The following is a 144179-nucleotide window of genomic DNA, read 5'->3' on the forward strand; positions in this document are numbered from 1 at the left end:
TGCCTCTGATTGGCTGAGTGCTGGGACCAATCAGAGACTGCATTCAGCAGTCATTAAGTGACAGCTGAGCGCTGCCTGTGATTTGTCACAGCATTCAGCCAAACAGAGGCAGCGCTTTTTGGAGGCGGGGATTTTTCAATCTCCAGCCACCAGAAGACAGATGAAGACTGCTGGGGATGGAGAGAAGAGCCAGACAGCTGTTCTAGGGGAGTTCACTTTTGTTTTCATAGTTAGGGATGATTTTCTTGGTAGGGTTTATATTTCAAACCCACCCCACCCCTCCGAAAATCATCGCTGCAGGGGATGCCCTTATCTTATTCCTCTCAATGAGGCGGCAGCATTGAAGGCAATGGAATATCATTGCAGACCTCTGCCACTTTGCCACAGCTGTACTCCTTATGTTTTCAATGGGCCTGGCGCTGCCCCATTAAAGACAACGGGCAATAGCGTTGATTTTTTTTTAGTACTGCGAGCCTTGAATGAAGGCATTACAAATGAGAATGAAACCATTGAAAATCATTGGTTTCATAATCATGCATTTTCACTCACTCTCGCATCGCTACAAAATAGAGATGAGCGAGCACGCTCAGATAATGCAGTTACTCGAGCAAGCATCGCTCTTCTTGATTAACTGCATTCTTGTCCGAGCAGGGGGGGGGGCGGCGGCGAGGGGTAGCAGATCTCTCTCACTCTCCCCCGCTCCCCTCCGTCAGCCCCACCCCCCGAGCCTGCTCGGACAAGAATGCAGTTACTCAAGGAGAGCGATGCTCATCTCTACTACAAAACCTATCGCAAGTGGGTGAAAACCCTCAAAGAGAGGGCAAAACTGACCCTTCTATTGTGTTTCTGTGTAAATTCTAAGCAAGACTGATTTATGACATGAGCCCCTTCCCATTTGAAAAACCTGAGCTGAATTCAATATGGCAAATTTCAAAATAGCTGGAAATGTCTGCTCAATTAAAAAATGCAGCTTGCCCCCCAATTAAGACTTTCACACTTTGGAAGTCAATTTTACTCTAATTACACCAATTAAAAAGGTTTCTGAACTTTTGCCTCACTGTGTATACATAACAAAGCAGAAAAAAAAATGATAAAATGAAGGACAAAAGTAGAAATGACAATAAACAAAGTCATGCTATGTTGACCCTACCACCACAGTATAAACAGTGCAGAATAGTCTACCATTGTGTCTACCATGATTACCAGAAGTAAAAATCAATTCCCAGCAGCACTGCAACAATCCTCCAATAGAGTTCGGCAATAAAGCTGCAAACGCCAGTAAAGGAGTCCTAACCAGACGGGCTCCACAAATGCAGTCCAGACAAAAGTAGTAGTAACCGGCAGCAGACCAGAATGTTGAAAGATGCAAAAACATTTATTTACCCCATTACAGCAAAATGTATCGACGTTTCGGTCAAAGAGACCTTCCTCAAGCTAATACAAATACATTGAAGTGCATACTATATATAGGCAATGTGAAACAAACAGACCAATAACATCATGCAATTCACAGATGTACCTCATAGATCGCTGATTACCCCGTTCACCACGTTCAGGCTGGTGTCCGGCGCATGGGAGATGACATCATATCTCAGTCGACTCAGTCTGTGTAAATACATACATCCGAGCCGTTCCGCGCCGTCCCTCTGTCTGCGCATGTGCGGGATCTCAATCATCGCGTGAACAAGCGCTCGGTCCTGTTGGAACGCGGAAGAGCTTTGTGTTCTCCCAGCGCATGCGCCATGTGGCAGAATAGACTGTTTAACTCTGCATCAGTGGTTACCATGGTTTCCCGCTGTATGAATATAGCGGAGCAAAGATTACATCTCCAATACTTTTCCCCTATCACAACGGGGATAATTACCTAAAATTTGGAGAATCAATGATTTCCATTATTTACGAGATATAATATATCACACATGCACTGTATCAATTGTACCATAGACAACAAATAAGGACAGAGAATATGTCTACCATGCTAACTAATCTCTATATTGATAGTACATATAGACTTTTTCTGGACACTTTTTGGAGGCAAAACACAATATCAGCCAATTCAAATATAGGGTCATTGACCATATTCCCCTGCGCCCTAGGGGAGGGGACAGAGAGTCATTACTCAAAAAATGTGAGTTAAAGTGGATATACGAGCTTGACACTATGCACCCTAAGGGACTTAATCAAGAGTATGCTTTTCAGCCATTTCTTTGAATATCTTGGGTAACACATCAGTATATGCATTGTGCATACACTTTTTTTAAATATGTATATTTATAGTGTTTGTTTTTATTCTGGGGTATATGTGTAATTTTATTTTTTGTTTGTCTTCACAGGATTACTCTATCGCTGGTTCCCTCGTCCCACGTCGGCTGTGGTCATATTTTCTATTCTGTTTTGAAAAAGTCTATATGTACTATCAATAAAGACATTAGTTAGCATGGTAGACATATTCTCTGTCCTTATTTGTTGTCTATGGTACAATTGATACAGTGCATGTGTGATATATTATATCTCATAAATAATGGAAATCATTGATTCTCCAAATTTTAGGTAATTATAGGGTTAGGAGGTAGACATGACCGCTTGGTTGTCCCCCTTTCCCCCCTTTGGAGATGGTGATCGTTATTATTATCTGTCCTGTGTTAGGTTATATGTAATTGAATACCAGGATGGATTTCAAAATTATGCGTGTGTGGGTTGCACTGTGCCAGTTGCGATTGCAACTTACCTGCTTCAATACATTGCATATTAGGATATGTTGTACATCTCCCTTATAAAGTTAGGTGAGTTGCAAGTGTATCGTTGGAAGCATATAATAATATGACATAATTAGAGGACAGGAGTTTCTTCATCCCCGTTGTGATAGGGGAAAAGTATTGTAGATGTAACCTTTGCTCCACTGTATTCATACAGCGGGGGACCATGGTAACCACTGATGCAGAGTTAAACAGTCTATTCTGCCACATGGCGCATGCGCTGGGAGAACACAGAGCTCTTCCGCGTTCCAACAGGACCGAGCGCTTGTTCACGCGATGATTGAGATCCCGCACATGCGCAGACAGAGGGACGGCGCGGAACAGCTCGGATGTATGTATTTACACAGACTGAGTCGACTGAGATATGATGTCATCTCCCATGCGCCGGACACCAGCCTGAACGTGGTGAACGGGGTAATCAGCGATCTATGAGGTACATCTGTGAATTGCATGATGTTATTGGTCTGTTTGTTTCACATTGCCTATATATAGTATGCACTTCAATGTATTTGTATTAGCTTGAGGAAGGTCTCTTTGACCGAAACGTCGCTACATTTTGCTGTAATGGGGTAAATAAACGTTTTTGCATCTTTCAACATTCTGGTCTGCTGCCGGTTACTACTACTTTTGTCTACCATGATTACCAGGTCATGAGCACCCATCTCCCCAACAAACTTTAGTTGGTACATTTTACTCTTAGTTATTGGATGTGAACTCACAGTTTAGTTTAACCAGTAGCAGCAGGTTTAGATTAGACATACAAATGACACCACTCTACTATAAAACACTGTGAAAGATATACCAAGGCGTTTTTTTTTTCTTTTTTAAAGAATATTTATTAGAAGCAGATAGCCACAGAGACAAAGCAAAGCTGAAGAGAGTTGCTGGCAATGTCTTATAGGGTATACAGTGAATGAACAATCAACGCCGTGAGTGGCTCATCTTTACAATCACAGAAATGGTCAAATATAGTAATACAATACTTCTGTTGCTTTGGCAAGATCAATGGTTGATACATTAGTGCAGTTCATTGCATAACCGTTCTCTAGGGAGATATATCAGAGCTTTAATCTGAGATTTTATTTATTGATATAAGTGCAATGATGGCTTTATTCCACAATGATCATTAATTAAAATAATTATAATGCCTGAGCCAGCAGCAGTAATGGATGTCACTATAGTACTGTATATGCATCTAAGGTGATAATCGCCATCTTCATTGGAGGCTGGACATTGGTCTTCATTGTGGTTAAATTGGAGGTTACACATTCAGAAGGTAACAGGAAAAGTTGTGATCTTACAAGAAAATGTTTTGCTACTGATCAAACTAAACATTCGAGAGAAAAGACGCTGCAGGATAGTCCAAAACTCTTGATTCTACGGTAGCATCTCCATATACCCACTTAGGTAAATAGCAATGGATGGACAATGGCTTGGCTTGATGATTCTCATTAAAGGGAACCTTTCATTATGCTTCAGTCCCATAAACCACATTATGGGGATCAAAGCTGAGGGAATTTGAAGTTTGGGGAGGTATTCCTGCCACATGTCCCCGCAGAGTTGCTGCATACATACAGTGTGACTCTTTTCAGCTGGCTATTTGCACAAGTTCTCCCATTCATCTCTATGGAAGAGTGCATGCACACAGACGGTGAAGAGAGTCACGCTATGTGCGCACAGCAACTTCACGGGGACACGTGGCAGGAACGGGATACTCAGTGAGTATGAAACACAGCTCCCCGGACTCACCGTTCCATCACTTTTGAGACCTATATCATACTTTATGGGGCTGAAACATAATGACAGGTTCCTTTTACATCTGATTGCTAATTCATTCTTAGAATGTCTTCTATTGGCCTAGTTACTAGAGTTGTGGCAGTCTGAAATATTGATATCACATCCTGGGCCGGAGATTTGAATATAAGCCGATTCAAGACTTGTAGTTATGTGGCCTGATGCTAAATCTGTAACAGGACCTCCAACTATCACACATATCTTATATTATCAGTCGCATCATATATGGGTCAAAGGGACCTTTTAGCTTCTTTCAGGATCCAGAAATTACTTTCTATACAGTCAAAAGACAAATCCAATGTTGAACTGTACAGCAAATATGGTTTATCTTTGTTAAAATGGCGTCTACCTTCCTTGTCGAAGGCAAATTATTATTTATTTTTTTTAAACGTCCATCATTTATGCCACATAAATGATGGACGATGAGCTGATCGCTGATTGTTCAGTGTAAATAGTAGCCGTTCAGTACTGAACGACTGCTGTCTTCTGTCAATGGAGAGGGGCAGGGGAGCGAAAGGAAAGAAATTTCCTCCAGCCGCCCCGCTGTGAGCCAGCGATACTAGCTGCTGTGCAGAAGCACGAGAGCTAGTATGTGTGGGGACAAATGTCGGGCATCGTTTGCCCGGCCCTCGTCCCGTGTAAAGGGCCCTTTACTGTCTTACTGATCTGTCAACATATTAATATAATTGGAAAAACAGCAACTAATTAGATCCCTTATTTCATTTCATTACCATCCTACATAAATGACAGCAAAATTCTGATTGGTTACTTTGAGGCCCAATGTCTCTAGCATTTTACTAAGCTACAGCAGCACAGGAATGTGAAGTGTTGTCTTGGGGGCAGAAATAAGAACATCTCTTCTCACAGGAATCCTTAATCTAAACTATTGACATCGGACCTTTTTTGTTAATAAACATACTGACGAGGCTTCAATTTCTTTGTAGTTCTCTTATAAGAACAGTATCTCGGCCTTTAAGATGTTCTAAGTGGGTAATTTAGGAATTGCCAGACCACTGAAGGTAGTTGTAAATTGATATTAAATAATACATTGCCTGGGTGATGGGTAAGGTATTTCTATGGAGACTTGTCAGAGTGATGGGTGATGGATGATGGCTTAGGGAGTCATGCTATTGGAGATAATCTCAACGCTGGTGGTTTTTAAATTGCACAACACCTGATAAATGTTTAGTGCCATTGCTGGGTTATAAACCATGGCTTCGTCACTTGTGATTGTTCCACAGAATGATTGTCCGAAGAAATTCAATCCCCAAGCCACTGGATTTGAGTATCCCATAGTACATGCGTCTCCTGGTAACAAAAAAAAGAAGCACACAATGAGTCATGATCTTCCTTCCAAAAAGTGGCAGTTCTAGGTTAGCAAGGAAGCATAGTATAGTCTTTAGGACCTATGAGACCTATGCAACTTTCTAGTATACTTTGTTTATAAATTACACCAAAGTAAAACAAAAGTTAGCAGCGCTTCAGTGCTAGACTAGTGAGGATAAGATGATATAGGAGTATTGCAGGAGGAAAAAGGTGACCACTTACTTTACAGGGGTGCCTTGTAACCGGCACCCCTGGATCCCAGAAGGCAGGCAAAATCGTTAGATGCAGCAAGGGAATAATCTTTTATTAGAATACGACGTGTTTCGGCCTGGTCACGGGCCTTCCTCAAGCATAAAAAATATATAAAAAGACATAGTATTTATGTATAACACTTCCACACCACATCATTATTGACGCTCCACGGACCACACTGAGAAGATGTCATCAAAAAAGGCTGAATAGCGTCCCCTGGGTGGACGGGCAATTGAGTGAATGCTCCAATAGGAGGTTGGTGTTATACATAAATACTATGTCTTTTTATATATTTTTTATGCTTGAGAAAGGCCCGTGACCAGGCCGAAACGGGTCGCATTCTAATAAAAGATTTAATTCCTTGCTGCACCTAACGATTTTGCCTGCCTTCTGGGATCCAGGGGTGCCGATTACAAGGCACCCCTGTAAAGTAAGTGGTCATCTTTTTCCTCCTGCAATACTCCTATATTATCTTATCCTCACTATTCTAGCACTGGAGCGCTGCTAACTTTTGTTTTACTTTGGTGTTGTTTATTTCTATTCCGTGGCTATATTTTTACCCCTGGAATTTGCCATGACGCTCTCTTGAGGATGTCTCAACTGACCAGTGCTTAGTCCTATATTTGGATCTTGGTGAAAGAATCCAGACCATTGGCGTTATACGCCACCTTGGATTGTGACGTACCGGAGCCTGTTATCTACTACACATGTCGTATTTCAAATCTCTACAGGATAGCCATCTATAAGTGGCATTATAGAAACTGCTGTATTCCTTCTGGAAAAAAAGATTTATTGTATATTTTACACTAGTAGGATTCTGAGTTATTACCATATTTTTCTCTTTATAAGACGCACTGGATGATAAGACACACCCCATTTTAGAGGGGGGGAAAGGGGCAGCAGCAGTTCCCGCTGGTGCTCACCACCAATCAGCAGTACGTATGGGCAGCAGTGGGGAGGAGAGAAAACTCGTAACTGATTGCACATTTGTTAGCACGATCATGAGTTTATTAGTGCGACCGCAATTAAGTACACGCGATCGCGCGTTTAAACACGTGATCATACTAACTAATGCCAATGCGACACATGCAATAAAAATGCATCTTATAAAGCGAATAATACAGTAATTACCCTTAGCTTTGTTAAAGAGGTTGTCCGGAATTGAAAACCATGGCTGCTTTATTCCAAAAACAGTGCCATACCTGTACACAGGTTATTTGTGGTATTGCAGCTCAGCCCCATTCACATCAATGGAGTCGAGCTGCAACAGCAAACACAGTCTATAGACAGGAGTGGTGCTGTTTCTAGAAGAGACCAGCCATGTGCTTCTAGTCATGGAAAATCTCCTTAAAGGGGTTTTGTCACTTGATACTATTAATGATCTATTGTCGGGATAGCAGATTTGCAAGGACTTGCTGCTCCAGTTCTCCGCCAGTCAGCTGATTGTCTGGCCCTCTATCCTTGCAGTGGGGCCGGATGTCCCCACTGCACTGATAGAGGGTATGATAGGCGGTTTCACTCCCATTGAAATCAATGGGTGTGAAGCCATCTATTACACTTTCAACCCTGACCAACAGGGCCGGACATTCACATTGGTGGTCAGGGTCAGAAATGTAATAGACGGCTTCACTCCCAAGGATTTCAATGGGAGTGAAGAAGACTATTACATTTCTGGCCCTGACCACCAATGTGAACGTCAGGCCCCTCTGTACTGACAGAGAGTCAGACAATCAGCTGATCGTCAGGGATGCTGAGTGGCCAATCCTCACCGATCTCCTATTGATAACCTATCCTAACGATAGGTCATAAACAGTGACAAAACACCTTTAAAGGGAACCTGTCACCTCCCTCCTGCACCACAAACTAAGTTATGGTGCTGTTAGGGGGCATGAAAAGGAGTTGGGTGATTTATTTTTTAATCCTCTGTCCTCCTCTTAAGTCACCGTGCATCAGGAAAATCTGTTTTCAGAGTCCTGTGCACACGCTCTCTTATACAGGTCCATGGGAGAGCATGTGCATGGCAAGGCAATCTGAAAAGTGTCGGATTGCAGTACGGCACGCCATCTTCGGTGGCTGACAGAGAAGCAACGCAGAGGTCAGTAAGTATAAGGAAGTACAGCACCCGGCTCCCTGTCACATCTGTTAACAGCACCATAACTTAGTTTATGGTCCTGGAGAGAGGTGACAGGTTCCCTTTAAGTTCCCTCCCACACACAGCAAACACCTTGGACAAGATGGAAACTGGGAAGTGGCTCTTATACTGCAAAATATTTTGCATCAAGTGCCTTTTTTTGTTCTGCTGATTATTTTCCTGACCACACTATAGAATAGAGCTCGTTTTCACACAAGCTTTACTTACCAGTATTGTTAAGCTGGTACTTCAAATAGCGTTTCTGGAAATCTCCAATATCTGTTCTCTGTACAGGGTTGAGTTCAGCGAATGAATCGCCAAACCACTGATTACTGCAAGACAAATATGGTGTCATAAGATATATCAGTCGCTACACTGTAAAAAATTGAGTAGTTGCTTGATAATAAATGATCACCATATGGGACCCATTTACGTAAATTGTTTACAGAAGTACAGGGGGTGAACAAAAATATGGAAACACTTTATGAAATGCATGGGATTTAATCATTAGCACTGAGCTGCCCTTTTGACCCCTGCTTGACTGAGAGCTTTCCTGCCAAATTTGTGTTTACTTCACCTCTTGCCCTGCTCTGGATGGTTTTGGGAGCTAGCTGGAAACAGCAACAGAGTGGCTCAAACCCCTGACCAATGGAACCTTGTTGCTCGGGCAGATGTTCATTTCTGCCCAGCAGAATCTGTGTCATATTACCGCCACTTAAAATTGGTCACTACATGTCTTATTGAATTATGAACTCATGTAATTTGGGGCATGCATTTCGTACAGTGTTTTCATATTTTTGCCCACCCTCTGTTGTATATATTTTTGTATATCTTCACTAAGGGTGGCTTCACACGAGCATGTTTTTGTGCGTACACAGGTGCGCACCCCTGTACGTGCAAAAACACGCGTGTACGAAGGTCCGTAAATTGCCTTCAATGGAGCCGCAGCTGCTGCCGGCGGCTCCATTGAAGGCAATGGTCTTCCGGCATCACTGAATTGTTTTTCAGGGAAGGGCTTTAAATATAAGCTCTTCCCTGAAAAACAAGAATTTTAGTGTAAAAAATGAAAAATCTACCAGTCTGCAGCTGCCATGTTCCCGCGGGGATAACATATCTGCCGCATACAGCAAATGTTTCCTTCCCCCTGCAAGGAAAAAGAATTCCCTGCTGCACCTGCCACATCTGTGATAGATGCAGCAAAAGAATTCTTCATCCCTGAGGGGAATAAAGAATTCCCTACCACAACTGTGGCAGAGGATCGCAATGTTCTCTTATTGTTTTCAATGGGACCGCCACCTCTGCAGTCCCATTGAAAGCAATGGGCTGCTGCAAGCCCTGCAGGGATTTTCGGGGAAGGGCTTTAAATATAAGCCCTTCCCTGAAAATCATCCCTAGAATGTGTTTTTAAAAAATATATATATATATACTCACCTCTCCTCAGCTGCTGGGGCTCAGGCGCGTCCAGTCTGTCTTCTCCCTGCACTGCTCTGAAACTCTTTCAGCAGGTGGGGGTTTAAAATCCCCACCTGCTTAAAGAGCTGTATCTGATTGGCTCAGCACTCAGAAGTGCCGGTCCCATTGAAAGCAATAGGAGAACATTGCTATCCTCTGCCACAGCTGTCACAGCTGTGGTAGGAAATTCTTTATTCCTCGCAGGGATGAAGAATTCTGTTGCTGCATCTGTCATAGTTGTGGCAGGTGCAGCAGGAAATTCTTTTTCCTCGTGGGGAGGAAGAAAACATCTGGCACATGCGGCAGATGTGTTCTTCATCCCTGCGGGGACACGGCAGCGGCGGACAGGTAGTGTAAAAAAAAAACCAAAACCTAAAATTCTTGTTTTACAGGGAAGAGCTCATAGTTAAAGCTCTTCCCTGAAAAACAATTATGGGGTGCCGGTAGACCATTGTCTTCAATGGAGCCGCCGGCAGCAGCCGCAGCTCCATTGAAGACAATGCGTGTATCCCCTATGGTGCAGGCATGTCCTATCTTTGTAGGCACACGCCTGTAAAGCACGGACATGTACACACACCAAAGGGAAGGCATTGGTTTTAATAGAAGCACGCTTTTGTGCACAAGTATGCACGCACAAAACCACGCTCGTGTGAAGCCACCCTAATGCTGTATTGTATACATTTGAATTCCTTTAAAATTGTCTTTAATTGTTCAAGAGTTACAGCATAAAAAATAAAGCCTGGGTGGTGTTAACATCATGGAAACTATTCCAGATAGTCTACGACCATGGGTACTGTTATGAATGTTCTTTTTTTTTAAATTCGTTTTATTGAGAATATAAAACATATCAACTTATATTAATCTGAGTGTAACACAGTTCAAACCTACAAAACTGTTACAATTACTTAACATCGTATACACTGTATAACATAACAAATTAGAAAAGATACCTCATAAAATAAGTACTAAATGGCACGCGGATGATTCAAAGATCTCGTTTGGTCCACCAATTGCTGAAATGCATTTTGTGTGTGGGTTGTGGTTGATGAGCCACACCAAATCCCCCAGATTTTGTAGAATTTATCTGGACATTTTCTATTTTTATATACTATTTTTTCATACGGAAGAACTGAATTGACAAGATTGCACAATTGGGGGAGCGTCGGGGGTCTCTTATCCATCCAGCACAATGCTACAGCCATGCAGGCCAGAAACAGCACCTCACCAAAAATAATACAGATATGGAATTGCCACTGCTCTTCATCCAGTATACCTAGCAGACATACAGCAGGGTTTGGTGGAAGTGGCACCCCCAATAGTTGTTCCAAAAAGTCTGTAACTTCTGTCCAGAAGGAGTGTACCACCGGGCAACTCCACATCAGATGGTTAAAATTAGCATTGGGTGCCTGACAGCGATGACATTGCGTGTTAGGGGTTCTATTCATCCTAAAGAGTCTGCTTGGTGTCAAGTAACATTGATGAATAATGTGCAGTTGAATCATCTTGTTATTAGCTGCTGGCGAGACTGAGGTGTAGGAGGACATTGTGGTACTACACTCCTCTTCAGAGAGTGAGAGGCACTGGCGTACGGTGAGGGGAAGCAGGGGTCGCAATGGCTACCCGGCCCCTGAGCTGTCGGCCACATGATGGCTGAGAAGGGAGAGGGGGGGAGGGAGAGGGGAGAGATGGGAGGCAGCGCCGCAGGTCAGCCCTCACAGAGGGGAGGGCTGTTACATGTGGAGTTGGCAGCCAATTACAGGCTGCAGACTCCCACGGCGCGCGGCCCTCCCACTGATAGGCTGCAGCTGTGATTGGTCACAGCTGCAGTCTATCAGTCTCTGCCAGCCAGTGATTACCAGGGGGAGGGGCTAGGGTGGCTCTACTCACCTCCGGAGCGCTGGATGCACAGGACCTGCAGGAGGACCTGTGGCTGCAGATCACATGACCAGGCGCTGGTCATGTGATCAAAGGACGGGACTTTCCATTACAGGCTGCCCAGAAACTGCTGCAGAGGTGAGTAGAGGAGAAATTGTAATTATATATGTATAGCTGGTATATATATATACAGGATATACACAGGTTACACCAGCATGGGACATACCACTATATACAGGGATAGAGGGGTATATACATCCTGTATATAGTGATATGTACCATGCTGGTGTAATCTGTGTATCTCCTGTATATAATAATATATGTGCAGCTGGTATAAGTTATACCAGCTGTATATATATATAATTATATACAGGAGAGGTATAACTTATACCAGCTGTACATGTATAATTATATACAGGAGATACCCAGGTTATACCAGCTGTACATAAATAATTATATACAGGAGAGGTATAACCTATACCAGCTGTACATATATAATTATATACAGTATATATCCAGGCTATACCAGCTGTACATATAATTATATAAGGAGAGGTATAACTTATACCAGCTGTACATATATAATTATATACAAGAGATCTCTAGGTTACACCAGCATGGGACATACCACTATATACAGGGATATAGGGGGATATACATCCTGTATATAGTGATATGTACCATGCTGGTGTAACCTGGAGATCTCTTGTATATAATTATATATGTACAGCTGGTATAAGTTATACCTCTCCTGTATATAATTATATGTACAGCTGGTATAGCCTGGATATATACTGTATATAATTATATATGTACAGCTGGTATAGGTTATACCTCTCCTGTATATAATTATTTATGTACAGCTGGTATAACCTGGGTATCTCCTGTATATAATTATACATGTACAGCTGGTATAAGTTATACCTCTCCTGTATATAGTTATATATGTACAGCTGGTATAACCTGGGTATATAGTGTATATAATTATATATGTACAGCAAGTATAAGTTATACCTCTCCTGTATATAGTTATATATGTACAGCTGGTATAACCTGGGTATATACTGTATATAATTATATATGTACAGCTAGTATAAGTTATACCTCTCCTGTATATAGTTATATATGTACAGCTAGTATAAGTTATACCTCTCCTGTATATAATTGTATATGTACAGCTGGTATAACCTGGGTATATACTGTATATTTGAACACTTTACACACAACTGAAAAACGTATCAGAAACTTGCATGCAGTTTAAAACCCGCATGTACTGGTTGAATCCACATGCGGTTTTTAATACTGCATGCGGTTTTTGGATGTGATTTTAATTGTGGTTCAAAAATGCAACAAAATCCATGAACACAGTCTTAGGCCGGCTGCACACAACTGGGTCGGATTCTGCATGCGTGAGCCCAGCGGCAGAATCCAACCCTGTGCCCCGCTGGCATCCGTGCATAGCTGTAATTTCTTCTTTTCTGTACTGCGAATGGTCCGCAAGGCGAGCTGTCGGACCCGCGCTGTACAGTTTTTTTTCTTTTAATCACTGACTTTCCAGTGCCGTCGCTAGGAGATGAAGCGGGTGCCTGCCACGTTTCGGCAATGTCAGGGCAGCGGGTCGCACGGCTTGCATTATGTTCAATGGAGGTCGTCCGTACAGAATCTGCACTAAAATAGAGGAAAAAACGCTTTTCCATAGCATGTTATGGGCGGTACATTCTGCGAAATCTGTGGGCGGATGCCCGCTCCATATTCCGCAATGCGAATCGAGCCGTGTGCAGCCGGCCTTAGGCTAATTTCACACGATTAAGTCTGATATTGGAGCGTGAAACTATGCCCCATATCACACTCGCTAACGTGTGCTGTGCACATCGATGTGAGGGGTTTTGTGTTAAAACCAGCTCGCATCACATCATCATATTCTCATGTGATGCAGAGAAAAAACAAAAAAAATTGCTCCTGTGTATGATCGCATTCAGAAGAATATTCATGTGCGATCTGTGCATCTTACAATGCACAAATCTTGTACAATTTTTGCGGCCGTGTGAAAGCAGCCTAAGACATTACTAACAGGTTTTTATGTAGTCAAGGAAAGGAGTCCTGATGAGAAGGCTTACACCAAGGGGCTAGATCATGTTTGTAAATTAGCACAGTTTAGGTATAGGTACGGGTACAGATGGGGGGGGGGGGGCAGCTGAACTTTTGCACCCGGGCCCCTTAGCCTTTAGGTACGCCCCTGGTGAGGGGATTATTTCTCGCCATTTGTCCAAGACCCTCAGCTCCACGTGTGAAATTTCAGCTTGGTTGAGGTGCGTATATATCTGTGAGATTAACCCCCTAGGTCCCCTAGGGAATTGGGCGCTGAGCACATGTCTTAATTGAAGGTATCTGTAGAAACTGGTTCTAGGGATCTGGTAAAGCTGCTGCAGCTGCTCAAAAGAGGCTAAAACACTGTTTATGTACAAGTGTTCCAAGGAGATGATTCCAAGATCTATCCAGAATTGCGTATCTGGAAGATTCACCAAGTGTGGGAGTGCTCTGTTACTCCATAGGGGGGTTTCCAGGGGAGTGCCCTCATACCTAGTGATCTGTTTACACATCTGCCAGACTCTAGCGGCCAATCTATGTGTTGGGAGCAGCAGTCTAGTATGTGGGTCAGTTTTTTCCAGTACAATCCAGAGGGAGGTCTCAGACAAGAAGTGCATCAAATGATGTTCCGAGTTTGGGAGGTCTGAATCAGAAAGCCAGTGGCGAATGTATCTAATTTGGCCCGCCAAATAATATAGTTTAGTCGGACAGTGTCGTGCCTGCCATATCTTTAGGGTGCTGTAGGGTTTCCAAACGGAGTTTCACTCTGGCCTTACCCCAGATGAAGGAGGTTAATAGAGAGTTAGTTTTATTAAAAACCTTTAGTGTTACTATCGTATCTGCGTGTTCCAAGCAGTACAGAAATTTGGGGAGAATTATCATTTTAATAAGATTGATACGACCCGCTACCAATAGGGGCAGGGAACTCCAAATCTTAAATTTATTCTGAAGAAAAGGGAAAAGAGGAGCCACATTCAAATTGAAGCTATAAGCAAAATCTCTAGATATATGGATTCCAAGGTATTTAAAATTTGGTTTGACATAAACAGAATCAAGTCATCTGCATATAATCCAACCCTGTTTTCCCTTGAGCCTATTACTATGACTTAGTAGAGTGGATCTTGACGAAGGAGTAATGCCAATGGCTCTATGGCCAGTGCAAACAAGAGAGGGGAGAGAGGGCAGCCCTAGCAAGTCCCCCTGGTTAGTTGAAAAGGGATAGAAGTCATATTTACCAAGACCGTAGGGACCGGAAAACTATACATCATGGAGACCCATTTAATAAATATTACCCCGGTTATAAATGTTCTTATGGTTGATTCATTTGGGTCTAGATAGAATGATACAACTACTACAGAGTAGGCTTGCTACTGTCTATTAAGCCCATAGTGTGAAGGGTCTGAACTGCTTGTTTCGCTTTCTGTGGCCTGTCATAGCAACCACGTTTAGGGGATTTTACAGCATAGAGAGTTATACAGCTCCCTCTAAAGGCTTTGGACACCTTTTGGGGGGCAATTTTAATCAAATTGATATATTTTAGTCTGAAAATCAGGTTTATAATGATTTTATTACACATTTTCAACAGTTTTGTCTTGCATGTATTCTAAAACACTGCAGGCTGCTCAGTCTCACTCAGTGTGAACTCCATAATGTGAGCTCAGTCTGCAGCCCCTCTCTCTGCTCTCCATCATCAGAGAGCCCGTCTGACAGATTTCACACTGAGCTGGACTGAGCACAGGACTGAGTACTCATCTACTGGAAATACTCCACTGATACTGGGAAATTAACATTGGGATGGAGAACAATTATGTACTGCCTAATGGGAGTTGTTTTTCCTTCTTCTAAATCAACACTGTAAGAAAATACGTTGCACTAGATGGGCATGGCTACAGAAGGCAAGATTATGTCTCACAGGAGTTAGCATATCTGTATGGTTGAGAACTGCAACCCCCATTGTCCAAATGAAAAGTCTTCATTACAGTGATCACCCTTCTTCCAAAACCAGTGCCAGATGCGCCGATAAGTTGTGCCTGGTACTGTATCTCTTTCATGTTCATTTCAATAGAGCTGAGCTGCAGTACCAAACACAACCACAAAGACAATTGTGGCACTGTTTCTCGAAGAAAGTAGCCAGGTCTTTTCAGTCGTTGACAAGCCCTGACTTGGAAATACAAATATAATGTTGGACATGTATAGAGCACAAGAAGCTATACATTATATGGATCTACTTACACGATTTCACACTGTCCACATGTGAGGCTAAGTGGAATCCTGTTCAGCATGTTTCCATTTATGGCACGAATCAAAGTACGGAGTAAACCGCACCACTTCTGAATCTCGTCTGTGCCCATATTAATAAATTGTGGGAATACACGTCTTGTAACTGGTTCCATGAAGTTTACTTGCATGGCGCGTGACGTTGACATTTGATTCTGAAAAGATGTATGAAAACAAAAAAAGAGTATTGAAGGTAAACTAATGCTCATATTAAAACAAAATATGGTGTGGGGAAGGGGCAGAAGGCTCTTCCTCTATCCTCATCTTCATTTCTGTTGAATCTCATTAACCCCTTAAGGACATGGCCTATTTTGGCGTTGAGGACCAAGCGATTTTTGGTATTTTTCCATCTCCATTTTTCAAAAGCCATAACTTTTTTATTTTTCCGTCAACGCGGCCGTATAAGGACTTATTTTTGGCGTCGCAAACTCTAGTTTTTATCGGTGCCACTTTTGGGTACATAGACTATATCGTAAAACTTTTATTATTTTTTTATGATAACAGGGAGAGAAAACGCATCAATTCTGCCATAGATTTTTTTTTTTACAGCGTTAATCATGCAGCATAAATGACACACTACATTTTTTCTGCGGGTCGGTACGGTTACAATGATACCAAAATTCTTATTTTTTTTAGGTTTTTACACTTTTTTGCAATAAAACCCCTTTTTTTGGAAATCTTTTTTTTTTCTCTGCATTCAAAGTCCTGTAACTTTTTAATTTTTCTATGTACGGAGTTCTATGATGGCTTATTTTTTGCGAGACGAGCTGTAGTTTTTATTGATACCATTTTGAGGAATGTACGGCCTTTTTGATCACTTTTATTGCATTTTTGGGGAGGCAAAATGCTAAAAATTAGCATTTTGCTTCTGTTTTCTAGCGGGTTTTTTTACACTTTTTGCCGTTCAAAATAAAAAGCATGTTCAACTTTTTGTACATGTTGTTACGGATGCGTCAATACCAAATATGTGGGGTTTTAATTTTTTTTAACCTTTTTTTTATGCTAATATTAAAAAAAGCACAAAAAAGTTTATTTTTTTAACATTTTTTTAATTTTTTTTTTTTTTACACAGTTTGAGTCCCTCTGAGGGACTTGCAGCACTGTACCTATTATCGCTGTGATAGGGCATGGCTGAGCTACTGCCCTGCCATGCCTTATCGCTTATACAGTGATCATAGGCATTGGCACTACAGGACGCCAGTGTCTGGTGTTCTGTTGCCATGGTGACAGGCCGGGCTCTCGCGATAACATCGCTAGAGCCGGCTGAAAACACAGAGGGAGCGCGCTCCCTCTGTGAACTCTTTCCCTGCCGCGACCTACTTAGTTCGTGGCAGGGAAGGGGTTAACAGCGGGGGGCGCATCTCCCATGCTCCCCTGCTGTTGCAGCGGGATGCCGGCTGTGACTGACAGCCGGCTCCCGCTGTGGGATAGCGTGAGGTCAGTCATGTTCTTGCGCTATCCCGATGATGTACCGATACGTCATGTTGCGGGAAGTACCAGGCTTCCATGACGTTAAAAGGGGTTAAAAGGGGGCCTAAAAGTACCAATCCCTCCTTAAGCAACAGTAGATGTGTATTAGATGTAGTTCAGACTGAAATATGTGTAATCTGTAGATCTTTTTTTCTGTTGGTTTCTATAAATGTACGTTTTCGTCCTTCACACTTGCTAAGTGGATGGTCTCTTCCCGCAGTGATAGAAGTTATAAAAGTTTAAATCACCCCCCTTTTGCCATATCTATTATTAAAAAGATCTAAATCATAAAATAAAAATATGTATTTGGTATCGCTGCGTCCGTAAAAGTCCGATCGATCAAAGTAATGCATTATTTTTCCAGCACAGTGAACGTTGTCCAAAAAAAAAATAAAGAACGCCAGAAATGCCCTTTTTTAGTTACCCTGTCTCCCAGAAAAAAAGCAATAAAAACCGATCAAAAAGTCGTATGTATTCCAAATTGGTACTATCAGAAACTACAGGACATCCCGCAAAAAATGAGCCCTTGCTCAACTACGTCGGTCGACTGAAAAATAAAAAAAGCTATTGCGCGCGCAAAATGACCGCAGAAAATAATTGAAAAAAGAGTAGTATAGTAAGAAAAAAACTATACAAGTTTGGTATCCTAGTAATCGTACGACCCATAAAATAAAGTTATCATGTCCCTTTTGTTGCAGTTGTTTGCGCCCTAGAAACAAGACGCACTGAAAGATGGCGAAATGTCGCTTTTTATATCATTTTACTGCACTTTGAATTTTTTAAGAGTTTTTCAGTACATTATACGGTACTTTAAATAGCACCATTGAAAAATACAACTCGTCCTGCAAAAAACAAGCCCTCATACAGCGATGTCGATAAATAAAGGCATTACGATTTTTTTGAAGGGGGGAGGAAAAACGAAAATGGAAAAAGAAAAAGGGGCCGCGTCATTAAGGGGTAATGGCATATGTCATAAATTTTAATATAGTCACACGTACTGCACATTTTTTAAAGCACAACTTATAATGTTTCGGGCATCTCTATGTTACAATCTTATTATGTTAATGGTGTCAGTAAAAGGACAGAACTCTGACAGCTTCCCGTTAGGTAGTTGTCACCACTGGTAGTTGGGGTATTTCTTAATGCACTGCAAGGGCTGTGGCTCTCATGATTCCCTTTTTAAAACTTGAAATTGTTACTTAGGTGAATCAAGTATCAAGTCACAATTTTGTTAATTATATTATTGTTCCTTTTTAATCTTACCGTCATAAAGTATGCTGTAACTGTTTCAGTAAAGGTGAATAAGGGGTCCAAGTTGTCTCCTTCGAATGATGACACTATAGTGTCGGTTTGTGTAGCATTGCTAAGGACGGTGTTACTGGCAGTGGCGCTGGCCTTTTGTTCGTCACTCATCAAGTCTAAGCACTGCCCCTAGAAAAAGGACATGAAAAGAAAAATGATTTAAAGGAATTGGTTTATTTAGGGAACATCTTCCCAAAGCTTTGTGGTTGATTTGAATATTTCTATTATACTTGAGAACACAACAAGAAGCTAATTAGAGAGCAATCATCTCCGACCCGTGACTCTGATTGTTATAACATTTTTGTACAATTTTTGTTTTGCAAAGTCAAATCATGTGTAACTTATAGGAAAGATCAGGGAGCTGAAAAGGTAAGGAGTAAGTACTAGAGATGGAGAGATTGAAGATGAGTGAAAGACTTATCAGAGACGGTTGGAGGGACCGTGAGCTTGAAGTGCAGAAAGACACTGGCAGGAGGCCAACATTAAGATTCAGAAACTCAAGCCAAAAGTATCAATTCACTGTAGAAATCATACAGGTTCAGTCCCGTTCTCTGATCTAGAAATTTCTGATATAGAATTTTTGTTAGATTTTCTGGAATTTCACAAAGTATGGCTGGCTGGCTTATGCAAATAGATAAGAATGTGTGGAGCAAGTACTGGGGAGGGAGAGATTGAAAGAGAAGACCAACTAGTAAAACCATGAGAGTGGACAGAAAAAAAACACATGCAGGGGCGCTGTTGCAAAGTATTGTAACGTATTCAAGACAATGAAGCCATTACTCACCACGTCAAAGTCTGAAACCAGAGCAACTATATCACTGTATTTTGTTGACCTAAAACCTCTTTTCCCAAGGAATGTTAGAGACCATGTTCTCAAGTCCATCCCAGCGCTGCAGTCATAACCTAGTCACAATAATTAATCATTTCTTATCAGTTATGCTTAAGATCAAGAACAGGTCTAAAGAAATGGGAAATAATAATAACAATGATAATAATATCAGAAATTGGTTGAAGAGAATTTCAAAACTGAAGCTTCATTGACTTTTTATAGCGAACAGTCATTTCCAGCCTGTGGCTCTTTAACCCCTTCCAGCTCCAGGATGTACATTTACGTCCTAGAGTGTAGGGGTATGTATAAAGAAAAAGGTCGGGGGTGACCTCTCTTCATACAGCACGGACGTCAGCTGTTTATTAGAGCTGACACCCTCTGGCAATAACTGCAATCGGCTTTGCGGCCGATTGCGACTATTAGCCCTTTAAATGCTGCTGTCAATCCTGACAGGGGCATTTAAATCTCCCAAACGATGTTCGGGGGTCCCATACAGCCCCCCCGTGCTGAGATCAGAGGAGCCGTGCAGGTGTCATGGCAGCCGGGGGCCTTCTGAAAGGCCCCAGGGCTGCCTTAGGAGACTGCCTATCAAGCAATCCCTGTGGGGTGGCTTGATAGACTGCCTGTCAAATCGCAGTATGACATAATGCTATACCATTACGTCATACTGCAGGAGTGATCAAAGCATTGCATGTTGTAGTCCCCTAGGGGGGCTTAAAAGGAAAGTGAAAGTGAGATCAATAAAGTTTTATTAATTTAAAAAAAAAAGAAGAATAAAAGTTTAAATCACCCTCCTTTTCCCATATCGATAATTTAAAAATGTAAATCATAAAAGAAAAATACATATTTGGTATCGCCACGTTCATAAAAGTCCAATCTATCAAAGTAGTGCATTGTTTACCCCGCATGGTGAACGCTGTCCAAATAAAAAAGATAACGAACGTCATAAATGCACTTTTTCACTCACCCTCTCTCTCGGAAAAAACACAATAAAAAGCGATCAAAAAGTCGTATGTATTCCGAATTGAAACTAACGTGAACTACAGGACATCCTGCAAAAAATGAGCCCTCGCAGAACTACGTTGACGGAAAAATTAAAAGTTATTGCACGCAGAAGATGACCGCAGAAAATAACTTAAAAAAAATTAAATGTCTATGAAAAAAAAAGAAAAGTACAATAAAAAAATATATATACAAGTTTGGTATCGTGGTAATCGTACTGGCCCATACAATAACATTATCATGTCGTATTTGTTGCAGTTTGTGCGCCGTAGAAACAAGACGCACTGAAAGATGGTGGAATGTCAGTTTTTTTCATTTTACTCCACTTAGAATTTTTAAAACGTTTTTCAGTACATTATATGGTACACTAGCTGATATACCCGGCTTCGCCCGAGTTAATTTGGTACTGGTGTTTATCTGGTGTTCACACGGAAAATCTTATGAAGTCGTCGTTACTTTAGAGATACCGGGAAAAAAATATGTTCACCATTTTGCATGGTTCTTTGCGTTACCCAGGGAACACCACGTGGAGGCAACCATGCTACATATCCTTTATATAAAATGACATCAGGAAGTGAGAGAATTAGATTACGTACATAAAATTTGGACGCTAATTCTTTTGCGCTTAGAATTGAATAATCGAGTTGGGACCCATTAGCTTTTCATATTTATGACATAATCAATGCTCGTGCAAAATTTCCCGTTTCTGTGACATCAGGAAGTGAGAGAATTAGATTCCGTACGTAAAATTTGGACACTAATTCTTTTGCGCTTAGAATTGAATAATCGAGTTGGGACCCATTAGCTTTTCCTATTTATGACACAACCAATGCCCGTGCCAAATCTCAAGTTTCTATTACACCAAGAAGTGAGAGAATTAGATTCCGTACGTAAATTTGGACGCTAATTGCTTTGTGCTTAGAACTGAATAATCGAGTTGGGACCCATTAACTTTTCCTATTTATGACATAATCAATGCCCATGCAAAATTTCACGTTTCTATGACACGGGAAAGTGAGAGAATTAGATTCCGTACGTAAAATTTGGACGCTAATTATTTTGCGCTTAGAATTGAACAATCGAGTTGGGAGCCATTAACTTTTTCAATTTATGACATAATCAATGGCTGTGCAAAATTTCACGTTTCTAAGACACGGGTAAGTGAGAGAATTAGGTTCGGTACGTAAAATTTGGACGCTAATTCTTTTGCGCATAGAATTGAATAATCGAGTTGGGACCCATTAACTTTATCTATTTCTGACATAATCAAATCAATGCTCGTGCAAAATTTCAAATTTCTATGACATTGGGAAGTTGGAGAATAAGATTCCGTACGTATAATTTGGACGCTAATTCTTTTGCGCTAGAATTGAATAATCGAGTTGGGACCCATTAACGTTTCCTATTTATGACATAATCAATGCTCGTGCCAAATTTTAAGTTTCTATGAAATTGGGAAGTGAGAGACTTGGATTATGTACGTAAAAATTTGACGTTAATTCTTTTGCGCTAGAATTAAATAATCGAGTTGGGACCTCTTTACTTTTCCTATTTTGGACATAATCTATGCTCTTACCAAATTTCATGTTTCTACGACATCGGGAAGTTGGAGAATTAGTGGCGGGTCTGTGAGTGAGTCAGTGGGGGCTTTCGTCTTTATATATATATAGATTAAATAGCATCATTGAAAAATACAACTTGTCCCACAAAAAACAAGCCTTCATACAGTGAGTTATGATTTTTTCAAAGGAGGGAGGAAAAGACGAAAATGAAAAAAAAGAGGGGGCCGCATCATTAGGGGTTAATGACAACCCACGGAGGCTGTCAAGGCTCATTGGCAGTTGTAGTCTTGCAATGGCTGGAGAGCTATAGGTTGGAGACCATTAGTGGAGGCATACTGTCCTATGCCGGTTATGGGACTTTTTGACTCACCTAAAGATTTTAGATTCATTAGATTGTTTATGGCAAAATTGCTCATATCACTGGGGTACTGAGGGTTCTCGACTGCAATCAAAGCCTTCATCCTGTTGGGTACAGAAGACGAGTCAGCTTGCTGCATGCTATGCAAAAGTACATAGTTAGAATAAAAGGGAATTTTCTACTTACACGACCGCAAGAGATTCACAGCTTTCAATCTTTCCAAGGGATGCAAGGCATTTTGTATCAAATAGGGGGAGAAATAGTCCGAATCTTGGCATCCAGATGGAATAATCAATAGACATGAATGTGCTGACGGACTCAAATTTACAGAGGGCTTGTTGAAGGAAAAATTTGTTGGTTATAGTTTTGATGCCCGCCTGTAAAGTAAACCAAAGGACACAATACTATCAACCTTCAGGCATTACTCCATAGCGTTATACTTAATAGAATAACAAACAAGCACTAGAAGACTACAGTAAGAAGATACAGTATACCATCCAAAAATACATCAAAATCATCTCTCATTTACCTGTTCACATTGAGTATTGAATTCGTCCAGGAAATCTCCAAGATTAACATAATCTATTCTCTGCATAATTGTTTCCACCTTGTTGTTGTCTGACATGATAGCAGGATCGGCTATATGAGCAGCACACTGTTCAACAGTAAAGTAAGGGACGAGAGCCATCTAAATAGAAAAGGAAGTCAATAGTTACATTACTGTAAAAGCAACCCTGCACAGTGATCCCCCTAGACACAACGGCTTCAGGATACAGTATTTTCATCATAAAACGGTCTTTCACCGGTCACCGTAATGTGAAACGACATTCAACATACAATATCACTGACAGTCCAGATATACAGCATGTGTGATTGTCTGGAAAAGCCAGCCAGTCATCAGGGACATTTCACTGGTATGACCCCTGTATTACTGAAGTTCCTGCACTGACTGGTTGTAGTAGCGCCTCTTTACAGTACAGTGCGGTACTACATGTCCTGGACTGCTCTCTACTTGTGCCAGGATAAGCGGCTCCTTTGGGTACCAGGTGAGACGGGTCCATGTTATATCTCTGGTACACTGTGTATATGATGTACAGGAGCCTGAAGAGGCTTCTGTCCTCTATATAGAATATCATTTCCAGCCTCCAGAATCTCTCTTTGATATGTAAAGACTTGCTTTATCGGTCTTTTTATCTGCGTCATTTTTTTTTCATCTTCATTTTGTATTACTTTCGGTAGATAGATAGATAGATAGATATGAGATAGATAGATAGATAGATATGAGATAGATAGATAGATAGATAGATAGATAGATAGATAGATAGATAGATAGATATGAGATAGATAGAGAGATAGATAGATAGATATGAGATAGATAGGAGATGGATAGATAGATAGATATGAGATGGATAGATAGATAGATAGATAGATAGATAGATAGATAGATAGATAGATAGATAGATATGAGATGGATAGATAGATATGAGATGGATAGATAGATAGATATGAGATGGATAGATACTTAGATATGAGATGGATAGATAGATAGATATGAGATGGATAGATAGATAGATATGAGATAGATAGATAGATAGATAGATAGATAGATATGAGATAGATAGATATGAGATAGATAGATAGATATGAGATAAATAGATATGAGATAGATAGGAGATGGATAGATAGATAAATATGAGATGGATAGATCGAAAGATAGATATGAGATGGATAGATAGATAGATAGATAGATAGATATGAGATGGATAGATAGATAGATATGAGATGGATAGATAGATAGATAGATAGATATGAGATAGATGGATAGATAGATATGAGATAGATAGATAGATAGATAGATAGATATGAGATAGATAGGAGATGGATAGATAGATAAATATGAGATGGATAGATGGATAGATAGATATTGAGATGGATAGATAGATAGATAGATAGATATGAGATGGATAGACAGATATGAGATAGATAGATATGAGATAGATAGATAGATATGAGATGGATAGATAGATAGATATGAGATAGATAGATAGATAGATAGATAGATAGATAGATAGATAGATAGATAGATAGATATGAGATAGATAGATATGAGATAGATAGATAGATAGATAGATATGAGATGGATAGATAGATATGAGATAGATAGATATCTTCTATATATTTAAATCTATAAATGTATCTATCTCATATACCTTAAAAGATACTTACAAGATCACTGCCTTTGTAAAACTCCTTCACTTGTGTATAGCTGAGCAGTTCACCAAATGTCCCCCACAATGAATAATATGATTCACCCACGTTTCCTGAACTTGCAGGACATGGCAGTCCTAAAAAAATAATACAGACATATAATAAAATAAGTTTTAATAAATCCCCAAAGTGAACAGACATTGTGTAAACAGACAGGAGAATATTTTGCTTCGTACCACTGGCTGCACTTTTATCTCTGACGTTGGACTCTATTTTCTGTGTGATCGCCATTTGCGCAGAGTCTGATAGGATCCCGTAATACTTGCTACAGGCGTTTGAACTGCATAAGAGGAAAACAGGAAGGAAAAGTCATATCAATTGCCAGGCAATCCCCAAATACCATTCTATATATACAACAATGCATTTGACCTATGGTTTTCCATAGGGTCTACATTTTTTTTGCCAGAAACAGCTCCAACCTTGTCCATAGGCTATATCTAGTATTGCAGCTCAGTCCCAATCACTTGACTAGGTCGCAATACCAGCCACAGCCCTTGAACAAGAGTGGCGCTATTTCTAAATGCATCTTTCAGGTCAAACCGGGCTTTGTCACAATGATAAGCACAATTATTTTCAAATCAAGTTACTCAAATAAAGCTGGTGACCATAATAGACTCAAGGACGCGTCGACACAAGCGGACCACGCTCGGAGGGCCATAGCAAAAAAGAACTGATTTTGATTTTGCGGGTTGAACTCTGTTCCTTTAATCTTGGCTCACCAACCCCTGTGCCTTAGTCCTGAGCGATGTGACATAAAAAATTGCCTTATTGCCCTATTGTCTTTAATCGTTCTATGTTCTATATGTGTGTTTATATGAAAAACCTCAATAAAAACATATTAAACATAAATGCATCTTTCAGGTACTTTTAAGGTCAACAAATACATATTGAGGTATATGCTAAAACAAATCACCTGGATATGAGACCAGCTGGCCTACAGGGAAGCTATAAGCCATAGAGATATTGTATATTCCAATTCATTGGTTACTGTTCTATCTAACAGGATGTTAAATTGTTTATATGGAAGAACCTTTAGGCCGCCTGTCCATGGGTGTTCTTGCATTGCATTACTCCCGTTGATAATCCAGCCGCGGGTAACGCAGTGCGAGCTTTCCATAGCGTTGCTATAGAAAGCGCAGCCCCCTGTCCACGAGCGAAGAATCATAGCGATTCTCCGCTTGCGGTATTCAAATCGCATGCCGTGATTTGCCGAGGTGAGCCTATCTGTCAGACAGGTGTCCCTCCTCATCCCCCGCTGCAAAATATCGCTAGCTCCCTGCCCCAATCCTACCCTCCACTATATCCTCTTCCTCATTTTTGCTTCCCCCCTTTCATCACCTGCAGCAAACAGCAAGGTTCAATATGGAAAATTATTTCGGGAACTGACTTGTGGAACTTTATTATTTCCATCTTCATTGGCAAAACTGAGGAGACCATACCGATACCCACAAGCCATACCCTCCTTCCTTTCCTACTGATGGACACTCCATATTGGACAAATGTATTTGGACATTGCAGAAAATCAGCAAATCTGCAAATATTGGGTAAAATTATATGGGTAAAATAAAAAGCTGCTCGTTTGGTAATAACTATTCATTCATCTGATCGAGCGCTTGTGGGACGGACTGGAGCGACGGCCGACACCCTCGCCCACGTCCATCCTCCCAACAATCTCTTCTCACAGGCTTGCACGTGGAATGGCGAGATATTCCTGCCCAGACGTACAGAGAACTTGTGGAAAGCATGCCTGGGCGTGCTGCCGCTGTAATATAAGCAAAAGGAGGCCCCACACCTTACTAAAGACCTCCCTCACACAGGCCGTTTGCAAATCGCTGCCTTTTCAGCACAGCTGAAACCGCTGCCCATTCATTTCAATGGGAGACTCATCTGAAAATGCCCAAAGATAGAACATGCAGCGCTTTTCACAGCAGCGTTTTCAGCCCCGTGTGAGCAGCCCCATTGAAATGAATGGGAGCCTTGTACTGCGTTTAGCACAGGGCTGAAAGCGCTGCTGAAAACACCCTGTGTGAGGGAGGTAGAAGAATAAAGCACTTTTTCATAAAATCCTGCAGTGTCCAAATACTTTTGTCCATATAATGAATATTAAAAAAATGTTTATTTGTGAAACTTCTCTGAGACGCCTCCAACCCGCAGGGTTCTAGATGGTCTTTTAGTGGGGCATGCTTCTCAAACAAGAGGTCACTATACAGGTAGCATAAGGGAATTATTGGTCCCAGAAACATTTAGTTTTGATCAGGTGGTATTTTGTTGAGGTTGAACTGTGGAGGATGTTTTAGAGAATTTTTTTTTTTACTTACAGGACTTGGAGGAAACTACAGGAAAGGTTATCAGGTATCTGCTGAATTAGTTCTGCAGTGAAGCCGGGTATGAAGGGACCGAAACTCATCCAGAAAGTGCCCCATTTCTCATCATTATATCGAGAGAACTGTGGTGAGAGTTTCGTAAAAAAAGATTCACACAAAAGTTTCCGGACTTCAGAGTCTGGTAAGGAGGTCATGCCTTTCTGTAAAAAAAAGAGCAAAAAAACCTATTGAGAATTCTATGTGTAGAACATTTAGGGTATAAGATAGATAGTTAGAAGAGAGATAAATAGATGAATATAGATGAGATAGCTAGATAGACTGGCATAGCGCTAGGGGTCACAATTGCGACCAGGCCCCTTAGTGAACAGAGACCCCCGCCACATGCCTTTTCACCGCCGCGGCCTCGGCACTCAGGAAGGGGAGATGCTGATAGCCGGCAGCCAATTGCAGGCTGCAGACTCCCCCGGGCGTGCGCTCCTCCCTTGCACTGATAGACTGCAGTTGTGATTAGTCACTGCACTGCCGGCAGCATGATTGGTCCGGCCGACCGTGCAGTGACAGTGTCGGGACTCGAGGTGGAGAGCGAAAGAGCAGTACATGCGGTACAACAAGGTATGTACTGCATGTAATCTTGTATGTATAGGTGGTATAAGTTATACCAGCTATACATATAATTATATACAGGTTATAGTTATATCCAGGTTACAACAGCATCACTATATACAGGGGATGTATAACTGCTATATACAGTGATATGGAGCATGCCGGTATAACCTGATATCTCCTGTATATAATTATATATGTACTGCTGGTATAACGTAGACATCTCCTGTATATAGTGATATGGAGCATGCAAATTACTGTGTATCACATGCATAATAACGTGGTAATCATACACTTGTGTGAGCCTGGCCTATGGGGCTACAAAGAAATCTTCACATGGTCCAGGAAATAAGTCTTCTTTGGAAAACTTATGCCAAGCGGAAGATCATGTATGTAAATTTGTTTTGCAGCTGTATGTTGCGTGGTGTATGCATGGGTACAGGTACTAGATATGAGATAGATAAATGGATAGATAGAGATGAGATAGATAAATGGATAGATAGAGATGAGATAGATAAATGGATAGATAGAGATGAGATTGATAGATAGATAGATATGAGATAGATAGATAGGAGATAGATATGAGATAGATAAATGGATAGATAGATATGAGATAGATAGATAGATACGAGATAGATAGATAGATACGAGATAGATAGATAGATAGATATGAGATAGATAGATAGATAGATAGATATGAGAGATAGATAGAGAGGAGATAGATAGATAGATATGAGATGGATAGATATGAGAGATAGATAGAGAGGAGATAGATAGATATGAGATAGATATGGGATAGATAGATATGAGATAGATATGAGATAGATAGATATGAGATGGATAGATAGATATGAGATGGATAGATAGATAGATAGATAGATAGATAGATAGATAGATAGATAGATATGAGATGGATAGATAGATAGATATGAGAGATAGATAGAGAGGAGATAGATAGATAGATATGAGATGGATAGATATGAGAGATAGATAGAGAGGAGATAGATAGATATGAGATAGATATGGGATAGATAGATATGAGATAGATATGAGATAGATAGATATGAGATGGATAGATAGATATGAGATGGATAGATAGATAGATAGATATGAGATGGATAGATAGATAGATAGATAGATAGATATGAGAGATAGATAGAGAGGAGATAGATAGATAGATATGAGATGGATAGATATGAGAGATAGATAGAGAGGAGATAGATAGATATGAGATAGATATGGGATAGATAGATATGAGATAGATAGATATGAGATGGATAGATAGATATGAGATGGCTAGATAGATAGATAGATAGATAGATAGATATGAGATGGATAGATAGATAGATATGAGATAGATAGATAGATATGAGATAGATAGATAGATATGAGATAGATAGATAGATAGATAGATAGATAGATAGATGGATAGATAGAAATGAGATGGATAGATAGATATGAGATGGATAGATAGATAGATAGATATGAGAGATAGATAGAGAGGAGATAGATAGATAGATATGAGATGGATAGATATGAGAGATAGATAGAGAGGAGATAGATAGATATGAGATAGATATGGGATAGATAGATAGATAGATAGATAGATAGATATGAGATAGATAGATATGAGATGGATAGATAGATATGAGATGGCTAGATAGATAGATAGATAGATAGATAGATAGATATGAGATAGATAGATAGATATGAGATAGATAGATAGATATGAGATAGATAGATAGATAGATGGATAGATAGAAATGAGATGGATAGATAGATATGAGATAGATAGATAGATAGATAGATAGGAGATAGATAGATATGAGATAGATAAATGGATAGATAGATATGAGATAGATAGATAGATAGATACGAGATAGATAGATAGATACGCGATATATAGATAGATACGAGATAGATAGATAGATAGATAGATAGATATGAGATAGATAGATAGATAGATAGATATGAGAGATAGATAGAGAGGAGATAGATAGATAGATATGAGATGGATAGATATGAGAGATAGATAGAGAGGAGATAGATAGATATGAGATAGATATGGGATAGATAGATATGAGATAGATATGAGATAGATAGATATGAGATGGATAGATAGATATGAGATGGATAGATAGATAGATAGATAGATATGAGATGGATAGATAGATAGATATGAGATAGATAGATAGATAGATATGAGATAGATAGATAGATATGAGATAGATAGATAGATGGATAGATAGATATGAGATGGATAGATAGATAGATAGATATGAGATAGATATGAGATAGATATTAGATAGATAGATAGATAGATATGAGATAGATAGAGATAGATAAACGATATTGATTAGGCTTTACCTCTTGCATCTTTTTGTTCAAATTATTCAGTATCATGAATGTCTGCTCAGAATCCTTTGTCCCCATACTACTGATGAGCATCTCTGTTTTGCTTTTATCGTTGAGCACACCTTCCGCAAGAATCAAGTCAGCTGTCTGCTCAGGCGACGTTACGCCTAATAATGGCATCTGTGAACAGATGAAAATTCACAGCATTGAAGACTTTTTTATGCTTTAGAACATTTTACAATATCTAATGGAAACTTAAGTTAAGAAAGAATATCTTGAATCCAGAAATGAAGACGGCAAAGTAAAGAAAAGGTCTTGAAATATCTCAGTTAAAGAGGTGTAGCTGATCGGTAAAACCCCTTCTGCAAGCAGTGGCATAAGGCTCCCTCTCCACGGCCGGGATGGAATATCGCTAGCTGTATTGTGAATCCCGCGAGCGAGAATCGCTATGATTCTCTGCTCATGGACCTCGGGCTGCACGTTCCATAGCAACACTATGGAAAGCGTTCACTGCATAACCCGCAGCCGGATAACGCAATGAACTATCACCCGTGGACAGGAGCCCTAATAAATAGGCTTATACTCACCTCTCCCCACTGTGTCCTGCAGTGCTGCAACAGGGTTTCCCCTCCGGCATCACATCTGCCGCAGTCTGTTTACTGGACGTCACAGGCGCTGTAGCCAATAACAGCTCAGCGATCGAGCACCAGGCTCTGTTATTGGCTGCGGTGCCTGTGACATCTGGTAATAAGACTGTGGCTGGCTGACAATGAGGGGAGCACCGTGGGACACAATGGGAGCAGGGAGAGGTGAATATAAGAATCGTTCTGCTTGCAGAAGGGGTTTTACCAATAAGCTTGAACAACCCCTTTTACAAAAAGGTTGAGTTATCCAAAAACGATAAAGTTCCAAGTATTTCATGTCACCAATGGAAAATCTGGCATTGTCTACCCCTCCCCCCATCTGTCCCCATCCTTTAGGCTACGTGTCCACGGGCGTAGCAGTATCCCACGGCGGAGATGCAGGAGCCGGCACACGGATCTGAAAGATAGGCTGACCACGGGGAATCACATGCTGCGAATTGCTTGCCACAAGCAGAGAATCGCAATGATTCTCCGCTCGTGGACGGGGTGGCTGCACTCTCCATAGCGTTGCTATGGAGAGCTTTTAACGCGTTCCCCGCGGCTGGATTATCGCCGCGGGGAACGCAATGCAAACTCGCCCGTGGACAGGCAGCCTTATAGGAGAGAAGACCCCTGTCCTTTTAAGCCTTCCCTCTACCTATGCAGAAAGGATTATTAATCAATCATAGATGAGACCTCCGTCTACTAGTAGTTACTACCTGCCTTAAAGAGACATAAATAGACACGCTGCAGAATCGCTCTGCGCAATTCAGCCCTTGAAATACGAGCGTGGAACGCCATAGCTTTTCTACAAGTAAAAACAGAACCAACTGCGCACCATTTACATGTGGATTTTCCCACCGCAGAATTCTTGTGGAATTGCTGTGGGTATTCCGTTGCAGAATGCCCACAACAACTCTGCCATGTGTGAAGGGGGCCTTAGGGCGCCTTCACACTGGTGATAAAATCACCCGCGGGGGCGAGTGAAAACGCAGAATTATGAAACCAAGGATTTTCAATGGTTTCCTTCACATTTGCGATGTTTTCACTCATGCGATGTTGGAATAAAAAAAAATCGTGGCATGTCCTATTTTTCTACATTTTGCGTTTTTTAATCTCCCATGTTTCCCTAAGGGGCCTCTTTTTTATCGCATCGCAAAGCACAAACTTGCATTTTTTGCGCGATGTGATGTGTTTTTAACATTAGAAAGTCCTGTTAACGTTTGCATTAAAAATCGCGGGAAAATCGTGTGAAAAAACACACGAGAAAATCACAAGAGGCAGTAATATTTTTGCGAGAAAAAGCAGCGCTGATGCTCAAAAATCATGGGAAAAAAGCAGCATTTTTGTTGCAGTTCTGTCGCGGTGATATCGCGATCGCCATTGTGAAGGAGCCATTAGGCCAGTTTCACACAGGCGACATCGCTATAAAGTGCATGTTTTCCAAATGTTTTTTTCACATGAGCGATATTTTGTAAGCTGCTACATTGCGAGAAAACAAAATCACGGTATGCTTTATGCATACTTGCTATGTTTTGTAGCCTGTGTTTCCCTATGGAGCGTTCTCGTTTATCGCACCGCACAGCACGAACTTGCGATTTTCGTGCGCTGCGATTTTAACATTAAAAAGTTCTATTAACTTTCTTGCTATAAAATTACGCGACTTTATAGCGTGAGAAAATCCCCGGCATCAGCGACGCAATGACACATGTTCCCAAGAAAAAGCAATAGACCTATAGGGACAAAAAGGTAGAGAGCAGACGGCCTATTCCTGATAAGAAAGCAGCGCAAACTGACAGGGGAACTAAATGTTTCATGACGGATGCGGGCGTTTGGTAAAATGTCAGCATTTAGCCGATCTCCACACGGGGCAGAATTTGCTGCAACTAATTGACATGCCGCAGACTTAGGCCTCTTTCACACGACCATATCTGTTTTTACGCTCGACCGATAGCTGAAAAAAAAAAAAAAAAAAAAAAAATTGCATGAAAGGAAGAAAGACGCAATCAAGTCCCAAACTAAATTAGTGTTTTCTCATCCATTCACACGGGCCGCAGCAGCCTGTCGGTAAAAAGGTATTCTGCAGCGCAGAAATCCCTCGGTCGGCAGAAATTCTCGGAATGACTGCGGATGCTTAAATAGAGGCAGCTGACTTCTTGTCCCAACGCTGGACGCAGCTAAACTCCCTCCCCCTCCCTTTTTTTCCAGCTCCCATAGAAGCCTACGGGAGTCTCCAGCGTATCTTGTCGAAAGATAGGGGAAGACCTATATTTTCACCGTATAAAATCGGTCGCCGATGTCCTATACTCACGATTTTTTTTTACGTGCATAAAAATCACTCATCTGAATGAATACATTGGAATCCAATGCTTGAATTAGTTAAATACGTGCTATGTTCATGCGCAAGACGTACGAAATCAGAATAGGCTGCGTGGGATTTTGCGTGAACAAAAAGTGCGCACAAAATACTCTCATGTGAACTAACCCATTGAAACCAATGGCTTCTATTCACTGCGTTATTGCGTGCACAATACGCTGCGCAAATTCGCCCATGTGACATCGGCCTCAAAAGTGTTCCCAAAACTCTAGTTCTTACGCCCACCTCCCCCCCAATAGGTGATGGAATTATTTGTCGGTGCCTCAGACATTGCCACAGGTGTTTATGCTCTAGGATATCCTGAAAACAGCCCTGAGGACTGAGTTTTCTGTATGGCAGTTGAATCTGAGGAAGCTCCGGGTTGGGGGCGAAAGGCGTCAATTTGGTCAATGTAAATAAAGTCAGTGTGTGTTTTAGCATAGCGCATCGGAGTAACGCTACCCAATCCCTATCTTTTTGCTTCTTTTTTAGCAAGTCTACTTGAGGATCCCATCGTGTAAGTTGGAAGGGCTTTAGCAAGGCATCAGGTTTCCTGCATTCACTCTACAGCCTCTCATTGGAAGCACAACTAGCAAAGGTGAGCAATTGGCAATTTGCTACCACCTAGTGCTAGAAACTGGTAATGCACATGTAGTACTACCTCTGCTCTCTTTTTTTCTTCCTTCTATACGGATCATTTTTCAATTAAACTATGAGGGGAAAAAAAGGGTACATTCGCACGGGGCAGAACTAGTGCGGAATTACTGCAGTGGCAAATTCTGCATCCACAGCAGAGTCAGAATCGGCAGACACAGCGCTCCTCTTAACTTGCATTTTTTCATATTATCAGCGCAGCCTTTCTCCTTGTACCCATCAGCATGCAGTGAGTGCAGTGCCAAGGTCAGGTGATCGGAAGTGGCGCAGCATTTTTGCCCCCTGTGAACATACCCTTATGGCCCTTTTAGACAGAACAAGAATCTCAAGATTCTCGTTAACCCGAGCGTGCGAGCTGGTGACATCATCACCAGCTCTTTTGTGCCCGGGCAGCCTGTTCAGACTGCATGATGCTTATTGAGAACCGCGCAGTTCTCATTCACTTTCACACAGGCGATCGCAATTTTGCCGCGAGAGAATTGCTGCAAAATCACGTCTTTGTTCCCACGATTTTTGAGCATCAGCGGTGCTTTTCTTTAGAATAATCTCGCATCGCTGCCGCCCCCGATAACATTTCAAATATTTGTTATGGCAAAAGTCAGTGTGACTTTTTAGTGTTAAAATTGCATCGCAACGCGCGTTCGCTGCGTTATAATGCGATAAAAAAAGACGCCTCTATAGGAAAACATGGGAGACAAAAAAAAAAAAAAATCGCACGCCTCAGAAAGAAAGAGCATGCTGCGATTTTCCCTCAACATCGCATCAGTGAAAACACCAATAATGGGAAGGAAATCGTTGTAAATCATTGGTTTCCTAATCTGTTTTTTACTGGCTATCGCATCAGGCAAAAATTGCGCAATTTTCTCACCAGTGTGAAACACCCTAAGGGTGCATTCACAGGAGCGTAGGCGTATTTACGTTCGCACGTCCGCAGCGTATAATCGCCGTAAAGAACGTTTTTCGGCGATCATGACCAGAGCCAGAAAGCGTATTATTGTTTGTTCCTACTTTGCAAACTATCTTTTCGGCCATCGAATATGCGTTGGCGCTTATTTCGGTCGCGTATGTTCCGTTTTTTTTTTGGGTTGCCATTTTTACGCGCCGGAAAATCGCCCGTGCGAACGAATACATTCGAAACCAACGCCTCAGATGGTCACGTATATACGATTGGGCGCAAAAACGCGCTGTTTATGCGCTCGTGTGAACGCACCCTAATCGTTCCTTATCTCACATTTTTGTGCCGGCTGAAGTGGACAATAAGAGAGACCCTCACAATTGGCGTTCGGCCGGTGGCTCACGTGTAAACTGAACGATTATCATCCACTTTCATTTTTTGAATGATTTTTTGAGCGCTAATGAATCCGTCAAAAAACAGCTTTAGAAATTCTTCAGAAGTTCAGCCCTGTTCCCCTCCTTCTGTTCTCAACTGGCTGCAGCAGGAGCCTCCCCCTACTGCTCTATCTCAATAGGAGACTAGATTAAACCCCATCGCTGCATTGTTTGTGCGCCAAAACTGTGCTCTTTTAAAGTGGTGGTCCAAGATTACTAAAACATCGCTCCTTCCTCCAAAAACAGCACCACATACAGTTGTATGCGCTACTTCAGCTCAACACTATTCACTTACATAAAGCGGAGCTGCAATACCAGACACAACCCATGGACAGGTGTGGCGCTGCAGACATCTAAACCTGAATATTTCCTCTCTAAATGGATACTAGAAACAATTTCTATACTTACTACAAAATAAAAATTACTAAAAAGTACACTTACCGCTTCGCCATCACGTAAATCTAATGCTGAAATTATATTTTGAACAACTAGTTGGCCCGCGAATTTTCCAAAAAGCCTTCCAGAGGATTGCAGGCTGTTTTCTCCACTCACGGGGCAGGGAGCTGTAAATGTGGGATAGTTTGTTATTTTATGTTCTTACACATTGGTATCAGTAGATGGATATATTCTATACGTGAAGTTTAATGCATCGCTGAAGGGTGTGGAGGCCGGGGGGCATGTGTGTGGGGTACAGGGGCAACAACTAGCCTCCTCACCTTGGATACAAGGTTTTGGTACAGGGCTAAGGCAGCATATTAAATCCGATGAACGAAAGCCTAGCTGCTATATTACAGTCTACACAGACCTTACCTGCATCTGATGGCTGTCTGTTGAGGAAGTCTAGTAACTCTGTGGCAAGGCCTGCTCTGGTTTCATCAGTAAATGTATTATATTCGTCACTGAGGGCTTTTACACTAAGGATGAAAAATAAAAATAGGAATTATAAAGCAAAGAAGAAATTGCAGACACAGTAATTAGTAAAACGATCCATACCCACCACGAGTACTACAGCAGTATGTTCATAGGTAGCGGAAGTGCACAGATATCATAGTACGAGTTATGTGGATGAGCTTCCATAAAGTCTCATCCACACGCAGTGCGGATTTAGGGTGTGGATGCTCCCTACGGATTTTGCCCTTTTCAGTGCAAACGATCAAATCTGCAGAAAATCGGCAGCCTTTCCATACCAAAATCCCCGACAAAATCCTCACCATGATGTGCACATTCGGCACACTCTGTGACTTGTGCCTGTACCGTTAAGCCAGTCTCACACACAAGGCTAGCAAAACGCAGCGATTTGAATCGCGTCATTTTGCCACGATTTTACTGTCGTTCTCGGACGCAGGTTACTGCATCCGACAGCGGTTTTTAATGCATTTCATCATTGCGATGGGTGATGAGGTGCGTTAATCGCGGTAAAATAGAGCAGACAGCACTCAAAAATCGAGGCACCCCACATTCGAGCGCAAGACTGCGAGGCCCTATTGAAATCAATGGGAGCGTTATACCGCGATTACCACGGCATTCAAAACACCATGGTAGTCGCGTTAAAAAACGGATGTGTGAGAGTGGCCTAACACTGATGCACTAAATGATGGCAGTAACAAAAGTCACAGGTGACCTGAATGCTCTCAGCAATATCGCAATCGCCCATGTGAAACTGGCAAGGGGAAGGGGGGGGGGGGCGTTCACAAGTAGCAGAAAAGGGGCATGTTTTCTGCGTGAAATTAATGAACATTTTGGTGGGGATCCCCTGCAGTCGTCTACTGAAAGGGTTAAATCAGCTGCGGATCTGCACCAAAATCCGGGTTAAATTGCGTCTAAACGGTACGGCGTTTGACATGAAAATGACACAGATTTTGGCGTGGATTTTTTAATGCAGAAAAACAGGAATGCGCCCTGAGGCCACTCCCACACACCGCGGCGGTAAAACACACGTTTCAAATACAGATGATGAGCTGCGTTTAAAAGCACTACAACCCGTGTAAATAGAGCCAACAGCGCTTGAAAAGCGTGGCGTTAAAAAAGCGTTGCATTAAAAAACTAGTCTGTGAGGCCCCCTCGCAATCAATGGGAGAGTTTTATGGCGTTTAGCGTGGCATTTGAAACGTTGCGGTAAACGCTGTTAAAAGCGCTGTGCGTGAGAGCGGCCTTATAGTACTTCCCCTCCCCCATCACACAGAACGCCCCTTACAATTCCCTCCTCTATCACACAGGTTGCTCCCCCCTGGTTCTCCAGTCGCCCTGCCACCTCTCATGCCACACTGTCTGTTACATTGTATGTGAGCTCCGCCGGGGGTCCTGCAGTGCGGCGCTCACAGGTCAGACCATGGTGACTGCTGGGCACAATAGAAACAATTATATTTTACTGACCGCACAGTTCATACAATCATCCGGTCCTCCGCACGGGGCGGGCGGCATCTCCTGCCTCATAACACAGCGCTTACTCCCCATCAGAGGGGAGGAGTCTCAGCCGGGACGAGGAGGAAGCGCTATGTATAACCAAGCAGGATATACTACCCACGCCATGTGGAGGACCGGATCACAGCTGTGTGGTCAGTGAGCACAGCTTGGTCAGAGGGGTCTGTGGCCCCGTTGGCTTGGGGGCCCACTCACACTTGCGACCCCTATAGTTAACGCCAGTATCTATCATTGGAAAGCTTGTTCAAGCAGCCCAGTAGTCCACCATTTTATACCACTCTAGAATGAGAAATCCTAATTAATATTGATTTATGCAGATTGGGGGAAATATAGCCATGCTTATGTAAGTTGCCCCTATGGCTTCCCCTATTCTCCTTGGGCTAGGTCTACACTACAAATTCTTTACTCTTTAGCTGCCCAATAGTGTCATTGGGTTAATCGGTTAATAGAATGTCAATTCACGCTCCAACCACCAAGATATATCATTCCTTGTCCCCCATGAGCAGGTATTACAGTACTTACGCCGCAACGTAGCAATTGCAATCAGCAGAAGCCAAAATCATCTTAAGCATCTCAGGTTTGAAGCAGTACATGAAATACTGCAGCTGCTGGAAATACATATCCCATTCACTTGAGGTGCTGTATTTGGCGGTGTCAGGCATTGTCTTATCGATGATCGTGCCCAGCATAGTGGCAGCAGTTACTTTCTCCATAGACATTTTATTGGTCTACAAGACAACAGGATAGTGTGAGAAGATACATCGCCTTGTAAAACACTGCAAGGAAATAGGTTGGGTCAACTGAAAAACATTGACCAAGAATGGTTCCTCAAAGTTTTCAGGTATAATAAAGATCTACCTTACCTGGTTGGCTGTATTGAAAGAGTTAATGAATTTCGCCATGTCTTGAGAGTTGAAATCCTTCATTCTGGCCGCCACTTGACACATAGCTTCTTTGTTCATAGTGTTCTGTGCAGTGAATATTCCTAGTTGGATGGGGCTGAGACTTTCAGCGAGTCGAAGCTAAAATAATACAAAAGACACTTGGAACATCTAGAGAATGGACCTGTGAGAAGGAGAGGTAGGTGGACTGGGAGCTGACAGAATGTACTTACAGGTACAAATCTTATGTTCCATAATGCCCTTTGAGTTGCTTCTGCAATGTCTGCAAACGCATTAAGGTTTTCTTGTAACCACTCTGCAGTGCCGTCTGTTGGCAGCCCGCAACGTACACCTGAAAAATATCACTTCAATCAGTTATGCATGTCATGTAGGACCCTCTCCCTGTCTCTCTCCCGTCTGCCCACCGCAGACTTACCATTTTGCGCAGGAGTATTATCTAACTGACGTGCCATAAATGCAAATGAATCCATTCTGGTTTCTTCTGTCATTTTATTATATGCAGCGCCTAAAGACTTTACTCTGCAAAAAAAAACACCATTACCCGATGGGCGTCAATACTTGTTACAAAGCAGCTAGTCAAGTTTGGCGTCTAAAGTTGGCTTTTTTTCCAAAGGCTTAATTTCAAAATTGTTCCATTTGACTCTATATCGGACGTTTTTAATGGCGATTTCCAGACATATGAAGTCAAATGAAGCTACAGCTGCCATGTTATCCTTAAAGGGGCTGTGTGAAATAAGACATAAAAGCTATTTTTTCTTTTTAGAAACAGCGCCACCTTTCTCAACAGGATGTGTCCAGTATTTCAGCTCAACTCCATTGCCTTAAATGAGGTTCATTTTCGATACCTGATACGGACTTTGGGGAAGAGTGGCGCTGTTTCTAGGTGGAAAGTAGTAGAGAACCAGCACAATGACACTCGTTTGATATCAAGTCTGTGTCAGTTGTCCTCATACAATCAACATGTAATTACGTTATATTAACTCACATGATCTGATAAATGTCACAGGACAGTGGGAAAGGAATACCAAATAGATTCTCTTTAGTGATAAACTGTAAGCAGAACTCCACGTTGCCCATAAAAAGACTCCATTGCTCTAGTGATAAAGTATTGAAGAATGCAGAGTACACCTCAAATGCATAACGTAACACCATTTTCAAAGATCCCTCCGAAATGATAACCCCTTGGGCCTGCAATACAATAAAAGTGCATATAGTGAATAAACTAATAAAAAAATATGACAGTGTTGTCCTCTCACCTGCTCTCACATGTGGGTCACTATGGAGCTTCATAACCTTCCTCTACTATAGTCAGTAGCCCACGGAAATTACACATTACACTGATTTCAATGGGTATCATGCAGTCCTTTAGATGCCCTGTGGTGGCGCTGCAGGGAAGTTGAACATTTGCTGCTAGGTTCTCCCTTCAGACACATTGTGATCACTTTATTGTCAAGTGGCCCCATTAACAAAAAAGGATAGTGCAATGTGAACAACCCCTTTAATTCTAAATTCCCATTGAAACCTATCACGTAATCAGAACACTTTAATCAACTTTCTATGGTTAGTTCTGCAGTATTTATCAGTCACTTCTTTAACGGATTTCTTATGTTTCAGGAAAACCTACCGTAATGAATCCTTTTAGTTGGCCCAAAAAGTCTCCCATTTTGTCTGTTGTAGTAATGCGCATACAGATGTCCTCCATTTTCGCGCTGTCCGCCAGCGCTCCCGTTTGAGCAACAAGTTGTGCACATTGGGCACCAGTGAGGGAATCGATAGCCTGAGTCTAGAGAACAAATCATGCAAAATACAGGATTGTAATCTGACATTGAGCTTCATTGAAATTCTTTATAGCCGCATGCAAAGCGGTCTAGTATCCAGAGTACAGCTCTCTGTACAGTAGAGGGGAGCTCTGTGATGGACCACAGTCATCTTTATATTTTATACATTACATAAATGGAAGGGTATTTACCGCATTGAATTCAGGATTTACTTCCATATATTCGGCAAGTGATGCAAACGGTCTAAATGCTCCATACCAATAGTTCACGAATTCACTGCTGTTTCCAGATTCCATGCCACAAGCAGATCCTGGAAAATGTCATTTCAAAAAAACTCTAAGTGGCAGGAAATTTATAAATCATAACATACCGTGTTTTCCCAAAAATAAGACAGTGTCTTATATTAATTTTTGTTCAAAAAGGTTTAACTTTTTTACATGTATAGCTGTCTGGACACTATTTAAATTGACCTTTTTAACTGTTAGCAGGGCTTAATTATGGAGTAGGGCTTATATTTCAAGCCTCCTCAAAAAGCCTGAAAAATCATTTTGCGTCCTCAAAAATTCTGGAAAATCTTACTTTCAGGGTATGTCTTATTATCAGGGAAACAGGGTAGATGGCATGCCATCGATCCCAATCCAATGCCCTGCCCCCTGGAGTATTGGAAAATAGCTGATTTTAGGTCAAATATAGATGGAGTTGACAATTCTTTGACTTCTTATTACATTTGTGGGTACATTGGCCTAAACCAGTGGTCTCCAATCAGTGGCTGTTGCAAAACTACAACTCCCAGCATACCCGGACATCCGTAGCGTCTCAGGGCCGGCCGGGAGTTGTAGTTTTGTAACACCTGGTCAAAAACCAATGGGATTCAGGGGAAACAGCCAGTTCCAATGGCATAATACTTAAGATTGGTGTGATGTTAATATATTACCTTTAGTGTTTTTCTGATCCAAGTTAAACTTTCTGATTTCTTGACTTATGGCCGTCTTTAGCTCCTCACTCAGTATGTTGAAGTTGTTAGAGCAACCTGCAACCCTACACAAAGAAAAGTGCGTATCCTTAGTCTCTATGCACACAAACGGTTTTTCAGTCCGCTTTTGAACCGATATTTCGGCCTGACAATTGGATGGAAATAGCACCCATTCATTTGAATTGATGTTTGCACATGTTTTTTTTTACTCGGATGAATAGCTTGAGTAAAAAAACGAATAAATCACAACATGTCGAATTCTCGTCTGATTTTCGGTCAAGAATAGTACATGGCAATGTGCGGCGTTCAGCACATCGGACAGCACACAGGCGGGATGTCCGTGTGCAGACTGATGCAAGTCACACCTGAGAATCTTGGGCACAACGTATTATTCAGCCGTGTGCATGTAGCCTTAGCATGGATGAGCCCTGCTTTGGGCTATTCTTTACAACAGAACGGACTTAGTAAATAGGGACAAAAACTTACAGGTATTTTTGAGACTCGCAGTCACCGACTGACAGGCCGTTAAAAAATTCCGGAGAAATACCGGATATATATACTGGAGCGTTATCGTTAAACCAGAACTTGTAGTCGTCAGCAGTTCTCAGATCACCAGGTAGCCTACTTGTGAGAACGTCAGCTAATAGAAGTGTGCTTGTGGGATTTAGTTTCACGTTTTGCTAGGGATGAAAACAGAAAGATAATATGATACATTCTATACAAAAGATGTTCAGTCCAGCTTATCCAATTAGTGTGTGCAAGTGCTAGACAGTACAATATACACCGGAGTGATAAGAGCCCAACTGTATGCAATAACTAAGGCTGCTCTAAAACGTGTGTCTGGATCATAGGATGGATTTTATGGAAACCTTTAAGAAAAAACACAAGTTTTAAAGTTTAGACCACTGAATGCTGGATTTCTCCTTTTTCTTATGCCGTATGCTACGCTATATCTTCCAAAGGAAGGGAGGAACAGGTATTTCCCAGTCTGGGGAGTAATGGCAATACGATGCATTAAACCTCCTCAACAGACCACCTCTTTGTGAAGACCAACCCCGCTAAGGTCAGAGTTTGCTGTGACAAGTTTGTAGTTCCATTACTTTCTATGTATATCAGCTACTCCTTTGAGAAGTCCGCTCTTCCAGAAGACTCTATGTCCCTGCCGTTTCTCTTATGACCATTGTATACATGTATTCATTCATACCTGTTTTGTCAGTGTTGTACACTCAGCAATGAAACCACGGAGGTTTTTCATGTCAAGTTTATTAAGTTGTACCATAACCTGGGATGTTTCAATTAGATTATCTGCAGTGAATCCGATTAATATTTCAGCCAATTGTTTTCCATTGCACATTCCGAGGATGTCAAACTATTGGACAGGAGAATCAGAAAATAACATCTTACAACTCATATTAAGACACTTAATTAGATTCTCAAAGCATTGAGTTATTCGCAGGCTACAGTTCAAGGCTGACAGCAATTTTAGGGCCAATGTTAGAATCTAATGGCCACGACCTCAGGCATGTTCTGTATATGTAAAGCTAGACAGTAAACCTACCGGATTCAATTCACCGTAAATCATTCGCAAATCATAGAATGACATATAGTTGTCAAATCCATAGAATCCTCCCATAAAGGACATGCTGTCGGTGTACAAGCTTCCACAGGTATCTACAGGACCATGAAGCAAATAGTTAATATCACATGTTTTCTTCTATTTTAGCTTATAGTATAAGTAGTTATATCAGGTCACCTGAGGAGCCACTTTTTTTGTCTAAGCGAATAGTATACATTTTTTGTGCGATAGAACTGCAAATTTCATCAGATAAGTCTGCAATGACACTGCCGAATGCCGGAAACCTGAGGAACAAGATAAACAATGAGCGGTACAATTTTATTTACTATTTTACATCTTTCATGCGTTTTGGTTTCGTTCACTTATTTGGACTAGCACGTCAAGCCTGAATTATACAGGTCAGGTATTGGGACACTAGGCCAACAACATTCAGCTGCCTCTACCCCAATCTTGGCTCTTTTCCTCCAAGACTACCTGTATTGGTTGCATAGAGTTCATCAACCACTCTTGTGGGGAGCACCTCCGGAAGTTATGACATCTGTGACGTAGGTGCTATTAATCATAATTATATGTTGTTTTCTTATGACATCGTATAGCATAGTTATTACATTACTGTATGAATGGAGCCGCTATTTAGTCACTGTATGGCCTCATGTCCACGGGTGGATCAGATTTCACATGCGGATTTCCGCAGAGGGAGACCTACAGAAACCATTTGCGGGAGTAATGGTTTTTCCGCGCAGATGCACTGCAGATCATCCACATGGGAAACAATCCACAACTCCACCTCCCAGCCTTTTCCCCATCTCCCTAATTGATTTTAACCTTTAAATCCGCAGTGCACTGTGGATGGTCCGCACCCATTGACTTTTATTGAGCCCGTCTGCACGGAATCCGCACTGAAATGGAGCGTGCTACGATCTGTTTTCTGCACCACACGGTCCGCAAATTAAATCCGCATGCTTAAGTTCAGTTACAGGCGTCACTGCTTCCCTATGGGCGCATTGAATTGCGGATCCACAAGTCAAATCCACCCGTGGACATTGGGCCTAAGTCAGTATTGTTTAAGCACTCTATGATGCCACTCATGCACTATGCAGTACATTATCTTTGCAATGGATGGTGGTGGCAGTACCGAATGCGTTATTATTTAGACAACAGCGTGTAATTGTTATTTCGGCACCATATGATATATGTACAGTTTTATATGGTTATTTGCACAATGTCTGATAGCGCATCATAGAGAGTGGCACCAAGAGAAGGAATCACAAATAGCATCATCCACCTTATGGTGTACCCTGGTGGTACTCATATTGCAAGAGTGTATCTGAAACTAAAGAACCATAGTATGTGTATATATATATATATATATACATGAACTAATACTCACATTGTAGCATATAGATCGCAGGACATGTCATTGGGGATTAAATCCACGCAATCCTCATTAGTACCGGGAAGGAACATTTTAAATATAGACCCGAACTGTGCAATCTGTTCTTGGGTCATTAAGTTTAAATTTGTCACAAACATTGTAAAGAAGGTGATCATGCATTTCTCCCTCACTTCGGGTGTCATTCTTGAGCTCCCCTACAATGGAAAGATCTTAGCATTATTCCGGATGCCGTTTATTATGAAGTTTCTAAGGATACATTATTACATGAGAGTAGAACTGTTACCTCTGTATAACGTGCATTAGCCTGCATCATAAATTCGAACATCTCTCTGATAGATACCATGTTGTTCGGTCCTCGCAGAGAATCCAACACAATATTTGTTTTAGTAAGATTTTGCATGACGTCTGAGCTGACAAAATAATCCGCCTTCTGCATGGTGCTCAGTGCATTGATGACTGAAAGCTGGTAGGTGAAGATACATCATATTTGCAGTTAATTGTTTTTTTTTGTTTGTTTTTTTTTTTTTATTTCAACATATTTTTATTGGTTTTATGTTGCATATATAACATTACGTTAACATATTATGAAAGTGGTGTGATGTTCACATCACCGGCTTAATGTTGCAACTAATAAAGAAAAGACAAGAAAAACATTATGATAATGTGTGCGTTATCTTCTGATAGTTGACAGACAAGGGGAGGTATGATATACGGGGAGGGCGGGGAAGGGGGGGGGGTCCAGGTTAGTGCCTTTTGGTTGTCCCACTACTCGAGGTATGAGTTGGCTACTCACAGTTACCGTCTTGTAGCCACCTGGTGATTAGAGGAGAGTTACGTGCGTCTATCCAGACTGCCCAGGTGCGGTAGAAATTCTCGGCTCCGGTTGTATCCTCCTGTGATCTTATTCTCTCTAATCTTTCGATCTTGTCTAAAGCCCCAACCCATGCGCATCTAGGGATTTCTGTGTCCTTTTTCCAGAATCTGGGTATTACTTGCCTCGTGGCCATTATGAAAAATTTCAGCAGGCCTTTTTTGAGTGAGTGGGCGCCTAGTGGAGGGAAGGATAGAAGTGCCACTTCAGGTGTCAGGGTCAGTGATTCCCTGCACACCCTCTCGTATAATTTTCCCATGTCTCGCCAGATGGGTCTGATCATGGGGCACTCCCACCATATATGTAGTATCGAGCCCACTTCCCCGTGGCATCGCCAGCACATATTTGAAGCCAATGGGAATAGAGCGTGGAGCCTCTCTGGTGTCATGTACCATCTTGACAAAATCTTAAAGTTCAGCTCCTGCAGCCTACTTGCCACCGACATCTTATGGGTGTGCTGGAAGGCTCTGCTCCAGAGCTCTCCGGGAAAGGATCTACCCAGGACCTCCTCCCACCTGGGAGTGTGACCACCCAGCTTCTCCTCCAGTAGCTGGCTATATAACATTGACACGGTATGCTTGGGCGCCTCCCCTCTGCTGCATAGTTCCTCAAACGGGGTAAGGTTTAGGTTCCACCCCCGTTCCGGCCTCACTTTTCCTAGGTAGCTACGAACCTGCAAATATTGCATCCATGAGCCCGGGGGAATTCCTCCTGTCCCCTGTATAGTCGCCAGGTCTCGTATGCCCCGGGTGTCCACCACCTCCCCTATCCTAGCTTCCGTTCCATTGGGTAGGGCAGTTAATTGTTTTTTAACCTTTCTGCGGATATCCATCAGATCTAAATGTATGTATATCCACCCCACTGACCCACTTATAAGTATAATAATGCACTCAACGGTCATATTCTCAATTAACTCATTCAATTTAAATGCATTTTTATTCCACATTAAAGGCTCCTTCACACAGCTGAATTTGGGCGCGTAAAAATTTACGTGTGCAATACGCAGAGAATAGAACCCATTGATTTCAATGGATTCATGCACATTTCCATTTTTTGCTTGCACCTTTATCGCGTGCACAAACGAGTAGAACGCGGTCTATTTTTGTTTGTTGTCAAGGTTCCCCACAGAAGTCTATGTGAGGTGCGTAATACGCTGCGCAATTCCATGAGATAAAGAACACATCTGGAACTTATTAGGCCATTTAAATGGGGGCGTGTGCACAGATGAACATGTCCTGCGAGCGCAAAAAGGACTGTAAAATACGCCAGGCCTGGTTCACAGCGCAAATAAGTTGCGCTGAGTCACACGGAAAAACGCATATGACCGTGTGAAACCACCCTAAGGCTGGATTCACACGGCCATATTGTAAGTTGCGAGAATCTCAGGCAAAACTTGCATCAGACAGCAAACAGACACTCATCCGTGTACTGTCTGATCTACATGGACAGTGCCCATTGCATGTTCCAATCGCATCCATAAAAGCAGACGAGAATAGGACATGCAACGATTTTTTTTTTACACGGGCCATCACTCTGCTTATGCACGAAGCCCTATAGGCTATAATGGGGCCATCTGCTGTCCATGGAATACATAGACAGCATAGGGCCTGAAATCACAGCCCTAATAGAGAGTGATTCCATATTCAGGACCCTATGGATATGCCATAAAAGTCAGAAAGGTATGTTTTCTATTCTAGCCCTCACCACCCCTGGCCCAGCTGTACGAGATGGTCGGGGTTGGCTGGATCACAGAAACAGCCAAGTGCGGCTGGAGATTGCAGTTTCCACAGCTCCCATAGAAGTCAATGAGAGTTATGCAGGCAGCATAGCGCAGCAAGCTATGCTGTTCCTCTAACTCCCAAGTTATAGAAACAAAGTAGCTTGCTGTGTTATACTGTATGTGTAACTCGCATTGACTTCTTTGGGAGTTATGCAGACAGTATAGCCCAGCCCCCACTTGGTTGTTTCTGTAAACTCAACCATCCAGCCCCCTCACATGAAGCAGTGTTGCCATCACAGCCATGTTTGACTAAGATGGGAACAACCTTTTCAAAGATTACAGCTGATCACTGAGGGCTCAGTCAAACAAGCGGAGATTCGCACCGCGTGTGGGAAAAAATCCACATGACCACGTCCATTGCCACCTATGGCCGCCTGCAGACGGCCGGGTCGAATCCGTCTGCGAGATTTCTCACAGCGGGACCAAACCAGAGCCCCTGCAGAGACCAGTGCGGCACTCACCTGCTCCCACGGCTCCGGATCTTTCATGGGCTGGCATCCGGGGAGTGACATTTCTGTGCGGGTGATTTGTTTTCTGCATGGGATTTTGTGCAGACAAATTCCGTCCGTCTGCCTACGATTGCGTTTTCTAACGCAATCCTATGGCAGCTTCCACGGGTGGAAATTCTCCGGAAAATCCCACTGCAGAATTTCCGCCCGTGTGCAGGGGGCCTAAATGTTCTATCTTTGGTAGGTGCTGATTTTTGCCCGCATACGTGGTGCATTTTTTTTTCCATGTGGAAAAACACGCGGATCTCCGCTCGTCTGACCGAGCCATGAGGGATTTGTGATCAGCTTATCAATTGAAGACCCGCTAACGAAATAGGTGGTATCCAAAGCAGACTGCCCCTTTAATATTCATCTTAGGGTGGGTTCACACGAGCGTGTTTTTGTGCGGACTTAGGTCCGTACTTAGGTGCGCACCTAGGTATGAGCAAAAACACGTGTGAACACAGCTGGGTGCTTGTTGTCAATGGAGCCGCGGCTGCTGCCGGCGGCTCCCTTGAAAACAATGGTCTGCCGGCACCCCTGCATTCTTTTTCAGGGAAGGGCTTTACATATAAGCTCTTCCCCGAATAAGAAACATTTTAGTGTAAAAAAAAACAAACAAAAAAAACCTTACCTCTCCGCCGCTGCCGTGACCCCCGCGGGCATGAAGAACACATCTTCCGCATGCGGCAGATGTTTCCTTCACCTCCGCTAGTTAAAAGAATTCCCTGCTGCTACATCTGCCACATCTGTGGCTGAGCCCCGGCAGGTGAGTATTGTTTTCCTTTTTGTTTTTTACACTATTTTAAATGGCTTTTCAGGGAAGGGCTTACGAAGCCCTACCCTGAAAAGCCATTGACGGCCACTGGGCTCAGCGGCGACTTCTGGCGCTGTCCCCGGCTCTATAGTTCTCAGCTATCAGCAGCCGGAGATTTAAAATCCCCGCCTGCTGGTAGCTCTGATTCTGCTTGGCTGAAGCGCTCAGCCAATCACAATTAGAGCTACTAGCAGGCGGGGATTTTAAATCCCCGGCTGCTGATAGCTGAGAACTACAGAGCCAGGGACAACACTTTATTTTTTTAACACTACTTTTCTTGGATTTTCAGGGAAGGGCTTATGTTTAAAGCCTTTCCCTGAAATCCATTGACGGGGTGCCACAGCAGGATCTGTTCGTCATGCCCGAGGGGGTCACGGCAGCGGTGGAGAGGTAAGTTTTTTTTTGTTTGTTTTTTTTTAACACTAAAATGTTTCTTTTTCAGGGAAGCGCTTAGATGTAAAGCACTTCCCTGAAAAAGAATGCAGGGTGCCGGCAGACGATTGTTTTCAATGGAGCCGCTGCGGCTCCATTGAAAACAATGCGTGCATTCCCAATGGTGGACGCATGTCCTATCTTTACAGGCACGCACCTGAAAAGTACGGACATGTGCACACACCATAGGGAATGCAATGTTGTAAATACACGCTCGTGTGAACCCACCCTTAACAGATAGATTACTCTTTAGCTTGACCCATAGTGCGATGTGATATCACAGTGTTCCGTGCTATCAGGGAGGTTTATTTACACTTTGAATCGCTTTTGGCTTTCATTGGGTTACGATAAGAGAACGTTCTGAGCCATGCTATCACAATCAAGGTAAAATTTGCCCCGTCTGTAATCCATTATTATTACAGCAGAATGACTTACTGCGTTAAAAGTTGGATAAACCTGAAACACAGTCTCCATTTCCATATCATTAAAGAATTGCATGCACACACGGTTCTTCCATTCTTCTGCTGTATCTGAACTTCTGACACATCCTGAAAGATATCAAACCCAACAGTGAGCAACTTATATAAACAGTTAGAATTTTTTTGCATTTAGCTCTTCCAAATGATCGCAACCACAAAGATATGCCAACAAAAATGTTCAGCCCAAGAGTCTGGAAGGTGCGCTATAGCTGATATGTGAATGTTCCACTAACACAACATGCCGTTTGGAGATAGTAATTCACCACAACATTTACCTTGGAGGTTTTTATCTTGGAGACGTTGAAGAATCCAGTTTGCCACCATGCTTTTGGTTTCATCACTCATGCTAGAGAATTGTTCGTTTAATGGTATTACCCTGAAAAGAACAAAAGAAAAGACATGAGGGTCAAAGAACAGTGTTCCATGAAAGCAAGGCAGCCACCTAAATTAAAAGGGTTGTACAGAAATAGAAAACCATAGCTGTTTTCTTTCAGAAATAGCGCCACTCCTGTTCATTGGTTGTGTTAGGTATTGCACCTCAGCTCCATTGAAGTCAATGAGCTACAATAGCAAAAAGCAACAAGATAAATCCATAATTTACCATTCACTCTAAGACATAACTCCCTATTATTTCAGAATTAAAGGGCTGTCCAAGACCAAAGTCGAATTTCCAAATAACCATAAATCATCACACTGTACTATAGTAAGTCCATCCATGATCTTTCCTCCTGACTTTCTGCTCTTCATTCTAAGGAATCCCCTGTGCACAGTTTACATCCTATTTGCAACCTTCCTGTATACTGCTTCAGCTACATTTCCCATAATCCCCTGCAGATGCATCTCAGACAGCGTAGTATTCTCCTCTCACATCTTCTGACTGCTAAACCTCGCCGACTACACACGATTATCTTGTTTCCCACGCTGATTCCACTGTAGTTGATGATAGTGATTACAGCCGCAGTCCAGTTAGCAGTACTATTCTGTACTAAGATGACAAACTCCCAGTGTGAATCAATCAGATGAAGCCATCTCTGCCGCCCTGATGAGATTTAAAACCACTAGGTGGCAGCAAAGTGCATTAGATAAATATTAAAGACTCATCAGTAGTTTCTGAGATGCAAGCTATTAGGCTGGGTTCACATGGGGCGGATTTGCTGCAGAAATTCCGTCCAGAATTTCGCTGCAGCAGATCCACCTGCGGACGCTAATTTTGGAATTAGCCAGCCATGTGGACTAGATTTCTCAGAAATCTCGTCCACAGAGGACGATGAATCCGCTGCGGCAAAGCTTGCAGAAACCGGCGCTGCCGCGCGGATTCGCTGTCCGCAGCATGATTATCTTTCTTCTTCTTCAGCTGCGGTCGAGGTCTCCTCTATGGGAGCGCTGGCCGCAGCAGAAGAGCGAGCGGCCAGACCGCTTCAAAACTCGTGGCTAAGTGCCACGGGTTTTGAATCAGCGCTTCTACTGGTGGAAATCTCGCGGTTTTTCGCTGCGGCCAAACCGCTAGATTTCCATCGGGAATCCGGCATGTGGGAACCCAGCCTTACTGTATAATGTAACTTCATAAGCCCAGGAAATCGCTGCCTAGTAAGCATGATTCTAATAGCATAGCTGAGCTCTGCCCTATCTAGCTAATTAAAGGGGTTGTACCAAGATTACAAGTTATTCCACTGAGACCCCTTCCGATCTGGACAACGGAGATCCTGTGCAAACCCCCCACCCCCCCACCCCCCTCCATCCTTTTTACTACAGGGTTTCTGCATCCCCTGTAGTGAGGAGGAAACTGAAGGGAGTGTTGGTTGCACAAGCACACTAAAACTCCCTTCACTTTTAATGGAACCACAAGCAAGCTTAAATGAATGGAGCGCCGCCCGCACATGCTTGGCCAGTGCCGTCACTGTTGGTGGAGAAGCGACCCCACAGTAACAAGTAGAGGGGGGCACTAGACCCTCGTTCTTGAGAACGACTAGGATCTCAGCTGTGAGACCCCAGCTGATCAGCAAGTTATCAAATTAGAGAATTTGTAATCTTGGTACAACCCCTTTAAAAGCCAAATATTAAACCACCCCAACCCCAACATGTTTCACTGCATCTTCAGGGGGCGGGGGCAGACAGGGGCAGATTCCCTTGGTTTATGAAGTTACATTATACTAGCTTGTAACTGAGACACTACTGATGAGGGAGGAGTCTCCAATATGTATCTAATGCACTTTGCTGCCACCTAGTGGTTTTTATTCACTGGAATGATCCCTTAAAATGTAACTTTTATTTAATTAATTAAAATATGGTGCCCCATACACATAACGAGAAAGACAAGACAACATAAAGAAGGATATGGATTGCTGGTTATGTGCCTCTATGGATGTGCAGGCAACTTGATTTATCAATCAACCAGATCCAAATATCACTAAGAAAATACTGGCAGTTTAGAGAAGCCAGCTTCCAAACTTCTAAGGGTTAGGAAAAGTCCATTTACAAGTTTCGTATTTATAGAGATACAGGTTTACTAGCGAAATACTGGCAGTTTAGAATTGCCAGCTTATAGACTACTAAGGGTAAAACGAGTCTATTAGTAAGTTTCGTATTCTAGAGATTCTGGTTCAAATTCAGGTTCAACGCGTTTCTGTCAGTTGTATGACTCATCAGGAACCAATTATTTATGTGGTAAGTACTGGATATTACTATGATCAAAGTAGTGCAATAAGAATATACGTGTTGTTTTTCTCAAAATTATTCGTCGCACTAACCCCAAAGAAAATATAATGAACTAGCAATAGGATGCTGATGTATCCTTCCCTTTAAGCTACAATAGGAGATGAGGCCTGGAGTTAGACACACTTTAGATAAAGGTAGTGGTCTAATCCTATAAGGTAAGAGCCCCAAAGAGTACACTAATTCCTTCAGTACTCTACAGAGTACTAAGGCCCCGCACTAGGACCTAATAAAAGTCCAAAAAATCTCCTACCATCAGGGCTAGAGATACTGCTACACCTTATATCTCTACCTCTCTAAGGGGCTTTTGCTCCTAGCATTTTAATAGGGTCACTATCTTTCTCTATTAGTGCTATTATCTCTAGAACAGACCTCTTATCCTTTGCCTTATACTCACATTGGAGTATCTAGGCTCTTTCAATCATTTTTTAGGCTATTTCTATAGAGTTAGGCAGGGATTTATAGGAGATTTTTTGGACTTTTATTAGGTCCTAGTGCGGGGCCTTAGTACTCTGTAGAGTACTGAAGGAATTAGTGTACTCTTTGGGGCTCTTACCTCATAGGATTAGACCACTACCTTTATCTAAAGTGTGTCTAACTCCAGGCCTCATCTCCTATTGTAGCTTAAAGGGAAGGATACATCAGCATCCTATTGCTAGTTCATTATATTTTCTTTGGGGTTAGTGCGACGAATAATTTTGAGAAAAACAACACGTATATTCTTATTGCACTACTTTGATCATAGTAATATCCAGTACTTACCGCATAAAGAATTGGTTCCTGATGAGTCATACAACTGACAGAAACGCGTTGAACCTGAATTTGAACCAGAATCTCTAGAATACGAAACTTACTAATAGACTCGTTTTACCCTTAGTAGTCTATAAGCTGGCAATTCTAAACTGCCAGTATTTCGCTAGTAAACCTGTATCTCTATAAATACGAAACTTGTAAATGGACTTTTCCTAACCCTTAGAAGTTTGGAAGCTGGCTTCTTTAAACTGCCAGTATTTTCTTAGTGATATTTGGATCTGGTTGATTGATAAATCAGGTTGCCTGCACATCCATAGAGGCACATAACCAGCAATCCATATCCTTCTTTATGTTGTCTTGTCTTTCTCGTTATGTGTATGGGGCACCATATTTTAATTAATTAAATAAAAGTTACATTTTAAGGGATCATTCCACTGAATATATTCCATTTTCTTTATTTATCCTCCTGCCTCAGTGATTCGTCACCTAGTGGTTTTAAATCACATCATTTTGTAAACAACAGCATTGTATCTAATTAAGGGCCAATAAGAAGTCAATTTTATGGCGAATTGAGCATTTTGGACTAATATTGCTGCTATTTGTGTTTAGAAATTTGTTTATCACCCTGGATCAGTTCTTTCTGTATCTGAGCTGCAATACCAAACACAACCAGTCGACGGGTATGACAGCATTTTTGGAAGAAAGCAGCCATGTTTTTTTTCAGATTATAGCCCTGCATTGTATCCACTTTATTGGTTCTAATCTCCCTCCGATTTATATTAGCCCTATAGCAGATGCAGTTTTGAGGATTTCTGCCTCAATAGGGTTCTTGAGTAAAGTTGAACTAAAAAAAATGACTGAAAGTAATGAGACATGGCCCTTCAATGATATATATGTCTGTTAATAGGGCCACATATATAGTATGGTCACATGACTTTATGTACCATGTATGAGTAAATTCTATGCTTGCATTACACTATAACCTTAGTTTCTCGTTTCTGTGTAACAGTTCTAAACATACAGCCTTCACATCACTTACATCTCCTCCAGTGCGTCACAGTCAGAGATATCAAGCATCTCCAAAGTCTCCATAGTGAAGTAAGGTATGAGGTAGAAAATGTTGGATTCTATGAATTCTCTTTTTTGAGTTGCATTGTATGTTTTTATTTTGTTGCTTGCCATGGTGAAGAAACCGCCAAGTAGTATCTCTCCTGCAGGTTTGTTCATACTGATTCCACCTTGCTGAAGAAAACCGAACAAAAACATCTGTTAAATTCATTCTTGATATTCAAGACCCCATTAGGACAATATAGCGATACCATAGTAATGCAAGACTAGAAGACACTATTGTACCTACTATAAGTGGCATGGAACTATAAAATATCTGTCCACTTGCCCTTTTGCACTTTGATGCCATTTAGCAGCGTCAAAAGAGATCCTGTGACACATTTCCTTGGACCCTGACTGTAGAATGCTATTTCTGGCGGGGTTTTCGTCTGAATCATTAATTGCTACATTGGGGAGCAATTTAATGGCCATAATGGCTAGCTAAGCTTTCGTATAACATCTTTAATTGCTGACATCAGGAGCTTTGAGAGGTCTCAAAGAAGCAGACTGGGCATGGATACAGCCGCGACGCAATGACTTAGAGAGCCAGCAGCACCGCCCAAGTGCTCAAAACAGGCGCATACAGGGCGCAATGTGTTAACAGTAAGTTTTCAGGCTAAATCTAACTCCGTTGTTTTTTTTCAAAAACATTCCAGTCAAGCATTGAACAAGTGGAAAAGCAAAATGTCAGTGGCTTTATGGCCAAAAAACTGATGACAGGTTCCCTTTAATGATGCCCAGTTCTGCTGCCCTTTAAAGTCATAAAGAGTATTGCTGTGTAACCTACCGACTCGGCTGTTTTTGTGAAGGTTCCAAAACACATTAGCACACTCTCAAATGAACGGGTCTTCAAGTCTTCTATAACATTTTTAGCGTACTCTACATTCTGATACACTTTGTAAACAACCATCATGTATCCCAACTGAACATCGGTAAATATAGGGAGAATCACCATCTACAAGAAAAACAGAAATTTGGAAACAATACTCCATAAGTCCATTAAAAGGAAGAACTATAATGACTTGCATACAATGTGTTCACTCCTTCAGTCAGACAGTTTAATCACAAATTAAAATAAGCAAAGCTCTAGGTCCAAAAAAGTCTAAATCTTATTTAACCCCTTCACGACCTCCCATATGTCTTTTGACGGTGGCTGCATTAGAAGCTTGGGGCGGGACTCCCGTGTTAGGGGGAGCGGGTGCTCGGTTGTTGGATGACAGCTGGGCACTTGTTCTAACACTGGGGACCGAAGAAATTTTGGATCGCTGGCGTTTAACCCTTTACAACACATTTTACCAATTTTATAAACATTGGGTCTCCCGGCACCGCGTACAGACAAATGCAATGTGACTTTTTTTGTATTGCGTATGTACAGCCTTTCATATGCTGCTTATACCAAGGTATATGGCGTGGTCCACAGAGAAATAGAGCATGCTGCGATCTATTTCTCATGTATATCGATACGCAGTGTCTTCACGCAGATGTGCATGCATCAATGAAAGTCCATTAGCTTTCATTGACTCCATTCATCGCGTATCATGAGGCAGTGCAACGTACACGTAATACTCGGTAAAAACACGGTCATAAGCATGAGCCCTTACTATGTAAAAAGAAATAAAGATCACATGTTGTATCGCTGTGTTCATAATCATCCCAAGATAAAGGTTAGTACATTATTTAACCCGTACAGCGCATGTCATGAAAAAAAAATACAAAAAACATGGTGAAAATAACTAATTTACAAAAAACGGAATAGGAAGTGATCAAAACGGTGCATGGATCAATAAATGGTGCCCTTAAAAAGTACAACTTATCCAAAAAAAAACCCTTTCACAGCAAAGAGAAAGAAAAATGTTAGAGGACTTTGAAAGCAGTGATAAACAAAAATCCTTCTTTTTTTTAAATGTGAAAAAGTTGCAAAAAACTCCTACATAAATTTGTTATTGACATTATTGTATGAGTCTGCAGAATTAATTTAACATATTATTTCTACTGCACAGGGAGCTCCGTTAAAAGTAGAAAACCATGCCAGAATTGCATATTTTGTTAATCTTGCCTCTAAAAAAAAATAAAAAGCAATCAAAATGTTATATGTTACCAAAAATTGGATAAAAGGAAACTATAGTTCATCCTGCAAAACCAAGCCCTCACAGAGCTCCGTTAATGGAAAAATTAAAATGCGATGGCTGCTTGAATGCAGCAACGCTAAAGCAAATTTTTTTTTAAAAAGTGTTATTTTGTGTACAAAAATAGCAAAACAAAAAAACTGTATAAACTTGGTATCGCCAGAACCGTGCTGACCCGGAGAATAAGGTCATCGCATTATTTATTTTGTGCAGTGAACGCCGTAAAAATGAAATACAAAAAGCAAATGGTAGAATTTCTTTTTTCCCCCTAAAAAAAAAATAAATAAAAGTTATACAATACATTATATGTACCCAAAAGTGATGCCATTAAAAATACAACTTGTCCCACTGAAAACAAGCCCTCACATGGCCGCGTGGACGGAAAACTTAAACAGTTATAGCGCCGTAATGCGACGATGAAAAAAAACTGAAAAATTAGTTGGTCATTAAGGTGCAAACAGCCTTCGTCCCCAAGGGGTTAATTTGGAGAATATTTGTGGAATTCTCATGAACTTTTTGCATCTCACCATGCTGGCCATATACATCAACACTTACGGGATTAAATCTAGAAAAGCCATAGCCTAGCTGTGCATAAGCTGCCATACCGCTGTAACCTCCCCAGGCATTCTGCATATAGCTCTCAGTGCTGTTCTCTGACTCGTAGCATTCTGCATGAAGAATACAACAAAAACAAATATTAATCCTAGAGCATCACGGCACGGGGGATGATTGAAAATGGGGTCAATACTTGTATTTTTATACCATCAGCTGGTACGGTTGACTTACTGTTTTCCACAGACGTGGATATGAACATAAAGACAGCTTGCTTGCTTTCTAGAGTAGCTTCGGGAAACTTATCTCTCAGAGCGTTTACACTGTAAAAGGACAAGAAGCATTTTACTTCAAGGTTTATGTACCAACTCACACTAAACAGGTCAGTCACATCTGTGCTAAAGCAAGGTCTGTAACGGGGCCCCTACCTACCATGTGGTGGATGGGCCCTTGGGCCATCTCAGGCTCTAAAGCCCAGGTGTAACTACTACTTCTTGACCCCCAATGCTACATCCTTGTATTGCAGCACTTTCTTTTCCTTAAATCCTGAGAAGATACCCTATAAAGCTCCATAGAGTGTATATATAAACCATATAAATAGTCAATTATGAGCAAGAGCCCAGTTTGTGAGGCCTGAAACATGGAAAAGCTTTCCCCTTTTTACTTTTCTGCTTCCATGGAGATGCTTTTAAAGGTTCTATAATAAAACGTTTGTTTTTAATTACATATGAGTGCTGGAAGAAACCTTCTGCTTTTCGAACAATATAAATATCCCTCCTGTTGCTATGGGGTCCAACTCATGGTGGAGAAATCCCTCTTCTTCATAGATGGGAGTCGTCTTCTGCAAGTCACTACAATACTAGCAAGAAGCTGAGGCTAGACCTGGTAAGAGGGGTGCGGGTGGGGGGCACAGATTATACAGGCCTCTCCTGGCATTTTGTTTCTGATTATATCTAATTAGATGGATGATGCCCTATGATTTCTAATATAAATCTGAGATATGTGGATAAGTAAACAATAACAAAAAACCTTATAAGCAATAACTTATTATAATAAGCATCACTTACAAAACTTTTCTGCTGCCACAATCCATGTTCAGTGGAAATTGGGCAAAGATTCCTTCGTCAAACAAATATAACACATAGGTGAATCTGTCAACCCAAATAGTGCATTGATCTGCTGTGATAAGTGTGGATCCGATCACATCCATTGTTTCCTTCAGCATAAAGTATTTCACCTCCATAGTCCATACGGAGAACTACACGGAAGAGAGAAATGTGTTTGATGAAAATACACATTTTTTTCTACAAACCTGAAGATATGTGAATAATTTTTTACTGGTCATGTAATAAAAGAGCTAGTTGGGGTCTCACCGAGATACGTGTTAAACTATATACCACACACAAATGTGGATTCACTGAAGTGCAATCATCCGACTCCAGAGAAAATAGGTTGGGAGCCATTATCCTCTGGGATGTCTAGAAAGTTTGTGAGCGCCTTCAGAATGTGTGAGTACGTATGAGTGTGGGTGCATATGGGTGTACGTATGCATGAGAGTGTGCGTGTGTTAGCGTACAAGTGTGTGTATACATGTTTACATGTACAGCGTGAATGTGTGTAGTAATGTATTAGGCATGTATCTGTGTCTGCATTGACACACACACTAACGTCACGCTGGAGCATTGCTGTTAAGTTGCCGTAAACACGTAAATGAACAGCATCTCTCAATACACTTTAACAAATCTATTGCAATACAGTATGTGTTAGCATTAAAATCCAAATCATAAAGGGGACTGTACCCTCACCAGCTTGCATCAAGCATTGGATTACCCACCATAACACAAGTACCTTCAGTTATAAACATTTTCCTATTAGGGACAATGCAACAAAAAGTCCCTAAGAGAATTCGCGTTGGGGATTCTTGTGCCGACTCTTTATTCTGCCTTTTCATAGTTACTCAGACAATCCTTTCTCACCAGGCAATAAGAATTATGTTTGCTCCAAAATCCATATGTACCAATACTGAAGTCAGAATAGCCAGTTCTAGCAAGAGCCCATAGATAGCACCGCATGCCAAGTGGACAGTTGTGTGTAACACTTAACCGGTTCATTTTATATCTTTAGATGTTCTAATTATAAAAAAAAAAAAAAAACAACTAAAAAAGCAGGTCAAATCTACTCGAAAAATGGAAAAAAAAAATAACACAGGTGAGAGAAAAAATAAGGACATTATTCACTGAAAAAGAAGCCAGTCATGCAACACCTGATAGACTGCAGGCCGGGCACAATCACCGTGGACTCTAGTAAAATGATGTCAGCCAGTGTGACCCACTGTGGAGATACAGGGCGATCCGCTGCTTTGCCAGTAGGGGGCGCACTCCTGTACGGTGTGGCACACCTATCAGTGGATGGTGTCTTTGGTATCCGTTCACATGTGCAGAATGTTTGTTTGCAGTCACTCCTCCCCAATCTGGCCTGGGTTTTGTGAGTGTATTGCATTATTAGTCTGCATTGAACAAGTAGCTCCTCCAAATTATCGTATGACCCCCTACATTTTACTAGGGTCTACTAGGGTCTATTGTGCCTACCCTGAAGTCTATCGGGTGTTGCATTACTGGCTTCTTTTCCATTGACTAAAATACTCGAAAAATGAAGCTGACGGTAAGAGCAAGCTATGCTTCAAAACCTGGGTTTGGAGCCCCAGAAAAATATGACATCAAGAAATTTTTGGTGGGACCTTTTTGGCTGATCTCTTGTAACCCCTTTAATGCAGCTCCCTAAAGTTAGAGATTTGCCAGCTAGTTAAGCTTTCTGAGCCATGGCTCAATGAAATGAGCCACTGAGGGAGTGTTTAACTGTTCAAAAAGTTATTTTGAAGGTACATCCACTTTTTGTATATGTATTTTCCTATTACATAGTAACATAGTATGTTAGGCTGAATGAAGACAATGTCCTTCTAGTTCAGTCTGTTTCAACCCCTTGTTGGTCCAGAGGAAGGCGAAGAAAAAAAAACCCAATGAGCCAGTGTAGCTCATTTGGAGGAAAAAAATACCTTCCCAACTCCATATGGCAGTCAGAATAATCCCTGGATCAACGTTTGAGTTCCTACCTGACGCCAAGACTCGGATCAACAACCCCGCTGGTCACTTTGTGTCTATATCCTGTAATATCGTAGCGCTCTAGAAAGACATCTAGTCCCCTCTTAAACTATTGTATTTTACTAAGATAGCTCAGGCATTTACAGTTGACAGAATGAGAACTGCACAGTTTTCATCCCTTAAGGCTGCCTGTCCACGGGCGTTGCTGCCGGGGAGCAGGAGCCAGGTGACAGATCTCCGCGATGAGCCTATCTGACAGATAGGCTCACCACATGGAGAATCGTGGCAATTCGCAGCATGCTGCGATTTGCCGCATGCGAGCGAAGAATCACTATGATTCTCCGCTCGTGGGCAGGGAGGCTGCGCTTTTCATAGTAACGCTATGGAAAGCATGCACTGCATTCCCCGTGGCCGGATTATCGCTGCGGAGAACGCAATGCAAAAACGCCCGTGGACAGGCAGCCTAAAAAAGGTCAGATAGCTGTATATAAAGCCTCAGTCTGCTGTGAAGTCAATGTGGTATGGAAACCAAAGAGACATTACCATGTGGAGAGTAGTGTGAATATTAAGGACCAATACAGAAGTATATTGGATAAAATGCTGATTTCTACGTGACCTCTGGGGCCACAAACTCATTATGGCCATTAGGTTTAGCCACCTATTTTACTGGCTTTGTTAAACTTTACATATTTGTTATACAGCTCCTAATTAATACAGAACAGGTTTGTGTTAAACGTTAAGCCAATGCTTAGAAGCAGAGATTGGTGTTAGGGGCTTACTTGTTATCTATATCTGTTGTAATGTTTATTTTGTATAATATGTCGTTTAGATGTCTTAAGTACTTGTATAAACAGTTTTCACCAGTGAAACCCCAGTCAAGCCCATGATACCAGTTAGTTGTAAAGTTAACCATAACAATGGACCCAGTCAAACAGGTTAAACAGTAAGAGCCAATTATACTATCAGGATGATGGGATTACTCCTTATAAATAATGCATGCATTAATTTTCAGAGGTTGATTGTAATTATTGCAAACGAGTCTCTCTTTGGGATGATTGCTTTGTTTATGATGAAGGCACAATCCCAAACCATGTTTGTCAACAATAACTGATCAAAAGTTGACCAATAATTATTGTGAGATCAAACATTTGGAGTAATTGCATGGCATCGTTCTGAGATGTGGAGAACATTCCTTGGCATCAAGAAGGTGCAGGGCTGGTTGAGGCTCTAGATACCTTACCCTTATATCAATCATAATTGTTGCTACTGTTAAGACAGTTTATAATATGAATATTAATCCAATGACCAATACACAAAATATAGATAATCTGATTTTTAGGAACCACAATGGGGCCTTCATCAGCTCAAAGGGTATTAAGAAACCTTTTCCCTGCTACCCTCTTGCTGGAAGGAAATCTCTTTACAAGGTAAGACAGTCATAAATGCATTCTTTTGTATTACTGTAACTCCAATATAGATACAATACAAAAGAACTAATAGAGAAACATAGGGCCCCATGTAACACCTGATGATAAACAGCTGATGAGACCACCTCTTACCTGGGAAAGAGACCTCCTTCGTCTCCCTGTGGGAGGTGTTTGATTTCTTCTTTCCTATCAAAAGGCAGTATTTGGAGGTTGTTTTTTTTTTCAACTATAAAGGTGCTTATTATTGTGCTCAATGGCAAACTGCAGTAAGCCTGCTGCAACCCTCATATGCTACAATGGTAGAGCAGCATTCTACCCTATTGCTCTGTTTTCTTGGTTATAATCATATAGGTGTTTACTGTAATATTTTTCTATTATTTTTTATGTTTGTTGATGCAAAGGGTGAAATCGCCCACAATCCTTTGCACACTCATCTCTGTTTTTGTATTTGCTGTTAGTTACCACCAATGGTTTAGACAGAGAAAGGATTGCCCAGTAAGGCTGAAATGGCATTTGTACAATTAAATGACACAACACAATGACTTCCAATTATTACCTGTAATTTCATCATCATATTAAGCCCAAACCAGAACCTTTCCAACTCTTCCCCAGCATTCCGTCTCTGCTTCATGCTTGTAAACATTGGTCTACAGGTTTCTATATTGCTAAGTGCGCCTTTTTCATTCATTACTATTGCAGCAAACTGCCCACCATTAAATCCATCCAAGCTCATCCCTGTCTGTAAAAAAGGAAACAAAATTGAAAGATCATTAAAGGGGCACTAACTTTTCAGACAACTTATGCTCATTTATTAGCCTGTGTGTGTTATCAATCTTATAATATACGTTTATTACATGTTTTTGTTTTATTACTGTAAATCAAGGATGAAATGGCTGCCACTAGGAATATCCCTTCCAGATCCTCTGCAATCCAATGCCTGTTGTTAAGTATTGAGCTTCTGTGGTAACTGGGACATTGGGACATTTTCTTAGCTTTTGGGGAGAGGCTACTGCCACAGGCTCACTTCCCTGCACTCACAGGCTGACATACACAGTGTAAGCAATCTCCACATTTTCTGCTTCTCTTGATGTTATAGCATGTGCATGCATATTACTCTGGGTTTACTAATCATTTGGCCTGAATGTCTCTGATGTCATACTTCTATAATCATTCTGGAACAGCAGATACTGCTTTCCTGCTTATTGGACCAGAGACCGCGCAATACAGCATTGGAAGTAAGGGGAAAGGAGTACAGGACAATGAACTAGTAGCAGAATGGCATACCTGTGACATGCTCCCTGCCTGAAAGTGGATTGCAAACAGCAGGGTAGCAGAAACATGGGGAAGATTACCTGAAAATTAGAACTTAAAAACAAGAGGCAGGGTGCAAACAGCAGAAAATGAGAGGGTAACGAGAACCTGGTATGTTTTAGAAAACTTGTTGAAAATTTGGGTACATTTTATAAAAGGACAATCTGAAAACATAAGGACATTAACTTTGTTACAAAGTTGAGCCAATCAGAGTATCAGAAGATCCTATGATGGACCCCATCTCGGGCACAACAATGGACCTCAAATGTCCAGCTGAATTCAACCCTATGTGGAACTGGTTATGGAGTCCTTAAAAAGACACTAGTGTCTACAAGATGATGCACAAATAACCTATTAGACCTTAAAGGGGTTGTCCCACCGTGACAAATGGATCTATATACTTCTGTATGGCTATTACAAAGCACTTTGTAATATAATGTGTGCTTTGTAAATACGCCATACAGAAGATATATACTTACCTGATCCGGTGCCCCCCCCCCCTATATTTACCTGCCCGTTGCCTTGGCTCCAACCATTCCTTGGCTCTTCTCCCATCAGTCGGTCTTCTCACATCAGTCGCGCAGGCGCTCTTCTTCTGGCTGCTCAGATCCCTGTGAACGCGCCTGATGCAGGCGCATGCGCAATCTTCACCTGGCTTCCCCTGGCTCCGGCAGACAGAAGAGGAGTAGCTTCCCCCAGCGGACCTTCCTTCTGGGCTGGGTAAGTCAATGAGAAGGGGGTGTGGTTGGGCTGTGGGAGGGGGGCGGCCTGTCATTTGTGGCTGGGGGGGGTTGATCAGGAGTCGGGCTCGGGCTGTCACTTTGCGGGGGGGGGGCGCTAATCGGACGCGGGCTGTCACTTTGCGGAGGGGGGGTGCAGGAGTCGGGCGTGGGTTGTCACTTAGCGGGGGGGAGATAGACTTCTGGCGGAGGTGGATATGTTGTCACATAGACTTCTTGCGGGGTGGGTGTGCGGTCACATAGACTTTTTGTGGGGTGGGTGTGCGGTCACATAGACTTTTTGTGGGGTGGGTGTGCGGTCACATAGACTTCTGGCGGAGGTGGGTGTGCAGTCACATAGACTTCTGGCGGAGGTGGATGTGCTTTCGCATAGACTTCTGGCGGAGGTGGATGCAAGAGTGCACTTTGGGGGGGACTGTGGGAGGGCATTGTGGTGGGTGACACTGAAGTGGGGAACTGTGGTGGGGGCATTGTGGGGGGTGCACTGTGGAGGGGCATGTGTGTGGTGGGGGCACTGAGGGGGTGTACTGTGGAGGGCACTGTGGGGAGGTCATTATGGGGGGGTGCACTGTGTGTGGGCACTTTGGGGGTGCATTGTGTTAGGACACTGAAGGGGGGACTACGGGGGGGGGGGCGCACTGGAGGGGCGGGGACTGTGGGGGGGCAGAGTGAAGGGGGCACTGTGAGGGGGGGCATGTGTGTGGGCAGTGGAGGGGGCACTGTGTGTGGGCACTGTGAGGGGGGGGCATGTGTGTGTGTCATGCTTGGTGCTACTTTCATCTCCCCAGCATGTCCCCTCGTCACTGGAGGCTGTGACACTGTTGTCTCAGTGTCCAGTAATGAGGAGACATGTCGGGGAGATGAACGAATCTCCTGCTACAGCTCTCACAGCAGTAGCAGGAGATCGCACTGCCCTCTCATTGCTGTGAATGGAGCCGGCCGGCTGCCGGCTCCATTCACAGCAGTGAAGCCTGCATCTCCATGACGCCGGTCCTCCAGTCATGTGACCGGCATCATCGGGAGCGCGCACGCTGAGGAGAGAGAGGCAGCAGTGCATGATGGGAACTACCCAGCGGTGCCATCTTTAAAAAGTTCTTCAGGCAAGCTTTATAAGGGGAAGAAAAGGAATAAAAAGGTGAGGAAAATATTGTTTTTTATGGGAAAGGCTGCTGTGTGTGATGCTTCTCCTCTACAGGGCATTCATGGGGGGAAAAAAATTAGTTTGGGGTGCGGGACAACCCCTTTAAGATGCATCCTGTGTTATAGTCTTACAATGTAAATACAAGTGGATGTGCGCATGTTCTGCATAGATGGGCGGAGAACCATCAGAATTATTTCATTTGTTGGGCCTAATGAAACTAAGACCAACACCAGTTAAAAGACACAGTTCCATCAGGTCCAACAGACAACCATGCAGTGTTTTTCTAAAGGAAGGCAAATTGCCCCATATCAGGGGACAAATTCCTTCTAGTCTCCAAATATGACAATTAGGCCTCTTTCACACGAGCGCTATCTAAGCGTATGAGAGGTGCGCACAGAAAGCGCTTCTATAGGAACCAATTGTTTCCTATAGAAGTGCTCACATGAAAGAATTTTAGAAGCATAAAATGCTCACACCTGCTAAAGATAGGACATGTGTGGCTACAATGCCCACATCTAAGGTCCATACTGCGTGAAAAGATAGGACCTGACCTGCGCAGGAAAAGCAGATTCCCCGCTGCTTACAGCAGGACATTTATAACCTGCTGCCCAGAAGCACATTTTAAATGTCCAGCTGTAAACTCCTGTTAGTCCCTGCGGGCATGAGGGGATGCCCCACAAGGATTCTTTTAATCCCTGCTGGGACTAACAGGAATTTACAAAAGGACATTTGAAATAAGCTACTTGGCAGCACATAAGCAGCAAAATATTCCTCCAGCCCTGCTGCTGGGCAATTCCCCAGCAGTGAGGGGCAGTAGGGGACACCCTCCACCTCTCTTTCCAAGGGATTTCCCTATAACAGGGAGCGAGAGGGGGGCTAGATTACAGGTCGTGGGAGGAGGGGTAGCGCTAGAGGGATCCACCCTCTAGCCCTGCCCCCTTTATCTTTGATATGGGGAATTTCTGTTAGAAGCCCTATAGCCCCTTCCCCTCTCTCTAGTCCCGCCCCCTCTCTCTGCACTATGGGGATATCCCTCAGGGACCCCCAGAATAGAAAGAGAGAGCGGGACTATGGGTTAATCCTCCCTAAGCAGGGAGAGACAAAGTGCTGCTACGGGAGATTAACCCATAGCAGGGAGAGACAGAGTGGGGCTATGGGTTAATCCCTTAGAGCAGGGAGAGCGGGGCTATGGGGGACTAACCCATAGCAGGGAGAGAGAAAGCGTGAATATGTGTTAATCCCCCATAGCCCCGCTCTCTGTCCCACTCCCTGCTACAGGGAAATCCTGAAGCCCTGTGGGGTTCTTCTCTCTCTCCTCCTGGAGCAGCTGCTCCAGTAAATAGGTGATTTTCACGCGCATGAAGCTCAGATCTTCTGCACATGAAAAATTGCCATTTCACACGATTGTTTGTGCAGTATAGGTGTGAGTACCCTGATTTGCAATATTATAACTTTCACAAAAGGCATCTAAACCCCCTTTGAACTTGTTCAAAGCACCCATGACAAGATTGTGGAGCAGTAAATTTTATGGTCTCACTGCTTGTACAGTAAAGCATACCTAATCTATGACGATATCACAGTCATGGATTTCCTTTATGCAATAGGAAAGAGGCTCAATTAATTTGATGGTAAGTGTAGGATGCCTTGAAAATTTTCAGTTGAAACTACATTTTCAGACCATTGGACCAAACATTGACTGTTGATAGTATTCTATAAAAGCTTAGGCATCCTATAAATGTTTTGGTACTGAATTAGTCGTCATTGCATGGAGACTTTTTATCTATCTGAAGTTCTTACCACACTGAATGTAGGCCTTAGTTCGTATATCCTAGACATGTTCACAAATCCCAAAAACTGTTGGCAGTTGTCAGTTAGCGATTTATCGGTCATACATTCTGTAAAAAGAGAAGTATGGAAACTTACGTTATTTAGTAAAGACACAGGGCCATCAGCCATCTTATTATAATTAGAGAACAGGGTCAGCAGAGACCTCTCATTATTAGAGGAAAGGGTCAGCAGAGTCATTGCATCATTAGAGGGCATGGTCAGCAGAGATATCTCATCATTAGAGGAAAGGGTCAGCAGAGTTATCTCATCATTAGAGGGCAGGGTCAGCAGAGTCATCGCATCATTAGAGGGCATGGTCAGCAGAGATATCTCATCATTAGAGGAAAGGGTCAGCAGAGTTATCTCATCATTAGAGGGCAGGGTCAGCAGAGGCAACTCATCATTAGAGGATAGGGTCAGCAGAGTTATCTCATCATTAGAGGGCAGGGTCAGCAGAGACCTCTCATTATTAGAGGAAAGGGTCAGCAGAGTCATCGCATCATTAGAGGGCATGGTCAGCGGAGATATCTCAATATTAGAGGAAAGGGTCAGCAGAGTTATCTCATCATTAGAGGGCAGGGTCAGCAGAGGCAACTCCTCATTAGAGGATAGGGTCAACAGAGTCATCACATCATTAGAGGGCAGGGTCAGCAGAGGCAACTCATCATTAGAGGATAGGGTCAACAGAGTCATTGCATCATTAGAGGGCATGGTCAGCAGAGATATCTCAATATTAGAGGTAAGGGTGAGCAGAGTTATCTCATCATTAGAGGGCAGGGTCAGCAGAGGCAACTCATCATTAGAGGATAGGGTCAACAGAGTCATTGCATCATTAGAGTACAAGGTCAGTAGAGACATCTCATTGATAGGGGACATGGTCAGCAGAGTCATTAAAATCATTAGAAGGCAGGGTCAGCACGTTATCATTAGGGGGTGAGAGTTAAAGGGATGTTCCCAACTCAGATTTATGGCATATCCACAAGCTATGCCATAAAAGTCAAATAGTTTCGGGTCCCCCATTTGGAACCCACAACCATTATACGTTAGGGCCCCCACAGCCCTTGGCTTTCTTGAACGTGGTGGCTGGGGGTGGTCTGGTGGATGGAAATAGCCAAATACCCAACGCTATGCTGTTTCTGTAACTCCCAGAGAACGCAATGAAAGTTAAGCAAACAGCGTAGCACAGCAAGCTACACTATTTTCATAACTCAGGAGCTGCAGATACAGCGCAGTATACTGTGTGCTACACTGTTTGCGTAACTCCCACTGACTTCTATGGGAGTTACAGAAACTGCATAGCTCAGCCCGGACATCTCGTGGTGTTCCTATCACGGCCATGTTTAGCTGAGATGGGAACACTCCTTTAATGATAGCTCTGTTGTATTGCTGGAAGACTGAAGAAGGCACTATAGTAATACTGTACTCTATAAACACATATAAGAGCCTGCATGTAGATCCCCTGTTACTCTCTCGTCTCTGAGGGAGGAGCTATACTTTATCATTTCCTGGAGGCTGTATCAATCTGCCAATACTCTTCTGTCCATTAACAGCTATTCATGGCAGTAGTCATAAAGCAAACACACCCGCTGTACTGCCTATGCAGACAAAACAGGAGGGAAGAATGTGCGTCCACTATGGCTGCCCTCTAGAAGGCTTAAGAAAAGCAAAACAGATACAACATTGTAAAAAAACTTATAAAACCGTTATCTCCGCTTGAGATCAAATACACAATAGTGAGATGAAATAAATGGGACATCTTCTTTAAGTAAGGTCACTTACGATCTGCATCATTTGAAAACATATTTGTGATCCAGTTTGCAACAGCAGTCTTTGCTTTATCATCCATGAACCTAAAGACCTCGTTACATCCATCAACACTAAAGGGGAAACACAAGAAACATTTGTTTTATAATAGGTGTGCTAAGCACATGACCGTGGACCGACGTGTATCCCACGGAAGTAAACAATGACATTTTTAAGAACAGCAAGCAGAGATCTTGGAAAATTGTAGAACTTTTTTTTTGCTGAAGCTGAAATACCCCTTAACATGCTGTTACTATAACCACTTTTTAGATTTCACTTAGAGCTTCGCCACTCTAAAAATCTTCCAACTTCACTTTAGTGGCAGATTATAATATAGGGTATTTTTTGGAGGCCCCCTGAGATTGCCAAGGTGTGCATGGCCACCCAAAGGGACCCGGTGTCTGGTGTCAGCACAAGAATTGCCCGATGCTCCAGAAGACTCTGCAATTAACTTTATAAATCCCCCTGTTGGCAAATTGTATCTCAGCCGTTAGCCCGGATGTTATATTCAATTGATGAGCTATAAGTGCGATGCATAAAACCAAGCCCATTGTTGGTAGGCCAAAACATGGTGAGCCCTCTTCAAAGCTGATGGCTACTTCACTTATTGGTATTTGTCACCAATACATTGCCATTGCAAAAATAACACTTTTTTACCGGATGCCTCCACATGGCACCTGTCTGAAACCGCCCAATTGAAAGTCAAATTGGCCTTCATCAGCTGTATTAAAAATAATACAATGCTCTGGCATGAAAATGCGAGTTTTGCGCAAGTTTGATTTTTCTATCTTTACTACTGAAAAAACGTGATTTTCGTAAGTTTGAAAAAAAGCACGCATTAAAAATATGCAAATACCCATTGAAATCAAGAGGTTCTATTCACTGCATGCACAAGTTTTGCATCCGCAGATACACCCATGTGAAGTCAGCCTTAAATGGAACTGAACTACAACACCAGATAACCCTTGGACAGGAGCGGTGCTGGACCCAGGGACGTTTTATTTCTGGTTCGATGCAACCCCTTTAATGCTCCCTTGAAAGTCTCCATATGGATGTGTTCTCTTCACTTTTTATTAAAGCTCTGGTATGGTGTCCATATTATGAGGCTAAAAGTCATTGCGCCCAGTGCATGCCATTAATGTGAACTGCCTTATGGATTTGGGGTTTGTGTTTCTTAGGGTCAAGAAGTCAGAAGTAAAGCTTGCTGGACCTTTGTCTTCTATCAACCAGGAAGGCTTAAAACTAATAATTTCCTTGCACAAAACCTGTAAGTGGCTTAAGATGAAACTATGCCTGATGTGTTTGACACCTCATGTTATGTTCTACAACCTTTCTACGTCAAGTGAAATGTTACCTACATGATTCTCATGTTGGCGCAGCCTCCCACCAAAACGTAGGTCAGCCGTGAAAACAGATCAGGAGTCATCGAAGGCAGACAAATTTGCAGCTTTTGCGTGAACCATTCAGTGAGGATGGAAGAGTCAAGTATTTTATACCGATCTAAAAGCACGTCCATAGACTCATTTAATAGCGAGGATTGGACATATTCGTTGGGTATAGGGCCATAATACTGTGAAGAAGGAAGAAAAAGAGACACATTATAGCGTAATATTCAAAATGGATGAACATAGCAAGATTTCACGTGGGTAGAATTCATTGTGTTGTCCTACAAAACATCACTTACCACGTTTGCTTGCTGCAAAAATTCTCCACAGTAGGTAAATCCTTTACTTCTTATGTCAGCGATCAGAAGCTTAGTGCGTTCCATATAGTTTTCGGGAGATGCAGAATCGAATAATCTGCAGTCTTTGATAACACCCATAATCTGGTCTATGTTAAGTTTATACAAAGATCCAAACTAGGGAACAAAAAAAGGATGGTCAATGCACTTGGCGTTATAGGGGTGTCCTATGAAGTAAACTCCTTTTGAGACTGCAGCCTGAGAATCCCCATGCAATCATCCGTCATTCCTGGAGGCAGTGCCAGCCTCAGGGGTGTGCGACCTGCACAATAACTACCCCAAAAGGGGTGTGGCAAATGATTTTGCACCCTAAGCTTGCTACCACCATAAATTGTATAGCATTTGTATCACACTCCTCTGTGTATGGAGCTTTTATATGGTCTCTGTGGGTTGGTATTAGTTGAGAACTGTATGTGGATATTTACATTTTGCGGCACTGTTATTTAAACACTATACTGTATATTAACCCCTTAACGACCAGCCCATAGTGTTTCTACGTCCTCCCGAAGTGGGCTTTATTCTCTGAGGACGTAAAAACATGTGTCTTGCAGAGAATAAAGCCCCTCGGGCTCTGGACGTGACAGCTCCATGCTGTCGGTGCCCACAAGTAGCTGACAGCATGGAGCTGTCATCACGGGCTGCGGGGACACCCCCCCCCCCCCGGCAATGCGATTGGCGCTATCCAATAGCGCCGATCGCATAAAAGTTTTAAAAAGTGCAAAAAAAGTTAAAGATTCAGCTGCCCTGATGGATCGGATCCATCAGGGCAGTTGAAATTACTCACCCGGGTCAGCCGCACTGCTCCCCGCTCGCCTGGTCCTCTGGGCCCCGAAGCCGGCGTTCTGCGCATGCGCGCCAGGCGGCATTACGTCAGCGGCCCGGGAAATTTAGAATCTCCTGGCTCCCGGCTCCTGTAGGTAGCCGGCAGGCAGGAGACGTCAGTGGGGACCACGGTGAGCGGTCCCCGGTACCGCGATCACCGTTATCCAATGGATAATGGCGATCGCGGAAAAGTGAAGAAAAAAGTAAAAGAAAGAAAAGCTTCACCTTCCCTCATGGATCGGATCCATGAGGGGAGGTGAAAATACTCACCCTCTTTCCTCCATGTCCTCTGGCCGGTGTCGGGACCCTCCGCTGGCTTCTGCGCATGCGCCGATGTGGCACGTATGCGCAGAAGGCCGGCGAGCCCGGCAAATTCAAAATCTCCCTGCACCCGGCTGTCACAGATAGCCGAGTGCAGGGAGATATGACTGGGGACTGCTGTATGCGGTTTCCAGTCATATGATCACCGTTATCCATCGGATAACGGTGATCATATAAAGTTAAAAAGTAAAAAAAAAAAAAAAACTAAAAAGTTAAAAAAAAGTTTCAAAAGATAAAGTTTCATCTCCCCTTACGGATCGTATCTGTAAGGGGGGATGAAATTACGTACCCAAGGTCCCGGATTTGTTCCCTGGTGGGATGTTGATCCGTGGACCTTACCCCAGCTTCTGCGCATGCGCCCGTCAGCATGATGGCGGACGCATGCGCAAAAGTGAAAGATTGCCCAAGAAATTTAAAATCTCCCTGCAGCTGGCTACCAAAGGTAGCCAAGAGCCTGGAGATGTCACAGGGAGCCGCGGTATGCGGTTACTGGTCACGTGATCGCCGTTATCCAATGCATATAATGTCCGATCACGTAAAAGTTCTTAAAAAAAGTGGCAGTTTCATCTCCCCTCACCAATGCAATCGGTGAGGGGAGATGCAACATCTTCTCAGAGGCTTCCGCATTTGAATCCAGATGCGATTATCCTCCATGGACCCTTCCGGCTGCTGCGCATGCGCCCGCCGGCAAAATGCCAGACACATTCGCAGGAGCCGGGAAGCCCAGGAAATTTTAAATCTCCTTGCTCTCAGCGACCAACGGTCGCTGAGTGCTTGGAGCAGTGACCAGAGGCCTCGTTGAGCGGTCCCCGGTCACGTGATAAATTAGCCATATAACATTAGGCCGGTCACGTATGACTAGAGAGGAATTATGGGTTCTGCATGCGCTTGATCAGCGGTAATCCACAGATCAATCGCATGCATTGGATTACACAATTCCCCCTAATTAGCGGGTCGGAATTACATAATCCACTCGCAGAAACAGAACACGGCATGCTATATTTTACCGCGGATATCCGCGACCTAAAGCCCATTGTGCTCTATGACCGCGAATATACTCGCAGCCCATATGCAAACACATTGTGTACGGGCTGCAGGTACCCGGGTCATCTCTAAGCGACGGCGCGGGAAATATAAACAAAAAACGGTGTACTGCGCATGATCGTCTGTTTGAGTAGGCAGTTATGCGCAGTACATTATGCGGCCGTACGCAGGGACACAGCCGGGCTCACAGCTGGAATTCGCTGCAGGCCTCCGTAAGCGGATACTGCATACGGCCGTGAGAGCCTGGCGTTATTTAGATCGCTACCTGTAATCCGTAATTTACAAGAAGCCCCGGGAACGCTCGCCTTCATGCAGTTCCAGGAGCAGCTTGTTGAGTGCCTTCTGTGTGAGACCGCTGCACCTCAGCAAGATTAAAAAGCCTCACAGCACCACTTTTTACACCCCATCCCCACCGCTGAGGTCACAAAATACCCCCAAGCGAGAGAGGAGGGGGGATACCCGGTTTTCTTGCCCCATGTGCCCATCCCAACCAGCCTCCGTAATTACCCCTGTCTTTGGACATAAAACGCAGTTTATATTATTACTTTTATCTAATATTTAGGGAATGCCAAAAAATGGGGATAACGGGGGGGTGGGGTATTTTTAGAAAGTCAATTTTTTTTTCCGTATAAGTGGGCAATGGGGCCTGGAATTTATTCAGTTGTACCCTGAAATCCAGCGGGCATTCCCTCCATTATGGGCCTATCCATGTGTCCTGTAAGTAGATTAGGGCCACAATGGGTATGTTTCTGAACACGGGACAAACTGGGGTATCCATTTTGGGGTGAATGTCTTCATTCCTATGTACACTGTACAAAAAAAACAGTTTTTAAATTGACAAAATTGCAAAAAAAATGAAAATCGTAATTTTTCCATTCTGCTTTGCTTAGATTTATTCAAATACTGTGGGATCAAAATACGCAGTACACCCCTAGATGAAATTGTTAAGGGGTCTAGTTTTCAAAATGGGGTCATTTGTGGGGGTTCTCTATCGTTTTGGCCGCTAAATGGCTCTGAAAGTGGGCAATGGGGCCTGGAATTTATTCCGTTGTACCCTGAAATCCAACGGGTGCTCCTTCCATTATAGGCCTAACCATGTTTGCTTTAAGTAGATTAGGGCCACAAGGGGTATGTTTCTGAACACGGGACAAACGGGGAGATCCATTTTGGGGTGAACGTCTTCATTCCTATGTACACTGTACAAAAAAAAACAGTTTTAATTGCCAAAAAAATGAAAATCATAATTTTTTCCTTCTGCTTGGCTTAGATTCATTCAAAAACTGTGAAGTCAAAAAAGTCATCGTACCCCTAGATAAATTCGTTAAGGGGTCTACTTTTCAAAATGGGGTCACTTGTGGGGGTTCTCCATCGTTTTGGTCACTCAAGGGGTCTACAAGTGGGCAATGGGGATTAAATCTCCTTCAAGCAAAATTTCTGTTCCGAAAGCCACCGGTTGCTCCTTTCATTTTGGGCCCCATTGTGCATACAGACGTAATACCAGGGCCACAATGGGTATGTTTCTGAGTACGGGACAAACAGGGGTATCCATTCTGGGGTGCAAATCCTCATTTTCATGTGTATTATAGAAAAAAGTCCTGTCCTTAAAATTACATACTTGCAAAAATATGAAATTTACGTTTTCCTCTTCTTAATTGCATTTACTCCTGAAAAAAAACTGTGGGGTTAAAATACTCATGACACCCCTCAGTGAATTCGTTAAGGGGTGTAGTTTTTAAAATGGGGTATCTATCATTTTGACTACTATGAGCCTTTCCAATCTTGGCTTGGTGTAGGAAAACAAAGTGTTCCTCAAAATGCTGAAAAGTAATGTTAAATTTGTACGTCTCCTAAATGGTTAAAAAAAAACGAAAGTTTTTCCAATGTGCGCCCAAAATAAAGTAAACGGATGGAAATATATATCTTAGCAAAAATTTCTATATTATGTTTGCACATATTTGAGATATTGCAGTTGGAAATAGGAAGAAATGACGATTTTCCCAATTTTGGCGCTTTTAATAAATAAACACAAATTCTATCGGTCTTTTTTTTTTCCCGCCAAAATGAAGTACAACATGTGGCGAAAAAACAATGTCAGAATCGCTTGGATATGCAAAACCTTTCTGGTGTTTTTCCATGTTAAAGTGACACATGTCAGATTTGCAAAATTTGGCCTGGTCATTAAGGCGCAAACAGGCTTGGTCACTAAGGGGTTAATATTGCTGTGTTATTTTATTTACTTGGGCACCATACTGTATGATGCTTGTAATTAGACACTGTGTGATATGGTCTAGTTACAGTATTTTATGGCAATACACCATAAAGGAGGTTGGGGTGACAATAAGAAATGATCCATTGTATTTTTCTGAAAAACGTTTGACTGAATATGGCAAAAAAAAAAAACTTACTAGGTCAATGCCGGGATACAAAGTGACGATAGTAATATAAGGTATGAACGTTGAAGACTCTCCAAAGCACTTCTCCAGCCACATTTCACCCGAAAGACCATATGCGCAAGCAGATCCTGTAGAAATAGGAAGTCAATTATCATCTATTAGAAGCATATTATAAGTACTAGACTTAATTTCATCAAGTCCTATATGAAAAATAAAACAATGTTCAGCCTCAAACTTCTTCTTTTTTGTCCTCCATACAGATAGTCGCCTCTATTGCTATAGAGTGAGCTGAGCTTAGCTTAGCACTAAACCCATCTGTCAAAGCAAGAACCTGCACAAGACCTTTTATTCTTCATCACACCCCAACAAGGGGGAGAGGAGCCAGCAACCTCTACTACAACTATAGCACTGAGCTGAAATGAAATAAACGGTGCTCAGTATGCAGCATAACATGGGAAGGGATCCTCTTGAGATCTTGTGAAGGAAGTGGATCCACTTTGTACAATCCCTTTTTTGTTAAGGCCCATTTACACAAGCAGATAATTGCTCAAAGATCGCTCAAAGGACAGTTTGAGCGACAGCTTTGAGCGATTATTTTGCATAAAAAATAATTGGCATTTAAGTAGTTTCCCAGCTACTTAAATGCCAATTATGTATGTAAATGAAGACTTCCCTGAGCTCAGGCTAATAGCTGGGCTCAGATCCTTTGTTCTCCACGGGAGAAACAATGCTATCAGCAGTCCCCCTCCCCCCCCCCCCCCCCCCGTGGAGAACGACTGATAAAACTGATCACTAAAATCAAGTTCACTTGATTTTATTGATCAGCGAAAAGAGCCCGAAATGCAGGTGCCCCGCGCCCATTTACACGCACCGATTATCACTAAAACGATCGTTGATGAGCGAAGTTTTAGCGATAATGGTCCAGTGTAATTGTGCCTTTAGAAGAGTTGTCCAATGATAAGCTGATAACAGGGCGTCCCTCTGGTGGGACCTTCATTAGCCAGATATAACCTGCATGCAGGAAGGAAGTGTTCAATTTTCCTTCGGCATTGGGATCATTGAACATTATGTAGTGCCTATTGAAATCAATGGCTGTCCGTATAATGCAGGGACATGTAGGGTCCATGCAGGGACATGTAGGGTCCAGCAGATATAGATACAGTTTTTGAAAAGTATTCTCTGCTTTGGCTAATAGGTGAGGCTCCTGAACAGGATGACTTGTAAAAGCCTAATGTGACCTGATTATATACAGAAAATGTTATCCGTACCTGACTCAGCTTTTTGTGCAGTCAAGTACTTGGTTTTCCATTCAGCAATTTGCATCTTTAGATCTTCTAGGTAGTCTGAGTTGGACTCACCCATATATTGGCAACTGTAGGAAAACAGAATACAGCCAAGATCCAGGTTACAATATTGTGCACCGAATAGGGTCCAAAAAAGGAAACTGTAGATCTCATTTTTACTTACATGTCCTGGTAATCTGTGCAATCCTTGGGGGCAATCATGTTGAGGGTCTCAGAAGTCATGCCTTTAAGGAGGACCTTGAGCTTTCCTTCGAAAACTCCCCTATATCTTACTGAACAAAGAGGATCAGTGGGAGACTGGATCTTCCCCAGTATAAGGAGCAATAGGGAGGTCAAGACTTCTTTAGGACAGTCGGACAGCCGTTCCATGTTAGTTAGGACAGGGTAGATGAATTGAATTGTTTTATCCTGCATTGCTTGTATAACAGGACCAGCTGTAACAGGGCTCTGTAAGGCATTGGTGTCTTTAATATAATCGCCGAGTTGTTCGCTATTCATGTTTGCTAGTTCAGACCCCTGTGAAGTGAACAAACCAATAATATGTTATGTGACTATCTATAGGCAACTGAAAGGGAGTTTACAAGCTGATAAGAGTTATTGTGAGTGAAGCAAATACTTTACATTCTGCATTTCAAATAGAGAAGATTCAATGTTAATTATATGCAATCAATTATGTATTCATAAGATCCATCTGTCATATCTTATAATAAAATGCACAGCATTATGGGTGACATGGCCCAGATATCAGGCACAAATGGGAACATGACTCAGATTATGTAATGTATGTCCCAGCAGAGAATGGAGAATCTATCTATCTATCTATCTATCTATCTATCTATCTATCTATCTATCTATCTATCTATCTATCTCATATCTATCTATCTATCTATCTATCTATCTCATATCTATCTATCTCATATCAATCTATCCCATATCTATCTATTTATTTATCTATCTATCTATCCCATATATATCTATCTCATATCTATTTATCTATCTATCTCATATCTATCTATCTATCTATCTATCTCATATCTATTTATCTATCCCATATCTATTCATCTCATATCTATCTATCTATCTATCTCATATCTATCTATCTATCTATCTATCTATCTCATATCTATCTATCTATCTATCTATCTATCTATCTATCTATCTATCTATCTAATATCTATTTATCTATCTATCCCATATCTACCTATCTCATATCTATCTATCTAGCTATCTCATATCTATCTATCTAATCTCTATCTATCTATCTATCTATCTATCTATCTCATATCTATCTATCTATCTATCTATCTATCTATCTAACTATCTCATATCTATTTATCTATCTATCCCATATCTATCTAGCTAGCTATCTCATATCTATCTATCTCTCTATCTCATATCTATCTATCTCTCTATCTCATATCTATCTATCTCATATCTATCTATCTATCTCATATCTATTTATCTATCTATCTCATATGTATCTATCTAGCTATCTCATATCTATCTATCTATCTATCTCATATCTATCTATCTATCTATCTATCTATCTATCTATCTATCTATCTATCTATCTATCTATCTATCTCATATCTATTTATCTATCTATCCCATATCTATCTATCTAGCTATCTCATATCTATCTATCTCATATCTATCTATCTATTTATCTCTCTCATATCTATCTATTTATGGCTACCTGTCCACGGGCGTTTTTTCATTGCGTTATCCGCCACGATAATCGCGGTTAACGCAGTGCACGCTTTCCCCCTGTCCACGAGCGAAGAAGCATAGCGATTCTCTTCTTGCCGAATTCAAATCTGTCAGATAGGCTCACCGCAGAGCACTGACCGCTCTCCCCCCTCCTCCGCTGCAGAATACCGCTAGCGATATTATCGCAACGGCCTTGAACAGGATGCCTGACTGTCTATCTCATATCTGTCTACGTATCTCCCATTTAAATGATCTAACATTCTTAGAGATGTATATGAACAAAGCTTGAACAATGTCCGATTTTGTATGGCCCTAAATGTTATTGACAAATTAGATATAAATAAATGAACTTCCTTACAACATTATTACTTGATGTAACTTTTACTTCTGTTGTTGATGCAAATACTAAAGCTGTAGTTGCTGCAACTGTTGTCATAGGTGCCTCAGCTGTTGTCGTAGGTGCCTCAGCTGTTGTCGTAGGTGCCCCAGTTGTTGTCGTAGGTGCCCCAGTTGTTGTCTGAGGTGCCCCAGTTGTTGTCTGAGGTGCCTCAGCTGTTGTCTGAGGTGCCCCAGTTGTTGTCTGAGGTGCCTCAGCTGTTGTCGTAGCTGCCTCAGCTGTTGTCTGAGGTGCCCCAGTTGTTGTCTGAGGTGCCTCAGCTGGTGTCGTAGGTGGCACAGTTGTTGTCGTAGATGCCCCAGTTGTTGTCGTAGGTGCCTCAGTTGTTGTCTGAGGTGCCCCAGTTGTTGTCGTAGGTGCCCCAGTTGTTGTCGTAGGTGCCCCAGTTGTTGTCTGAGGTGCCCCAGTTGTTGTCTGAGGTGCCTCAGTTGTTGTCTGAGGTGCCTCAGTTGTTGTCGTAGCTGCCCCAATTGTTGTCGTAGCTGCCCCAATTGTTGTCGTAGCTGCCCCAATTGTTGTCGTAGGTGCCCCAGTTGTTGTCGTAGCTGCCCCGGTTGTTATCGTAGCTGCCTGAAGTGTTGTTTGAAGTACCTGAGATGTTGTCTGAGGTGTCGTCTGAGGTGCCTCAGTTGTAAAAGATGAAATAAAAAGAAATGAGCAATGACAAAGAGGCAGCTTCTTTAAATATATTATTATTAATTGCATTTAATAATATTATTACACATTTAATTTCATTATTACTAGTAGTAGCAATAGTAGTATGAGGCTTCTTTCCCACGAGCATATATCGGTCGCCATTTTCACGGTCGGCCGATATACGCTACAACCTGTGACGTTAAAGCTCGTGAACGTGTGCACAAATACAACGTTTGTGCGCTCATTTACACAGCATGGGCCCCAGCGTATATACGCCGAGGCCACTTTGCTGTCACCTCTTTCCCCTCCCTCCCCCTCGCAAGCTCACCTCTGCTCTCCTCCACATTTGTTTTTTGCAATGGGAGGTGGCGGGATGGGAGTGGAGCTAAGCGCTGCCCATTGCTGGCTTTGTACAAGGAGCTGGAAGGGGAGGGAACATAGCTCTACGGCCTGTCCCACCACTTGCCCACAGCTAGCCAACTAGGGGTGGGACCCCCCATCCCGCCTCCTCCCATTGCAAAGAGCAAGCGGGGAACTCCCTCCCACCTACGGATGCTGTCATGGGCTCTCATAGGAGCCCATGCATTGGCAGACGTATTCCGGCCCAAAAGATAGTCCCAGGACTATCTTTTGGGCCCAACGTAAAAACGGCCAGCGCTATATTGGGCAGCCGATGCATCAGATCACATGGCCGTATTCCCGTGACGTAAAAACGCCTGGCCAGCCAATATAGCACTGGTCGTTTTTATGTCGGGACCAAGAATACGTCAGCGGCTGCATGGGCTCCTGAAAGCGGCCGGAAGTGGGAGGGAGTGTAACAGCGTGGCTGCTAAACTCCCTCCCTCTGCTCTTCTCTCCGCTTGCTCTTTGCAGTGTGAGGGAATGGTATGGGGTGGAGCTAAGTGTCACCCCATCCCGCCTCCTCCCATCGCTGGCTGCAGACAAGGGGCGGGGCTATGTTCTTGCCCCCTCGCCGCCCCTAGTCCATAACCAGCAATGGGAGGAAGCGGGACAGGGCAGCACTTAGCTCCACCCCTGTCCTGCCCCCTCCCATTGCAAAGAGCGAGTGGGGAGGAGAGCAGAGGTACCACTATTGGCAATCAGGCGGTGAAAAAATATGTCCTTTTTAAATCTTGAGTTAAAGTACGGTTTGTCCATTATACTGGTCGGGATTAGCATATACTACAGCTTTATTACACAATAAGTCTACAGTGTGTATTGTGTTTTCAATTATAATTTACAGAAAAGATTTTCATAAAGATGTGTCATTGCCTTTAATAACTGTCGCTAGTTTAGTACACCCCAACATGCAATGCGGTGAACCAAGGAAAGTTAGTACAATGTCTATTCTACCATTACTTGTTAATTAAGAACTTTCCCTAGCAATCATGTGAAGACATTGAAAGCATTTGAAGACTGTTCAGTATTTATATAAAGGGTGTGGTAAACTCTTCCGGATTTGCTTTGTTCCTCTAAGGTGAAATGAGTTCCATTTTTTCAATTAATTCTTTTTACCAAAACATCCTGATATGAGCTCTGTGGCCACTTACAGTGTCATTTGGGGATAAAAACACTTAAATATCTTTATTTTACTGCAATTTTAAAAAATATTTTCCATTTTCTTCTTTATATTTTAGTTTTTTTACCTTTCCTAATTAATATTTGTTTTTTTTTTATCACTTTCCAAATGTATATTTAAAAGTGAATTGAGTGTAATACCCCACTACCTGTGGACAATGTGGTGCTGTTTTTGGAAGACAGCAGCCATATTTGTCTAATCTTGTGCAACCCTTAATTAATCATTTCAGGGTTTTCAGTGTTGTCAATGGAATTTCATGGTTGCATTAAACCAAAACCAGCACCCCATCTGTCTGATTCATTTTAATGGAACTGAGCTGCAATACCAGACACAACCTGTAGGTAGGTGTGGTACTGGTTTTTGGAAGAAATCAGCCATAATTTTCTTATCACAGACAACCTCCTTAAGGAATGGTGTCCCTCATGTCTTTACAGTATGTTTTTGTTGACTTTTTCCAACTTTGATTTCATAAGATGTTTAAATTGTAACATTTGCTATATTTTTGTCTATTCATTAAGCACATATGGACACGAGGATGAGAATCACAAGTCAGTGAATCAATAACCCTTTTTCGAAAACAGGATTATATTTGATACTTACAGGTTCGGTTGTGGTTTGTCCTTTTGCCCCATGTTCTAAATATGATGGAAACAAAGATATTACATTTTTGTTGTTTAATTTTGTTTACATTTCTCTATGCAGTAGCATAATTTACTACGAGCATTTTACATATTGTCTAAAAAGCTTTCATTTGAAATCATTCTAAGGACTTATTCAGACGACCATTTATCGGCTGGGTTTTCACGCCGAGCCGATATACGGTGTCCTTGTCTGCAGGGGGCGGAGTATGGAAGAGCCAGGAGCAGGAACTGAGCTCCTGCCCCTTCCCCGCCCCTCGCCACTATTTGCAATGGGAGGGGCGGAGCTAAGTGTGGGTGCATAGCTCCGCCCCCGTCTCGCCCCTCCTACTGCAAATAGTGGCAAGGGGCGGAGAGGGGGCGGGAGCTCAGTTCCTGCTCCTGGCTCTTCCATCCTCCTCCCCCTGCAGACAAGGACACCGTATATCGGCTCGGCGTAAAAACCCAGCTGATATACGGTCGTCTGAATAAGCCCTAAGACTGCCTGTCCACGGGCAAGTTTTCATTGCTAGATAAATTGCCCGCACACCTTGCATGACACGCTTTCCATGGGCTAACTATGGAAAGCGCAGCCCGACATCCACAAGCGGAGAATTATAGCGATTCTCCGCTCGTGGGATTGAAATCGCTGTATGCTGCGATTTTCTGTAGTGAGCCTATCTGTTAGGCTCATCGCGGAGACCTGTCAGTGCTCCCCACTCCTCCCCTGCGGTGTAACATTGCTAACGTTCTTCCGTCACGGCCGTGGACAGGCAGCCTTACTGTGCCAGCTTATGCATACACCTTATATATATTCCCTTTAGCCCTTAATCAGATGAGCGTATATTAGTCTGTCCGGGCCGGGTGCTAGTGCATTCAGCTCCCTCCCCCTCTTTGCCCCTTGCCACTGTTTGAAATGAGAGGGCGGGACAGGGGCGGAGTTAAGTTCCGCCCCCTCCCTCTCATTGCAAACAGTGACGTAGGGAGCTCAATGTACTAGCTTCTGGCCCGACCTGCCTCCTCTCCTTGCAGAGAAGGGCAGCGTATATCGGTCTGGTGTGAAAACCCGACCGATATACGCTCATTTGAATAAGCCCTTACATTTATGCACTTGTACTTATGGTTTTTACTCTTATTTAACCCCTTCCTGCTCCAGGACATAGATTTACATCCTTCAGCGTCGGGGTAGCTATAGCATTACATCATACTGCAGGAGCGATCAAATCATCGCATGTTGTAGTCCCCCAGGGGGGCTGAAAAGAAAAGTGAAAGTGAGATCAATAAAGTTTTATTAATTGTAAAAACAAAGTAATAAAAGTTTAAATCATCCCCTTTTTGCCATATCTGTAATTTATAAAATCTAAATCCTGAAAGAAAAACACATATTTGGTATCGCCGGGTCCGTAAAAGTCCAAACTATCAAAGTAGTGCATTATTTACGCCGCACGGTGAACGTTGTCCCAAAAAAATAAAGAACACCAGAAATGCATTTTCAGTCACCCTGTCTCCCAGAAAAAAACGCAATAAAAAGCGATCAAAAAGTCGTATGTATTCTGAATTGATACTAACGTAAACTACAGGGTATCCCACAAAAAATGAGCCCTCGCACAACTATGTCAACAGAAAAGTTAAAAAGTTATTGCGCGCACAAGATGGCGGGAGAAAAAAACGTTAAAAAATTACATGTCATAAAAAAAGAGTAGTACAGTAAATCGTACCCACCCATAGAATAAAGTTATCATGTCGTTTTTGTTGCAGTTTGTGCACCATATAAACAAGACGCACTGAAAGATGGCGGAAGGTCATATTTTTTTATTTACTCCACTTACAATTTTCAGTACATTATATGGTTCAATAAATAGCACCTTTGAAAACTACAACTCGTCTCGCAAAAAACAAGCCCTCAGACAGCGACGTCAATGGATAAATAAAGGAGTTTTTTTGAAGGGGCGAGGAAAAAACGGAAATGCAAAAAAAAGGGGGCCGCGTCATCAACGGGTTAAAGAGCCATTATACACTCTATGTCTTATAATTATTCAAATAGAGTGGTAAAAGTAAAGTCAAATTTTTCATACGTGAATTCACATACAATAGTCAGAATGACATGACAAGATAAAATAAATCTTAGTGTTTAACCCTTTCCAATCCACTGTCTGACATCTAAAGACATTCTGATTGAAGTCTGTACAGCTCCGATGTCAGAAGACGTCCGGCAGGGTATTCTTACTGTATATTACTGGTCGCTCTGTTGTCGGGGGCCTCTCCAGCATGTCCCATACCACAGTACTGGCTCTAGCCAGCAGGTGGTGCTATTGTATAATGGCAGAAAGAGGAAAGCCCCTAGGAAACCCTGAATCCAAAATTGGATTGCAAAGGGTTAATGCACCTTACAGATGTTCGATGTGGGCGCCGTTGGTGACACTAGATGACCTAAAATCAAAGTGGAATCAATAACAGAGGATATGCCGGGACGCATCTGAGCAGAACCGGACTAACAACTTGATATCTGCTGTGTCTCTAACACTTTTTTCCCTTTCTCTAACACGTTATCTATGGTATTCTCCATTTAAAATTCCCAAAGACCAAATATATTTTTTCTAACAAAAAATTGTGAATACTTACCCGAAAGCAGGAGGGCTACTATTAATGCCCAGATGAATATCACCCCTTTCCTCCCCATGATTCCAGACAACTGACTGTCCGGTGACAGCTCTGGTTCCTTTCCTTCTGTAGATTAAATATAATCATAATCCATTAATCTTTATAATTAACACAATGAGGCTTCTATCACATGAGCGCCGGCCGATATGCGCTATGATCTGATGCATTGGATTCCAATGCATCAGATCACATGGGCGTATTTGCGAGACGTAAAAACTCCCGGACGGCCAATATAGCGCCGTGCGCTTTTACGTCAAGCCCAGAACATAGTTCTGGGAGCCCATGGCAGCGGCTGTAGGTGGGAGGGAGTTTAGCAGCATGGCTGCTAAACTACATCCCTCTGTTCTCCTCCCCTTCCCCGTGCAGGCTTACCTTTCCTCCTCACTCGGTCTCTGCAATGCTAGGGGGCGGGCGGAGGTGGGCGGAGCTAAATGTCGATCCACCCCGCCTCCTCCCATTAATGGCCATGGATAAGGGCGTGGGCGGAGCTAAGGGCCTACCTTGTCCCCGCTCCTTGTTTATAGCCATCAATGGGAGGAGGCAGAACTGACCAGCACATAGCTCCGCCCCCGCCCCTCCCATTGCACAGATGGAGCTGGGAGGAAGATAGGTAAGCCTGCGATGGGGAGCGAGGGTAAAGGGGGATGTCCTGGTGAGGTTGGTGCATTTGCGCTGGCCTCACCAGGCCATATGAACGAGCGCACAAACATTTGATTTGTGCGCCTGTTCACCAGTTTTTTCACCCCCAATGTAGCCTCTATCGGCCGGCCGTTATGCGCTCGTGTGAAAGAAGCCTGACTCTGGGAAAGATATGCAGAAATTATCATGTAAAGCAAATCTAACCAAGGAACTACAGTAAACCCAGCAAATACATTTACATTTTCCCCTTTCAAAGGTGGCATCTGAAAACAAAAAATAGCTACTTTTTTAAAGTTGATGTTTTTGCCATTATTTTAATAAGTGAAAAAGAAATTTAGAAAAATTTAAGATTACGACTAGAGATGAGCAAACGTACTCTTTTCGGGCGTTTTTGCACTCGAGCACCGCTTTTTCCGAGTAACTGACTACTCGGGCGAAAAGATTCGGGGGGCGCTGGGGGTGAGCGGGGGGTTGCAGAGGGGAGTGGGGGGAGAGAGAGAGCTCCCCCCTGTTCCCCACTGCTACCCCCCGCTCCACCACGCCGACCCCTGAATCTTTTCGTCTGAGTAGTCAGTTACTCGGAAAAAGCGGTGCTCGAGTCCAAAAACGCCCGAAACAAGTACTTTCGCTCATGTCTAATTACGACTATTAGTAACATGAGACCTTTAAGGAACCAACCAGCATCAGTTCTCCTAATCCCAATGGATTATTTCCATATAGCAATTGCTTTAGAGCATTATGTATAAATTCCTAAAAGTTTTTTTTCAATCTTAAAGGGGTTGTCGAATATATATATGTTTTTTTTAATAGACAACCCATGTCCAAAAATATCAAAGGATTGTATACTCACCTCTCCTGGGTCCTTGCAGCTTTAGTGCCATAGCGCCAATCTCCGCTACTTTTATAATCTGCAAGCACTCTGGACATCACAGGCTGCTGTAGCCAAACACAGAGCCAATCAGTGAGCCCTGTGATTGCCTGCAGAAGCCTGTTACATCCTGCAAACACAGCACTACAAGGGAGATCGGAGCCGCAGTGTTAGAGCTGTGAGAACTTGGCAGACATGAATATGCAATCTGTTACTATTTTTGTAAAAAAATATCTATCTATCTATCTATGCTCTATTGATAGATAGAGAGTACAGCTACATATAGAGAGATATATCTCAGACAAATCCTTTAAGGAAGGGGCAGAAGTTTCCAAGGCTGTTAACTATAAACCCCAGCAAATATAATATTTATATGAAAATTAGGAGACCTTAAAAAAAAATATTCTGGGCAGTAGTTGCCACTCTTGGTTTGAACTTTCAGGTTTCATACTGGGCCTATAAACTGATCCATAATGGTGACCAAATAATATGAAAAGTAATACTGTTAATGACCTCTTTCAAAAATACCATCATGTCTTATACTGTAAGACTAAGATCCTCTACTGCGCAGGCTCTATATCTCAAAATATATCACATTAATTACATTTAAAGCTTCTCCAATGAATACATCTTATGATTACAATAAAGCATCACTTTGCATACAAGGCCTATTAATAGAAATGACAAAATAATGTTTCATTATCTAATTGCAGAGAGCAGCAAATATATTATTCTTTAAATATTATCACAATTTAAATGTATTCATTACAAATTTCCAATCTATCCTTTTTAGATTTCAGCTGTAAATACAATTGCCTGATGATATCCAAACACATCTGTCTCTTATAGGATCCATCTGACTATGTATTTAGGCAGAGGCGCAAATACATGAAAGCAAACAATCAATTCCAGATCACTTACAGTTGGTGTTACTTCTATGCACCTGTTCTTGGAACCATAAGTTGGTCACTGGTGAAAGGCTTGGAGGTAAGCAGTACTTATAGGCTGTCATAGGTCTCAGATTTACAGGTGAGGTATGCTGCCAGCTATTTGGACAGCAGTCAAAGTACCCAACCCATATAGAGGCTGTTCTATGTGTCACTGCATTCCATGCATGTGTCCATAAGACACATCAGAAGACATTCTCTGGCCTAAGGTACATTTCTCTATCCCTACCCAGTACCTGGGGGGTTAAAATGAAAGGTCACTTGATGAAAGTGGAGCATCGCATTTTGAACAAAAGGAAACAATTTTTAGTTATATTGTTTGCTCTAATATTTTGAACCATGTGTAAAATATACTGTATAATTAAAATTTGTGATTTATTAATATTATTAATATCCATTTCTTAATTCATTCATATCCATTATTATTAAAGGCATCTTCACATCTGGACAGAGGATAAACATGTGATAGATGTCCCACCTCTGGGGCCCAATCTATCTCTAGTTCTGACCTCTCTAACCTCAATCTGTAAGCTGTGGCCGAGGATAATTGAAAGTTAAGGAAACAGTTGAGCAGGCTATCCTACGCAATTTACGTAACTCCCATAGAAGTAAATGGTCATTACATTTCAGTACATACAGATCATAATACAGCCGCACACATGAGGACTAAATATGGCGGATAGAGAGGGTGAATTTCCAGGCGCCTGTGTTGTCATTTGGATAGAAATATTTTACGTACAAATATCACACAATGAAACATTGTTATCACTAAATTAGTAAGAATTGCAGTTTCAATAAGCCTCATTAACAGCCCAGCCTATTATCACACCAAGGGGGTACAGTTTTAGGGTGGTTTCACATCTGCATTGGAACCACTGGTCGGAGGTTCCGCTGCAAATCTGGCTAAAATTACCAGAAGAAAAAGCCCAGCATGCAATGTTTTTTCTTCAGTATAAGGGTGCGGGCAGACGAGCGTAGGCGTATTTACGTTCGCACGAGCGCAACGTATAATCACCCGAGCGATCGTTTTTCACCGATCACGACCAGAGCTAGAAAGCGTATTTTCGTTTGTTCCTACTTTGCAAACGGTCTTTTCAGCGATCGAATATGCGTTGGCGCGTATTTCGGTTGCATATGTTCCGTTTTTTTTCGAATTGCCGTTTTTACGCGCCGTAAAATTGCCCATGTGAACGAATACATTCGAAACCATTGCCTCAAATGGTCACGTATATACGTTTGGTCGCAAAAACGCGCCGTTTATGCGCTCGTCTGCCCGCACCCTAAATGTTGAGCAGCTGAGTGGAAACTGAACGGACGGCATTATAGTCAATGGGGTCCATTCAAGGCTGTTCTTTTCCGCCCTGAGATGGAGCCGCTCAAACATAGGGCTTCCCCTTTCCAGGTCCCTGAATGGTGCATGAAAGCGGAACCTTTGGGGCAGGTTGTTGAACCACCCTTAGGGATTTCTGTATTCAAACCCCACCACATTGGACACAATAGGTCGTCATTCTGAGAGGAAATAAAAAAAACAGCAGGGGGCACTATAACAAGTATAGGACAGTAATATCTAGACACAGGAGATTTTTTTTTATTCCAATGGAATACTTTTTTTGTTTTCCAGTTAATATTTACTAATTGGGTAACCCCTTTTCAAGGCATTATTTGGTTTAGAAACATTCATCCCTCAAAACTATTCCTCTTTCAGGACAGCCATCAGTGAGTTAATTCACAGAGCGTCTCTATCTCTGGAAGACCCAGCATGTTCATTTGTTACATGGACATCCCAATGAAATCCAGAGACACCATGTAATGCTTCAGTACTCTTACAGTGGCAACAGGAGAGCGGTGCGGGTCTCCGGAGTCCTGTCCGGATCTTCTTTCTTTTTCACTGCGGATATGTGCAGATAGGCCGGCTGGTGCCGCGCACAGTACTTTTCTTTATGAACTCCTCCTTTCCCGCGGTATCTGTGGCCTGTCTGCAGTGTCAGCTACAGGTGGGCCACGGATTGGACAGTTTCCATTGACTTCGATGGAGGCTGTCCGTGCAGGATCCGCAGCAAAATAGAGCATGCTGCGATTTTATTTTCTGGTCATTTGCAGATGACCATGTATTCCTATGGGTGGCTTTATTTGCGGATCTTCTGCATGGGTGACCCGCGCTGATTCCACAAATCAGATCTGCCCGTGGACATTGGGCCTTAAGGCAGCAGATGCAGTCCTAAGCTCTCGCTCACTACCTGAAGGTTGTGGGTTCAATACCCGTTTGGTTCATGTAGCCAGCTCAAAGTTGACTCAGCCTTCCATCCTTCCGAGGTTGGTAAAATGGGGGAAGGCAATGGCAAACCACCCAGCAAAAAGAATCTGCTAAGTCTCCAGGGGTGAGCATCTCCTCAGTCTGCCAAGAAAACATCATGATGTGATGTCACCCTAGGAGTCAGTCATGACTTGGTATTTGCACCAGGGGACTTTACCTTTACCTCTACCAAAAAGCAATTGTCAAAAAGCAAACAACTCCCCTGAGAAAGCTTATGTTCATTAGTAGATGTCTACGCCAGTCAGAATGTGCCTCTTGCACAGGTGTAGTATTGAATTTTCCAAATTAAGTTGTGGAAGCCACTCCCAGGGCTTTGGGGAAAGTTTTTATCCAACTTAAGAAACCTCTCTCTTCCTGGCAGAGAGGCATCCAAATAATCAGATTTATTTATATATGGGTCTAAAAAAGCTTTAATTCGTTTTTGTATTATTTTTTTATTAGCTTTACAAGTTTTTTTTAAATAAAACCAAAATCATAAGATCAATCTGGGCCACTAAGCGCATTGTTTTACTGTGGTGTAATACAGCTATTGGCTACAAAGCTTTTTATGACTTAAGCTGTGACCCAACCCTTAAAAACATTTTATTGTATGGTGTTGTAATTGACGAATGCAGTAAATTGCTTATTAATTATATGATTTACACTTATTTATGCCTATGTGTTTTATGATATTATTACATTTTCATATAACACTTTCATCACGTAAATTAAATAGTACCTTAAGAATTTTGATTTCAGGCAGATTTACCCACTGATTAATGTAAATAGTAACTGAGCTCCTTGATCTTCCTCTAACTGACTACTAGAAATTGTAGAATTGAGTCACTATTAGAGATGAGCGAGCATGCTTGGATGAAGCAGTTACTTGAGCGAGCATAGCTCTTCTCGAGTAACTGCTTACTGGTCTGAGCAGGCTCGGGGGGGGGGGGCGTAAGCGGGGGGCGGCGGGTGTTAGTGGGCGGTAGAGAGAGATCTCTCTCACTCTCCTCCCCGCTAACCCCCGCGGTTAGCTAAAAGCTCCCATTAACTTCAATGGAAATGGGAAAGAAAGGGAGGGGGAGGGAGTTTACCTGCGCCCAACCCTGGGAAAAGAAGTCAGCTGGCTCTATTTAAGTCTTGGCAGTCATTCTGAGGATTTCTGGCAATCAATGGATTGCCGTGCTGCAATGTATTTTTTTGCTGATACGCAGCAACCGTCCGTGTGAGCGGTACAAAATAGGCAGCTAAAGTTCTGGACGTGATTGCAGCAATTATTCATTCATGAGATTTTACAGCGCATACGTGCAAACGTAAAAACGCATACAGTTGTGTGAAACAGGCCTCCGACTGATCTCAGGTTTCTAATTATTCTAACAAGCCTTCAAAATCTATAGCTTCCTAATTCATCTCCACCTTAATACCTCATTAATACAAGACAGAATAGCCTAATATATGCATACCTTGCAATGGATATTCATGTGACAACTGAGCTCTCCACAGGCTCATTGAATATAATTGATGTGATAAAGATAAACCTTCAATCAACAAAAGCTTTTTGAAGTATCAAAGAATATTTGTCTCTTAGACTTAAAGGAAAAGCAGCAAAAATACAGAAAGTACGGCATATTACAAAAACATTTGCGAACTATCCAGCCACATGATACAAATACAATCTCCATCATCTTTCGCTTGTTGACCATTTCCAGTCAGCAGTATGATTTTCTTCATTTAAAGTCTTCATTTACTGACTATATTGCCAATATTCAGCACAGTTGGGAGTTTTTCTTTATTTTTTTTGACCTTGGGGTCTACAACATATCACAGTGGACAACATATGGCAATGCCTCAATTCTCAGGACCCGTTGAGTACGTGCACTACGTTTACCTGATCTTCTTCCTGTTGGCTTTCTTCTGTTTCTTTCTGTGATTTATAGATGGTATTGAAAGAAAATTTTCTTCTGACGACAGTAGTTATTGTGTGTGACAATTTACCCTGGCACTGGCATCGGGAACAAGTTCCTTTGGCAGATCCATATTATTCATACCAGGACATGCCAACCTTTGGGTTTCTGTATTTGACTGCACAGTTTTAATTAATGCTATAATTCACACTTTTTGGAAGTGTGGATTGAAGATGGTTCCAAAAAATTATTTACCATTAGATGAATAGGAAACAGAAATCCCCTCTACTAATCACCCAACCCGTCTTACTGCAGCAGTGGTGATTGTCATCCCTCCATACTTGGAGATACTTTGGTATGTACTACTGATGGTATCAATGTTAGTTTATTTACTATTTTACTATGATTTCACCCAGAAAGGAAAACTGCTGTACAAAACAGATATGCCCCAAAGTGTTTCTCCTTATGCTGTCGCTTCCAGTGATTCTGTCTAAAGTGAAAACATATACAAAACATTAATGCCTCTTGCTTAACATTTAGATTCATTTAAAGTAATATTTTTCTTAGACATGCACTACCACGAAGATGAGTGAAATGTTTTCTATGCATAGCATTGAGTGCAGCTGTCTGTAATATTTCACACCATTTACCTTTGACCCCCCCTTTCCCGATTGATTCCTGTTTATGACAAACCCAGCTACCTGGGTCAGGCAAAACTATCTGAGGTGTCTATGGTGGGCAAAGACAGACCCATAAAGTTTGGCATCAGAAACTGAGAGGCAACACATCAAAATACTAAGGACCACCTGTCTGTCCGTACGTGAGTTACATACTGCGCCCCATATCACATATCATTCATGTATGAACGACTGTCTGTTTACTTTGAAGGCAGGTGGGCGACCGGAACGATCTCTGGTCCGCTCCGCCTGCATTCACTGAGCAATGATCGCTACTGTGTAAAAGCACAGCAGTGATTATTGCTGGGACAACTGTCATTTGCTCCTCTGCCCAATAATTGCCTTGTATAAAAGGGAACTAGTGTCCATTTAAGAAAGTCTGAATTGTGATATGAACAGGCTGTTATCTCCATCTACCTTCAAAGCTGGACGGGAGCTGTAGTATCCCTTTAAGGGTCTGTTCACATGGCAGGATCTGCGGGTGTAGGTATTTAGTGTAAGATTCTGCATTAGGCTGGGTTCCCACTGGGAGGATTCCAGGTAGAAATCTCGCAGTTTGGTCGCAGCGAAAAACCATGAGATTTCTGCCGGAAAAGCGCTGCTTCAAAACCCGCGGCACTTTGCTGCACGCTTTTCTGTTGTGGCCGGCGCTCCCATAGAGGAGAGCGCAACCGCAGCAGAAAGAGAAAAAAATGGACATGCTGCGGACGGTGAATCCGCGCTGCAGTGCTGTCTTCTGCTGGCTTTGGCGCAACGGATTCTCCGTCCCGCGTGGACGAGATTTCTCGGAAATCTCGTCCACATGGCTGGCAAATCCCGGGATTAGCGGCCGCAGGCGGATTTGCCGCGGCTAAATTCCAGACGGAATTTCCGTGGCAAATCCGCCCAGTGTGAAGCCAGCCTTAGAGTCCACAGTGTGAACATACCCTAGGAGAATCTGAACAGAATAATGCTCTCAATAGACATTGGGTCTATTGTCCTCAGTGACAAAAATCTAAAAATCTCATGTTGTGCTTTAACAAAAATTGAGACTAAGCATCATTTAACCCATGACTGTACGCAAACATTTTAGTAATGTGCATAATAATTAGAAATCATCATTTTCAATTGTAATATCTATCATTGCATATACAGACGCCTCAGTAATAAATTGGGGTACCCAGCGGGTGGGGCTTAGTACGAGCTGATAAGAGTTCTTGTGAGTGAAGCAAATACTTTATATTCTGCATTTCAAACAGAGATTTAATGTTAATCATATACAATCAATTGTTTATTCATAAGATCAATCTGTCATATCTTATATTAAAATGCACAGCATTATGGGTGACGTGGCGGCAATATCAAGCACAAATTGGAACATGACTCAGATTATTTAATCTTTGTGCCAACAGAGAACGGAAGTCCTCAATAATAAGTTTCTGCCATGTCTATCTATCTATCTATCTATCTATCTATCTATCTATCTATCTATCTATCTATCTCATATCTATCTATCTCTCTCATATCTATCTATCTATCTATCTATCTATCTCATATCTATCTATCTCTCTCATATCTATCTATCTATCTATCTATCTCTCTCATATCTATCTATCTAGTTTATCCATCTATCTCAAATGTAATCTAATATATATCTCATATATAGTTTATCTATCTATGCATCTATGTATCTATCTTTAATCTAATCTGTTCATCAAATACATATCTCATATCTATCTATCTATCTATTATCTATCCTATATATATCTATCTATTATCTATCTATCTATCTATCTATCTATCTATCTATCTATCTATCTATCTATCTATCTCTTTACTTTTTTCATCCTCTGAGTATACACAATGGGGCATAAGCCGTTTTTTTTCACAAACAGAGCAGGATCTGGCATAAAACTCCAGAAAGAAATCGAGCGTACAAATAAATAATACATATGCCCCGTAGTTTATTTTCACCAGTACACATAGTATGTATAAGTTATACATCTAAGTGTAGCCCATCAAAATAGCTATTTTCTGATGTTCTATATTGTAGAGAAGCATTTCTTAAAGGGGTGCCATATCTAAAATCTAACTCCTGTTCAAATTACTTTAATGGCCTTTTAGCGAGTGCACCAAGAAACACTCCCAATGTACAAGCTAAGCATGTCCATAGGGTTCTATTACCCTGACAGAAGCCAAAGGAGGTTGCCTTGTTGGGACAGATGAACTTTCATAATCTGATCAAAATGTGCGCTAAGAACCTCAAATATATACATAAAGCAATAATGAATTCACCATTTATGTATATTTGGTGCTTATATGTTTATTGGTGGAGTCGCATTTGATCAATAAGAAGGAATTTGATTTTTTGATACACAGTCGCCCGCAAATGACAACTTTTTAAGCTTTAGCCAAAGTTCATTAGGGTCTTCACAAATTAACCCTTTCCAATCCAATTTGTATCCTGGTTTTCCTAGGGAGCTTACTCTTTTTCTGCCGTTGTACAATGGCGCTATATGCTGGCTAAAGCCAGTACTGCATGAGGTGACACATTGGATAGGCTCCGACAGCAGAGAGGCTGGCAATATACAGTAAGAGAACCCCGACAGACGTCTTCCAACATCGGAGCTGTACAGCCTTAAATCATAATGTCTTTAGACAACAGACAGTAGATTAGAAAGGGTTAAAGGGTAGACCAATAATGTCAGGGTTGAACTCTATCACCCTAGAGGCAATGTTGAACCGCAGTGTTTTTTATGGTTTTTGTGTTTTTTTTGACTATTCAAACTCCACGCTATTGCATGCGAGTTTGAAAAAAAATTAGGTCCTGCCCTATCTTTCTCATGTGTAGAAAAACTGCATGTCAGAAAGTTAGGGCAAGTTCTGCTAGCGAAAGCAAAACCCTTGAAATCAATGGTTTTGTTTCATCACGTTTTGCAGCTGTGATTTTTACAGCCACAAAATGGGACAAAATCACGTAATCTGAAGAAGCCCTGATATCGCACTTGTCTGTGTTACTACAGCCTCAGAAAGTCTAAACAGAACAAGTTTTTCGTGACTGGTTTTCCATCAATTCAATAATAAAAATTGGGTCTATTGTCTTCATTAACAACAATCCCAGTCTTCACACATTTTAATTGGTGCATTGCCAAGGAGCGTTTTACAAGCCTATTCGGACACTTCTGACCTGACAAACTTTCCTGGGCACCAAAATTGTGCTGAGGAAGTAGCCTGAAGGAGGGTAATTGCACAACATAGGAGCACAGATCCAGTGAGTGACATTTGTTATTGAACATTTATGCTTAATTAGCCAATGGTTGATTGTGTCTGTTATTATTGCTGCAAGTTTGCCAATGTATTGTCATGTTATTAAAGGGTGTCTCAGCTTTGCATATCCCTATTTGGTAAAAGGGTCCCTTGACAAGAAGCTGATAACAGTGCCCCTCTGCCCAAAGACCCCCAGCAATCAGCTGTAACCTGGCAGCAAGTGTTCAATTTCCCTGCAGCGCCTCTACAGCACAAGTAAGGCATTACACAGTGTCCATTCACATCAGTTTAATACAGGTCAGGATAGTCTTCCAGAGAGATAGATGTTCTTTATAACCCCTCTGATCAGTTGATGAAGATCGTGAACATGGAATCTTACATAGTAACATAGTTCATAAGGCTGAATGAAGACAATGTCCATCTAGTCCAGCCTGTCTAGCTTTATTAAAACCTTACCAAACTCTTATAAATAACCGGCACAGACACCAATATTGAATAAAGAAGGCCGCAGTGTTTATTAACGGGGTTACAAACATTGGGGAGAAATGTACCCAATAATAACCATAACACTTGCTGTAAACTCTGTTTTACAGACCCAAGTTTATTAACCAATCAATAACCATAACAGTTCATGTAAACCACATGCGTCAAACACAAGGCCCGCGGGCCAAATCTGGCCCGCTGCCTCATGTTATGTGGCCCACGGCGTGCCGACGCTGCTCACCAGTGCAAGGATTACCAGCTGTGGTGCTGCAGTTCCCAGCTGGTAATCGCGCTGTTACCGCTGATCCCCGCGCACACTGACGTCAGTGTGCAGCCAGGATCCTCCTCCCCGAGTCCCCTGCTCTTCAGTTCCACAGGAGAGGACTCGGGGAGGAAGCGTGCCTGGCTACACACTGACGTCAGCGTGCACCCAGGGATCAGCACAAGCAGAGGGGGAGCGGCGCTGACAGGAAGGAAGAGGTAAGCATATGGGTTGGGGGGGGGACTATTATTACTGGGGGGGCCTGCTTATTACTGTGGGGAGAGGGGCTGCTTATTACTGTGGGGGGGGGGCTGCTTATTACTGAGGGGGGGAAGGGCTGCTTATTACTGGGGGGGAGGGCTGCTTGTTACTGGGGGGGGGGGCTGCTTATTACTGGGGAGAGGGGGCTGCTTATTACTGGGGGTGGGCTGCTTATTACTGGGGGGGCTTATTATTATTACTGAGGGGGGGCCTTATAATTATAATGTTGCTATGGGGGTTAATATTACTAATTGGGCCACTGTGGGAGTCGTTATTTTTACTGGGGCCACTATCAGGGTCCCTATTAGGGCTCGTTCACACGGGTGTAATTGTATTTCGGTCACACAAATACGCTGCGTATTTGCGCAATTGAAAATCGCTTATGCCTGTATATTTGCATACGTAAAAAGGAACGCAGATGGGCCCATTGAAATGGTGCACAAATATGCAGTGAATACATAGGTTTCCTGCGCATTCACCACATATTTGCGCGGCCCGTTCACTTCAATGGACTATTGGGGTGCGTCGTAGGCAACAAAATAGGTCATGCTGTGTAAAAATATCCATCATGTAAATGAACATACTGAATCAATGGCTTCTATCACTGCATATTATGTACGCAAATACTCTTGTGTGAACAGGCCCTTACTGTACTATCTTAGGCCCCCTGCACACGGGCGGAAATTCCGCAGCGGGATTTCCCACAGAATTTCCGCCTGTGGAAGCTGCCATAGGATTGCGTTAGAAAACGCAATCCTATGCAGACGGCTGCGGTTTGTCTGCGCAAAATCTCGCACGGAAAAAAAAACGCGGCATGCTCTATTTCTGTGCAGGGCAGCCGGCACATCACAGAGCCGGAGCCGCAGGAGCATGTGAGTGCCACGCTGGTTCCTGCAGGGGTGCGGGTCGTGTCCCGCTGTGAGAATTCCCGCAGCGGGATCCGACCCGGCCCGTCTGCAGGCGGGCTTACAATCGGACGTTTGAAGGTCACCATAAGCCTGATGCGGCCCTCCGTGAAAATGAGTTTGACACCCCGATGTAAACTTTGCCTTACAGACACGAGTTTACCACTACCAAACTCTCCCCAAGTTTACCTGCCCACCCGCCTAATGCGGGCGACAATCCCCCACCAGGCCATGGCATCCACCAATGACATGCCCCCTTCAACAAACCACAGCCTCCTCAATCATCTACACAAATCCATATTAAAAATATCCAACACAATCTCTGACAAGTATACTAGATCATTCCTATGGAAGCCTGGAACAAGACCTTCCATATTAGCATGTCTAAAAAGAAAACATCCACTCCTGGCGTGAGCTCTACCACCGGGCTACCCTTCTCCGAATTCTCACGCTATATACAGACCTCGGCAATGACCATAATAATCGAGGAACAATATCTGAAAAAACCATCACTGTATCTGGAACCTTGTTTAATGTTCCACATCTCCCTTTCAATGCATGACATATCACTGTGCTCTCTTTTCCTATGTCATTAATTAGTACACCATATTATTCAGGCGCATGTACAACTTAAACTGAGATGAACCCGATCTGTTTACTTTTTCTTCAATAAAACCACACCTGTAAACAATTTTAAAGGGGTTGTCCCGCGCCGAAACGTTTTTTTTAATTTTTTTAACCCCCCCCCCCCCCCCCCCCCCCGTTCGGCGCGAGACAACCCCGATGCAGGGGTTAAAAAAACAAACCGGAGAGTGCTTACCTGAATCCCGGCAGTCCGGCGTCTTCATACTCACCTGCTGAAGATGGCCGCCGGGGTCTGCTCCCTCCGTGGACCGCAGCTCTCCTGTGCGGTCCATTGCTGATTCCAGCCTCCTGATTGGCTGGAATCGGCACGTGACGGGGCGGAGCTACACGGAGCCGGCATTCTGCACGAGCGGCTCCATTGAATACAGCAGAAGACCCGGACTGCGCAAGCGCGGCTAATTTGGCCATCGGAGGCCGAAAATTAGTCGGCACCATGGAGACGAGGACGCCAGCAACGGAGCAGGTAAGTATAAAACTTTTTATAACTTCTGTATGGCTCATAATTAATGCACAATGTACATTACAAAGTGCATTAATATGGCCATACAGAAGTGTATAGACCCACTTGCTGCCGCGGGACAACCCCTTTAAGCACCATTATACATTAAAAGCAAGATAATGACTGTCCATCATCCCTGTCTCCCCGAAAACAAGACAGGGTCTTCTACTAATTTTTGCTGCATAAGATCTTACTTTTGCCATGTATAGCTGCCTGGACACTATTTACATTGACTTTTTAAAATTATTATTATTAACTTCAACTAGGGCTTAATTTTGGAATAGGGCTTAAAGTTCAAGCATCCACAAAAATCCTAAAAAAATCCTGCTAGGGCTTATTTCCGGGGTAGGTTTCATCTCCAGGGAAACAGGGTTCATAGATCAACAAAGAACTTGGTGCTTGAACACAAATACTAGGGATGCCGCTACCGCACAACCCACCAGTATGCCTGCTGGGTATTGTAGACGAAGAACAATGGCAATACCATGACAGAATATTCCTTACTAAAGTATTATTTTTTGCCCGCAAAGCAATAGGCCTACGCTGGATGGACAGACGCCCTCCGACACTCTCAAAATGGCAGACTATTATCAACGCCATGCTACCATATGAAAAAATAGTCTACAAAAATAGCAAATGCCCTGAAAAATGTAACAAGGTATGGGAGAGGTGGTGTGGGTCGACGAGTACAGTGTTCACACAAGACCGGTTCCAAAACCTGCTAAGGACATCTATGCCTGGAAATGCCCAGTAAAACCAACAAAGAACCCTACTCTTCACTGGCACTACGAGAAACTGCATTGTCATAAAGTGTACAACAACTGTATATGTAGATGTAACGTACTAAAGTACTGATACTATGATTGTAATGAGCCTATGATGTAACCAAAGTTCTTTATTCATTTATTGTACAAAACACAGAGTTTTCTATAAAACGAGTTTAAAGAAAAAAAAGAACCTGGTGCTTGCGGGCATAGACACATAAACGCCTGCAAATTCCTAACCAGACATATATTCTCATGAAAATGAGCAAACAAGCGAATCCACGCCGCTTTACCCAATTTGTCTTTAATTATTATAAAGCTCCCATGGTTTGACACATCCTTAAAGAGGTTGTCCGGCCATAAACATTAGATCTCATTACTTCTGTTTGCCCAATACCATGCACTTTGTAATATACATTGTGCATGGTAAATGAGGCAAACAGACGTTATTGACTTACCTGTAGGGGTGCCCCCCCCCCCTGTGTTGCTCCTCGGTCGTCCCTGGTTACGACAAGAAATCTTCTTTTCTTGTCGGGCCGGCTTCAGGTCTTGACGGGACGTCGGGGACGCGCTTCTCGCTTCTGCTCTCTACTGCGCATGTGCAGTAGAGCTTCAGCTGCTGGGAAGCTCTCCTATGCCTGCAGGGGACGCGCGGCTGTTGGATCTTGATCTTCATCTGTAAAGTAAGTGGACGGCCGGGCTCTCTGCTGCTGGTGGTGGCCGTGCTGTCAGGAGTCCCGGGGGGTGTCGCTGGTGTCGGCCGGGCTGTCAGAAGTCCCAGTGGGGTGTCGCTGGTGTCGGCCGGGCTGTCAGAAGTCCGGGGGGGGCATATGTATATGTGTGTAGGGCATGCTTGGTGCTACTTTCACTTTCAATAGCTGACGATCGTCTGCTATTGAAAGTGCTGCTAGAGATCACGATCTGCTCCTACAGCTGTTAGCAGGAGATTCCTTCATCTCCCCAGCATGTCCCCTCATCACTGGAGGCTGTGACACTGCTGTCCCAGTGTCCAGTGATGAGGGGACATGCTGGGGAGATGAAGGAAACTCCTGCTAACAGCTGTCAGAGCTGTAGGAGCAGATCGCACTGCTCTCCCTGCTCTCTCATTACTTTGAATGGGGCCGGCCGGCTGCTGGCTCCATTCAAAGCAGTGAAGCGTGCATGATGCCGATCCTTCAGTCATGTGACTGGTGTCATCGGGAGCGCGCACTGAGGAGAGAGAGGCAGCAGTGCATCATGGGAACTACCCAGCGGCGCCATCTTTGAAAAATCCTTCAGGCAAACTTTATAAGGGGAAGAAAAGGAATAAAAAGGTGAGGAAAATATCGTTTTTCATGGTTAAAGCTGTAATGTGGGATGCTTCTCCACTACAGGGCATTCATGGGGGGAAAAAAAAATCAGTTTCGGCGGCGGACAACCCCTTTAAGGCCCCAAAGTCAAATCTCAACAGCTGTACTTCATATGCTGCTCTACACACTTCAGGCAATACTTTTACCAACTTCCCTAGTAAGCTAAATGTGATAGCAGAGCGTTGATCAGCGACATCAGCTACTGCCTTACAGCCCCTGATCAATCGCTCCACCTGAAAAACAGAATTAATAGGTACCAGATTATGCCATCTCTGAAAGAAAGCAATACCCAGTAATACCTTCCAAACTGAGCTATATGAGCCGCATCCTGAATGTTGGACTCTTCTTCCCTGAATTGCTGCATCTGTAAACAAGACTATGAAATAGTAGCCGCATTAATCTCACACCGACCATCTCTAACCCTCAGTAAGAGGTTATATGTTAGACATAATCTGACTAGCATACGAACTAACTCCTGCTGACCGGCTCTGACCAACAATCACTCCATAACCATTATAGTCTGCATACAGTGGTTACCTCAGAGCTGACAGTCTGCATACAGTGGTTACCTCAGAGCTGACAGTCTGCATACAGTGGTTACCTCATAGCTGATAGTCTGCATACAGTGGTTACCTCAGAGCTGAAGTCTGCATACAGTGGTTACCTCATAGCTGACAGTCTGCATACAGTGGTTACCTCAGAGCTGAAGTCTGCATACAGTGGTTACCTCATAGCTGACAGTCTGCATACAATGGTTACCTCAGAGCTCATAGTCTGCATACAGTGGTTACCTCAGAGCTGACAGTCTGCATACAGTGGTTACCTCACAGCGTCTCCATACAGTGGCTAGTTATCTCAGAGCTGACAGTCTGCATACAGTGGATACCTCACAGCTGACAGTCTGCGTACAGTGGTTACCTCAGAGCTGACAGTCTGCATACAGTGGTTACCTCACAGCGTCTCCATACAGTGGCTAGTTATCTCAGAGCTGACAGTCTGCATACAGTGGATACCTCACAGCTGACAGTCTGCATACAGTGGTTACCTCAAAGCTGACAGTCTGCATTCAGTGGTTACCTCAGATCTGACAGTCTGCGTACAGTGGTTACCTTAGAAGTGACAGTCTGCATACAGTGGTTACCTCAGAGCCGACAGACTGCATACAGTGATTACCTCAGAGCTGACAGTCTGCATACAGTGGTTACCTCAGAGCCGACAGACTGCATACAGTGGTTACCTCAGAGCCGACAGTCTGCATACAGTGGCCAGTTACCTCAGAGCTGACAGTGTGCATACAGTGGTTACCTCACAGCCGACAGTCTGCATACAGTAGTTACCTCAGAGGTGACAGTCTGCATACAGTGGTTACCTCACAGCTGACAGTCTGCATACAGTGGTTACCTCAGAGCCGACAAACTGCATACAGTGGTTACTTCAGAGCTGACAGTCTGCGTACAGTGGTTACCTCAGAGCTGACAGTCTGCGTACAGTGGTTACTTCAGAGCTGACAGTCTGCATACAGTGGTTACCTCAGAGCTGATAGTTTGTATACAGTGGTTACCTCAGAGCCGACAGTCTGCATACAGTTGTTACCTCAGAGCTGACAAACTGCATACAATGGTTACTTCAGAGCTGACAGTCTGCATACAGTGGTTACCTCATAGCTGATAGTCTGCATACAGTGGTTACCTCAGAGCCAACAGTCTCCAAACAGTGGTTACCTCAGAGCTGACAGACTGCATACAGTGGTTACCTCAGAGCCGACAGACTGCATACAGTGATTACCTCAGAGGTGACAGTCTGCATACAGTGGTTACCTCAGAGCTGACAATCTGCATACAGTGGTTACCTCAGAGCCGACAGTCTGCATACAGTGGTTACCTCAGAGCCGACAGTCTGCATACAGTGGTTACCTCACAGCCGACAGTCTGCATACAGTGGTTACCTCAGAGGTGACAGTCTGCATACAGTGGTTACCTCACAGCTGATAGTCTGCATACAGTGGTTACCTCACAGCTGATAGTCTGCATACAGTGGTTACCTCAGAGCCGACAGTCTGCATACAGTGGTTACCTCAGAGGTGACAAACTGCATACAGTGGATACCTCAGAGCCGATAGTCTCCATACAGTGGTTACCTCAGAGCCGACAGATTGCATACAGTGGTTACCTCAGAGCCGATAGTCTCCATACAGTGGTTACCTCAGAGCCGACAGATTGCATACAGTGGTTACCTGAGAGCTGACAGTCAGCATACAGTGGTTACCTCAGAGCCGACAGTCTGCATACAGTGGTTACCTCAGAGCCGACAAACTGCACACAGTGGTTACTTCAGAGCCGACAGACTGCATGCAGTGATTACCTCAGAGCTGACAGTCTGCATACAGTGGTTACCTCAGAGCCGACAGTCTGCATACAGTGGTTACCTCAGAGCCGACACTCTGCATACAGTGGTTACCTCAGAGCCGACAGACTGCATACAGTGGTTACCTCAGAGCTGACAGTCTCCATACAGTGGTTACCTCACAGCTGATAGTCTGCATACAGTGGTTACCTCAGTGCCGACAGACTGCATACATTGGTTACCTCAGAGCTGACAGTCTGCATACAGTGGTTACCTCAGAGCCGACAGTCTGCATACAGTGGTTACCTCAGAGCTGACAGTCTGCATTCAGTGGTTACCTCAGTTCTGACAGTCTGCGTACAGTGGTTACCTTAGAAGTGACAGTCTGCATACAGTGGTAACCTCAGAGCCGACAGACAGCATACAGTGGTTACCTCAGAGCCGACAGACTGCATACAGTGATTACCTCAGAACCGACAGTCTGCATACAGTGGTTACCTCAGAGCCAACAGTCTCCATACAGTGGTTACCTCAGAGCCGACAGACTGCATACAGTGGTTACCTCAGAGCCGACAGACTGCATACAGTGGTTACCTCAGAGCCAACAGTCTCCATACAGTGGTTACCTCAGAGCCGACAGACTGCATACAGTGGTTACCTCAGAGCTGACAGTCTGCATAAAGTGGTTACCTCACAGCTGATAGTCTGCATACAGTGGTTACCTCAGAGCTGACAGTCTGCGTACAGTGGTTACCTCAGAGCTGATAGTCTGCATACAGTGGTTACCTCACAGCTGACAATCTGCATACAGTAGATACCTCAGAGCCGACAAACTGCATACAATGGTTACCTCAGAGCCAACAGTCTCCATACAGTGGTTACTTCAGAGCTGACAGACTGCATACAGTGGTTACCCCAGAGCCGACAGACTGCATACAGTGGTTACCTCAGAGCCGACAGATTGCATACAGTGGTTACCTCAAAGCCGACAGACTGCATACAGTGGTTACCTCAGAGCCGACAGACTGCATACAGTGATTACCTCAGAGCTGACAGACTGCATACAGTGGTTACCTCAGAGCCGACAGTCTGCATACAGTGGTTACCTCAGAGCCGACAGACTGCATATAGTGATTACCTCAGAGCCGACAGATTGCATACAGCGGTTACCTCAAAGCCGACAGACTGCATACAGTGGTTACCTCAAAGCCGACAGACTGCATACAGTGGTTACCTCAGAGCCGACAGTCTGCATACAGTGGTTACCTCAGAGCCGACAGTCTGCATACAGTGGTTACCTCAGAGCCGACAGTCTGCATACAGTGGTTACCTCAGAGCCGACAGACTGCATACATTGGTTACCTCAGAGCTGACAGTCTGCATACAGTGGTTACCTCACAGCTGACAGTCTGCATACAGTGGTTACCTCAGAGCTGACAGTCAGCATTCAGTGGTTAGCTCAGATCTGACAGTCTGCGTACAGTGGTTACCTTAGAAGTGACAGTCTGCATACAGTGGTAACCTCAGAGCCGACAGACTGCATACAGTGGTTACCTTAGAGCCAACAGACTGCATACAGTGATTACCTCAGAGCTGACAGTCTGCATACAGTGGTTACCTCAGAGCCGACAGACTGCATACACTGGTTACCTCAGAGCCAACAGTCTCCATACAGTGGTTACCTCAGAGCCGACAGACTGCATACAGTGGATACCTCACAGCTGACAGTCTGCGTACAGTGGTTACCTCAGAGCTGACAGTCAGCATTCAGTGGTTACCTCAGATCTGACAGTCTGCGCACAGTGGTTACCTTAGAAGTGACAGTCTGCATACAGTGGTTACCTCAGAGCCGACAGACTGCATACAGTGATTACCTCAGAGCTGACAGTCTGCATACAGTGGTTACCTCAGAGCCGACAGACTGCATACAGTGGTTACCTCAGAGCCAACAGTCTCCATACAGTGGTTACCTCAGAGCCGACAGACTGCATACAGTGGTTACCTCAGAGCCGACAGTCTGCATACAGTGGCCAGTTACCTCAGAGCTGACAGTGTGCATACAGTGGTTACCTCAGAGGTGACAGTCTGCATACAGTGGTTACCTCACAGCTGACAGTCTGCATACAGTGGTTACCTCAGAGCCGACAAACTGCATACAGTGGTTACTTCAGAGCTGACAGTCTGCATACAGTGGTTACCTCAGAGCTGATAGTCTGCGTACAGTGGTTACCTCAGAGCTGACAGTCTGCGTACAGTGGTTACCTCAGAGCTGACAGTCTGCATACAGTGGTTACCTCAGAGCTGATAGTCTGTATACAGTGGTTACCTCAGAGCTGACAGTCTGCATACAGTGGTTACCTCAGAGCCGACAAACTGCATACAATGGTTACTTCAGAGCTGACAGTCTGCATACAGTGGTTACCTCATAGCTGATAGTCTGCATACAGTGGTTACCTCAGAGCCAACAGTCTCCAAACAGTGGTTACCTCAGAGTTGACAGACTGCATACAGTGGTTACCTCAGAGCCGACAGACTGCATACAGTGATTACCTCAGAGGTGACAGTCTGCATACAGTGGTTACCTCAGAGCTGACAATCTGCATACAGTGGTTACCTCAGAGCCGACAGTCTGCATACAGTGGTTACCTCAGAGCCGACAGTCTCCATACAGTGGTTACCTCAGAGCCGACAGTCTGCATACAGTGGTTACCTCAGAGCTGACAGACTGCATACAGTGGTTACCTCTCAGCCGACAGTCTGCATACAGTGGTTACCTCAGAGGTGACAGTCTGCATACAGTGGTTACCTCACAGCTGAGAGTCTGCATACAGTGGTTACCTCACAGCTGATAGTCTGCATACAGTGGTTACCTCAGAGCCGACAGTCTGCATACAGTGGTTACCTCAGAGGTGACAGTCTGCATACAGTGGTTACCTCACAGCTGATAGTCTGCATACAGTGGTTACCTCAGAGCCAAGAGTCTCCATACAGTGGTTACCTCAGAGCCGACAGATTGCATACAGTGGTTACCTCAGAGCCGACAGTCTGCATACAGTGGTTACCTCAGAGCTGACACACTGCATACAGTGGATACCTCAGAGCCGACAAACTGCACACAGTGGTTACTTCAGAGCCGACAGACTGCATGCAGTGATTACCTCAGAGCTGACAGTCTGCATACAGTGGTTACCTCAGAGCCGACAGTCTGCATACAGTGGTTACCTCAGAGCCGACACTGCATACAGTGGTTAGCTCAGAGCCGACAGACTGCATACAGTGGTTACCTCAGAGCCGACAGACTGCATACAGTGGTTACCTCAGAGCCGACACTCTGCATACAGTGGTTACCTCAGTGCCGACAGACTGCATGCATTGGTTACCTCAGAGCTGACAGTCTGCATACAGTGGTTACCTCAGAGCCGACAGTCTGCATACAGTGGTTACCTCAGAGCTGACAGTCTGCATTCAGTGGTTACCTCAGATCTTACAGTCTGCGTACAGTGGTTACCTTAGAAGTGACAGTCTGCATACAGTGGTAACCTCAGAGCCGACAGACTGCATACAGTGGTTACCTCAGAGCCGACAGACTGCATACAGTGATTACCTCAGAACTTACAGTCTGCATACAGTGGTTACCTCAGAGCCAACAGTCTCCATACAGTGGTTACCTCAGAGCCGACAGACTGCATACAGTGGTTACCTCAGAGCCGACAGACTGCATACAGTGGTTACCTCAGAGCCAACAGTCTCCATACAGTGGTTACCTCAGAGCCGACAGACTGCATACAGTGGTTACCTCAGAGCTGACAGTCTGCATACAGTGGTTACCTCAGAGCTGACAGTCTGCGTACAGTGGTTACCTCAGAGCTGACAGTCTGCATACAGTGGTTACCTCAGAGCTGATAGTCTGCATACAGTGGTTACCTCACAGCTGACAATCTGCATACAGTAGATACCTCAGAGCCGACAAACTGCATACAATGGTTACCTCAGAGCCAACAGTCTCCATACAGTGGTTACTTCAGAGCTGACAGACTGCATACAGTGGTTACCCCAGAGGTAACAGTCTGCATACAGTGGTTACCTCAGAGGTGACAGTCTGCATACAGTGGTTACCTCACAGCTGATAGTCTGCATACAGTGGTTACCTCAGAGCCAACAGTCTCCATACAGTGGTTACCTCAGAGCCGACAGATTGCATACAGTGGTTACCTCAGAGCCGACAGTCTGCATACAGTGGTTACCTCAGAGCTGACAGACTGCATACAGTGGATACCTCAGAGCCGACAAACTGCACACAGTGGTTACTTCAGAGCCGACAGACTGCATGCAGTGATAACCTCAGAGCTGACAGTCTGCATACAGTGGTTACCTCAGAGCCGACAGTCTGCATACAGTGGTTACCTCAGAGCCGACACTCTGCATACAGTGGTTAGCTCAGAGCCGACAGACTGCATACAGTGGTTACCTCAGAGCCGACAGACTGCATACAGTGGTTACCTCAGTGCCGACAGACTGCATACATTGGTTACCTCAGAGCTGACAGTCTGCATACAGTGGTTACCTCAGAGCCGACAGTCTGCATACAGTGGTTACCTCAGAGCTGACAGTCTGCATTCAGTGGTTACATACAGTGGTTACCTCAGAGCCGACAGTCTGCATACAGTGGTTACCTCAGAGGTGACAGTCTGCATACAGTGGTTACCTCACAGCTGATAGTCTGCATACAGTGGTTACCTCAGAGCCAACAGTCTCCATACAGTGGTTACTTCAGAGCCGACAGACTGCATGCAGTGATTACCTCAGAGCTGACAGTCTGCATACAGTGGTTACCTCAGAGCCGACAGTCTGCATACAGTGGTTACCTCAGAGCCGACACTCTGCATACAGTGGTTAGCTCAGAGCCGACAGACTGCATACAGTGGTTACCTCAGAGCCGACACACTGCATACAGTGGTTACCTCAGAGCCGACACTCTGCATACAGTGGTTACCTCAGTGCCGACAGACTGCATACATTGGTTACCTCAGAGCCGACAGTCTGCATACAGTGGTTACCTCAGAGCCGATAGTCTGCATACAGTGGTTACCTCAGAGCTGACAGTCTGCATTCAGTGGTTACCTCAGATCTGACAGTCTGCGTACAGTGGTTACCTTAGAAGTGACAGTCTGCATACAGTGGTAACCTCAGAGCCGACAGACTGCATACAGTGGTTACCTCAGAGCCGACAGACTGCATACAGTGATTACCTCAGAACTGACAGTCTGCATACAGTGGTTACCTCAGAGCCAACAGTCTCCATACAGTGGTTACCTCAGAGCCGACAGACTGCATATAGTGGTTACCTCAGAGCCGACAGACTGCATACAGTGGTTACCTCAGAGCCAACAGTCTCCAAACAGTGGTTACCTCAGAGTTGACAGACTGCATACAGTGGTTACCTCAGAGCCGACAGACTGCATATAGTGATTACCTCAGAGGTGACAGTCTGCATACAGTGGTTACCTCAGAGCTGACAATCTGCATACAGTGGTTACCTCAGAGCCGACAGTCTGCATACAGTGGTTACCTCAGAGCCCACAGTCTCCATACAGTGGTTACCTCAGAGCCGACAGTCTGCATACAGTGGTTACCTCAGAGCTGACAGACTGCATACAGTGGTTACCTCTCAGCCGACAGTCTGCATACAGTGGTTACCTCAGAGGTGACAGTCTGCATACAGTGGTCACCTCACAGCTGATAGTCTGCATACAGTGGTTACCTCAGAGCCGACAGTCTGCATACAGTGGTTACCTCAGAGGTGACAGTCTGCATACAGTGGTTACCTCACAGCTGATAGTCTGCATACAGTGGTTACCTCAGAGCCAACAGTCTCCATACAGTGGTTACCTCAGAGCCGACAGATTGCATACAGTGGTTACCTCAGAGCCGACAGTCTGCATACAGTGGTTACCTCAGAGCTGACAGACTGCATACAGTGGATACCTCAGAGCCGACAAACTGCACACAGTGGTTACTTCAGAGCCGACAGACTGCATGCAGTGATTACCTCAGAGCTGACAGTCTGCATACAGTGGTTACCTCAGAGCCGACAGTCTGCATACAGTGGTTACCTCAGAGCCGACACTCTGCATACAGTGGTTAGCTCAGAGCCGACAGACTGCATACAGTGGTTACCTCAGAGCCGACAGACTTTATACAGTGGTTACCTCAGTGCCGACAGACTGCATACATTGGTTACCTCAGAGCTGACAGTCTGCATACAGTGGTTACCTCAGAGCCGACAGTCTGCATACAGTGGTTACCTCAGAGCTGACAGTCTGCATTCAGTGGTTACCTCAGATCTTACAGTCTGCGTACAGTGGTTACCTTAGAAGTGACAGTCTGCATGCAGTGGTAACCTCAGAGCCGACAGACTGCATACAGTGGTTACCTCAGAGCCGACAGACTGCATACAGTGATTACCTCAGAACTGACAGTCTGCATACAGTGGTTACCTCAGAGCCAACAGTCTCCATACAGTGGTTACCTCAGAGCCGACAGACTGCATACAGTGGTTACCTCAGAGCCGACAGACTGCATACAGTGGTTACCTCAGAGCCAACAGTCTCCATACAGTGGTTACCTCAGAGCCGACAGACTGCATACAGTGGTTACCTCAGAGCTGACAGTCTGCATACAGTGGTTACCTCAGAGCTGACAGTCTGCGTACAGTGGTTACCTCAGAGCTGACAGTCTGCATACAGTGGTTACCTCAGAGCTGATAGTCTGTATACAGTGGTTACCTCAGAGCTGATAGTCTGCATACAGTGGTTACCTCACAGCTGACAATCTGCATACAGTAGATACCTCAGAGCCGACAAACTGCATACAATGGTTACCTCAGAGCCAACAGTCTCCATACAGTGGTTACTTCAGAGCTGACAGACTGCATACAGTGGTTACCCCAGAGGTGACAGTCTGCATACAGTGGTTACCTCAGAGGTGACAGTCTGCATACAGTGGTTACCTCACAGCTGATAGTCTGCATACAGTGGTTACCCCAGAGCCAACAGTCTCCATAAAGTGGTTACCTCAGAGCCGACAGATTGCATACAGTGGTTACCTCAGAGCCGACAGTCTGCATACAGTGGTTACCTCAGAGCTGACAGACTGCATACAGTGGATACCTCAGAGCCGACAAACTGCACACAGTGGTTACTTCAGAGCCGACAGACTGCATGCAGTGATTACCTCAGAGCTGACAGTCTGCATACAGTGGTTACCTCAGAGCCGACAGTCTGCATACAGTGGTTACCTCAGAGCCGACACTCTGCATACAGTGGTTAGCTCAGAGCCGACAGACTGCATACAGTGGTTACCTCAGAGCCGACAGACTGCATACAGTGGTTACCTCAGAGCCGACACTCTGCATACAGTGGTTACCTCAGTGCCGACAGACTGCATACATTGGTTACCTCAGAGCTGACAGTCTGCATACAGTGGTTACCTCAGAGCCGACAGTCTGCATACAGTGGTTACCTCAGAGCTGACAGTCTGCATTCAGTGGTTACCTCAGATCTGACAGTCTGCGTACAGTGGTTACCTTAGAAGTGACAGTCTGCATACAGTGGTAACCTCAGAGCCGACAGACTGCATACAGTGGTTACCTCAGAGCCGACAGACTGCATACAGTGATTACCTCAGAACTGACAGTCTGCATACAGTGGTTACCTCAGAGCCAACAGTCTCCATACAGTGGTTACCTCAGAGCCGACAGACTGCATACAGTGGTTACCTCAGAGCCGACAGACTGCATACAGTGGTTACCTCAGAGCCAACAGTCTCCATACAGTGGTTACCTCAGAGCCGACAGACTGCATACAGTGGTTACCTCAGAGCTGACAGTCTGCATACAGTGGTTACCTCAGAGCTGACAGTCTGCGTACAGTGGTTACCACAGAGCTGACAGTCTGCATACAGTGGTTACCTCAGAGCTGATAGTCTGTATACAGTGGTTACCTCAGAGCTGATAGTCTGCATACAGTGGTTACCTCACAGCTGACAATCTGCATACAGTAGATACCTCAGAGCCGACAAACTGCATACAATGGTTACCTCAGAGCCAACAGTCTCCATACAGTGGTTACTTCAGAGCTGACAGACTGCATACAGTGGTTACCCCAGAGCCGAAAGACTGCATACAGTGGTTACCTCAGAGCCGACAGATTGCATACAGTGGTTACCTCAAAGCCGACAGACTGCATACAGTGGTTACCTCAGAGCCGACAGACTGCATATAATGATTACCTCAGAGCTGACAGACTGCATACAGTGGTTACTCAGAGCCGACAGTCTGCATACAGTGGTTACCTCAGAGCCGACAGACTGCATACAGTGGTTACCTCAGAGCCGACAGACTGCATATAGTGATTACCTCAGAGCCGACAGATTGCATACAGTGGTTACCTCAAAGCCGACAGACTGCATACAGTGGTTACCTCAAAGCCGACAGACTGCATACAGTGGTTACCTCAGAGCCGACAGTCTGCATACAGTGGTTACCTCAGAGCCGACAGTCTGCATACAGTGGTTACCTCAGAGCCGACAGTCTGCATACAGTGGTTACCTCAGAGCCGACAGACTGCATACAGTGGTTACCTCAGAGCTGACAGTCTCCATACAGTGGTTACCTCACAGCTGATAGTCTGCATACAGTGGTTACCTCAGAGCCGACAGACTGCATACATTGGTTACCTCAGAGCTGACAGTCTGCATACAGTGGTTACCTCAGAGCCGACAGTCTGCATACAGTGGTTACCTCAGAGCTGACAGTCAGCATTCAGTGGTTACCTCAGATCTGACAGTCTGCGTACAGTGGTTACCTTAGAAGTGACAGTCTGCATACAGTGGTAACCTCAGAGCCGACAGACTGCATACAGTGGTTACCTCAGAGCCAACAGACTGCATACAGTGATTACCTCAGAGCTGACAGTCTGCATACAGTGGTTACCTCAGAGCCGACAGACTGCATACAGTTGTTACCTCAGAGCCAACAGTCTCCATACAGTGGTTACCTCAGAGCCGACAGACTGCATACAGTGGTTACCTCAGAGCTGACAGTCAGCATACAGTGGTTACCTCACAGCCGACAGTCTGCATACAGTGGTTACCTCACAGCTGATAGTCTGCATACAGTGGTTACCTCAGAGCTGACAGTCTGCATACAGTGGTTACCTCACAGCAGACTGCATACAGTGGTTACCTCAGAGCCGACAGTCTCCATACAGTAGTTACCTCAGAGGTGACAGTCTGCATACAGTGGTTACCTCACAGCTGATAGTCTGCATACAGTGGTTACCTCAGAGCTGACAGTCTGCATACAGTGGTTACCTCAGAGCTGATAGTCTGTATACAGTGGTTACCTCAGAGCTGATAGTCTGCATACAGTGGTTTCCTCAGAGCCAACAGTCTCCATACAGTGGTTACTTCAGAGCCGACAGATTGCATGCAGTGATTACCTCAGAGCTGACAGACTGCATACAGTGGTTACCTCAGAGCTGACAGTCTGCATATAGTGGTTACCTCAGAGCCGACAAACTGCATACAGTGGTTACCTCAGAGCCGACAAACTGCTTACAGTGGTTACTTCAGAGCTGACAGTCTGCATACAGTTGTTACCACAGAGCCGACAAACTGCATACAGTGGTTACTTCAGAGCTGACAGTCTGCATACAGTGGTTACCTTAGAAGTGACAGTCTCCATACAGTGGTTACCCCAGAGCCGACAGATTGCATACAGTGGTTACCTCAGAGCCGACAGTCTGCATACAGTGGTTACGTCAGAGCCAACAGTCTCCATACAGTAGTTACCTCAGAGGTGACAGTCTGCATACAGTGGTTACCTCAGAGCCGACAAACTGCATACAGTGGTTACCTCAGAGCCGACAAACTGCTTACAGTGGTTACTTCAGAGCTGACAGTCTGCATACAGTGGTTACCTCAGAGCCGACAAACTGCATACAGTGGTTACCTCAGAGCCGACAGATTGCATACAGTGGTTACCTCAGAGCCGACAGTCTGCATACAGTGGTTACCTCAGAGCTGACAGACTGCATACAGTGGTTACCTCAGAGCCGACAGATTGCATACAGTGGTTACCTCAAAGCCGACAGACTGCATACAGTGGTTACCTCAGAGCCGACAGACTGCATATAGTGATTACCTCAGAGCTGACAGACTGCATACAGTGGTTACCTCAGAGCCGACAGTCTGCATACAGTGGTTACCTCAGAGCCGACAGACTGCATACAGTGGTTACCTCAGAGCCGACAGACTGCATATAGTGATTACCTCAGAGCCGACAGATTGCATACAGTGGTTACCTCAAAGCCGACAGACTGCATACAGTGGTTACCTCAAAGCCGACAGACTGCATACAGTGGTTACCTCAGAGCCGACAGTCTGCATACAGTGGTTACCTCAGAGCCGACAGTCTGCATACAGTGGTTACCTCAGAGCCGACAGTCTGCATACAGTGGTTACCTCAGAGCCGACAGACTGCATACAGTGGTTACCTCAGAGCCAACAGTCTCCATAAAGTGGTTACCTCAGAGCCGACAGATTGCATACAGTGGTTACCTCAGAGCCGACAGTCTGCATACAGTGGTTACCTCAGAGCTGACAGACTGCATACAGTGGATACCTCAGAGCCGACAAACTGCACACAGTGGTTACTTCAGAGCCGACAGACTGCATGCAGTGATTACCTCAGAGCTGACAGTCTGCATACAGTGGTTACCTCAGAGCCGACAGTCTGCATACAGTGGTTACCTCAGAGCCGACACTCTGCATACAGTGGTTAGCTCAGAGCCGACAGACTGCATACAGTGGTTACCTCAGAGCCGACAGACTGCATACAGTGGTTACCTCAGAGCCGACACTCTGCATACAGTGGTTACCTCAGTGCCGACAGACTGCATACATTGGTTACCTCAGAGCTGACAGTCTGCATACAGTGGTTACCTCAGAGCCGACAGTCTGCATACAGTGGTTACCTCAGAGCTGACAGTCTGCATTCAGTGGTTACCTCAGATCTGACAGTCTGCGTACAGTGGTTACCTTAGAAGTGACAGTCTGCATACAGTGGTAACCTCAGAGCCGACAGACTGCATACAGTGGTTACCTCAGAGCCGACAGACTGCATACAGTGATTACCTCAGAACTGACAGTCTGCATACAGTGGTTACCTCAGAGCCAACAGTCTCCATACAGTGGTTACCTCAGAGCCGACAGACTGCATACAGTGGTTACCTCAGAGCCGACAGACTGCATACAGTGGTTACCTCAGAGCCAACAGTCTCCATACAGTGGTTACCTCAGAGCCGACAGACTGCATACAGTGGTTACCTCAGAGCTGACAGTCTGCATACAGTGGTTACCTCAGAGCTGACAGTCTGCGTACAGTGGTTACCACAGAGCTGACAGTCTGCATACAGTGGTTACCTCAGAGCTGATAGTCTGTATACAGTGGTTACCTCAGAGCTGATAGTCTGCATACAGTGGTTACCTCACAGCTGACAATCTGCATACAGTAGATACCTCAGAGCCGACAAACTGCATACAATGGTTACCTCAGAGCCAACAGTCTCCATACAGTGGTTACTTCAGAGCTGACAGACTGCATACAGTGGTTACCCCAGAGCCGAAAGACTGCATACAGTGGTTACCTCAGAGCCGACAGATTGCATACAGTGGTTACCTCAAAGCCGACAGACTGCATACAGTGGTTACCTCAGAGCCGACAGACTGCATATAGTGATTACCTCAGAGCTGACAGACTGCATACAGTGGTTACCTCAGAGCCGACAGTCTGCATACAGTGGTTACCTCAGAGCCGACAGACTGCATACAGTGGTTACCTCAGAGCCGACAGACTGCATATAGTGATTACCTCAGAGCCGACAGATTGCATACAGTGGTTACCTCAAAGCCGACAGACTGCATACAGTGGTTACCTCAAAGCCGACAGACTGCATACAGTGGTTACCTCAGAGCCGACAGTCTGCATACAGTGGTTACCTCAGAGCCGACAGTCTGCATACAGTGGTTACCTCAGAGCCGACAGTCTGCATACAGTGGTTACCTCAGAGCCGACAGACTGCATACAGTGGTTACCTCAGAGCTGACAGTCTCCATACAGTGGTTACCTCACAGCTGATAGTCTGCATACAGTGGTTACCTCAGAGCCGACAGACTGCATACATTGGTTACCTCAGAGCTGACAGTCTGCATACAGTGGTTACATCAGAGCCGACAGTCTGCATACAGTGGTTACCTCAGAGCTGACAGTCTGCGTACAGTGGTTACCTTAGAAGTGACAGTCTGCATACAGTGGTAACCTCAGAGCCGACAGACTGCATACAGTGGTTACCTCAGAGCCAACAGACTGCATACAGTGATTACCTCAGAGCTGACAGTCTGCATACAGTGGTTACCTCAGAGCCGACAGACTGCATACAGTTGTTACCTCAGAGCCAACAGTCTCCATACAGTGGTTACCTCAGAGCCGACAGACTGCATACAGTGGTTACCTCAGAGCTGACAGTCAGCATACAGTGGTTACCTCACAGCCGACAGTCTGCATACAGTGGTTACCTCAGAGCTGACAGTCTGCATACAGTGGTTACCTCACAGCAGACTGCATACAGTGGTTACCTCAGAGCCGACAGTCTCCATACAGTAGTTACCTCAGAGGTGACAGTCTGCATACAGTGGTTACCTCAGAGCTGACAGTCTGCATACAGTGGTTACCTCAGAGCTGATAGTCTGTATACAGTGGTTACCTCAGAGCTGATAGTCTGCATACAGTGGTTACCTCACAGCTGACAGTCTGCATACAGTGGATACCTCAGAGCCGACAAACTGCATACAATGGTTTCCTCAGAGCCAACAGTCTGCATACAGTGGTTACCTCACAGCTGATAGTCTGCATACAGTGGTTACCTCAGAGCTGACAGTCTGCATACAGTGGTTACCTCACAGCAGACTGCATACAGTGGTTACCTCAGAGCCGACAGTCTCCATACAGTAGTTACCTCAGAGGTGACAGTCTGCATACAGTGGTTACCTCACAGCTGATAGTCTGCATACAGTGGTTACCTCAGAGCTGACAGTCTGCATACAGTGGTTACCTCAGAGCTGATAGTCTGTATACAGTGGTTACCTCAGAGCTGATAGTCTGCATACAGTGGTTTCCTCAGAGCCAACAGTCTCCATACAGTGGTTACTTCAGAGCCGACAGACTGCATATAGTGATTACCTCAGAGCCGACAGATTGCATGCAGTGATTACCTCAGAGCTGACAGACTGCATACAGTGGTTACCTCAGAGCTGACAGTCTGCATATAGTGGTTACCTCAGAGCCGACAAACTGCATACAGTGGTTACCTCAGAGCCGACAAACTGCTTACAGTGGTTACTTCAGAGCTGACAGTCTGCATACAGTTGTTACCACAGAGCCGACAAACTGCATACAGTGGTTACTTCAGAGCTGACAGTCTGCATACAGTGGTTACCTTAGAAGTGACAGTCTCCATACAGTGGTTACCCCAGAGCCGACAGATTGCATACAGTGGTTACCTCAGAGCCGACAGTCTGCATACAGTGGTTACGTCAGAGCCAACAGTCTCCATACAGTAGTTACCTCAGAGGTGACAGTCTGCATACAGTGGTTACCTCAGAGCCGACAAACTGCATACAGTGGTTACCTCAGAGCCGACAAACTGCTTACAGTGGTTACTTCAGAGCTGACAGTCTGCATACAGTGGTTACCTCAGAGCCGACAAACTGCATACAGTGGTTACCTCAGAGCCGACAGATTGCATACAGTGGTTACCTCAGAGCCGACAGTCTGCATACAGTGGTTACCTCAGAGCTGACAGACTGCATACAGTGGTTACCTCAGAGCCGACAGATTGCATACAGTGGTTACCTCAAAGCCGACAGACTGCATACAGTGGTTACCTCAGAGCCGACAGACTGCATATAGTGATTACCTCAGAGCTGACAGACTGCATACAGTGGTTACCTCAGAGCCGACAGTCTGCATACAGTGGTTACCTCAGAGCCGACAGACTGCATACAGTGGTTACCTCAGAGCCGACAGACTGCATATAGTGATTACCTCAGAGCCGACAGATTGCATACAGTGGTTACCTCAAAGCCGACAGACTGCATACAGTGGTTACCTCAAAGCCGACAGACTGCATACAGTGGTTACCTCAGAGCCGACAGTCTGCATACAGTGGTTACCTCAGAGCCGACAGTCTGCATACAGTGGTTACCTCAGAGCCGACAGTCTGCATACAGTGGTTACCTCAGAGCCGACAGACTGCATACAGTGGTTACCTCAGAGCCAACAGTCTCCATAAAGTGGTTACCTCAGAGCCGACAGATTGCATACAGTGGTTACCTCAGAGCCGACAGTCTGCATACAGTGGTTACCTCAGAGCTGACAGACTGCATACAGTGGATACCTCAGAGCCGACAAACTGCACACAGTGGTTACTTCAGAGCCGACAGACTGCATGCAGTGATTACCTCAGAGCTGACAGTCTGCATACAGTGGTTACCTCAGAGCCGACAGTCTGCATACAGTGGTTACCTCAGAGCCGACACTCTGCATACAGTGGTTAGCTCAGAGCCGACAGACTGCATACAGTGGTTACCTCAGAGCCGACAGACTGCATACAGTGGTTACCTCAGAGCCGACACTCTGCATACAGTGGTTACCTCAGTGCCGACAGACTGCATACATTGGTTACCTCAGAGCTGACAGTCTGCATACAGTGGTTACCTCAGAGCCGACAGTCTGCATACAGTGGTTACCTCAGAGCTGACAGTCTGCATACAGTGGTTACCTCAGAGCCGACAGTCTGCATACAGTGGTTACCTCAGAGCTGACAGTCTGCATACAGTGGTTACCTCAGAGCCGACAGTCTGCATACAGTGGTTACCTCAGAGCTGACAGTCTGCATTCAGTGGTTACCTCAGATCTGACAGTCTGCGTACAGTGGTTACCTCAGAGCCGACAGATTGCATACAGTGGTTACCTCAGAGCCGACAGTCTGCATACAGTGGTTACCTCAGAGCTGACAGACTGCATACAGTGGTTACCTCAGAGCCGACAGATTGCATACAGTGGTTACCTCAAAGCCGACAGACTGCATACAGTGGTTACCTCAGAGCCGACAGACTGCATATAGTGATTACCTCAGAGCTGACAGACTGCATACAGTGGTTACCTCAGAGCCGACAGTCTGCATACAGTGGTTACCTCAGAGCCGACAGACTGCATACAGTGGTTACCTCAGAGCCGACAGACTGCATATAGTGATTACCTCAGAGCCGACAGATTGCATACAGTGGTTACCTCAAAGCCGACAGACTGCATACAGTGGTTACCTCAAAGCCGACAGACTGCATACAGTGGTTACCTCAGAGCCGACAGTCTGCATACAGTGGTTACCTCAGAGCCGACAGTCTGCATACAGTGGTTACCTCAGAGCCGACAGTCTGCATACAGTGGTTACCTCAGAGCCGACAGACTGCATACAGTGGTTACCTCAGAGCCAACAGTCTCCATAAAGTGGTTACCTCAGAGCCGACAGATTGCATACAGTGGTTACCTCAGAGCCGACAGTCTGCATACAGTGGTTACCTCAGAGCTGACAGACTGCATACAGTGGATACCTCAGAGCCGACAAACTGCACACAGTGGTTACTTCAGAGCCGACAGACTGCATGCAGTGATTACCTCAGAGCTGACAGTCTGCATACAGTGGTTACCTCAGAGCCGACAGTCTGCATACAGTGGTTACCTCAGAGCCGACACTCTGCATACAGTGGTTAGCTCAGAGCCGACAGACTGCATACAGTGGTTACCTCAGAGCCGACAGACTGCATACAGTGGTTACCTCAGAGCCGACACTCTGCATACAGTGGTTACCTCAGTGCCGACAGACTGCATACATTGGTTACCTCAGAGCTGACAGTCTGCATACAGTGGTTACCTCAGAGCCGACAGTCTGCATACAGTGGTTACCTCAGAGCTGACAGTCTGCATTCAGTGGTTACCTCAGATCTGACAGTCTGCGTACAGTGGTTACCTTAGAAGTGACAGTCTGCATACAGTGGTAACCTCAGAGCCGACAGACTGCATACAGTGGTTACCTCAGAGCCGACAGACTGCATACAGTGATTACCTCAGAACTGACAGTCTGCATACAGTGGTTACCTCAGAGCCAACAGTCTCCATACAGTGGTTACCTCAGAGCCGACAGACTGCATACAGTGGTTACCTCAGAGCCGACAGACTGCATACAGTGGTTACCTCAGAGCCAACAGTCTCCATACAGTGGTTACCTCAGAGCCGACAGACTGCATACAGTGGTTACCTCAGAGCTGACAGTCTGCATACAGTGGTTACCTCAGAGCTGACAGTCTGCGTACAGTGGTTACCACAGAGCTGACAGTCTGCATACAGTGGTTACCTCAGAGCTGATAGTCTGTATACAGTGGTTACCTCAGAGCTGATAGTCTGCATACAGTGGTTACCTCACAGCTGACAATCTGCATACAGTAGATACCTCAGAGCCGACAAACTGCATACAATGGTTACCTCAGAGCCAACAGTCTCCATACAGTGGTTACTTCAGAGCTGACAGACTGCATACAGTGGTTACCCCAGAGCCGAAAGACTGCATACAGTGGTTACCTCAGAGCCGACAGATTGCATACAGTGGTTACCTCAAAGCCGACAGACTGCATACAGTGGTTACCTCAGAGCCGACAGACTGCATATAGTGATTACCTCAGAGCTGACAGACTGCATACAGTGGTTACCTCAGAGCCGACAGTCTGCATACAGTGGTTACCTCAGAGCCGACAGACTGCATACAGTGGTTACCTCAGAGCCGACAGACTGCATATAGTGATTACCTCAGAGCCGACAGATTGCATACAGTGGTTACCTCAAAGCCGACAGACTGCATACAGTGGTTACCTCAAAGCCGACAGACTGCATACAGTGGTTACCTCAAAGCCGACAGACTGCATACAGTGGTTACCTCAGAGCCGACAGTCTGCATACAGTGGTTACCTCAGAGCCGACAGTCTGCATACAGTGGTTACCTCAGAGCCGACAGTCTGCATACAGTGGTTACCTCAGAGCCGACAGACTGCATACAGTGGTTACCTCAGAGCTGACAGTCTCCATACAGTGGTTACCTCACAGCTGATAGTCTGCATACAGTGGTTACCTCAGAGCCGACAGACTGCATACATTGGTTACCTCAGAGCTGACAGTCTGCATACAGTGGTTACATCAGAGCCGACAGTCTGCATACAGTGGTTACCTCAGAGCTGACAGTCTGCGTACAGTGGTTACCTTAGAAGTGACAGTCTGCATACAGTGGTAACCTCAGAGCCGACAGACTGCATACAGTGGTTACCTCAGAGCCAACAGACTGCATACAGTGATTACCTCAGAGCTGACAGTCTGCATACAGTGGTTACCTCAGAGCCGACAGACTGCATACAGTTGTTACCTCAGAGCCAACAGTCTCCATACAGTGGTTACCTCAGAGCCGACAGACTGCATACAGTGGTTACCTCAGAGCTGACAGTCAGCATACAGTGGTTACCTCACAGCCGACAGTCTGCATACAGTGGTTACCTCAGAGCTGACAGTCTGCATACAGTGGTTACCTCACAGCAGACTGCATACAGTGGTTACCTCAGAGCCGACAGTCTCCATACAGTAGTTACCTCAGAGGTGACAGTCTGCATACAGTGGTTACCTCACAGCTGATAGTCTGCATACAGTGGTTACCTCAGAGCTGACAGTCTGCATACAGTGGTTACCTCAGAGCTGATAGTCTGTATACAGTGGTTACCTCAGAGCTGATAGTCTGCATACAGTGGTTACCTCACAGCTGACAGTCTGCATACAGTGGATACCTCAGAGCCGACAAACTGCATACAATGGTTTCCTCAGAGCCAACAGTCTCCATACAGTGGTTACTTCAGAGCCGACAGACTGCATATAGTGATTACCTCAGAGCCGACAGATTGCATGCAGTGATTACCTCAGAGCTGACAGACTGCATACAGTAGTTACCTCAGAGCTGACAGTCTGCATATAGTGGTTACCTCAGAGCCGACAAACTGCATACAGTGGTTACCTCAGAGCCGACAAACTGCTTACAGTGGTTACTTCAGAGCTGACAGTCTGCATACAGTTGTTACCACAGAGCCGACAAACTGCATACAGTGGTTACTTCAGAGCTGACAGTCTGCATACAGTGGTTACCTTAGAAGTGACAGTCTCCATACAGTGGTTACCCCAGAGCCGACAGATTGCATACAGTGGTTACCTCAGAGCCGACAGTCTGCATACAGTGGTTACGTCAGAGCCAACAGTCTCCATACAGTAGTTACCTCAGAGGTGACAGTCTGCATACAGTGGTTACCTCAGAGCCGACAAACTGCATACAGTGGTTACCTCAGAGCCGACAAACTGCTTACAGTGGTTACTTCAGAGCTGACAGTCTGCATACAGTGGTTACCTCAGAGCCGACAAACTGCATACAGTGGTTACCTCAGAGTCGACAGATTGCATACAGTGGTTACCTCAGAGCCGACAGTCTGCATACAGTGGTTACCTCAGAGCTGACAGACTGCATACAGTGGTTACCTCAGAGCCGACAGATTGCATACAGTGGTTACCTCAAAGCCGACAGACTGCATACAGTGGTTACCTCAGAGCCGACAGACTGCATATAGTGATTACCTCAGAGCTGACAGACTGCATACAGTGGTTACCTCAGAGCCGACAGTCTGCATACAGTGGTTACCTCAGAGCCGACAGACTGCATACAGTGGTTACCTCAGAGCCGACAGACTGCATATAGTGATTACCTCAGAGCCGACAGATTGCATACAGTGGTTACCTCAAAGCCGACAGACTGCATACAGTGGTTACCTCAAAGCCGACAGACTGCATACAGTGGTTACCTCAGAGCCGACAGTCTGCATACAGTGGTTACCTCAGAGCCGACAGTCTGCATACAGTGGTTACCTCAGAGCCGACAGTCTGCATACAGTGGTTACCTCAGAGCCGACAGACTGCATACAGTGGTTACCTCAGAGCTGACAGTCTCCATACAGTGGTTACCTCACAGCTGATAGTCTGCATACAGTGGTTACCTCAGAGCCGACAGACTGCATACATTGGTTACCTCAGAGCTGACAGTCTGCATACAGTGGTTACCTCAGAGCCGACAGTCTGCATACAGTGGTTACCTCAGAGCTGACAGTCAGCATTCAGTGGTTACCTCAGATCTGACAGTCTGCGTACAGTGGTTACCTTAGAAGTGACAGTCTGCATACAGTGGTAACCTCAGAGCCGACAGACTGCATACAGTGGTTACCTCAGAGCCAACAGACTGCATACAGTGATTACCTCAGAGCTGACAGTCTGCATACAGTGGTTACCTCAGAGCCGACAGACTGCATACAGTGGTTACCTCAGAGCCAACAGTCTCCATACAGTGGTTACCTCAGAGCCGACAGACTGCATACAGTGGTTACTTCAGAGCTGACAGTCTGCATACAGTGGTTACCTTAGAAGTGACAGTCTCCATACAGTGGTTACCCCAGAGCCGACAGATTGCATACAGTGGTTACCTCAGAGCCGACAGTCTGCATACAGTGGTTACGTCAGAGCCAACAGTCTCCATACAGTAGTTACCTCAGAGGTGACAGTCTGCATACAGTGGTTACCTCAGAGCCGACAAACTGCATACAGTGGTTACCTCAGAGCCGACAAACTGCTTACAGTGGTTACTTCAGAGCTGACAGTCTGCATACAGTGGTTACCTCAGAGCCGACAAACTGCATACAGTGGTTACCTCAGAGCCGACAGATTGCATACAGTGGTTACCTCAGAGCCGACAGTCTGCATACAGTGGTTACCTCAGAGCTGACAGACTGCATACAGTGGTTACCTCAGAGCCGACAGATTGCATACAGTGGTTACCTCAAAGCCGACAGACTGCATACAGTGGTTACCTCAGAGCCGACAGACTGCATATAGTGTTTACCTCAGAGCTGACAGACTGCATACAGTGGTTACCTCAGAGCCGACAGTCTGCATACAGTGGTTACCTCAGAGCCGACAGACTGCATACAGTGGTTACCTCAGAGCCGACAGACTGCATATAGTGATTACCTCAGAGCCGACAGATTGCATACAGTGGTTACCTCAAAGCCGACAGACTGCATACAGTGGTTACCTCAAAGCCGACAGACTGCATACAGTGGTTACCTCAGAGCCGACAGTCTGCATACAGTGGTTACCTCAGAGCCGACAGTCTGCATACAGTGGTTACCTCAGAGCCGACAGTCTGCATACAGTGGTTACCTCAGAGCCGACAGACTGCATACAGTGGTTACCTCAGAGCTGACAGTCTCCATACAGTGGTTACCTCACAGCTGATAGTCTGCATACAGTGGTTACCTCAGAGCCGACAGACTGCATACATTGGTTACCTCAGAGCTGACAGTCTGCATACAGTGGTTACCTCAGAGCAGACAGTCTGCATACAGTGGTTATCTCAGAGCTGACAGTCAGCATTCAGTGGTTACCTCAGATCTGACAGTCTGCGTACAGTGGTTACCTTAGAAGTGACAGTCTGCATACAGTGGTAACCTCAGAGCCGACAGACTGCACACAGTGGTTACCTCAGAGCCAACAGACTGCATACAGTGATTACCTCAGAGCTGACAGTCTGCATACAGTGGTTACCTCAGAGCCGACAGACTGCATACAGTGGTTACCTCAGAGCCAACAGTCTCCATACAGTGGTTACCTCAGAGCCGACAGACTGCATACAGTGGTTACCTCAGAGCTGACAGTCAGCATACAGTGGTTACCTCACAGCCGACAGACTGCATACAGTGGTTACCTCAGAGCTGATAGTCTGCATACAGTGGTTACCTCAGAGCTGACAGTCTGCATACAGTGGTTACTTCAGAGCTGACAGACTGCATACAGTGGTTACCTCAGAGCCGACAGACTGCATATAGTGATTACCTCAGAGCCGACAGATTGCATACAGTGATTACCTCAGAGCTGACAGACTGCATACAGTGGTTACCTCAGAGCTGACAGTCTGCATATAGTGGTTACCTCAGAGCCGACAAACTGCATACAGTGGTTACCTCAGAGCCGACAAACTGCTTACAGTGGTTACTTCAGAGCTGACAGTCTGCATACAGTGGTTAACACAGAGCCGACAAACTGCATACAGTGGTTACTTCAGAGCTGACAGTCTGCATACAGTGGTTACCTTAGAAGTGACAGTCTCCATACAGTGGTTACCCCAGAGCCGACAGATTGCATACAGTGGTTACCTCAGAGCCGACAGTCTGCATACAGTGGTTACGTCAGAGCCAACAGTCTCCATACAGTAGTTACCTCAGAGGTGACAGTCTGCATACAGTGGTTACCTCAGAGCCGACAAACTGCATACAGTGGTTACCTCAGAGCCGACAAACTGCTTACAGTGGTTACTTCAGAGCTGACAGTCTGCATACAGTGGTTACCTCAGAGCCGACAGTCTGCATACAGTGGTTACCTCAGAGCCGACAGTCTGCATACAGTGGTTACCTCAGAGCCGACAGTCTGCATACAGTGGTTACCTCAGAGCCGACAGACTGCATACAGTGGTTACCTCAGAGCTGACAGTCTCCATACAGTGGTTACCTCACAGCTGACAGACTGCATACAGTGGTTACCTCAGAGCCGACAGTCTGCATACAGTGGTTACCTCAGAGCTGACAGTCTGCATACAGTGGTTACCTCAGAGCCGACAGTCTGCATACAGTGGTTACCTCAGAGCTGACAGTCAGCATTCAGTGGTTACCTCAGATCTGACAGTCTGCGTACAGTGGTTACCTTAGAAGTGACAGTCTGCATACAGTGGTAACCTCAGAGCCGACAGACTGCATACAGTGGTTACCTCAGAGCCAACAGACTGCATACAGTGATTACCTCAGAGCTGACAGTCTGCATACAGTGGTTACCTCAGAGCCGACAGACTGCATACAGTTGTTACCTCAGAGCCAACAGTCTCCATACAGTGGTTACCTCAGAGCCGACAGACTGCATACAGTGGTTACCTCAGAGCTGACAGTCAGCATACAGTGGTTACCTCGCAGCCGACAGTCTGCATACAGTGGTTACCTCACAGCTGATAGTCTGCATACAGTGGTTACCTCAGAGCTGACAGTCTGCATACAGTGGTTACCTCACAGCAGACTGCATACAGTGGTTACCTCAGAGCCGACAGTCTCCATACAGTAGTTACCTCAGAGGTGACAGTCTGCATACAGTGGTTACCTCACAGCTGATAGTCTGCATACAGTGGTTACCTCAGAGCTGACAGTCTGCATACAGTGGTTACCTCAGAGCTGATAGTCTGTATACAGTGGTTACCTCAGAGCTGATAGTCTGCATACAGTGGTTACCTCACAGCTGACAGTCTGCATACAGTGGATACCTCAGAGCCGACAAACTGCATACAATGGTTTCCTCAGAGCCAACAGTCTCCATACAGTGGTTACTTCAGAGCTGACAGACTGCATACAGTGGTTACCTCAGAGCCGACAGACTGCATATAGTGATTACCTCAGAGCCGACAGATTGCATACAGTGATTACCTCAGAGCTGACAGACTGCATACAGTGGTTACCTCAGAGCTGACAGTCTGCATATAGTGGTTACCTCAGAGCCGACAAACTGCATACAGTGGTTACCTCAGAGCCGACAAACTGCTTACAGTGGTTACTTCAGAGCTGACAGTCTGCATACAGTTGTTACCACAGAGCCGACAAACTGCATACAGTGGTTACTTCAGAGCTGACAGTCTGCATACAGTGGTTACCTTAGAAGGGACAGTCTCCATACAGTGGTTACCCCAGAGCCGACAGATTGCATACAGTGGTTACCTCAGAGCCGACAGTCTGCATACAGTGGTTACGTCAGAGCCAACAGTCTCCATACAGTAGTTACCTCAGAGGTGACAGTCTGCATACAGTGGTTACCTCAGAGCCGACAAACTGCATACAGTGGTTACCTCAGAGCCGACAAACTGCTTACAGTGGTTACTTCAGAGCTGACAGTCTGCATACAGTGGTTACCTCAGAGCCGACAAACTGCATACAGTGGTTACCTCAGAGCCGACAGATTGCATACAGTGGTTACCTCAGAGCCGACAGTCTGCATACAGTGGTTACCTCAGAGCTGACAGACTGCATACAGTGGTTACCTCAGAGCCGACAGATTGCATACAGTGGTTACCTCAAAGCCGGCAGACTGCATATAGTGATTACCTCAGAGCTGACAGACTGCATACAGTGGTTACCCCAGAGCCGACAGTCTGCATACAGTGGTTACCTCAGAGCCGACAGACTGCATACAGTGGTTACCTCAGAGCCGACAGACTGCATATAGTGATTACCTCAGAGCCGACAGATTGCATACAGTGGTTACCTGAAAGCCGACAGACTGCATACAGTGGTTACCTCAAAGCCGACAGACTGCATACAGTGGTTACCTCAGAGCCGACAGTCTGCATACAGTGGTTACCTCAGAGCCGACAGTCTGCATACAGTGGTTACCTCAGAGCCGACAGTCTGCATACAGTGGTTACCTCAGAGCCGACAGACTGCATACAGTGGTTACCTCAGAGCTGACAGTCTCCATACAGTGGTTACCTCACAGCTGATAGTCTGCATACAGTGGTTACCTCAGAGCCGACAGACTGCATACATTGGTTACCTCAGAGCTGACAGTCTGCATACAGTGGTTACCTCAGAGCCGACAGTCTGCATACAGTGGTTACCTCAGAGCTGACAGTCAGCATTCAGTGGTTACCTCAGATCTGACAGTCTGCGTACAGTGGTTACCTTAGAAGTGACAGTCTGCATACAGTGGTAACCTCAGAGCCGACAGACTGCATACAGTGGTTACCTCAGAGCCAACAGACTGCATACAGTGATTACCTCAGAGCTGACAGTCTGCATACAGTGGTTACCTCAGAGCCGACAGACTGCATACAGTGGTTACCTCAGAGCCAACAGTCTCCATACAGTGGTTACCTCAGAGCCGACAGACTGCATACAGTGGTTACCTCAGAGCTGACAGTCAGCATACAGTGGTTACCTCACAGCCGACAGTCTGCATACAGTGGTTACCTCACAGCTGATAGTCTGCATACAGTGGTTACCTCAGAGCTGACAGTCTGCATACAGTGGTTACCTCACAGCAGACTGCATACAGTGGTTACCTCAGAGCCGACAGTCTCCATACAGTAGTTACCTCAGAGGTGACAGTCTGCATACAGTGGTTACCTCACAGCTGATAGTCTGCATACAGTGGTTACCTCAGAGCTGACAGTCTGCATACAGTGGTTACCTCAGAGCTGATAGTCTGTATACAGTGGTTACCTCACAGCTGACAGTCTGCATACAGTGGATACCTCAGAGCCGACAAACTGCATACAATGGTTTCCTCAGAGCCAACAGTCTCCATACAGTGGTTACTTCAGAGCTGACAGACTGCATACAGTGGTTACCTCAGAGCCGACAGACTGCATACAGTGGTTACCTCAGAGCTGATAGTCTGCATACAGTGGTTACCTCAGAGCCGGCAGACTGCATACAGTGGTTACCTCAGAGCCGACAGACTGCATATAGTGATTACCTCAGAGCCGACAGATTGCATACAGTGATTACCTCAGAGCTGACAGACTGCATACAGTGGTTACCTCAGAGCTGACAGTCTGCATATAGTGGTTACCTCAGAGCCGACAAACTGCATACAGTGGTTACCTCAGAGCCGACAAACTGCTTACAGTGGTTACTTCAGAGCTGACAGTCTGCATACAGTGGTTACCACAGAGCCAACAAACTGCATACAGTGGTTACTTCAGAGCTGACAGTCTGCATACAGTGGTTACCTTAGAAGTGACAGTCTCCATACAGTGGTTACCCCAGAGCCGACAGATTGCATACAGTGGTTACCTCAGAGCCGACAGTCTGCATACAGTGGTTACGTCAGAGCCAACAGTCTCCATACAGTAGTTACCTCAGAGGTGACAGTCTGCATACAGTGGTTACCTCAGAGCCGACAGTCTGCATACAGTGGTTACCTCAGAGCTGACAGTCAGCATTCAGTGGTTACCTCAGATCTGACAGTCTGCGTACAGTGGTTACCTTAGAAGTGACAGTCTGCATACAGTGGTAACCTCAGAGCCGACAGACTGCATACAGTGGTTACCTCAGAGCCAACAGACTGCATACAGTGATTACCTCAGAGCTGACAGTCTGCATACAGTGGTTACCTCAGAGCCGACAGACTGCATACAGTTGTTACCTCAGAGCCAACAGTCTCCATACAGTGGTTACCTCAGAGCCGACAGACTGCATACAGTGGTTACCTCAGAGCTGACAGTCAGCATACAGTGGTTACCTCGCAGCCGACAGTCTGCATACAGTGGTTACCTCACAGCTGATAGTCTGCATACAGTGGTTACCTCAGAGCTGACAGTCTGCATACAGTGGTTACCTCACAGCAGACTGCATACAGTGGTTACCTCAGAGCCGACAGTCTCCATACAGTAGTTACCTCAGAGGTGACAGTCTGCATACAGTGGTTACCTCACAGCTGATAGTCTGCATACAGTGGTTACCTCAGAGCTGACAGTCTGCATACAGTGGTTACCTCAGAGCTGATAGTCTGTATACAGTGGTTACCTCAGAGCTGATAGTCTGCATACAGTGGTTACCTCACAGCTGACAGTCTGCATACAGTGGATACCTCAGAGCCGACAAACTGCATACAATGGTTTCCTCAGAGCCAACAGTCTCCATACAGTGGTTACTTCAGAGCTGACAGACTGCATACAGTGGTTACCTCAGAGCCGACAGACTGCATATAGTGATTACCTCAGAGCCGACAGATTGCATACAGTGATTACCTCAGAGCTGACAGACTGCATACAGTGGTTACCTCAGAGCTGACAGTCTGCATATAGTGGTTACCTCAGAGCCGACAAACTGCATACAGTGGTTACCTCAGAGCCGACAAACTGCTTACAGTGGTTACTTCAGAGCTGACAGTCTGCATACAGTTGTTACCACAGAGCCGACAAACTGCATACAGTGGTTACTTCAGAGCTGACAGTCTGCATACAGTGGTTACCTTAGAAGGGACAGTCTCCATACAGTGGTTACCCCAGAGCCGACAGATTGCATACAGTGGTTACCTCAGAGCCGACAGTCTGCATACAGTGGTTACGTCAGAGCCAACAGTCTCCATACAGTAGTTACCTCAGAGGTGACAGTCTGCATACAGTGGTTACCTCAGAGCCGACAAACTGCATACAGTGGTTACCTCAGAGCCGACAAACTGCTTACAGTGGTTACTTCAGAGCTGACAGTCTGCATACAGTGGTTACCTCAGAGCCGACAAACTGCATACAGTGGTTACCTCAGAGCCGACAGATTGCATACAGTGGTTACCTCAGAGCCGACAGTCTGCATACAGTGGTTACCTCAGAGCTGACAGACTGCATACAGTGGTTACCTCAGAGCCGACAGATTGCATACAGTGGTTACCTCAAAGCCGGCAGACTGCATATAGTGATTACCTCAGAGCTGACAGACTGCATACAGTGGTTACCCCAGAGCCGACAGTCTGCATACAGTGGTTACCTCAGAGCCGACAGACTGCATACAGTGGTTACCTCAGAGCCGACAGACTGCATATAGTGATTACCTCAGAGCCGACAGATTGCATACAGTGGTTACCTGAAAGCCGACAGACTGCATACAGTGGTTACCTCAAAGCCGACAGACTGCATACAGTGGTTACCTCAGAGCCGACAGTCTGCATACAGTGGTTACCTCAGAGCCGACAGTCTGCATACAGTGGTTACCTCAGAGCCGACAGTCTGCATACAGTGGTTACCTCAGAGCCGACAGACTGCATACAGTGGTTACCTCAGAGCTGACAGTCTCCATACAGTGGTTACCTCACAGCTGATAGTCTGCATACAGTGGTTACCTCAGAGCCGACAGACTGCATACATTGGTTACCTCAGAGCTGACAGTCTGCATACAGTGGTTACCTCAGAGCCGACAGTCTGCATACAGTGGTTACCTCAGAGCTGACAGTCAGCATTCAGTGGTTACCTCAGATCTGACAGTCTGCGTACAGTGGTTACCTTAGAAGTGACAGTCTGCATACAGTGGTAACCTCAGAGCCGACAGACTGCATACAGTGGTTACCTCAGAGCCAACAGACTGCATACAGTGATTACCTCAGAGCTGACAGTCTGCATACAGTGGTTACCTCAGAGCCGACAGACTGCATACAGTGGTTACCTCAGAGCCAACAGTCTCCATACAGTGGTTACCTCAGAGCCGACAGACTGCATACAGTGGTTACCTCAGAGCTGACAGTCAGCATACAGTGGTTACCTCACAGCCGACAGTCTGCATACAGTGGTTACCTCACAGCTGATAGTCTGCATACAGTGGTTACCTCAGAGCTGACAGTCTGCATACAGTGGTTACCTCACAGCAGACTGCATACAGTGGTTACCTCAGAGCCGACAGTCTCCATACAGTAGTTACCTCAGAGGTGACAGTCTGCATACAGTGGTTACCTCACAGCTGATAGTCTGCATACAGTGGTTACCTCAGAGCTGACAGTCTGCATACAGTGGTTACCTCAGAGCTGATAGTCTGTATACAGTGGTTACCTCACAGCTGACAGTCTGCATACAGTGGATACCTCAGAGCCGACAAACTGCATACAATGGTTTCCTCAGAGCCAACAGTCTCCATACAGTGGTTACTTCAGAGCTGACAGACTGCATACAGTGGTTACCTCAGAGCCGACAGACTGCATACAGTGGTTACCTCAGAGCTGATAGTCTGCATACAGTGGTTACCTCAGAGCCGGCAGACTGCATACAGTGGTTACCTCAGAGCCGACAGACTGCATATAGTGATTACCTCAGAGCCGACAGATTGCATACAGTGATTACCTCAGAGCTGACAGACTGCATACAGTGGTTACCTCAGAGCTGACAGTCTGCATATAGTGGTTACCTCAGAGCCGACAAACTGCATACAGTGGTTACCTCAGAGCCGACAAACTGCTTACAGTGGTTACTTCAGAGCTGACAGTCTGCATACAGTGGTTACCACAGAGCCAACAAACTGCATACAGTGGTTACTTCAGAGCTGACAGTCTGCATACAGTGGTTACCTTAGAAGTGACAGTCTCCATACAGTGGTTACCCCAGAGCCGACAGATTGCATACAGTGGTTACCTCAGAGCCGACAGTCTGCATACAGTGGTTACGTCAGAGCCAACAGTCTCCATACAGTAGTTACCTCAGAGGTGACAGTCTGCATACAGTGGTTACCTCAGAGCCGACAAACTGCATACAGTGGTTACCTCAGAGCCGACAAACTGCTTACAGTGGTTACCTCAGAGCTGACAGTCTGCATACAGTGGTTACCTCAGAGCCGACAAACTGCATACAGTGGTTACCTCAGAGCCGACAGATTGCATACAGTGGTTACCTCAGAGCCGACAGTCTGCATACAGTGGTTACCTCAGAGCTGACAGACTGCATACAGTGGTTACCTCAGAGCTGACAGTCTGCATACAGTGGTTACCTCAGAGCCGACAGATTGCATACAGTGGTTACCTCAGAGCCAACAGTCTCCATACAGTAGTTACCTCAGAGCTGACAGACTGCATACAGTGGTTACCTCAGAGCTGACAGTCTGCATACAGTGGTTACCTCAGAGCCGACTGATTGCATACAGTGGTTACCTCAGAGCCGACAGTCTGCATACAGTGGTTACGTCAGAGCCAACAGTCTCCATACAGTAGTTACCTCAGAGCTGACAAACTGCATACAGTGGTTACCTCAGAGCCGACAAACTGCTTACAGTGGTTACTTCAGAGCTGACAGTCTGCATACAGTGGTTACCTCAGAGCCGACAGACTGCATACAGTGGTTACCTCAGAGCCGACAGTCTGCATACAGTGGCCAGTTACCTCAGAGCTGACAGTGTGCATACAGTGGTTACCTCAGAGGTGACAGTCTGCATACAGTGGTTACCTCACAGCTGACAGTCTGCATACAGTGGTTACCTCAGAGCCGACAAACTGCATACAGTGGTTACTTCAGAGCTGACAGTCTGCATACAGTGGTTACCTCAGAGCTGATAGTCTGCGTACAGTGGTTACCTCAGAGCTGACAGTCTGCGTACAGTGGTTACCTCAGAGCTGACAGTCTGCATACAGTGGTTACCTCAGAGCTGATAGTCTGTATACAGTGGTTACCTCAGAGCTGACAGTCTGCATACAGTGGTTACCTCAGAGCCGACAAACTGCATACAATGGTTACTTCAGAGCTGACAGTCTGCATACAGTGGTTACCTCATAGCTGATAGTCTGCATACAGTGGTTACCTCAGAGCCAACAGTCTCCAAACAGTGGTTACCTCAGAGTTGACAGACTGCATACAGTGGTTACCTCAGAGCCGACAGACTGCATACAGTGATTACCTCAGAGGTGACAGTCTGCATACAGTGGTTACCTCAGAGCTGACAATCTGCATACAGTGGTTACCTCAGAGCCGACAGTCTGCATACAGTGGTTACCTCAGAGCCGACAGTCTCCATACAGTGGTTACCTCAGAGCCGACAGTCTGCATACAGTGGTTACCTCAGAGCTGACAGACTGCATACAGTGGTTACCTCTCAGCCGACAGTCTGCATACAGTGGTTACCTCAGAGGTGACAGTCTGCATACAGTGGTTACCTCACAGCTGATAGTCTGCATACAGTGGTTACCTCACAGCTGATAGTCTGCATACAGTGGTTACCTCAGAGCCGACAGTCTGCATACAGTGGTTACCTCAGAGGTGACAGTCCGCATACAGTGGTTACCTCACAGCTGATAGTCTGCATACAGTGGTTACCTCAGATCCAAGAGTCTCCATACAGTGGTTACCTCAGAGCCGACAGATTGCATACAGTGGTTACCTCAGAGCCGACAGATTGCATACAGTGGTTACCTCAGAGCTGACACACTGCATACAGTGGATACCTCAGAGCCGACAAACTGCACACAGTGGTTACTTCAGAGCCGACAGACTGCATGCAGTGATTACCTCAGAGCTGACAGTCTGCATACAGTGGTTACCTCAGAGCCGACAGTCTGCATACAGTGGTTACCTCAGAGCCGACACTGCATACAGTGGTTAGCTCAGAGCCGACAGACTGCATACAGTGGTTACCTCAGAGCCGACAGACTGCATACAGTGGTTACCTCAGAGCCGACACTCTGCATACAGTGGTTACCTCAGTGCCGACAGACTGCATGCATTGGTTACCTCAGAGCTGACAGTCTGCATACAGTGGTTACCTCAGAGCCGACAGTCTGCATACAGTGGTTACCTCAGAGCTGACAGTCTGCATTCAGTGGTTACCTCAGATCTTACAGTCTGCGTACAGTGGTTACCTTAGAAGTGACAGTCTGCATACAGTGGTAACCTCAGAGCCGACAGACTGCATACAGTGGTTACCTCAGAGCCGACAGACTGCATACAGTGATTACCTCAGAACTTACAGTCTGCATACAGTGGTTACCTCAGAGCCAACAGTCTCCATACAGTCGTTACCTCAGAGCCGACAGACTGCATACAGTGGTTACCTCAGAGCCGACAGACTGCATACAGTGGTTACCTCAGAGCCAACAGTCTCCATACAGTGGTTACCTCAGAGCCGACAGACTGCATACAGTGGTTACCTCAGAGCTGACAGTCTGCATACAGTGGTTACCTCAGAGCTGACAGTCTGCGTACAGTGGTTACCTCAGAGCTGACAGTCTGCATACAGTGGTTACCTCAGAGCTGATAGTCTGCATACAGTGGTTACCTCACAGCTGACAATCTGCATACAGTAGATACCTCAGAGCCGACAAACTGCATACAATGGTTACCTCAGAGCCAACAGTCTCCATACAGTGGTTACTTCAGAGCTGACAGACTGCATACAGTGGTTACCCCAGAGGTAACAGTCTGCATACAGTGGTTACCTCAGAGGTGACAGTCTGCATACAGTGGTTACCTCACAGCTGATAGTCTGCATACAGTGGTTACCTCAGAGCCAACAGTCTCCATACAGTGGTTACCTCAGAGCCGACAGATTGCATACAGTGGTTACCTCAGAGCCGACAGTCTGCATACAGTGGTTACCTCAGAGCTGACAGACTGCATACAGTGGATACCTCAGAGCCGACAAACTGCACACAGTGGTTACTTCAGAGCCGACAGACTGCATGCAGTGATAACCTCAGAGCTGACAGTCTGCATACAGTGGTTACCTCAGAGCCGACAGTCTGCATACAGTGGTTACCTCAGAGCCGACAGACTGCATACAGTGGTTACCTCAGAGCCGACAGACTGCATACAGTGGTTACCTCAGTGCCGACAGACTGCATACATTGGTTACCTCAGAGCTGACAGTCTGCATACAGTGGTTACCTCAGAGCCGACAGATTGCATACAGTGGTTACCTCAGAGCCAACAGTCTCCATACAGTAGTTACCTCAGAGCTGACAGACTGCATACAGTGGTTACCTCAGAGCTGACAGTCTGCATACAGTGGTTACCTCAGAGCCGACTGATTGCATACAGTGGTTACCTCAGAGCCGACAGTCTGCATACAGTGGTTACGTCAGAGCCAACAGTCTCCATACAGTAGTTACCTCAGAGCTGACAAACTGCATACAGTGGTTACCTCAGAGCCGACAAACTGCTTACAGTGGTTACTTCAGAGCTGACAGTCTGCATACAGTGGTTACCTCAGCGCTGACAAACTGCATACAGTGGTTACCTCAGAGCTGACAGTCTGCATACAGTGGTTACCTCAGAGCTGACTGCCTGCATACAGTGGTTACCTTAGAAGTGACAGTCTGCATACAGTGGTTACCTCACAGCTGACAGTCTGCATGCAGTGGTTACCTCACAGCTGACAGTCTGCATACAGTGGTTACCTCACAGCTGACAGTCTGCATGCAGTGGTTACCTCACAGCTGACAGTCTGCATGCAGTGGTTACCTCACAGCTGACAGTCTGCATGCAGTGGTTACCTCACAGCTGACAGTCTGCATACAGTGGTTACCTCACAGCGTCTCCATACAGTGGTTACCTCAGAGCTGACAATCTGCATACAGTGGTTACCTCAGAGCCGACAGACTGCATACAGTGGTTACCTCAGAGCTGACAGTCTGCATACAGAGGTTACCTCAGAGCTGACAATCTGCATACAGTGGTTACCTCAGAGCCGACAGTCTCCATACAGTGGTTACCTCAGAGCTGACAGTCTCCTGCAGTGCTCAGCTACCTCAGTGCAGCGCTCAGTTACCTCAGAGCCGACAGTCTCCATACAGTGGCCAGACAGCCCTCAGTTACCTCAGCTCAGACATAATACCATTAAAAAAACACAATTGTTTAGCAGACATACACTCTCCATCACCCCCTGACTCGCCCTTTCTTTACAGCCTAGTAAGGGTTAACACTAACACACATAAAACTGACAAATCTACCTTAGGGGGCGCTCACACGACGGCCCCCATGCCCAGCCCCTTGTTAGTCAAAGCCAGGAGCAGAGAGAAAGTACAATGGAAAGATTAGCATGTCTTCCCTATAATGGACCCACTCCTGGCTGCGGCCCGCCAAAAAACTGAACACAAAAACCGCCGTGCAAAATCGCCCCCAACTGGTACACAAGCTAAACCCTTCTATACACAGGTGCCAGTAACCAGGGGTACCACCTGGTTACCGGGGGTCTCACCACTTGTAGAGCTTCACCTGTACGCAGTGCCTGCAGCAGCACAGGACTTGGCAGAGGTGACGTCGCCATTTTGTGGAGCTTCACCCGTACCCTGCACAAGCAGCGAAGGACTTGGTGTTGGCATCTGGTGGCACTGTTCCTGCTGGCATGGCATCTGCTGGGCACTGTTCCAGCTGCCAGGTTTTAGTCGCCTCCAATCGGATGAAGGTAAAGACAGCCTTTGTGTTCGCTTCGCTGGTGGTATTCTACTGACAAGTCCTCCTCAGATACAAGTGTTCACACAATATCCTCTGCAGCTCCTCCTGGCTGGGGCTTCTGATAAGTCCTAAGCTGAAGCGCAGGGGATTCCAGACATCTCGGCAGCTATTCCTCATCGTCCGCTTCATACATGCTGACGTCCAGCTGCTGCAGAAGGTCCTCCATTTTCACAGAGGATCTGAAGTTGTGACAGGAATTGTGAGGGGAGCTGACAGGAAGAGGGAGCTTTCACCTGGATGCTTCCTTTCCAGATGATCATGGCCCACATCTCTGCGCCTCCATATCTCACTGCTGCTCCTCTCAGCTTGTTCCTCTGGGCCAATCACCAGCCATTGTCAGGCCACCAGATTCTGCCTGACAACCACAGGCATTTCCCGCCATTTTTCTTCAGCCAATCATCTGCTGCTGCCAACCACTCCATCACTGGGCAGAACTCACTCTCTGACCCAGTAATGACCCTTGTAACATATCATGGTTAACCAGAAAACCTCCTCCATAGAAGGTGACATATCATCCATCCATCATGTACATAAAGCTCCCAGATCCCATGAGGCTCCACAGAGGGTGACATATCATCCATCCATCATGTACATAAAGCTCCCAGATCCCATGAGGCTCCACAGAGGGTGACATATCATCCATCCATCATGTACATAAAGCTCCCAGATCCCATGAGGCTTTCCCTCCTAACTGTCCCTCAAGCCTTAGGCCTCATGTCCACTAGGAAATTCGGGCAGTGCAGATTCTCCATGCAGAATCCCGCAGCGGGTCCCTCCTTTCCGACAGACATGAGGCCTGAAAAATGATTTTTCTTACCTGTCCGGACGCTGCGGGTTCCTGTCCATCGCGGACGGATCTTCTTTCTCTCTGCCCGGCGGATGCGCTCAGCACGCCGGCAGCGTGCATGCACCGTGCACTCTTTTTTTTTTAAACTCCTGCTCTCCCGCGGCGGAGTGCAGAAATTCAGCTGCGGGTGTACTGCGGGACCGGACTGCTTCCATAGGCTTCTATGGAAGCCTGCGGGAGCCGTCCGCGTGGGAGGCCCACAGAAAATAGAGCATGCTGCGTTTTTTCTCCGCATGGGAGAAAATGCAAATCCATTCAAATGCCATCCGCGGGTGCAAATTTCAATTTATTTGACCGCGGATGGCCAATGGATCCCTATGGGCAAAATTGAATGCGGATTCTGCAGCGGAAATCCGCAGCGGAATCCACAATTCGATTTTGCTAGTGGACATGAGGCCTTACAGTGGACTTCCTCCATCTATCAACTCAAAGGTCCGTCTTTAACAGGGTCATTTGATACGTGTTTAACCTAAAGCAAATATTGTTTAAAGGGAGACTGTCAGCAGTTTTGCCGATGCAGAATTGCTGATAGCCCTAGGTAGGGGCAGAGGAGAGGGTATACTGTATTGTACCTCTATCAATGCTTTCTTTACTTAGCAACAATCAAATGAAGACCTGTGATTTTCCCAAGTGCTGCCGCCACAATTGCTCCTCTTGCATGAGGTGGTTGGTTCTCTGCTCTCTCCATTGAGTTGCTCCACAGCTCTGATTGACACACAGTGGTCTCCTGGTGAGACACTATAGTTGTCAATAAGTTGTGTGGAGTACTTCAATGAATAAACCAGGGCACTTCTTGAAGAAAACCAACCTTCAGAGCAATTGTTGTGGCGGTGTGGGTAAATCAAAGTTCTGTTCTTGATTGGTTGTGATCGTAAAGTCATTGATAACAGTACCTTCACACCCTTCTCCCGTTCTCCAACATCATGTTGCCAGCAGTTTTGCATAAATTGGAATAAGATTTTGGCATTGGTGCGATATGCTCTTTTTCTTCCAAACATAGCCTTGTGCTAAAAAGTTCCACTTTTGTCTCATCCATCCATAGAGCATTTCCCAGAAGCATTGTGAAAAGTAAGGTAAGCTTCAGATGAGCTTCAATGTTTTTTTTGGGCCAGCAGCAGCTTCCTTTATGGTGTCCTTCCATGAACACCATTCTTCATTAGTGTCTCTCTAATAGTGGACACATAAACAGAGGTTTCTGCAGTTTGTAGTTTTCTGTAGGTCTTTTGCTATTACCCTTGAGTTCTTTCTTACATCTTTCGGGATTGCACAATGTGTTCTTGGAGTGATATAAGTGACACTCGCTCCTAGAGAGAGCAGAACAGTCCTGAATGTTCTTCATCTGTAGATAATAACTGTGGCTTAATGTACATCCAGGTATTCAGCTTTTGTAGGCTATTTCAGCTCAATGCATCTCTATAGCTTGTTTCTGAGATCTTCTGTAAGTCATTTTCATCTAGGCATAGTTCATACCAACTAGTCTTTTGTGAGAACAGATTTGTCTGTAACCAGGCTTCGTGTGCCTTTATTTGATGTGGAAAGCAAATGTCATATCCACACTTCCAATCTCATCCCCTTAATTGAAACACCTTTAGCTAGTTAGCTTTTTTATGTGAAAAATAGGTCTCCAACGGCAGAGAATAAAAATTTGCTCCTTGCATGTCCCCCGCTTTGTGTCGCCCCTATGTTTACAGGCTGAAGCAGCCTGTGCATGGGTTGTCACAGGCTGCTGTAGCCAATCACTGATTCCAGTGCACGATCACTGAGCTCTTGTTTGCAGCAGCCTGTAGTGTCCTGTACACACAGTAGTCTGTAAATAACACATAATGGGGTAGACCCGGAGCTACCAATGGAGGATATGCGAGGAGCGAGACTTGAGTATTAAATCAATTATTATTTACTTTTATGAGGGTTCCATTTTTAACATAAAATATATTTTGGACCCCTTTAACATAGAGGTTCACATATTTTTTCTCCTTGCACTGTGGCTGTTACACAGTGTTCGCAATAAGAAGACAAATGATACAACTGTGTGATATTAGTGACATTGTGTCTATACTTTTGACTTCCAAAGGGTTTACTTACTTTTTTTTTGCCACTGTATAGTAGAAAGTTGCAGAACTTGTCATTATACAGTGATTAAGCTTAATTTACATAAAAATGGGAATTCCTTTTGACACTGCACTAACCGGTATAACTTCTATGTATATGCTGTATGCTTACAAGTGACTATATTATAGATATCTGTAAGACAGAGATGTTGCAGGTTAGTATATTACTGAAGGTCTTAGTGGCAAGAACGCTCCATTAAACTCTATGGGATTGCCGGAGACAGCTACTGTACACAACCAGCACTTTACTACCATAAGCAGTCTCATGGAGTTGAATAGATCGGCCCTGCATTCAAATGGAGTGGTATAGATCTGTGGGGGTCCAAGTAGTCAGACCTTCACCAATCAGACATTTATGCTCCTATCCTATGGATTGACGCTAAGTGTAGAACTTAGCATGACCCTTTTAAGGCAATGTATCCATATTCCAGGAAGTCAGTCTCCATTGATTTATATAGGGCAAAAATGCTGATGGGTCTTGTTTCCAGTGCACTAAACTTTGATCACCACCGCAGTTTTAATACGTGTGTGGACCCTTTGGTCTCTTGGCCACGTATCAGCTACTATGATTGTAGCTAGAACCAGGAGTCCAATGATGACCATATTGCTTTACATACAGTACAAGCATTGCTGTACATATAAAACCAGGTGCCCCCTAACCACTATATATTTTAAGCGTCTGTCAGCAGTTGCCTGAAACCACCACACTCCTAATCACCCTAAGGCCCCATTCACATGAGTGACCTAATCGCGCAAACGTTCAGAACGCACAAAAATCGCCACAGACTCCACTTAAAATCTCATGAATGAACTATTTTCTGCGATAGAATCCCCAAGTTTCATTATTGCTTAAATCACCTTTTCTCACCATCTGGAGCGGCGTGTTGCAGAAAAAATGCACTGCTGTTCAGAATTCCCTCGGTCGGGAGAAATCCTCCTAATGATTTCAAATGTCTAAAACGCAGGCAGCTGTGACTAGGGAGATCCTACTGTTTAAGGGCGCATTCAGACGACCGTATTTCGGCTCGGTTTTCACGCCCAGCCGATATACGGCGTCCCTCTCTGCAGGGGGAGGAGGCTGGAAGAGCCAGGAGCAGTGCTCTGAGCTCCCACCCCCTCTGTGCCTCCTCTCCACCCCCCTGCACTATTTTCAATGAGGAGAGGCGGAACGGGGGCGGAGCTAATTCACAGAACTTAGCCCCGCCCCGTTCCGCCTCCTCTCATTGCAAATAGTGCAGAAGGGGCGGAGAGGGGGTGCAGAGGAGTGAAAACCCAGCCGATATACGATCGTCTGAATGCACCCTAAGGTATAGTCATTCACTTGCACTGATTTCCCAGCTTTGTCATCGATTTTGTCATCATATTTGTCACCTGTGTTTTATTCAGCAGGTATGTTAATCAGATTTCAAGGTCTCTCAATTTGTATGTTATATGCAATACTTTGAATAAACATATTTTGACATCTAAAACACAGGCAGCTGTCTTCTTTTCTGGATGCAGCTAAACTCCCTCCCTTTTTCTCCAGCTCCCATAGGAGTCTATCGACACTCCTGTGTTTTGTGGTCCAAAGATAGGTCAAGACCTATAATTTTGCGCAGCAGGGAATTTCATTCGGCGTTGCCCTATTTTTTTAGGTGTGATTTTTTTTGTGCGCCTAAAATTCCTTCGTCTGAATGTTTCCATAGTAAGCCATTAGTTCTAACAGTCGCAATATTTTGACGCAGCTAACTTAGCTGCGCAAATTCACTTGTGTGAACGAGCCCCAAAGCTGTATTCATACGGCTGATATTCCTGCGTGAGTTCTGTCCGTGTCTGAGACAGAAAAAGAACCATGCACGGGAAAAAAAACTTTATTTGAATGGACGATGGTCCGAGTTCCAAAAATCGCTGCACGTCCTATTTTCTTGCTAGTTTTGTACGAGAAGTGTTCCGCACATCGCACAGCACATGAACCGGGTGTCCGTGTATAGTGCGATGTGAGTGGTCTGAATACAGACTTGGAGATCTAGTGCCTCCATTCTGATTTCTTAAGAGCCATTTAGATGGCCCAGTTATCGGGCAAGAATGTTTGCCTGAAGATTCGTTTGCCTAAACGTAATGGCTATGTCAAAGGATAAGTGATTAGCCAATGGACGAGCAGATGTGGAGATGTGCAATCGGTCCATGATGGATGGATGGGGTCCAGTCTACTTTATTTACACCCCTGCCTACAAAATAAACCAGTGCTACATAATTAATATACATGTCAAAAGAAATTAAAAATTAATATTAGGAGTAATCTTTATCCCACAGGTATCCTCGCTGATTCATCCTGATTGCATGCGTGGGGCAGCAGGACAGGTCTGTCATCCTGTGTCATCTGGAACATATGCAGATTTGGAAGTAAAAACAGCTCTGACATATATAGCCGTGCATAATGATCAGCATGTTCAGAACATCTTAAAGAGGTATTCCAGTAAGATTAAGCTATCTCGTATACACAGCAGTAGCTGATCAGTGGGGATCAAACCACTGATTGCCAGAACGGCCATCCGTTTTTTCCCTGAAAGTCTGGCAAAATGAAAGGCATGCTTGGCCACTACTCCATTCATTTCAATAAAAGTGCTGAAAATAGGAGACTTCAAATAGTTAGCAATTTTCAGGGTTCTCATTGAAATTAATGGAGCACTGAACTTGGCTACTTTCATCACTTCCAATTATGGCCACCTGGACACGGGCGGGTCAGATTCCACATGTGAAAACCCATGGCAGAATCTGGCCCTGGCAACAGCGGCATCTGTACGTACCTGCTTTCTGAATCTGTACCGTGGATGGTCCACACGGCTCGGCATTCGACAGTGGAATCCGTGGCCCGTTCGCGGGTTGGACAGCTTCCATTGACTTCAATGAAAGACGTCCATATGGGAACCACAGGAAAGTGGAGCATGCTACGATTTTTCATATGTGAGTGAAAGCCGCAATCGGTTTCCGCTCGTGTGCATGAAGAATCATTTTTCCATAGCATGCAATGGAGGGTTATTGCTGCGGAACCTGGAGGTGGACGCCCGCACCAGATTCCGCAGCAAGAACCACCCGCGTGTATGAGGCCTAAATGAATGGAGCTGTGGCCAAGCATGAGCACTGCTGCTCCATTCATTTTGCCAGTCTCTTAGAGCAGGGGTCCCCAACTCCAGTCCTTACGGACCACCAACAGGTCATGTTTTCAGGATATCCTATGGTAAGACCACCTGTGGCAATGTCTGAGGCACTGACAATAATTACATCACCTGTGCAACACTGAGGAAATCCTGAAAACATGATCTCGCTAATGCAACAATTTCCTTGTATATTATCATTTATGAAATCATTCCTCAGTTAATGGGAAGCAATCAGGGATGTTACGGGGGTGGCAAGCTGGACAATTGTATAAAGACCACTATTTTCTATAGGCCTCCAAGGGCTGAAGCTGTAAAAGAAACCATTAAAGGGGTTTTCTGGGCAAAAACTATTGATGGCCAACCTCCACTTGATCGCCCGGCCTGTTGCATTGACGTGCGTCACAAGGGATGGGAGTGGAAGTGCCCTAGCTGGCTTCTCTCCTGTTGGAATCAATGGGAGCTCCGTGGCTATTACACTTCCCCATCCCCCCCGATGTTGGAGGCAGAAGTGCCAGGAATGTAATAGTCGGCTTCAGATCCCATTGATTTCTATAGGAGTTAAACCGGCTAAGGTACTTCATGCCAAGACTGTTGCCCTGATGCGACTGTGCAGATGTTCAGAGGTCCGCCGCCAGTCTCTGTTTACATTGTACCAGCAACGACGTGCCATGCGACCACCACAGCGGTTCTCTGGCCACAACGCTGGTAGCTGCATGGTGTGTATTGAAGGGTTGGGGGTAGTTATTTTATAGGTGAAGCAATGGGTGTCACTCCCCAGTGCTGACGCCTGGTTTGTTTTTGTCATTTTTTTATTACTTGTAAGACTACTATCACATTGGCGTTTTTTTTTTAACAGCATTTAGTGGATGTTTGAAGCGCCCACTAAAAATGCTGCACTGAGCCTCCATTCATTTCACTGGGGCTTCTCAGATGAGCGTTTTAGCAAAGCGTTTCTAACGCGCTAAAACGAACACTGTATGTTCTATTTTCGCGCATTCCATGCATTTTTGGAACACCACATAACCCATAGCGACAATGGGATGTGTTAGAAACGCTTTCAATCGCCGTCGAGAGCGCCGTTCTGAAACGCTGTGTTTAAGAGCGCTGAGTTTTTACAAACGCTTGTGTGAGAGTATCCTAAGGCCTCATGCCCACGGCCAGGTCAGATTCCGACTGCGAGATTCACACAGCGGGATGCGACCCATGCCCTGGCATTGACCTCCTGCTTACCTGTCCGGCGTCTTCTCTCTCTGCTCTGTGATGTCCAAGCTGGTGCACAGCCGGGCATGTGCAGAGCAGAGCCGGCGCGTCAGCAGTGACATTTCTGTGCGAGCCTCTGAGACGCCCGCACAGAAATAGGACATGCCACGATTTTAATACGGCAGTCAAATCGTGGCTGTCAGCAGAGGATTGCATAAATTAATGCAATCCTATGGCAGCGTGCAACGGTGGAAATTCCACGCAGAATCTCGCTGTGGAATTTCCGTCCGTGGGCATTGGGCCTAAGGCAGCCAAAGGCTTAACTGTCAGGGCGATATTAGGAGAGATATACAGTGCAAAAAAGAGAGCAGTTGCCAATAGCAACCAGTCCGTTTGGTACTTTCATTGTCCAAAGAGCTGGAATCTGATTGGTTGCTTTTGTAGCTGCTCCACTTTCCCCTCGCAGCACGAGAAAAGGACTCTCGTGTCTCTTGCCAGTCACTGTGGGGGTCGCTTCTCGTGTGATGCTGGCCTGAATTTGAAAAATGACAGTGTGTCCTATTTTTGTGCAAGTCTCGCACGTGAGTAGGCCATGTTGGTGTCCCGCATACAGAGTGTCCGCATACTGCGTTCTTTTATCAGTTTTTAACGTACATTTTCATTTTTAGTGCTTCTTCAAGCGAGCATATGTACAAATACGCTCGCCTCAGCGCAACATACTTGCGCAGTGAACAGGCTTGATTTGTGTGCATGTCTTTGCATACGGGTGTATTCACACAAGCGTTTTATCGTGGCTATTTTGCCGCAATAAAACTCCGGCCGAAAATCGCGACCATTTGAAGCATTGGATTCCAATGCAAATGTTCAGATGGGTGATTTTCCGGTCTTTCACACACAGACATAAAATATTTTTTTGTGGAAATACGCCAGCTGTTCCCATAGACTCCCATGAGGGTCTATGAAATCTGTCAGAAAAGGGAAGAGCGAGGGAGTTAAGCAGCGTCTCGCGTTGCTAAAGTCTCTCCCCTCCCCTTGCCGGCAGCTCCCATAGGCTTCTATGGGAGCTTCTATTGCCGCTATCAGTGCTAAGGTCTCTTCCCCCGGCCGGCAGAATACCAGGCTGCGCTGAATATACGCTGTAACCCAGCCGTGTGACAGGCAAGAAAACAGGAGATTTAGCCGCAGCTTGGTTGCGGCTTTCTCCTGGTTATGCGATTTTCAGCCACGATGCGGTGGACGAAAATTGCAACGTCCATGTGAAAGAGGCCTACTACTGTTGGTTTTTGTGCACGCAGGGCCTGTTAATATGCACGTGCAACACCACCACCCCCCCCGATTTAAAAGGCCATTTAGCCCAATGAGGTCCAGATGTTTTCACAGAATTGCGTAGTGTATTGCGGATTTGCACACACAGTTGCACACCTCCCATAGACTTCTATGGGGACCTTTGCTGTGTAAATACATAGAAAGATAGAGCAGGTCCTATTTTTTGCGCACAACCAAAATGAGAGCAAAAAATTGTTCATGTAAAAGAATCCATTGATATAAATGGGTTCAATTCTCTGCCTATTGCGTGTGCAAATACGTCCGTGTGAAGAATGCATCTCCAGAAAAATAGACCAAGCTGTGGGGCGGTTTACGCCTCCAAAATGCGTAAGGAAATTACACACACGTGAACGAATCTATTTAAGTCAATAGCTTCTATTCTCTGCGTATTGCTTGTGAAAATTGTACGTATGCAAATACGCCTCTGTGAAGGGGGCCAAAGTCAGGCTATTCAGTCGTTTCTTTCCGTCTAAAAGGTCATGTGTACAACATCAGAGCAAGAACACACGGGTACATGCGCTAATACAATCGTGGCTACAGAGCGTGTTAGTACATGCGCACACGCCTGAACCAGGTTTTCTTTTTTCCGGACTATTCAATCTCCGTGCTACTGCGTGCGAGTTTGGGGGAAAAAGTGTTAAAATAGGTCCTGCCCTATGTTTATTGCACATTATATTAACTACAGGACCTGTCTTTTCTCACGGGTAGTAATAGCACGCATAAATCCTGATACTTGAAACATAGGCATTGATATCAATGGTTTTGCTTTGTCCCATTATGCGGCTGTGCACGCCCATATGTTTAAGGCCTCATCGGCTATAAGGGTCCGCATGCTATCCATGAGGCTGCAGACAGGCTGAAGCATATCTTCTCTCCGCTTTTTTTTCCGTGCACAATAGCGTGAATTCTGAACAATAGAAAAAAAAATGTGCTTCAAAAATGGAACTGAGAAAAGGCTCAATGTAGGCAAAACACTACTGTGAAAGGGGCCAAAGACTGCCAGGTGCCATTCAAATGTACAGTACAATGACGGAAAATACTGCCACCGATATAAGTCCCTAATGGCCGGCTACAGACGACCATAATCATGAACTTTTTGCACTGTGTAGGTCGCGCTATCACTGCATGTTCTAGCTCATTTTACTGTACTTTCTGCGCTGCCTAAGGCCTCATGTCCACGGGGAAAATCGGGCCCGCTACGGATTCTACATGTAGAATCTGCAGCGGGTCCCCCCCTGCCCCGCGGACATGAGCGCTGAAAATACAAATAAATGACAATAAACTCACCTCCCATCCGCTCCGTTTCTTCTCTTCGCGGCGGCGTCATCTTCTCTCGTCGCGGCCGGATCTTCATTCTTCGGCTCGGCGGATGTGCACGATGACGTCGGTGACGTGCCCCGCGCATGCGCCGGGCCGAAGCAAAATGATCCGGCCGCGGCTGAGAGAGGATGGCGCGGCGCCGAAGAGAAGAACCGGAGCGGGTAAGTAAAATGTGATTTTTGTGTCC

The 144179-nt window shown here is 44.6% G+C and overlaps 1 protein-coding gene across 3 annotated transcripts; it reads right to left on the reverse strand.

Annotated features, from left to right (window-relative positions):
* Positions 1-5378: 5378 nt before the first annotated feature.
* Positions 5379-85237, reverse strand: LOC136576956 (uncharacterized). Of its 3 annotated transcripts, none has more exons than XM_066576621.1 (48): positions 85150-85237; positions 82683-82787; positions 80044-80078; positions 77820-77852; positions 75285-75637; positions 75086-75189; positions 73830-73945; positions 69181-69354; positions 68855-69066; positions 67473-67570; positions 65664-65761; positions 61231-61413; positions 60807-60860; positions 57217-57407; positions 56384-56472; positions 56153-56265; positions 54259-54426; positions 53404-53606; positions 49175-49275; positions 48856-48968; positions 44316-44495; positions 44027-44226; positions 42814-42920; positions 42619-42731; positions 42265-42429; positions 41547-41740; positions 41022-41125; positions 40279-40397; positions 39934-40092; positions 39295-39497; positions 38725-38828; positions 38522-38640; positions 38271-38429; positions 37930-38135; positions 35797-35900; positions 35428-35549; positions 30037-30204; positions 27061-27266; positions 24919-25022; positions 24701-24819; positions 23004-23162; positions 22661-22851; positions 22487-22578; positions 19508-19626; positions 18685-18852; positions 15907-16106; positions 8488-8591; positions 5379-5858 (listed from the first exon to the last, which is right to left on the reverse strand). In XM_066576621.1, the coding sequence occupies exons 2-48, from the start codon at positions 82738-82740 to the stop codon at positions 5665-5667; spliced, it is 6678 nt and encodes a 2225-aa protein (XP_066432718.1). In that variant the 5' UTR covers positions 82741-82787; positions 85150-85237; the 3' UTR covers positions 5379-5664. The 3 variants fall into 3 exon arrangements, with proteins under 3 accessions (XP_066432718.1, XP_066432716.1, XP_066432717.1); XM_066576619.1 differs by having other exon boundaries at positions 77190-77852; XM_066576620.1 differs by lacking the exon at positions 60807-60860 and having other exon boundaries at positions 77190-77852.
* Positions 85238-144179: the final 58942 nt, after the last annotated feature.

This window comes from Eleutherodactylus coqui, chromosome 8, assembly GCF_035609145.1.
Source record: "Eleutherodactylus coqui strain aEleCoq1 chromosome 8, aEleCoq1.hap1, whole genome shotgun sequence".
NCBI lineage: Eukaryota > Metazoa > Chordata > Amphibia > Anura > Eleutherodactylidae > Eleutherodactylus > Eleutherodactylus coqui.

Bases quoted from the DNA above. Each gene is read 5' to 3' on its own strand.
- LOC136576956 (XM_066576619.1), bottom strand. From the start codon at position 82,740: ATGGGGAGGAAAGGGGTGATATTCATCTGGGCATTAATAGTAGCCCTC. The intron at 57,408-60,806 runs GTAAGAGGTGGT...TCTTCCGTGTAG, and splicing joins GAAGGAGGTCTCTTTCCCAG to TTCTCCGTATGGACTATGGA. The intron at 35,901-37,929 runs GTAAGTACTGTA...TTTCATCCTTAG, and splicing joins TGCAATTGCTACGTTGCGGC to TGTAAAAGCCCTCAGTGACG.